The sequence below is a fragment of the Natator depressus genome, chromosome 1 (assembly GCF_965152275.1).
Source record: "Natator depressus isolate rNatDep1 chromosome 1, rNatDep2.hap1, whole genome shotgun sequence".
Taxonomy (NCBI): domain Eukaryota; kingdom Metazoa; phylum Chordata; order Testudines; family Cheloniidae; genus Natator; species Natator depressus.
The window spans coordinates 11,727,525-11,849,420 of NC_134234.1; the positions used below are offsets into that span (position 1 = coordinate 11,727,525).

Here is a 121,896-nt window from a genome sequence, read left to right on the forward strand (position 1 = left end):
TAGACAGGCAGGCAACCGGCTAGCCAGAACTTTCGAAAGTCACCCTTTGCCACAGATTTGGAGCAACTCCCATAGAGTAAATAACTAGAGTCCCCCCAGCTTAGTGCTTTGTCTTCTCCCTACTTCACTCAAAGCAGTGGGTATTCTTTCCCTCCAATATATTTCCTTGTTCTCCCTCTCCTACATGCCTTCTCCTCGGTGTCTCTTCTTTCTTGCCTTCGCTTCTTGTCCACCTCTCCTCTGCTCGCCTGCGTTTTAGTTGCATCTCTGGGAAAGCCAAGCTGAAGCAGTGAGTTCTGGGAGCTGCCAGGTGGGGCAGCCGTTCCGATCTCCCCCTTCCCCCGCCCCATGCTTTCCCCATGTTGCACTGAGAACCTGGTCCTTGCTTTCATGAGCATGCCCTCGGGAGGTTGACAGCTTCGTAGTTCCTGAAGAAGGTAGCTGCCAAGGGAGATGGCAGCGAGAAATAGACTCTCTTAGATACCTCGGGCCCATTCCCTGTGGTCAGGGTTGAGCAACAAATGCAGTTAGGTAGCCCAGGCCCTCAGTCAGGGTGGGGCAATGAGTCTATAGCTCGGGCCTGGGGTCAGGGCCAAGCAACAAAGGCAGTTAAGGACCCCAGGCCCTTAGTCAGGGCGGGGTAACAAAGGTCTATGGCTCGGCCCTGTGTCCAGGGTTGAGCCCCAAGGGATTCGGACATCCTGGGTCTGGCGGATGGCCGACAAGCACTTAGTCTAGAGAGGGGGAGACTGCCACCCAAAGGTTGGGGTGGCAGGGTGGGTGCAGGCCCACTCACTCCACCATGCCCCGGCCCAGGGCCCTAACCGTGGCAGTGGGATTTGCCACTGGATCAGCGGGGATCCCGACCGCAACACGCTGACCTCAGCTCAGGTGGTGCTGTAGCCACACTACGGTCTGCTGCCCCTGGGCCACTTCCAAACTCCCCTTTGGGTTGTAACCTGGGTCTGGAGAGTGTTGTCCAGATCGTCAGGGTAGAAGGCCAGTGGTAGTCCTGGCCACTCCTCCACAGTCCGCGTACGGCTCCGGCAGCTCTGGCCAGTCCTCAGCTCCGCAGGGGCCTGCAGCGGTCTCCCAGCTTGGGAGCAAGCAGGAGGTATCTGGCTTTTCCGGTGGCTGCAGCCCAACTGAGAGCTCCCAGACCCGCCTTTTATACTTCCTGTCCCGCCCACTGATTCCGGCAGGAGGGGTGGGCCCGGCCTGGCTCCACCCACCAGGGCTCAGTGAGGGGTTCCTCCCCGTCCAGGTCTGTTGGAGGCCACTCCACCTCCCCGTAAGCTCAAAGCACTTTACAGAGAAGGGAAGTATCATTGTTCCCATTTTACAGAGAGACGAAATGATTGAGTGGATTCAATGAAGGATTAGAAGTATGGGGTCAAATTCATCTCTGGTGTCACTCTGTAGGGCAGTGTGTCTGTAACCAATGCTAACAGTGGGGGTCTCTGTCCCCCCTCTAGTGGCTAAGCCATGTGTTGACGTTTGTGAGCCTGCTACTGTGCCTAGGCCAGCGGTTTTCAACCTCTTTTCATTTGTGGACCCTTAAAAATTTTTGAAAGGCAGTGCGGACCCCTTTGGAAATCTTAGACATAGTCTGTGGACCCCCAGGGGTCTGTGGACCACAGATGGAAAACCACTGGCTTAGGCTGATGGAGCTGCTCCCTTTGCTGAAGCAGTAGAAGTTCCTACGTGCAGTGATCCTGAGTTCAGGTTCTACAGGTGACATCATTACACAAAGGCCTTGGCCTGGCTTATTGGACAGGGTTGAATCTCACCCTGTGTAATTTTGGCACAGCCCACTGCATCAGCCCACAGTGCCATTGTTTATTTGGAAGGCGGTGGACTTGGAAGTGACAGCTTCATCAGCTGGCAAGGATGCAGGCATGTTGCCTCTCAAGAGTGCCTTAAAATAACGTGTCGCACAGCACACAAGGACTTCTCCAGGGGATTCCGTGTGCCAAGATCCAGAATCCCAAGAATTCCGTTTAAATGATGTTGTCAAGCAATAAAACAATTTCACAAGATTCACGGCATCTCCTTTCCGTGGAACGCATCCATGCTCATGCTAAAAATTCCTCCATTCGATGCTAGTTCCATCACGGGCCTTGGGTTTTAGCTTAAACCTATTCTCAGCTCTGAGGCAACTCACTGGGGAAGCTGTCGCTGTTGATTGACCAATTTCAAACTGGGTTCAAAACCCAGTGTATTTATTTGAATACTCAAATGCAAATGGGAGAGCCCACTGCAAAATGCCTTGTTCCATCAGCAATACCTCACTCTAATTCATTGTTAGAGGCAGTGGCTGGGTAACTCTATGTCCAATACCAGCAACTGTCATTATGCAAGATCCCATCAAATAATCAGGGCCGGATTAAGGCAGGGGCTTTAGGGACTGCAGCCCAGGGCCCTGGCTCAAGGGGGGCCCTACAGAAATAAATCACAAGCAGCGATCTCCAGGCTTCTAAAAGGGGCGCTCAGGCAGGCTGCCTGCATGCCGTGGCCCCAGGCCGCTCCCAGAAGCGGCTGGCTGCTGGCAGGTCACTATGGCCCCTGACGGGAGGAAGGGGGGTGACTCCGTGCGCTGTCCCCACCTCCAGCACCGTCCCTGCAGCTCCCATTGGCTGGGAACCGGCCAATGGGAGCTACAGGGCGGTGCTTGCGGGCGTGGGCGGTGCACGGAGGCCCGCTGCTTTCCTCCCGCCAGGGGCCACAGAGATGTGCTAGGAGCCAGCTGCTTCCGGGAGCAGCGTGGGGCTGTGGCAGGCAGGCAGGCAGCCTGAGCCCTGCTGCACTGCCAGCCAGGAGCCACCAGTGGTAAGCGCTTCCCAGCCAGAGCCTGCATCTTGCACCCCCTCCCACACCCCAACACCCTGCCCCAGCCCAGAGTCCCCTCCTGCACACAAGCTTCCTCCCAGACCCCACACCCCCTCCTGTACCCCAATCCCCTGCCCCAGATCCCTCCTGCACCAATCTCCCTCCCAGGAAAAAGACTTGTATACATGGGCCCCACAACATCTAATAGCCCTGGGCTCATAGGAGAGTTAATCTGGCCCTGCAGGTAATGAAAGTCCCTGTGGCTTGAACCCCTACGGAGTAGGGAGCTCGCTATTGACCCTTTTGGCGAACAGGGAGAAGAGCAGCCCAGAGCTGCCTGAGAGCTCTAGATGGACTGAAGTGCCATATCACTAGACCATCTAGTCTGATCTCCTGTGTATCCCAGGCCACCAGCACCCGCACACTAAACCCAGCAACCAGAATGAGACCAAAGTATTCCAGCCCACAGGAGACCAGACTGTTCTGGGCCACAGGCCGAGAATAGGAGGCACCAGGGTGCACCAGTTCCCGAGGCTCCTGCAGTGGCAGGGAACTGATTAAGTGAGATAATTCCCAGCAAGTGACCCTCATTCCACACTGCAGAGGAAGGCAAAAAAACCTCCAACGACCCTGCCAATCTGACCTGGGGGGAAATTCCTTCCTGCCCTCACATATTGTAAGCAGTGAGACCCTGAGCATGTGAGCAAGAACCAGCCAGCCAAGCCCCTGAAAGAGAGAGAATGGTCAGTGCCGCCTCAGGGCCCTGGCCCATCCTGCCCAGTGTCCCATCTCCAGCCGGGGCCATCTCTGATGCCTTAGAAGGAGGTTGGTTTTTTTACAGAATACATTGGCGGGGCGGGGGCAGGGGAGAATCCCTTCCTGACCCCTGTAGGTGACCGGCTGAAAACTTGAAGCATGATATTTAGGACCATAAGACAAAAACCGGAAGGATCCCAAAGATTGCCAGGACCTGCCCCCCACCATCATAAGCAACCCTGTTGTCCCTCTCAAACTTGTCCAGCTCTCTCATGACACTAATTAAGTTGTTTGCCCCTATTGGGAGGCTGTTCTAGAAGAACCTCACTCCTCGGATGGTTAGCCACCTTCTTCTAATTTCCAACCTGAACATATTGGCGACCACGTTATCCCGATTTGTTCTTGTGCCAATGTTGTCCTTTGGCTCTTCCCGCTCTCAGGTGTCTCCCCCCTTCCTCCCCCAGCAATCAGATCCCCTCTCAGCTTCTTTCGGTCAGGCGGAACAAACCCAGCGCTTCTAGTCTCCTCTCACAAGCTAGGCCCTCCGTTCCCCCGATCATCCCAGTAGCTCTTCTCTGCATCTGCTCCAGCTTGAAGTCACCCACTTATGTGACAGCTTCAGACATGGTGGTCAAAATGCAGTGAAGTGTTGAGTCTGGGGGAGGGGCAATAAAACGCTATTATCCCTGTCTGGAAACAAAAAAGGGAAGAGAACTGGGCCAACTGCGGCTGGGGCAAGGGGTTACCCTGAGTGAATCCTCTGGGCCACATGCCAGAAAGAAAGGGGGCAAAGGGCTCTTCCTTTGCAGGGAAAGTGTATCCCCGGTGACCGGGACTCTGCTTAGGGTCTTACATGGCACTGACTTTTCTTTGCAGCCTTTGCGAGGGGCAGCTTTAAGGAGGGAGACAGTTCACAGGTGGCTTTTGCTGATGACTCAAAGGCCAGCAGCCCAGCTGAGGCACCTCCGTGAGGGCCTCTCACCCAGCAATCAATGAAGCTGCAATCCCTTGGCACAGTGAGGCGGGGGACAGTGGGGGAAGAACTTGGCTTACCTGGACACTTGCACTGCGAGCCCAGGACTGAGTCTAGGACTACTGACAAGAGACCCTGGGTGGTGGGAGTCTTGCCCAATGTACATATACAGAGACTGGACTATCATTGTTGGTTTTCCCAGGTGTATTCTGTGTCTCCTTCTTCCCCGTCCTCCCCACTCCCCAGCTGTCCTTGCTTTGTACATGGTCTCAGTGCTGGGAGTGGGGAAGTGCAGCCTATTAAGCGCACCCAGGGGATGTATTTAGTTTTCCCAGGTTTCAGGACGGGGGACGCTTGAGCTGGCGTTGTTCATGTTTTCAGAAAGAATCACTAGAGAACTGAACCCGGCCTTTTTGCTCCAGACAACGTGAGGGTACAAAGGGAAGCAAAGCTCCTGCTTCAGGGCATCTGCTGATGGCCTGCTGGAGTCAGGAAGAAACTACATTTCTCTCCCGGCTACGTCAGGAGGGCATCGCCTTTCTCAGAAGCATTAGGATCAGGGGGGTTTGTGGTATTTGTATCAGAGGAACACCAACCGGGCCCAGCTGAGACTGGGGTCTCACCGCAGTAGGTGCTGTGCAGACCGATAGTCAAACCGGGCTTGCTCCAAGAGTTTATAATCTAAAGAGAGAGGACAAAGGAGAAGTTGCTGTCTGCTGTTGATTTAAGTGTGTGCCTCATAGCTGGCCTGGGAGCCGTGTTGTCTCAGAGACCAAGAGCGCTGAAGGACTTCGCGCGCCAGGCTCCTAGGCACAGAACGGACTCTCGGAGAGAATGCGATGACACGTTTGATAAATGGAACGTCGACCAAATAACAAGTCATCGCTCAAACAGACAGGCTGGGCCTTGGCAGGGGGAGTGCTTCTATTTTTAATCAAGTAATCCCTTAGGAGGCCTTATTTTGTAAATAATGACTCGAAAGGATAGTTCCCCCCCTCCACCCCTGGCACTGACCTCAGTGAAGAATAAACCCAGTTTAAAGCTAACGGGGACAGAGGCGTGTGCATAGATGAGTGTCCCAAAGCCCTTGAGGGGCAACGGAAAGACCCGCATTGACTTTAGCAGGTGCTGGGTTGGGGGAGAGAAGCTGCAGACTCTCTCAGTCAGATAAAGACAGCTTGGATCCTGCGCCAAGCTTGCCCAAAGTTGGCTGGGGGTTGGGCTCTTATGTTCTGCTCAATCCTGTGGCAGACTTTGGATCACACCTGAACTTCCCCAAAGGGTGAGCCTGGTCAGACCTGGGGAATAGCCTCTTTGGGGGGGCTCTGTCTTCTCTCTTTTCCTGCGCGAGGGGAAGAGGGAGCATGGCAGGGAATCTGAGGGACACACTCCTCAACTCTCCCTAGCCAGCCAAGCATCGTAATGTTTGGCTTGAGCGGTGAGAGAGGGGCAGGTCCCTGGAAGTAGGGAAAAGGGGCTAAAAGCCAGGAGGAAAGAGCATTGGTGAGGAATCTCACACCACGTGACCCATCCAGTCGGGGAGGTGCCATGCAGCCAGCCAGCTGGGTGTTTGTTAGTTTAACTACTTCCTGCCATATGATTTGAGTCTGTGAATATATAAGAAATTGTACAGGAGCAGTCATAACTACACATCACATCAGAACAGACCTTACACAGGACACACAGACAGTAATAGAGTTTACACATCAATCTCTTTAACACTTTCTGTAAATTATTCACATCTACAGTATTAAACTACATTTTTTCAAAAGACAACGCCTCTGGTCTCATGGATAAGGCAACAGACCTTGGTTCTATTCCCAGTCTACCACTGGCCTGCTGTGTGACCTCAGACAAGTGTCTGTCCTGTGTACTTAGAGTGTAAGCTCTTTGGGGCAGAGAGTCTCGCTTACTGTGTGTCTGCACATCACCTACCACAATGGGGCCCTGATTCTCCTTGAGGCCTCCAGTTGTTTCTGTCACATACATCGTTAATAATAACCATCTCTTTTAACTTGTGAATCACTTGAACTGGGGTTCTCAACCCTGGGGGTACACACAGGTCTTCCAGGGGGTACGTCAACTCATCTAGATATTTACCTAGTTTTACAACCAGCAAAGTCAGTACAAACTAAAATTTCGTACAGACAATGACTTGTTTATACTGCTGTATCTGCTATAATCAGCGGTTTTCAAACTGTGGGTTGCGACCCCGAAGTGGGTCATGAGTTCCTTTTAATGGGGGCGCCAGGGCTGGCATTAGACTTGCTGGGGTCCGGGGCAGAAAGCTGAAGCACAAGCCCCGCCATGAGGGACTGAAGCTAAAGCCTGAGCAACTTACCTTTGCAGGGTCCCTCGTGGTGTGGGGCCCCGGGCAATTGCCCTGCTTGCAACCCCCTACTGCTGGCCCTGAGAACAGAGAGAGTACACTGACTTCGGGAACCATGCTTGGACATTCTATTACCTTTTGGTTCAACATATCTTTGTGAAGTCCCATTTTCTGCTGTGGCTGCCATCAAGACAAAGAGTAGGAATAGCCTCAATGTGGAGAAAACCTTAGTAGTTGCGGTTGCTCCCAGAATGACCAGGCTTAAGTATCACCCTGAAATGTAGGTACACTATTTATATTCCAGTCCATTTAGTTTATCATGGTAAAAATGAGAAAGTTAGCAATTTTTCGGCAATAGCAAACTGTGAGACATCTGTATTTTCTATTGTACTTTCTATTGTTTGGTTACAGTAGGTTTTGCCATCTTTGACGCACCAAATGTACTCATGACTGAATACATAAGTCTTGAGACTTATTCCAGTTTAACTGAGAGCAGAAGTTGGCTTGTAATTGGCAAAAGAAGAGTTGGTCTCTCCTGGGCCTGAATGGAAACAGGCCATTTAGAAAATAAATTGATTTCAAAAGACCTAACTGTTTCTGTGCCGGTTTCTAGTGAGCCAGGTTTCTGAAGAAGCCAGACCTCTAAGCAATTTCATAAGAGCTACTCTGGATTTCAACTGGTGCGGCAGAGCAGAATTTGTGTGTAATCTTCTCGTGGTGTTTTGCAATGAATCACATTACGTCAGCACATAAGGAGCAATGAATTGTCTTGCTTTCAACAAGCCAATGTCAGCAGCCAATGGGGTCAACACATCCAGAATTTCTGTAAACTATGGCATATTTCATTCACATAAATGCAAAGGGTCAATTTCTGTCCTGAATTCCACACCATGCAACCCCATTGAGGACAACAGCAGCTAATATAGTTACCAAGCTATTGGCTTTTAGAAAGCCTACTAATCTACGAGCCCTCCACGACCTTTCTCAGGAAGACTTGAAAAGATTTAAAGATAAACTATCACACTCTGACTTTGAGGGGAAACGTACTATCCCCCGCGGTTTGCTGGAGAATGCCGACAGGATAGATACTAATCTGTGTCTATACCAGACGTAGCACAAGGGGTGCTACCATCATAAACATAATACATAATATTAGTCGATTGCATATAGAAATAGTACGCTAGAAGAACATTGTTTAGGTTGCAAAGCCAAGCAGTCAAAAGTGAGGAAATGCCAGAATTAAAATTGCCTGAGCCATACTGATCCCCCTGCTAAATTTAAAAATCCTGCTTCAAACCAGCTCTTCAAAGAAATGGTCTGAATCATTTTTAGAATGGGAATTGTTAGGGAACCTACATAGAGGGGTTGGGCCTGTTCCCCAAAACATTGTGCCGGAGCCCACACCGATTTCAATGCAATGGTTTGTCGAGTAAGACCCTTGAGCAGTATGACAGAATTAGGCCCATAGCACGTACTTGATTCATGAACCTCAAGATTAGATATATGAAACATCACACATAATGGGTGAAATCCGGCCCTACTGAAGTCAGTGGGAGTTTTTCCATCGTCTGCAATGTGTATTTAGTGGATCACAGCTGCAGTAATTTGGATACTAAATATGAGCCAGCTTTAGTTATTGAAAACAGCTTGCAGGTGCCTGGATATTTGCTTCCACTACGACTAGAAACCTGCCACGAGGGACAGAGAAGATGACACTTTGAGCTCAACATTTGCTTCTATTCAGGATAAAGGTTGGCAAACATGCAAACCGTGGTCCATCCAGGAGAATGAGTTGGATCTTTACAGGATCCCAGCCAGGCTCTGCCTCATAGACATCGCACATGGATTTGGAATGAGAACGTCAGAGGTTATTTCCCCCATCACTAAACTCCATGCGCTGACATCAGGAATTGCATTCATAGACTTAGATGGGGCTCCGTGTTCTTACGGGGACTTGGTTCAAATGTGTTTGTTGAGGGTGTTTGAATTTGAACATTTCCAAGTTGATACATGGCTGCTTTTCCTCGTTACTCTCTCCCCTGACCCCCGTGTTCCCAATCCTAGCATTATCAGAGTAACTGTACTTGTAGAAATGTGTCACCTCGGAGTTAGCTGTATGGCTCACAGCACAGAGTAGTAATGGCAGGTTTATAAAAGGGACCGCTCAGTGCAACAAAAATAAATCTATTCCCAGGACTGCAGGCTGGGGACTTGCTGCTTTATTTAACAGCACTACAGCAGAGTAGGGACGGGGGAAATCCCGCTGACGAAACAGGAAGAAAGGGTGGGATGGAGCATGGTTCCATCCCATAATACCGGGCTAACCCAATTGACCCTATCATGACTGTTTTACTACGAACAGTTTTCCTGTCTTTGTGTAATCCATTCTTTTTCATTGTAGATCTGTAATTATTAGGGATGGCTCACCCAAATCGCCATCTTGTTGGTCTGAGATGAAGATTTCATAGGCCTCGTGTCTACATTTTATTTTGTGGTCATAATTTTGTGGACTTTAAAAAAAAATTGCCCTTTTTTGTACTGGCTACTTTGCTTATAATTCCATTTTACCTATATAATAATCTTAATCACTTATCCGTTATTCTTAATCACTTAATCACTTATCCGTTATTAGTTTTTAAATGATAATTAAACAGTTCTATTATAGCAGTGCTCAGAGGCCTCCAACAGGTGAGGTCCCCATTGTGCTAGGCATTATGGCCCAGATCCTCAAAGTCAATGGAAGTTAGGCACCTGAATACCTTTGAGGACTTGGGCCTATATTATTAGCCTCCATTTATAAAATAATCAAATGTGCCTTGGGCTTCATCGGACAAATTAAAAAGACAAGAACTCTGCCCAGAAATGCCACAGTCTCATTTAGAGGTGGCCCAGTGGTTAAGCGTAGCAATGATGGTGAATGAGGAGAAGAACACAGGTTAGTGTGAAAGAATCATGTGGTTCCACTGATTTAGAACTGCCTTCCCGGGTTCACCCCTGCCAGCTTAACATACAACTTGCCTTGTCTCCATTAGGGTTAGTTACCCTGTTTTAAGGTTTATGTTGCAAGACAAAGCCACGGTGAGTCAGTGGGAGAGCTGAGACTGGAAATCAAAGCACTGGAATGTGAGGCCTGTGTGGTAGCTACCAGTCTAGCCACTTTCTGTGACTTTCTTTAACTCTGACAACTACGTGATTCTTCACTTGGTGGTGGTAGCATGCCGCTTGGCTCCCGAATGCCCAGTCACCAGGGTTACTGGGCCTCTGCCTGCATTTATGGAGGCTAACCAAGGTTCGAAAGCTCCAGTTCTTGCACAGCACTGTTCTGCTTTCCAAAGAATCTGCTCCCAGCAGGCCAGAGAGCTTGCAGTTAAACAGTACGAGTTTATTTAAACACATTGTTCAACCCACAAGGTGCCAAGCTGGAGAACTGGTGTCCGTGGGCAGTTATTACAATATGTTCCTTGGCTGGGGGTCGGCGTTACCTTGAGTGCTGAGTGACAAAAGACAGAACAAAACGGGTGAGCCAAAACCTCTTGGCTTTCTGCAAGTTCACACTCTTACCAGCAGAAGGTTCCGCAGCAGCCATCCAGAGACACTCATCAATCAGGCTGGGAATTTGGGTAATGACTTGGCTTGGCTGGTTTTGTTTCCTTGTACCTGTGCAGACACCTTCAGGCATTAGGAGCTTGAGCAGGTTAAAGCCCACAAATTGCTAATTAACTAAAGAAAATATCTTTGCACAGAGAAGGCAGCACAATATGCAACAGCAAAGTCAATGCTTACATTACTGCAGTGATGAGCAATTTGTAAATCCCTGTTGATAGGCTAGTAGTAGCAGGAGCTCTGGTAGGACTGTGGGTTAGGGACAGAGTTTGTAACTCAGGACACCTGGCTTTATTCCTAGCTCTATTCCTGACCTGTTGTGTGGTTTGGGCGAGTCTGTGCATCTCTTTCCTTTCCCACCTTTGGAATTCTCTATTTAGATTGTAAGCTCTTTGGGGTAGGAACTGTCTCTTGCTCTTTAGAGACTATCAAATTTATTTTAGCACAAGCTTTCGTGAGCTACAGCTCACTTCAGCTCACAAAAGCTTATGCTCAAATAAATTTGTTAGTCTCTAAGGTGCCACAAGTCCTCCTTTTCTTTTTGCGAATACAGACTAACACGGCTGCTACTCTGAAACCTCTCTTGCTCTGTGTCTGTACTGTGCCTAGCACAATGGGTCCCTGATCTTGATTGGTGCAGCTGTAATATAAATCACATGCAAAAAATACATGAAAAGAACATTAAAGTAACAAAACTCAAGCACTCAGAAGTTAGGAAATGCTAGACTGAAGGTTGCTGTGTGTTATGCCAGTCTTTCATTAACATGATCACTTCCTGTTTTTCTCCACAAGACCCCATTCAGGAAATTCCACCCCGTTGAATGCCACCCCACAGAACTGGATTCTATGCCTGCCTCTGCTACAGAATTCCTGTGTGATGCTGAGAAAGTCACTTAAATGAACTCTCTCTCTCACAGATGGCCACTAGTACGTGTTTCTTCTTTCCTGGGCTTCTGACCTGAGACACGGGGGGGCCAGATTTACAAAAACGCTGCGCACTCACAGTGGCAACGGAAGTAAGTAGGAGCAGTGCTTGGAACAAAAGAAGTGCTACAAATTCCAGACCCTGGGCACCTCAAGTTGGGATGTAAATTAACAACTTTGGCTTTAATTTTTCCACAGCTCTCTTCCCCATTTTGGAAATGGGGAGAATAATACCTCCCTCCTTCGGAGGCTCATTAAGGTTTGTGAAACTCTCGTTTACTACAACCAGAGCTTGGGTTCCCAACCTTCTATTCTGAACACGCCCCAGATATCCCCACGCCACAGGTGGGCAGCTGGGCCAAATTCGAGCATCACTGTGACCCCCTGCAACAGGACGCAACCCCATTCAAAGTTAGCCCTGGGCACCCCTCTGTCAACAGATTGGGTAAGCCTATCGAGCGATGCTTATTTACACCAGCTGAGGATCCAGCCCTGGGATTTTTGTCCCAACAAGGCCACAGATCTACAGGGCCTAATTCTGATCTTATGTGTAAATGAGGAATAACTCCACTGAAGCCAAAGGAGTTACTCATGGTTTACACCACTGTAACAGATCAGAATCCTGCCTGGTGCCTTAATTAGCTAGTGTTTAAAAAGCACTTCGAGCTGCTCAGATGAAACGTCCCTGAGACATACGCCTGTTTCCTTCCGTGGGAGTTCTGACTGAGTAAGGATGTCAGGATTTGGCCCCTTTTTATTCCACTGGATAATTAGGCTCAGTCCCAGGAGTAAGCGCTCTGCACAGTCGCGTAGGAGACCGGGTTTTCTCTCTGGCCTGATCTCTGGCTTCCTCTGGCCGAGCCCGTGAGGCACGCTTGGCTTTGGCAGAGATGCTGCAGACCTTTCGACAGAGACCCCTCTGGCAGATTGAGTGACTCTCACACATGGGTGGAGTGCAATGGAGGCTGGGGGAGGCTAAGCCTCCCCAAACCTCACGCTGCCATTGGGGGGTGGGAAAGGCGAATTTCGGCACGGGCACATGGGGCCCATGCCCAGGGGCTCTGGCCAGTTTGGGACCCCCAGAAAAATCTCCCCCCACTACAGCCTTGAGAGGGTTTCTCTCAGAGGGAAGAGGCAGAGTGGGGGTGGAATGGGGGTGGGGCCATGGGGGAAGGGAGAGAATGGGGTGGTGGCCATGGGGTGGCGCCACCGTGCTGGCCAGGACTGAGAGCTAGACCCCAGCCAGGGCCCCAATTGAGCTCTCAGCCCCCGCACTCCACCCCAGCCAGGGCCAGGGGGGTGAGATTAAGAGCAGCGAGCGGGGCATGGCCTCAGCCGGAAGAGGCAGGGCAGGGGGCGAGCCTCCCCAAGGGGAAGCTTCACCCACTGCCCGTGTCTCATGCAGTACTCCCCAGCCAGAGAGAAGGTGGCTGGCTCAAATGACCTCGGGGAGGGGCAGGCTGGTGGGTGTAACTGACCTGGGCTGTGGCAGGAGACGTGACGGGGCCATCTGCCCACACAGAAAATTATAACCCCGGGGGGAGAACCAGTGTTGATTTTTTTTATTCAATATTTACATTCCAGAAATGCCTGCAAGTGCGGGGAAGTTACACCTGGGGAAGCACCTGGGTGTCTAAGTCAGGGGGTCTGCCTGGTGACACGTTGGGAAGTGGGTGTGCGTCTCAGTGAGGAGGGCTCCGGGGTTAGAGAAACAGTCTCAGTGGGTGGAACGAACACACTGCCGGGAAGGCGCAGAAGAATGTGCAAGGTATAGACAAGACTGATTTAGGTTACTGAGCCTCCCTTCTGAATTTGCCCGTTTGAGTACGACGTGCACCTCGTCAAACCAAATTCTGCTCCAGTGTATGGAATAGCAGTTAACTAGCCAGTCTCCTCCCCACCCGTGGCCTGGAATGGCCTCAGCCATTTGAAACTCAGCTAAACATCTGAACGATGTTTATGTCTTTTTAAAATTCCTATTTGTTTCTTTTTCTTTCATGGAAAAAAATCGACGGGGGTTTGGTTACAATGGGGGCTGTCTCACTGCTTAATATTATATAAACTAAATAAAACTCTGGATTCTGTGTGTATAAAATGGGATGAGAATCCACAAAGGGCCACTCCAAGCTGAGAGACTTGGGTTCTGGCCCACAGAGTAACTTTTTGTTCTCTGACTTGTTCCTTTCCCTTTCCCATAGCTGCTTTTCTGCAGAGACGTCAAGCAAGGGTCCAGTCAGCTTATACGACTGATGGCAAGTTTAATGCGTGTCAGAAGAGATGAAGATTGGGCTTGGATTGTGCAGACTCACCAGGATGTAGCAGGCCACCACAAGCCTGGGGGTGAACTATGAACTCCGGTGATGAGAGTTGGGGAGACAAAGATTGCTCAACCTATATATCTTTTGTCATTAAAAAAGACCCTAGGGAGGTTTCTTCAGCCCGTAGGGGTTCCCAAGGCCAGAGAAAGGCGAGACACATGCCTCATTTGAAGTCACGCTTCTGCCGTTTGTAAGTGAGGTCATCATGCAAGGGTTCATTTGAGAGCCATGTTTAGTCATGTAATCATGCACCTCTTGTTTAGTGGGCCCCGTGGCAGCTCTGGAAACCAGTCTGGCAGGCAACTAACCTGATACTTTTCTATTGATTCAGTAGGAATTGCGCCCCCGTCATTTCTTGGTGTGTCTTGTAGGTCTGCCATCCAACTACTACCAGACCCAGTGCTGCCTAGCTTGTGAAAGCTGGTAAAACTCCAGCTCAGGATGATCTGGCTATGACCCCACAACATGCTCTTGGGGAATCCTTGTCATAATAATGCAATAACCTAAGAAAAGAATAGATATTTGTGAAAAGACAAAGCCTATCTAAGTAATCCTTTTATACACTAAGGGTGAAATCCTGGGCCCATTAAGGTCAATGGCAAAATTCCCATTGACCTCAGTGGGGCAAGGATTTCACCCTTAGCTTGTGTATTCAACCCTTCAGTACAGTACAATGATGTACAATGTAAAAGGTTGTCAAAGGTTATTGTAGAGAGGAAGGTTATTGCTTGTTCTCCATGTCCACTGAGGGTAAGACAAAAAGTAATTGATCTAATTTTCAGCAAGGGAGATTTAGGTTAGATATTAGGAAAAGGTTTCTAAGTATAAAGATGGTTAGGCACTGGAACAGGTTACCTACAGAGGCTGATGAATCCCCATCCTTGGTAGTTTTTAAGAGCAGGTTAGACAAACACCTGTGAGGGCTGGTCTAGGTATACTTGGTCCTGCCTTAGCACAAGGGGATGGACTAGATGGTGTGCTGCCTTCCTGGACCCAAGACATGAGATATCACTCTAAGACTGGATAGACTTTAGAAGTTGATGGGAAAGGATCCATTGGTGATGGTTCAGATAAGCACTAATGACACTGTGGTCATGGGATAGCTCACTAATTGTAGATGACTTCAGGGAACTCGGAAGCACACTGAAGAAGAAGAATGTTCAAGTGATCCTCTCTGAGAGCCTTCCTGTTCCACAAGCAAAGGGAGACAAAAGGCAGAAGATTCTTGAAGTGAACTGCTATGGGTACCCGCATGGCCCCACAGTATGCTAACATTTTTATGGCTGACTTAGAACAACACTTCCTTAGCTCTCGTCCCCTAACACCCCTACTCTACTTGCGCTACATTGATGATATCATCATCATGTGGACCCATGGCAAAGAAGCCCTTGAGGAATTCCACCATGATTTCAACAATTTCCATCCCACCATCAACCTCAGCCTGGACCAGTCCACACAAGCAGTCCATTTCCTGGACACTACTGTGCTAATAAGTGATGGTCACAAAAACACCACCCGTTACCGGAAACCTACTGACTGCTATACTTACCTACATGCCTCCAGCTTCCACCCAGCCCACACCACACGATCCATTGTCTACGGCCAAGCTCTAAGATACAACCGCATTTGCTCCAACCCCTCAGACAGAGACAAACACCTACAAGATCTCTATCAAGCACTCTTAAAACTACAATACCCACCTGCTGAAGTGACAAAACAGATTGACAGAGCCTAAAGAGTACCCAGAAGTCACCTACTACAGGACAGGCCCAACAAAGAAAATAACAGAACGCCACTAGCTGTCACCTTCAGCCCCCAACTAAAACCTCTCCAGCGCATCATCAAAGATTTACAACCTATCCTGAAAAATGATCCCTCACTCTCACAGATCTTGGGAGACAGACCAGTTCTCGCTTACAGACAGCCCCCCAACCTGAAGCAAATACTCACCAGCAACCACACACCACACAACAAAAACACTAAGCCAGGAACCTATCCTTGCAACAAAGCCAATGCCAACTCTGTCCACATATTTATTCAAGTGACACCATCATAGGACCTAATCACATTAGCCACGCCATCAGGGGCTCTTCACCTGCACATCTACCAATGTGATATATGCCATCATGTGCCAGCAATGTCCCTGTGCCATGCACATTGGCCAAACCGGACAGTCTCTACGTGACTTATGAGGAGAGGCTGAGGGAACTGGGATTGTTTAGTCTGCAGAAGAGAAGAATGAGGGGGGATTTGATAGCTGCGTTCAACTACCTGAGAGGTGGTTCCAGAGAGGATGGTTCTAGACTATTCTCAGTGGTAGAAGAGGACAGGACAAGGAGTAATGGTCTCAAGTTGCAGTGGGGGAGGTTTAGGTTGGATATTAGGAAAAACTTTTTCACTAGGAGGGTGGTGAAACACTGGAATGCGTTGCCTAGGGAGGTGGTAGAATCTCCTTCCTTGGAAGTTTTTAAGGTCAGGCTTGACAAAGCCTTGGCTGGGATGATTTGATTGGGGATTGGCCCTGCTTTGAGCAGGGGGTTGGACTAGATGACCTCCTGAGGTCCCTTCCAACCCTGATATTCTATGATTCTATGACTCTATGATTAAAAGAATAAATGGACACAAATCTGACATCAGGAATCATAACATTCAAAAACCGGCAGGAGAACGCTTCAACCTCTCTGGCCACTCAGTAAAAGATTTACGGGTGGCAATTTTGCAACAGAAAAGCTTCAGAAACAGACTCCAACAAGAAACTGCTGAGCTTGAATTAATATGCAAACTAGATACCATTAACTTGGGTTTGAATAGAGACTGGGAGTGTCTGGGTCATTACACATATTGAATCTATTTCCCTAAGTTAAGTGTCCTCACACCTTCTTGTAAATTGTCTAAATGAGCCATCTTGATTATCACTACGAAAGTTTTTTTTCTCCTGCTGATAATAGCTCATCTTAACTAATTAGCCTCTCACAGTTTGTATGGCAACTTCCAACTTCTCTGTATGTATATATATATATATATATATATCTTACTATATGTTCCATTCTATGCATCCGATGAAGTGGGCTCTAGCCCACGAAAGCTTATGCTCTAATAAATTTGTTAGTCTCTAAGGTGCCACAAGTACTCCTGTTCTTTTTGCTGGCTAGATGATTGGTGGAGGGTTTGGGATCATTGGTTTACCTTCGGTGGGGGGAGGGGGCTGTACAGGTTGGATAGCCTCCACCTCGGCAGAAAGAGGATCAGTATTTTCAGGGACCAGAGTAGTCAGGAGGGCGTTAAAGTAATAACAAAAAGGGAGATTAATAAAAGGGAAGATATGAGCACTCCACTGTTGAAATGTTGAGAACAAAATGAATCAAGGCACCAAAGGACATGAAGAGAAGAAATTATTTAATTGCCTATACACCAATGCGAGGAGCCTGGGTAACAAACAAGAGGAATTGGAATTGCTCATTGATGAGCATACATTTGTTCTAGTTGGTATTACTGAAACCTGGTGGGTTGATTTCCATTATGAGAATGTTAAAAAGCAACCTATTTAGGAAGGATCATGTGGGCAAAAGGGGAGAAGAAAGTGCTCCGGACTGCTTATGGATCAATGTCCTCACAGATAAAGCACAAGGTGGGGATATTAGTTGGCGTCTGCTACAGGCCATCAGATCACACTAGGGATCAGGGTGACTGCCTCCTTATGCACCTATCTATAATTCACAGGAAAAAAAGCTGTGTGATCATTGGATACTTCAATTTGAGTGACATATGCTGGAGGTCTCATGCTGCCAGGACTGAAACATCCTTGGAATTTCTAAATATTATAGATGACAATTTCCTAACTCAAAAAGTGTTGAAATTCTATAGTTGACCTCATCTTGACAGATAAAGAGGAACTGATCACAGAACTAAAAATTAATGATAACTTAGGCACAAGGGCTCATGACTTGTTCACATTTAGAATGTGAAAACAGAATAAAGTCCATACCCATGATATATATGATACTTTAAAAGAGTCAGATTCACAAAGCTGAAAACAATTATGATCCACATCATCTGGGAGGAAGACTTTAATTGGAAAAATGTGAACGTTAATTGGGAATTGTTTAAGAACACTTTACTAGAGGCCCACAATCAAGGTAGAAGGCTGTATTGGTTAAAAAACACCATCCGGTTTAGAGGGAAGTGAAAACAAAATAATATGTAATTAATGGAAGAAAGGGGCCATTGATAGTAATGAATGTAAATCAGAAGCTAGGAATTGTTAAGAATTGATAAGGGAAGCAAAGGGAAACAAGGAGAAATCTATGGCCAACAGAGTTAAGGACAATAAGAAAACGGTTTTTAAGTATATGAGGAACAAAAACAATAGTAACAATAGTCCATTACTTGATGGAAATGTTAGAATGTTAGAATTATCAATAATAACTCAGGCAAGGCAGAAGTATTCAATAAATATTTCTGTTCTGTTTGTGAAAAAAAAACAGAAGATGTAGTCATATCATATGATAACATTCTTTCCATTTCACTAGTATCTCAGGAGGATGTTAAACAGCAGCTACTAAAGTTAGACATTTTTAAATTAGGAGATCCAGAAAACATGCATCCAAGAGTTTTAAAACAGCTGGCTGGGGAGCTTGCTGGAGTATTAATGTTGATTTTCAATAAGTCTTGAAAACCAGGGAAATTCTAGAAGATTGGAAGAAAGCTAATGTTATACCAATATTTTAAAAGGAGGAGTAGAATGGTTATTTTACCTCTACATTTGGCACTGGTGTGACCACTGCTGGAATACTGTGTCCATTTCTGGTATCTCCCATTCAAGAAGGATGTTGATAAATTGGAGAGGGTTCGGACAAGAGCCACGAGAATGATTCAGGGATTAGAAAACATGCCATATAATGACAGAATCAAGGAGCTGAATCTGTTTAGTTTAACAAAGAGAAAGTTAACAGGTGACTTGCTTACAGGTTATAGGTATCCACATGGGGAACAAATATTTAATAAAGGGCTCTTCCATCTACCGATCCAATGGCTGGAAGTTGAAGCTAGACAAATTCAGACTGGGAATCAGACATAATTTTTTAACAGTGAGAGTAATTAATCATTGGAACAACTTACCAAGGGTCATGGTGGATTCTCCATCACTGGCAATTTCTAAACCAGAATTGGATATTTTTCTAAAAGATCTGCTCTAGGAATTATTTTGGAGACATTCTATGGCCCATGTTATACAGGAGGTCAAACTAGATGATCAAATGGTCCCTTCTGACCTGGGAATCCATAAACCTCTCAAGTTCTCTTCCAGCCTTACATTTCTATGACTCTATGATTTTGGGTGGTGTGTTGAATGGAATATATACCAGATTTACCTTTATCTGACGGTAGTACCAACTGACATCCAACTCCATGGTCTTTTGTTAGTTGGGTTTGATGGTCTGGGCTCAGTTTCAGGGTACAAAGAAGTCCACACTAAGCTAAGTAAATAGTTTATTATGGTTTTCCCCCAAAACAACAGCCTTTGCTCAGGCCATGACCACAGATAAGTGCCAGCCAATTGTATAGTTTGGGATCTTTTGCTGAAAGCGTTTATCCATTGTGTAACTTCACATTGCCCTGACAGGTCCGTCTGAGTTATGGTGAAGATCACCTGGAAGAATAAAGTGCAATTTTGGCTTGTGCCACATCTGGGCTATTGATTCATAAATTCCAGTTTCCTGACCTGACAGAACTATTTTCAGCTGCAGAAAACGAGAAAAGTCAATGCAGACCCTGTGTTTAACTTAGAATTTGTTAAAATCATCTGGAGCCAGATGAACAACTCTTTCCGTGATTTACAGTTCTACTGCCATGGAACAGGAGCCAGGTGCCTGACCAGATCCATGGGAACCTCTGTGAGCTCCTCCGTAATCCTAAATTGAAATGCTACTTGGTAGATTTTTAAAGCATGCTAAGCAAAGCTCTGCCTGATACTGTGGCCTGGTGAGCATGGGATTATTTTACCACTTTCTCCAGCAGCGGAAGCAGATCTCTGTCACTAAGGGCTGTGCCATGAGACTGATCCAATGCCTGCTGAAGTCAATGGAAAGGCTCCCATCGATGGAGACTGGATCAGGTCCTGTGGCTGCAATCCTGCAAAGCGCTGAGTTCCATCCACTCCTACCCAAGTGACTGGAATTGAGAGTGCACAGCCCCTCACAAAAGCTGGTCCTGTGTGAGGAAAATACTAAGATCCTGACCCAGCAAAGTGCATGAGTGCCTGCATAATTTTAAGCAAGTGAGTTGTCCCATTGCACAGGGTGGGTATTTCGCTAGATCAGGGCCCAAGCCAGTCTCTGTTAATACTGTGAGGTCCTAGTCTTTGTTACCAGGGAGTTTCACCCTCCTCTAAACCAGGCAATCAGACTTATTCAGGAGGACAGGGCCGAATTCCACTTGCACAGCCAGGTTATACATTCAGGGCTATATATTCCCCACAATGCACAGTATACGGTTACTGATTTTTAAGGACACAAATATCAGAAGAGGGTCAGGGCTACTAATAATGGTAGGCCCCAGATATTCCTGGATGTGGTAGCTGAAAGATTTCTAATAGTCACCGAACTAACAAGAGGTGATGTCATTTTTAGATTTAGTATTGGTAAGTAGTGAGGACTTTACAGAAGAACCGATTGTAGAGGACAACCTTGGTTCAAGTGATCATGAGCTAGTTAAGTTTAAATTAAATGGAAGGATAAACAAAAATAGGTCTGCAACTAGGGGCCTTGATTTCAAAAGGGCACACTTTAAAAAATTAAGGGAACTAGTAAGGGAAGTGGACAAGACTGAAGAACTCACAAATCTGAATGTGGAGGAGGCTTGGAATTACTTTAAATCAAAGTTGCAGAAGCTATCTGAAGCCAGCATCCCAAACAAGGGGGAAAAAACATAGGGAAGTGTTGCAGACCAAACTGGATGAACAAGCATCTCAATCATGTTATTTAGAGAAAGCAGAAAGCCTACAAGGAATGAAAGGAGGGATGGATCAGCAAGGAGAGCTACCTCCTGGAGGCCAGAAAGTGCCGGGAAAAAGTGAGAACTGCCAAAAGCCAAGTGCAGTTGGACCTTGCAAAGGAAATTAAAACCAACAGTAAAAGGTTCTTTAGCCATATTAAAAAAACACACAAAGAAAGAAGAAGTGGGAGCACTAAGCACTGAGGATGGGGTGGAGATTAAAGACAATCTAGGCTTGGCCAAACACCAAAACGAATACTTTGCCTCAGTTTTTAATATGGGTAATGAGGAGCTTAGGGGTAGTGGTGGGGTAGCTAATGGAATGAAGACATGGAAGCAGAAATGACCACATCTGAGGTGAAAGTCAAACTCAAACAGCTTAATGGAACCAAATCGGGGGTCCAGATAATCTCCATCCAAGAATATTAAAGGAACTGGCACATGAAATTACAAGACCAATAGCAAGGATTTTTAATAAATCCATAAACTTGCGGGTCATACGTTATGACTGGAGAATTGCTAATCTAATACCTATTTTTAAGAAAAGAAAAAAAACATGATCCAGGCCCATTAATTTGACCTCAGTTGTATGCAAGGTCTTGGAACAAATTTTGAAAAGAAAGTAGTTAAGGACATAGAGGTAAATGGTAATTGTGATGAAATAAAACATGGCTTTACAAAAGGTAGATCATGCCAGATCAACCTGATCTCCTTCTTTGAGAAGAATACCAATTTTCTAGACAAAGGAAATGCAGTAGATTGAGTCTACCTGGATTTCAGTAAGGCATTTGATACAGTTCCACATGGGAAATTATTAGTTAAATTTGAGAAGATGGGGATTAATATAAGATCTGAAAGGTGGATGAGAAACAGGTTAAACGGGAGATTACGACAGGTCACGCTGGAGTAATAGAAATGGAATGAAATTTAGTAGTGCAAAGTGCAAAGTGACTCACTTAGGACTAACAACAAGAATTTGTGCCATAAACTGGGGACATATCAGTTGGAAGTGACAGAGGAGGAGAAAGTCTTGGGTGTATTGGTCGATCACAGGATGACTATGAGCCACCAATGTGATGCAGCCATGAAAAAGGCTAAAGTAGTTCTAGAATGCCTCAGGCAAGGTATATCCAGTAGAGACAGGGAAGTGTTAGCACCATTATACAATGCACTGGTGAGATCTCATCTGGAACACTGTGTGCAATTCTGGTTTCCACTGTTTAAAAAAGATTAATTCGTATTGGAACAGGTGCAGAGAAGGGCTACTAGGACAATCAGAGGAATGAGACCCTTATGAGAGGAGACTTAAGGAACTTGGATTGTTTAACATGACCAAACAAAGGTGGAGGGGAGATATAATCCCTCTCTATAAATACATCAGAGGGATAAACACGGAGGAGAGAGAAGTTATTTAGGTTAAGGGCCAACGTTGGCACAAGAACAAATGGATATAACTGGCCATCAATAAATGTAGGCTTGAAATTAGATGGTGGCTTCTAAACATCAGAGGAGGTGAAGTTATGGAACAGCCTTCTAAGGGGAGCAGTGCGGGCAAAAAACCTAACTTGGTTTAAGGCTGAGGGCTGGTCTTCACTACCAGGAGATCAATGCAGCAGGGATCGATTTAGCGGATCTAGCGAAGACCTGCTAAATCGATGGCAGAGCGCTCTCCGGTCGACCCCGGTAGTCCAGTTCTCCGAGAGGAGTAAGGGAAGTCGACCAGAGAGCGTCTCCCACCAATAGAGCACAGTGAAGACACCGGGGTAAGTCGACCTAAGCTATATCGACTCCAGCTACGTTATTCATGTAGCTGGAGTAGCGTAACTTAGGTCAACTTACCCCATAGTGAAGACAAGCCCTGAGCTTGGTAAATGTATGGAGGGAATGGTATGATGAGATTACTTTTAACAGCAAGTAGCCCATCTGTGACCCCTAGTACCAGATATCTCCAATGGCCTGAGATGAGATACAAGAGGAGGAGGGCTCTGAGTTGCTACAGAGAATTCTTTCCCATGTGTCTGGCTGGTGGGTCTCTCTGACCTGCTCACGCTTTAACTGATCACCATATTTGGGGACAGGAAGGAATTTCCCCCCAAGGTCAGATTGGTAGAGACTTAGAGCGTTTTTCGCAGCATGGGGCCAGGGTCACTTCCATGTTTGAACGAGAGTAAATGGCGGATTCTCTGTAACTTGAAGCCTTTAAATCATGATTTGAAGATTTCAGTAACTCAGCCAGAGATTATGGATCTATTACAGGGGTGGGTGGGTGAAGTTCTGTGGCCTGCGATGTGCAGGAGGTCAGACTAGATGATCACGATGGGCCCTTCTGGTCTTAAAGTCTACGAGTCTATGAGAAGAAGTCTAAATACCTCCAGTGCAAAGAGATATTTAACTACTACTATTTGCATTAAGAATTCATTGTGGGCACAAGGTACAGGTGAAACTATTTGTGCCTATAAAAATGGAGGCCACATCTGGAGAAAAAAAATCTGGCATATGAAAAAGCACTTCCCATAAGCCCCTTCCAGCATCAAAACCCATTGGCCCCTTGGCATGGCTGGCAGGGTGTGGTGAGTTCCACACCCATAGCTGCAAAGTGGAAGCATTTGGAACACTTGCTATCATGGGTGTTGACTTCACCAAACCTGGCCTCCCCAGTGGCACAAGCATTCTTGACAGTGTTTTAGTGCAGGAATCAGGGGTAGCCATTCCTAACAGCAGGTGTCAAGAGCATGTCTACCTAATGCAGAGATGGCCACAGTGACTGTTTCGAAACAGATCCACCCACATCATGAACCATGCAAACCACACCTGCAGAAACTGATCATACACATATTTTCCTAGCACGGGCTATTTTTTGTAGTGTAGGCTTTTTAAATCTTCCCCTTCTCCTCGATGAACACAAAACATGCAGCCTCCATGCTGTGCAGGCCCCAATCTCTGCTCCAGCTGGCAGAATGAGAGCTAAAGCAATGGAGTTGGTGCAAAGAAACTTTGCTGAACTCTGTCCTCCCTGGCAAATCTCTAGGAGAGCCAGTAAGGTGTGAAGCACAAGATGTTTTTGCCAGTTCTCCCATTGTTGCCAGACAAAATACTTCAGCTTATAAAAGGAATAATAGATTTCAAACACCTGATGTTTCATCCAGGACTTTTTTTTCCCTAGGGCTGGAGAATAATTGTTTTCTTTCCCACATTTTCTCAGTGGCAAAAGAAAAGTCCATTTCAATGTGCTTCATCTCTGTTCTGCAGGGACCAGCTCTGGAAGATGAGGTGAGGTCAGTTTCCATGTTCTTTCAGGGACTGATCCAAACACCACTGAAATCAATGCTTTGGAGCAGGCTGTTAATTGTTGGCCTCTCTGCTGGAACTGTAATTAATGCCAATGACCATAGAGGTGAGTATTTTTTTTATGTTGCCACTTAGCCATTAAGAAATGGCCATCAGAGTCACTCCACTTCAGCCATTGGATAACAGCTGGGGTAGTTGGCTATGGCTTTGTTTTGTTGTTGAGTAGCTTTGTTTTCCCACCAATTTCTGTGCCCCATTGCAAGTTACATTATTACTATTTCAGAGTAGCAGCCGTGTTAGTCTGTATTCGCAAAAAGAAAAGGAGGACTTGTGGCACCTGAGAGACTAACCAATTTATTTGAGCATAAGCTTTCATGAACTACAGCTCACTTCATCAGATGCATTCAGTGGAAAATACAGTGGGGAGATTTATATACACAGAGAACATGAAACAGTGGGTGTTACCATACACACTGTAAGGAGAGTGATCACTTAAGGTGAGCTATTACCAGCAGGAGAGCGGGGGGGGGGGGGAGGAACCTTTTGTAGTGATAATCAAGGTGGGCCATTTCCAGCAGTTGACAAGAACGTCTGAGGAACGGGGGGGGGGGGGGGAAATAAACATGGGGAAATACTTTTACTTTGTGTAATGACCCATCCACTCCCAGTCTTTATTCAAGCCTTGCAACAAAGCCCGTTGCCAACTGTGTCCACATATCTATTCAGGGGACACCATCATAGGGCCTAATCACATCAGCCACACTATCAGAGGCTCGTTCACCTGCACATCTACCAATGTGATATATGCCATCATGTGCCAGCAATGCCCCTCTGCCATGTACATTGGTCAAACTGGACAGTCTCTACGTAAAAGAATAAATGGACACAAATCAGACGTCAAGAATTATAACATTCAAAAACCAGTCAGAGAACACTTCAATCTCTTTGGTCACTCGATTACAGACCTAAAAGTGGCCATTCTCCAACAAAAAAACTTCAAAAACAGACTCCAACGAGAGGCTGCTGAATTGGAATTAATTTGCAAAGTGGATACAATTAACTTAGGCTTGAATAAAGACTGGGAGTGGATGGGTCATTACACAAAGTAAAACTATTTCCCCATGTTTATTCCCCCCTGCACCCCCCACTGTTCCTCAGACGTTCTTGTCAACTGTGTGTATGGTAACACCCATTGTTTCATGTTCTGTATGTATATAAATCTCCCCACTGTATTTTCCACTGAATGCATCCGATGAAGTGAGCTGTAGCTCACGAAAGCTCATGCTCATATAAATTGGTTAGTCTCTAAGGTGCCACAAGTCCTCCTTTTCTTTTTGCGATTATTACTATTATTATCTTACAAGTCCTGTACATTTCTGCTAAAAGAAAAGGAGGACTTGTGGCACCTTAGAGACTAACCAATTTATTTGAGCATGAGCTTTCGTGAGCTACAGCTCACTTCATCGGATGCATACTGTGGAAATTGCAGAAGACATTATATACACAGACACCATGAAACAATACCGCCTCCCACCCAACTCTCCTGCTGGTAATAGCTTATCTAAAGTGATCATCAAGTTGGGCCATTTCCAGCACAAATCCAGGTGTTCTCACCCTCCGCCCCCCCACAGACAAACTCACTCTCTTGCTGGTAATAGCCCATCCAAAGTGACCACTCTCTTCACAATGAGTATGATAATCAACAGACTAACACGGCTGTTACTCTGAAACCTACATTTCTGCTGTTTCCCTTCTGGTTAGAAAACAAGACAGTACCCTCCTTTTTCAGAGTAGCAGCCGTGTTAGTCTGTATTCGCCAAAAGAAAAGGTTAATGCTTTAACCTTTTAAGGAAGCAAATTGCTTCAACGTTGTCAATGGGAAGGATTTAGCAGGAAATGATCACAAGACAATGACATTTTCTTGCATATTACATGGTTATCATACGTACATTACAAGCTTCATTTCCAAGGTAATAATTGTACTAAATGGATTATCAAAACGGCAGCTGGTCACTAGACATTAAATGAAACTCCTCTGGAGCATCTAATTTTGGCCTTGGGGTTTGATGACATGTTTCATAGATTTAGTCCAGATGGGAGCATCTAATCTGACCTTCTGCATAACCCAGAACAAAGGATTCCACCCAGTAATTCCTGCATCAAGACCCTTAACTTCTAATCGAGCTGCAGGGCATATTTTTAGCAAGATGTCCAACCGTGAAGGATGAAGAATCCACCACAGCCCTTGAGTGTTTGTCCCAATGGTTAGTTATCCTCACTGTTTTTTTAAAAAAGCATGCCTGTTTCTAGTCTCAGTGTATCTAGTTTCAACTTCCAGCCATTGGATCTCATTGTACCTTTGTCTGCTAGACTAAAGAGAATCTACTATAAAAAAAAATCTCCCCCTGGAGATACCCCATGCTGGATTCTTTAGTCTATGAACAATCTATCTATACACTCAGGAAAACCGGCTTCCAATGGAAAGTGTCAGGAAGCCTTCCCCATAGGCATCACTGCCACCTGTACCTTGGAAGCAGTAGGATTTGGGGTATGTCTACACTGCATTGTAAACCTGGATCTGTGGGATCTGAGCTTGTGGACTCTGGCTATGCTGCACTAAATACCCCACAGCACTCAGTCTCAGAGCCCGGGTCAGCTGACTTGGGCTCACGGGGCTATACAATTGCAGTGTAGATGTTTGGGCTGGAGCTGGAGTCTGGGCTCTGAGACCCTCCCCCTCATGTCGACACTGCAATTTTATAGTCCCACAGCTCCAGCCCCATCACCCCAAACCAGCTGACCCGGGTCAGCTGTGGATGCGCCACGGGTCTTTCATTGCAATGTAGACATGCCCTGGGTTTCCAAGCCTGCATTTGAGCGTCCACACTGCATTGTAAATCTGGGCTTACAATGGGTGGACCCAAGTCTCACAGCCATGCTAGCATGTCCATATTGCCCTGCCCAGATCTTCTTACTCGGGTCTGCAGCTTGAGCTGCCCCCCTACTGCAAAATGACAGGGCTTGGAGTGAAGTCACAGTGGGACTTGACCCCCATAGCAGGGTCCTAGGACTTGTGTCCCAAGTGCTTGCTGACCCAAGTCCGACTGATTTGTGTGTGGATGGAAGTGGGGCTTGGGCTCAAACCTCAGTCAGAGCCCAGGCTTAATGTAAGGTCTAGACATACCCCTTGTGGTCAAGGTGCTAAACTAGGACTCAAGAGATTTGAGGTTAAATTTCCAGCACTGATAGCCAGACAGAGTGGTCTCTTTCCCAACTGGGTAGCGAAAGACCACTCCCCTTCCCCTGGTGGCTGGAGCCAAACCCACCCCACCCCTCTAGCTGGAAGTACTGGGGCGGGACAGAAGGGTTAAGAGGAGAGCCCTGGAGCTCAGTTGGTGCTGGACCACCAGAGGGAGCAGACATGTCTTCCCAGGAACTGCAACCCCGGCGGGATCCCATACCAACACTTGAGCCAACTGAACAAAGAGACAGAGGACGCCAAGGAGCGGCTGACGTGGCTACCACCTGACTGTGAGGGAGCAAGACAGAACCCCGGCTCAATGGAGCAACACGAACTAATTAAGGTAGGAAGTAGCCCAGGGGAACCAGACTTTGGTCTGATTGTGCTCCTGGGAAGCAAGGCAGCGTGTTTTGGTGATTTCCCTGCTGATCCCGTGGCAGGACCACCTGGAGGAGAAGGATGGGTGGAGTAGGATGGGTGCGGGTCTCCCTATCCCTTGCTGCCAACCCCACCCGTAAGGTGGTGGCCTACTCACCTGAGGCCAGAAGCCCTTGCTATACTGTTATACTGCTACCTGGCCTCGCCAAGAGACGTGGGCTAAAGACTGCCCATTGCTCTGTGCAGCCCAGCCCATCGACCTCCGTGACGTCAGCCTGCGGTAGCTGGGAGCTGCAGGGTCCCCCGCCGCCCACGGGGGCAGGGAGCTCCGGGGTACCCCCGCTGCCTCCGGTGGCCCCCGGAGCTCCAAGCTTCCATGGGCAGTGGGGGGACGCCTGAGCTCCCAGCTGCCGCTGGGGAACCCCTGAGCTCCCGGCCGCTGCAGGCCCCCAGAGCTGCGGGCAGCAGGGGGACCCCGCAGTTCCCAGCTGACACGGGCAGCCAGGGGACCCCCGGAGCTGCAGGTAGCAGGGGGACCCCGCAGTTCCCAGCTGACACGGGCAGCCAGGGGACCCCCGGAGCTGCAGGTAGCAGGGGGACCCCGCAGCCCCCAGCTGCTGCAGGCAGCTCCCAGCCCCTGTGCAGCTGCCCTGCTTCAGGCGGTGTGGGGACCTGCAGCTCCCCACTTTGTCCTGGATATTTTTAGTAAAAGTCACGGACAGGTCATGGCTTCCGTGAATTTTGGGTCTTTGCCCGTGATCTGTCCGTGACTTTTACTGAAAACATCCAAGACAAAATCTGAGCCTTAACAATTACTTATTGCTCTGCCCCGCCCCGGGGTTGGAGCCCCAGACTATTGACTTATGTTTGCCCTGCGAGGAGGCTGCGAGCCATAGATTGCTGATTTCTCAGCCCCGACCAGCAGGGCACGAGTCCCACTACCATTGCTGACGCAGTGGCCTCCCGCCCCACTGGATAGTGAGCGACCACTACAATGACCTGGGGCAAGTCACTTAACCTCCAAGTTTCATTTCCCTGTATGCAGATCAGGGACAATAATGTTCCTTTCCTCTCACCCTTTGTTTGTCTTGTCTATTTATCTGGGATCAGGGCCTGTCTCTTGCTATGTGAGTATTCAGTGCCTGACACAACGGGGCCTGTGGATGGGGCCTCAAGGAGCCATCCTCGTATAGGCACACACTGCCAGTCCATTCACAAAGCTCATGTACTGGGCCCCCAATGAGCTCCTATCCTGACTCCATTCCCCTGGGTAACCTCAACTTCCATTACGCGGGCAGCTTTGTTTTAAAATGTCCTTCTGACGACACTGACCAGTTGTGCTTTTGAGGCTGTACACATGTGGCAGCCACCGCTTGTTATGGGGCAGCTCTGGGGTGGTTGTCGTGGTCTGACTCGTCTTGGCGTGACAAAGAATTATTTTGACTTTTATAACAACAGCATCCAAAGCGCTCAAAGCTCTTTAAAAACAGAGTTATACCAGGGTAACCCCCTGCGGGCTGGGCGTGGCACTCTGTCTCCCTCTAGTGGTGGCTTGGCCCCCTACAGGGCCATGAGCCTGCTGCAGTTTTGGTGAAGCGAGAGGTGTCTCTTTGCTCATTCACCAGCGGCTCATACATTTAGCTCCAGAGGTCCCAGGTTTGATCCCTGCTGCCAACACCCCTGCGTGGGCTGGCGTTACACCAGGGCGGAATTTGGGCCGGCACTTTCAAGCTTGGATGTCTCAGCTTAGGGCCTGATGACAGGTTATTCTGCAGTACCAGGGCTAAATGTAGCAGTACTGCTTCCAGGTTCCCCAGTTATAACTACTAGTGGAAATTCCCCTTCTTCACCACCTCCAGCCCAGTCCTCAAAGAGCTGAGAATAAGACGTGCCTGAGTTTGGGAACTTAGCAGGAAGAGGCCTTTGCTGCTTCTCTGCCTCCCTCTTCATTCCCAGACCATCCCATTGCCCTCCTGACACTGCTCCTCAGGGGTATGTCTACACCGCAGTGACATGGTGTGACTACCGCTTCGGCCGATACACTCCAGCGAGCTTTAATCTAGCTAGCTCACATCCCAGAACAGTGCGGCCATGGCCGCAGGTGCGTCAGCTCCATTTGCCTGGCACCCTGGGTAATTACTTGCAGGGCTAGCCCCGGCTGACACTTGACTGCTACGGCGCGCTCCAGAACCCCAGGTAGCTAGATTAAAGCAATCACACCCTCGCTTGCCATTCCCTCAGAGGCACAAGTTTATCCCTTCCTGCTCTGCCTTGCCTGGGCTTGGCATTAGGATTCTGAAGATTTTCCCAACCTAAAGCTCTGGGGCGGGGTGGGGCGGGGCGGGGTGGGGGGTGGTGTAGAAGACGCCCTGAAATTTTGCACAAACAAATAATTCTCAGGGTTCTTTTTGGTTCCTTTGTTTTGTTGTTTTGTTTGGGGGAGGGGGAAACTATTGTCTCAGGTTTATGAAATTTTCATGTAAAGCTGACCAAGATCTTTTCATCTAAACATTGTGACTGAAATGAAACTTTGTTTGGCTGAAAGCTCTCCAGGGTTTGATGAGTTGAAATTTGGTGGTTTAATGCTTGCGACCTGAAATCAGGGGACACTCTGTGGTTTTGGCTGAATAGCGCTTTGGGGGTTCACTGGCAGAGCTCAGGGAGGTGGCTGATGTGAAGCCAAAGCTAAAAAAAAAAAAAAAAAGAAATTTGCACATGCTCCTGCAAACTGAAATGGATGGGTCGCGTCCCGTCATCCCCACTCCTAAAGGCTTGCAAGGCGCAGAGCCCTCTCAGCAAATCCCACGAAAAGCTTAAGCACATGCTGCCGTTTAAGCCTGTGAGTCATGCCATTGACTTCAGGACTGCACACAGCTCCGCCAAAGCAGTCCTGACCCCCTCAAGGGAAAGACGAGAAGAAGAACGAAGACATTTCTGTTGCAGTTGTTTGGCGAGTTGGGCCCGAGGGGATCACTGGCCTGAGCTGTATTACCTTAGGAAAACATCAGAAGGTTTAAGGCTGATAAAATCCTCAGGAAGTAGAGAGATTGACATCAGTTGCTGATTTAATGGAAGCAAGGTCCAGTGGTTAAAGCACAAGCATAAACGCCCAGATTATCTTTCCTACCAAAAAAAAATCTTCCTTAGTAATGCAGAGGCTAGGGTACATGTTCAGCACCTGCCTTTCACTGGAGGAATATGTCCGACCAACTCACGGGACATAGTTGTCCTCTACTGGGTGAAGCTGGAAGAGACCTACTAAGATCTGCCCCTCTCAAGGCAGGATTGTTTCCACTTCATTGCCAAGTTAACTCGAATTATAACTTGCGATTTGCTGTTAACTTGAGTCCCATCCACACACAGACCCGTAACTCAAGTGCAGAGGTGCTTTGAACTCAAGCTGGCTGGCCCAAGAGGGGGATATAGGCTACAGTTCAAATGAGCCTAACTCACCTAACACAACCACTCTGTAGCGTGGACACTGGCTAGTGCCACTCGAGTTCTGCTAATCCACCAATTCCTTCCCACAGACAGACAAGGTCTCCCGCAGTGCACACAAAGTGTCTCAGCTAAGAACCGTGGGATGGGCCCCCAGAATTCTTAGCGTAACAGACGAGTGAGTGAAGTGCCAGCATGGACATCACACCTGCAGTGCTATTTTGCAGTGTCTGCTCTCATTTGAGAGGAGTAACTCAAGCATCGATAACGCGAGTGAACTCTGCAGGGCAGGCTGACCCTGAGTCCCAAATGCTTTGTCCACGTTAAGTTTAAGTGACTCAAGCAACTGCTTCTCTGGGGAAACTACTCCGCCTCTCAGCACGGTAGCTCTCACTGTCTGGAAATCACTTCCGAGATCCAGGGCTTGTCTACATGGCACCTCACTGCGGACTACAAGAGTATGATCTGCAGCGCACACCAGAGTGTGGCACTGTACTATGTGGACCCTGCTGGCAAGGAACGAAGAGGTACCTAGTTCACATGAATGTCGTCCTATTTCAAACAGGATGACGTTCACATGAATTAAGTGCCTCGTAGCTCCCGCCAGCAGTGTCCACACGGGGCAGTTACAGTGCACCACTGGGGTGCGCTCTGTAATTCACATCCTCACAGTCACAGTGCAGAGCAGTGTAGACATTGCCCCAGGCCTAAAACTTTCCTTTGCCTGATTCACAGACCGTTGTTCAGTGCTTTGGATCAAAGCTGCTATTCAGAGAAATACAAGGCCAATATGAAAGCAGCTTTATCCCCTGAGCTCCCTTCTAACGTACGCCCTTTGGATGTGTGCAGAGAGGCTTAGCACTCTGAGGCATTGTCTAGCCAGGCTTACTGGGCTGGATCCTTAAATCCAAATGAGTTACACTGGTTTACACTAGCTGAGGATCTAGTGCATTTAAGTATTAAATGTTTCCACATCCAGTCAGTCCCTCTGACCCCCTTCAGTACTGCTCTGTCCTGAAGCTCCTGCAGGCTGTCAACTCCTCTCTGGCTATTGTGGTGTCTAGAGCTGACTACAATAATCACTCACCAAATCACTCTTTTTAAAAAACGTTGTTCTCTCCTCCCTCGTTTTCCTAGTCATTCCATTACCCTCACGTTCCAGGTTAGGCTATTTTAATTGGGAAGCTTTTCAGGGCAACACTTTCAAACCCAGGTGCCAGAAGTTAGACTCTACGATCTACATTTAGGCACGTAAATAGAAAGGGCCGGTTTCCAAAGGAGCTGAGGCCCAGATCCACAAAGATATTTAGGCACCTAACTTCCACTGTAATAAAAGGTAGTTAGGAGACTAAATACCTTTGTGGATCTGGACCTAAGCATCTCCAGGTCATGTAACTTCAATGGAAGCATGCACGCTGCTCAGTGCCTCTGAGATAACAGGCCACTTTTACCAAGAGCCTAACTTTAGGCATCCAAGTTATGTTGACCTAAGTCATTTTTTTCATCTCTATAAAGCACGAGGCCAAGTGATGGGACTAGAAAAAAATGTTTAATACAAACAATAAGAATGTTAGGTTTTGCTGATACCACACAATGGTCTGCCTCATGTGTCTGCAGCTCTTTCCGCGGCCATGACTGCACTTCAGTGTGTCCCTTAAAAAGCAGCAACACTGAGAAACCCCTCAGTATCATTCTCCTGTTGAACATCGGTTTGGGTTCACACCAGGCTATGATTAGTGCGATGGTGTTTGCATTTGGGGTCAGAACACTGGGCTGTCTGCAATCTGGACCTGAAGTTTTCTGCTTGAGCCCACCTCTAGTTCTGATTATTTTTTCTATCATTCAGCCAAAGCTGTTCCCTACCCCTGTGAGGTTTGCTTTGAAAGGTGTGCTTGCTCCGAGGCAGTGTGAGCCCAACAACTTTTCATTGCAACTCGACGCATTGCCTATGGAGTCGTGAGCTCTTCCAAGCATTTCAATCCATTTTCACAAGGGGTCACTTGTCATCTTTGATCAGCCCCCGGCTCCAGATTTAGTGTGACCACAGGGAAGAGGGGAAAGCAACTGGGAAAATTTACTCAACTGGTTTCCTAATTAAAGCAAAATGCTTTGTAATAAAAAAATAAGCACGGAGGGAGGTAGCTTCAGCTACCAAACAGACCATTCCCTGGAAAGGGTTATACCTTGTTCTGGAAAAAATGTAGCATATACTGATGGTTATTTATTGGTCGTATTGTACTTAACTGTCCCGATCAAGGATCAGAGCCCCTTTATACTAGGTGCTGTAACAAAAAGAGAGTCCATGTCCCAATGAGCTTACAATCTAAGTGTAACCCACACACCACCTGGGTGTGGTGTTCTGTCCCATGTAGTGGCCCCGAGACCCCTTAGAGAGAGAGATTAATGAGTCTGCTCTCCAGCCTTAGCTCACAGCCCGTTGGCTTTTAGCTCATTCAATAGAGGCTCATGCACTTAGCTCCAGAGGTCCCCGGTTTGAGCCTGCCTGCCAGTGACTGGGCTCTGTCGGCGTTACAAATGAGGGCTCATCCAGGATTTCAAGTGGGAAGTCTCTGAAGCTCAGGATGCACTTCCTCAGCTTGGGGAAGCATGTAACTCACGCACCTCCTGGGTGTGGGGTTCTGTCCCATCTAGTGGCCCCGAGACCCCTTAGAGAGTGAGAGAAAATGAGTCTGCTCTACAGCCTTAGCTAAGAGGGAGTTGGCTTTTAGCTCATGCGGTAGAGGCTCATGCACTAAGCTCCAGAGATCCAAAGTTCGATGCTGCCCGCCGACGAGCATTACATAAGTATAAGGTGGGGCAACAGATGGGTACAACTGACAGATGGTGCACAAGGAAAGAGTAAGAGCGTTATGATGCGTATGCTAAGAAATGGTCACAGCCCATCAACTGCCTGATCAGTGTCAAGTGGTAATCTAAACACAACCATCAGCATACACAGAGTGCCTAGCACAAAGGGACCCTGAGCTTGATGGAGCCCCCTAGGCACTATTCTAAATGAAAAGAAATCGCTTTCTCTCTGGCTGGCCTATTTCATCTTCAGAGGACGTGAGCTACACTTTTAGCCTGCACAGCACTCATCTAGAATCATAAAATCAGAGGGCTAGAAGGGATTGCAAGGGTCAGCTAGTCTAACCCCCTGTCCAGATGCAGGATTTGTTGTGTCTAAACCCTACAAGACAGGTGGCTCCAGCCTCCTTTTGAAACCTCCAGTGAAGAAGCTTTCACAACCTCCCAGGGCGTCTGTTCCATTGTCCTGCTGTTCTTACAGCTAGGAAGTTTTCCCTGAAATTTAATCTAAAACTGCTCTGCTGTAGTTGGACCCTATGGCCTCTTGTCCTGCCCTCTGTGGCAAAAGAGAACAACTTTTCTCCATCTTTTTTGTAGCAGCCTCTCAAGTATTTGAAGACCACTATCATGTCCCCCCTTAATCTCCTCTTTTCCAAACTAAACATACCCAGTTCCTTCCGCCTTTGCTCCTATGGGCTTGCATTCCATCCCTTTGATCATCTTTGTCGCTCACCTCTGGATCCGTTCCAGTTTCTCTACATCCTTGGTGACCAAAACTGGACATGGAACTCCAGCTGAGGCCTAACCAGTGCCAAGTAGAGCAGTAACTGTGCCTCTGTTCATGCAACCTAAAATTGCATTTGCTTCTTTTGCAACAGCATTGCGTTGCTGACTCATGTTGAGAGTGTGATCCACGACAACTCTTAGACCCTTCTCAGCAGTGCTGCTGCCAAGCCAGTTCTCCCCCGTTCTGTATTTGTGCATTTGGTTTTTCTTTCCTAAATGCAGCACGTCACATTTGTCTTTGTTGAATTTCATTTTGGTGTCTACAGCCCAGTTCCCCATTTTATCAAGATCCCTCTGAATTTTAGCTCTATCCTCCAAAGTGTGGGCAATGGCCTCTAGCTTTGTGTCACCTGCAGGCTGGATCAGTGTGCGCTCTATGCCTACATCCCGGTCGTAAATAAAGATGTTAAACAACACTGGATCCAGAACAGATTCCCTGTGGAACCTCACTTGAGACCCCCCTCCAAGCTGACATGACATCATTCCATTAATAGGTACTCTTCGCTGGCGGTTGTTTAACCAATTATGTGTCCACTTAATCGTAGTTCTGTTCAGTCCACATTTCTCCAGCTGACTTATCAGAACGTCATGGGGGACAGGTATATTATATCCACCACATTCCCTCTAGCCACCAAACCAGTTACCTTGTCAGGCTGGCTAGGCAGGATTTGTTCTTGGTAAATCCATGCTGGCTGCTAGTGATCACCCCGTCGTCCTCCAGGTATTCACACATGGAATGTTTTATACTTTGCTCTAGTAGCTTCCCAGGTATTGAAGTCAGGCTGACAGGTCTACAATTTCCTGGCTCCTCCTTTCCCCCCTTTTTAAAGATGGGCCCCATGTTAGCCCTTCCCCAGTTTTCCAGAACCTCTCTTTTCATCCATTAATTTGCAAATATTATTGCCCGTGGCGCCGAAATTTCGTCAACTAATTCCTTCAGTACCCTCAGCTGAATAGCATCCAGCCCCAGTGATTGAATTCATTCAAATTGGTCAGAAGATCTCCGCCGTGATCTTTACTTATCCCAATCTGCATCCCTTCCCCTTTATTGTCTATGGTAACTGCGCTCGTCATCCAGTCACATGTTATTTTTTGTGAGAAGACTGAAGCAAAGTAGGCATTGAGCATCTCTGCCTCCCCACCATCTTCTGTTACCAGCTCATGTCATCAAGAAGTGATCACAAAAGGTTCCCCAAGATTGGGGTGTCACTGCAGAAAAATTTGGGGGGGAGGGGCAAAGTTGTGTCAACATACTGCTTCCACCTCTCTGCTACTTGTGAGGGGTTAGCAGGCTGGTCCCATCCTAGAGGGGGCAGGGAGGTGGCAGGATAGTCTTATCCCAGGGAGTGGTGGGGGGAGCGCGGGGGCAGTGAAGAGGGCGTATGTGTCACCGATGGCCACCCTGGGGCAGGGACTGGAGCCCAGCTGATTCCATGCTCAGTTTCAACCCCTGCCACCTCTACTGCTTCCCGTCCAGACGGCGGAGAAGGGGACAGTGCTGACAACATAGTAATTACAAGCTCCGGCCTGGCACACCTCACAGCAGTGCCAGCGGACAAGGAGCTTTGAAAAGCCTGGGGCTGGGGACGAGGGGGAACTGTCCGCACCCCATGCCGAGCACTTTGATTTTGGGACTGTTCTTAGTGCCAACATTCTGCCCAGAGTCCAGCTTGGGTAACATACAACTTGTCACATGGAACAGGATGATGGTCCATCTAGTTTGGTGTCTGACAGTACCTGGTGACGGATGCTCTAGAGGAAGAGCTCCTCAAAATATTCAGTGCTAGTTCCTTGGGAGAAATTCCTCAGGACCTCACTTTAGGCCCCCGATAGCCTTTGTCGGAGTAGCTGAACCTGTCCTCCTGCATGTAAGTGTCACTCACACAGCTAGGATTTAGTTGCAAGTCAGATTGGATGGGCCCAGTCCTGCAACGTGTCTCTCATTTTCAGCTTCCAGTGGGAGCTGGGCATATTCAGCAGCGTAGGCCTCTTTGCCTCCTGCAGAACATATTCCTCCTCTCTGTGTCTAATGTGCCTATTCGAATGACTTCTGGTATCTGTGCAGCTGGGAGGTAGGAAGGGGAGTACAGGCCAAACAATCTCTATTGCTTCATTTTCAAATGTTTCAAAGCCACTGATCAGATGACCCAGATGGCGCTAAATGACCATGAACGACTATTAAACAGTGGGCTATTGTTGTGCTCATTGAGTTAGATAATTGTGATGACCCTGAACTAATTCATTTCTGCAAAAACCACTGAATCGTGTTCTTTTGGCAAGGCCGGTGAGAAGGACTTGCATACAGACTCTTTTGGATTTATCCAGGGCGCGCACACAGCGTTCTCGTCGCTGGGGCAGTCTTATTTTGTACCAGCTCCAGGCCTGCAAGGTGACCGACCCAAAAGCACAAGAACAAGAGGGAAACCTGTTGTGTGCCACTCTTAACAATTCCGCAGCGTTTCATCCTCTGAGGCCGCCTCATCCAGAAAATATCCCAAGCTTGTTCTAAAACCCTTCACTTGTATAGAATACACACGTGGGTTGGGTCACATCCTCAGCTGGTGCAAATCACTATGCTGGAAACAGAGGGGCGGGACAGAAACATTCCATCAATGTAAAGCCACGGAGGAGCTGACCTCACATGTATAATACCATCCTGTATGTATAAAAATATACAGAGCAAATTCAAAGGAAGAGGCATCCATATGGGTACTATCCAAGCTACAGTGCCACGTGATGCTTTTCTAATTATTTTTGATTATAATCTATTTATGGTATATACAGGGCACCAGTCTCCATTCTGTCATGAAACAGACCCGCATCGAATCTCAGCTGGCCCATGATTCACCCCACAGAAACAATAACCCAGTTTCAAGCCCGCTCAGACTAGCAGATGTGCAGTGGCAGTAGGTCAAGAGTAGCATATCCAGGGCTTTTAAAGAGTTTTTTGGGGTTAGATATGATCACACAGTGCAGCAGAACCACCCCCTACCCTCTGCAACTCCCTTTTAACAACGGGAGACGCCATTAGCTGACATGGTGCAGCCCGTATTATGTTTTGATATTAGGGCTGGTGAGAAGTTTTCCATCAAACCTTTTTTCAAATAGAAAATCAGGTTTTCAAATAAAAGAATTTTGTTCCTGGAAAGTATCTGCTATCTTTCAATTAATTTTTTTTAAAGCTGAAAACCAAAATTATTTTGTTTTTTTGACAGTTTTTCAGCTGAAACGATTTGGGGTTTTCAGGGTTTTTGTGGGGTGAGGGTGGGGGAAGGTTTGGCAAAAAGTTGAAATTTTCACCAGGAAAAAATAAAATCAAAAATTCCAAACAGATCTACTAGATAATATGGTGATGAGCACACTAGATTAGATACAATTTTCAACTCATCTAAAGATATGGCAGAAACAGAAAAGGTCCAGCAACTGGTAACAGAGATGATTAAAGATATAGAAAGTTTTCCATATGAGGAGAAGCTGAAAAAGATTAGAACTGTTTCGTTTAGAGAGGAGGCAAATAACAGGAGACATAGGCAAAGACTCCCCGGGATACACTGCGAGTGGCAATCCCAGCAGCTCCTCAGCGTCGGCCAGGTCTGGCAACTCTGGTAGCTCAGGAGAGTCCTCAGGGCAGCAGAAGTCTTCTGCAGGCTCCTGTGTCAGCAGTGGGGAGAACACATCCATCTACCTTGACAGCTCCAGCCCAACTGAGCTACAGGGTCTGCCTTTTATACTCCCTGTTCCTGTCCCGCCCCTCTGTTTCCAGCATAGTGAGCGTGGTCTTCCCGGTTCCACCCACCAGGGGGTGTCTAGCCATCCCTCACTGTCAATCTCCAAGGGCGGCCACGCCTCTCTGCTACAGGAGTCCAGAGCTCAGGGGAGAGTGGCTTTTTCTTTGTCTCTTTCTCTCCTTTTCACTTGACCCTTGATTAGTGGGGGGAAGGCAGGGAGCGGACTACGCCCTGCCCCGTTGAGTACGGCCAGTGCATCCACCTGCTTGGGAGGTGGGTCTTCTTCATTCACTAAAGTTCACTGGGGAACAACATCTAGTGACTTTTCGAACAAGGGTCTCTGCTGTAGGTGGAGATTTGGGGCTTGCACAAAAAAAGAAAAAGGGGTGATCTGGACACTACTGTGATAATTTGTGTGGAACTGAAAGTGAAGCCGTCACCTGCTGGGTGGGTCATTACCCTCATCACACACCCCTTCCAGAACTATCAAACCAACGTGCCAAGTTCATGATCCCACTGTGATGCTCTGTACCTCGGGGGAACACCCAGCACCCCCATGTTCATCCTTGTAAAATGATTATGTGGTATCCAATGCAAAGTTTGTCATGTCAGGTATCTTTGGAAGGTTCATGATGCACTGAGCATTGTTGTCATAGTGATATTATAGTAATGTTATAGGTTATAATTTCATGTATGTAGTTATGAGGATGAAAAGGTATCCTCATGGCTTAAAATAAGCCCAGGCAAAAGCTCTCCAAAAGCAGAGAGGCAGTTCACACCTCATCAGGGCAGGCATGCGATAAACCCAGCCCAGTCTCATAGGAACAAAAGATACTGGCCTAGGCAGCAACAAAAGGATCTGTTGGACTCTTGAGTGAGTCACCCCCCTTCCTTTGGCCAGTTTGGGACTGCAATGAGGTAATGCTCACCTGACTCTGAAGGGTGGGGGAGAAAGCCAAGAGGGAAGAAAGAACATGATAAAAGGGAGAGATATTTGCCATGTTCTCCCTCTCTCTTCCACCTACATCTACAGACACCACACCAAGTGACTGAAGCACTGATCAAAGGGGAAAGCCTGGCTGAAGGGCAACCAGCCAGCCTGTGGTGAGAAGCATCTAAGTTTGTAAGGCCAAGTTTGTAAGTGTTAAGCTCAGCTTAGAATGCATTTTGCTTTTATTTCATTTGACCAAATCCGACTTGTTATGCTTTGACTTAAAATCACTTAAAATTTATCTTTGTAGTTAATAAGTCTGTTTGTTTATTCTACCTAAAGCAGTCTGAAGTGTGTCAGAGGCTCCCCTTGGGATAATAAGCCTGGTGCCTATCTATTTCTTTGTTAAATTGATGAACTCATATAAGCTTGTAGTGTCCAGTGGGCATAACTGGACACTGCAAGATGGAGGTTCCTAGGGTTGTGTCTGGGACCGGAGATATTGGCTAGTGTCATTCGGTTGCACAATCCAAGGAGCAGCTTACATGCCAGAGGCTGTGCGTGACCAGCCCAGGAGTGGGGGGTTCTCACAGCAGAGCAGGGTAAGGCTGGCTCCCAGAATCAAGGATTGGAGTGACCTAGCAGATCACCGGTCCAGATAACACCAGAGGGGAACATCACACCCACAAAAGAGACTGTTGCTGTTTCAAGTGGTTTTTATATGTACACATATCGAGTAAATAGTCTAGCATGTCTTTGCATTTGGGCGTAGGAAGTAGTGCTGCTATAGTATATTTTAAAACTTTTCAACTGCTTAGAGTATTTTGAAACTTGCTTAAAAGCTTTTTCCTATTTTTAGGCTGTTCCTGAGACAGAGAAATCAGTTTTATTGGATTTGGAGGTTTGTGTGTGTGTGCCCTTTTTAACAGTTTAGTTCCAACTCAAGCTACTACCCTGTTTGCGGTATGTTACTTATTGGGAATCTACCTAGTAGCCAGGTGGGAGCACTTCACCTCCCAGACAGAACTGATGCAGGTAAGAGGAGCAACTGGGCAGGAGGTACCGTGGTGAGAGGGCAAGATGATTTGGAAGCTCCCTTGCCATAGTCTCCAGTGTTCAGGCTCAGTCCTGGCCGCTCACCAGCAATTGTGATGTCCCTCGAGAGGGAGGGTAATTGGGTTGCAGCCTTAAACCCAATCGCAAGGTGTTCTGGGGAGCCAGTAGACAAGGCCCTGCTGGTGAAATCTCATTAGGTAGACGGGGTGAAAGGAAGTGCCCTGGAGTTACTGATGTCCCAACCCTTCTCACAGGTGGGGAACCAGGCCCAGCCTGTTCCTCTGGTAACACTGGGGGCGGTGAGAGACAGGTTGCTTCTCCTCCCACCAAGATAATTTAGGGTGACATAAGATCCCATTTTCCCAAACCCTGCCCCATAATCCTGTTATACTTGCTTCTTTAGTTTGCAAAATGCTTTGGGACCTTTGGGAATGAAAGGTGCGAGAATAAGGCACTAATAGAATCACTGTTGCAGAACCACTGGACAGGCAGGGCTGATTTTTCAGGAGCAAGAACTAGCCCTGACAGACAGAAAACACCAACTTGTACAAGTTACACAGATATGTTTCACTTTGCTGCAAATTTCAAATAAATATTCTAATTAGCTGGCTAGTGTGTACCCTCTGCTGGATGGAATTAGAATTGTACAAATGCACATGCTAGGCCCCACACTACTGACAGAGAGATTTCCCCTTCAGCTAAAGCAGTAGGGTGACATGCCCATAAATGGGATGAGCCAGGTAATTATAGGCCTTTCAGTCTGACATTGATCCCAGGCAAGATAATAGAGAGGCTAATGTGTGACTTGATTAATAAAAAAATTAAAGGTGGGTAATATAATTAATGCCAATCAACATGGGTTTGTGGAAAATATAGGCAACCATGGATCTACTGGATCATGGTGTACACATGAAAGGTCTACTCAGGTGCCTGATGAGTCCACTTATGGCTGACAAGCCCAATTTGGGAGCGACACAGCTTGTAACAAATTTCACAGATCCATGTGTTGTCTGAGTTGGAGTCCAAGATTACAGCATGCTGCTTTCTTCTTTATCGCTTTGCTTCCATCCTCTGGATCAAAGCCTTCATGCTGAGCTGCACCCTGTGCCAGATATTCCCTCCAGATTGGACGGGATACTGCACACTCCTCCCAGCTTTCTACATTGATGCTGAACGAGTTCATATCATTTTTGCACACATCTTGGTACCGCCATGAAGGCCAACCCTGCTTTCTAGAGCCAGGTCTAATCTCTCTGTTCAAAATATTCTTGGGGATATGGTCTCCACCCATTCTCCTGACATGACCGAGTCATCGCAACCTCCTCTTCTTGATATTAGTTTCTAAGTGTGTCAGTCCTGCATGCTCCAGCACCTCTGTGTTTAGTATTTTGTCTTCCTACTTTATTTGCAGGATCTTGGGCAGGCATCTCGTGTGGAAGCTGTTCAGTCTCCTGATGTACCTAGCATATGTAGTCCACATTTCTGAACCATAAAGCAGGGCTGACAGCACACAAGTCACGTAGATTCGCATATTCAGCTTAGTCAATCATTTGCTGTTATTCCATATTAGTTTTTGTAATAGCTCAGAATTCTTAGCTGCTTTTCCGATTCTGTTCGTCAGTTCAGTCTGAAGGGTCAAGACTCCTGCTGATCGTAGAACCCAAGTAACAAAAGCTGTCGACAATGCCAAGAGATTTACCCTCCAGAGTGACATCAAGCATTGGTTCTTCCACCCTTTGGTACATGATCACAGTCTTCTTGAAACTAATTGTCAACCTGAAGCACTTGCATGACACAGAAAATCTACCCAAGAGATCTTGCAGGCAAGTTTCACTGTGGGCAACCAAGGCTGCCTCATCTACAAACAGGGAATCTCTCAGAACCAATCAATCTAAGAACTCTTTCCCCTTGGTTTTCACTCTAAACCTTGAGATGTTGAACAAACTTCCATTTCATCTGGTTTGAAGATAAACACCATCACTGCTGTCCTTAAATGCATGAAAAAGCAGGAATTAAATGTAGATATTAAAGAGCACTGGGGCTAAGACACCCCCCGGGCCCTGTTTCACCCTGTTGTTGATGTCAAAGGCATTTGATTCCATGTTTTCATAGGCTACAGTTGCCCTCATACCTTCATATAATGAACAAATGATTTTCAACAATTTGTGGGGACACCCCAGTTTCTTCAGAACAATGAAAAGGCCCAATCTGTGGACTGTATCAAACGCCTTCATCAGATCAATGAAAGCTATGTATAGGTATTTGTTTTTCTCTATGGAAAATAGAACCTATCAAACTAACTTGATATCTTTTTTTGATGAGATTACAAATTTCATTAATCATAGAATCATAGAACTGGAAGGGACCTAGAGAGGTCATCTAGTCCAGTCTTCTGCACTCAAGGCAGGACTAAGTATTATCTAGACCATCCCTGACAGGTGTTTGTCCAACCTGCTCTTAAAAATCCCCAATGATGGAGATTCCACAACCTCCCTAGGCAATTTATTCCAGTGCTTAACCACTCTGACAGTTAGGAAGTTTTTCCTAATAGGTTCCTCATAGATCATGTTTTCTAGACCTTTAATCATTTCTGACAGGTTTCAGAGTAGCAGCCGTGTTAGTCTGTATCCGAAAAAGAACAGGAGTACTTGTGGCACCTTAGAGACTAACAAATTTATTAGAGCATAAGCTTTCGTGAGCTACAGCTCACTTCATCGGATGCATAGAATGGAACGTATAGTAAGATATATATATATATATACACACACATACAGATAAGTTGGAAGTTACCATACAAACTGTGAGAGGCTAATTAGTTAAGATGAGCTATTATCAGCAGGAGAAAAAAAAGTTTTGTAGTGATGATCAAGATGGCCCATTTAGACAGTTGACAAGAAGGTGGAGGACACTTAGCTTAAGGAAATAGATTCAATATGTGTAATGACCCAGACACTTCCAGTCTCTATTCAAACCCAAGTTAATGGTATCTCGTTTGCATATTAATTCAAGCTCAGCAGTTTCTCATTGGAGTCTGTTTTTGACGCTTTTCTGTTGCAAAATTGCCACCCATAAATCTTTTACTGAGTGGCCAGAGAGGTTGAAGTGTTCTCCCACCGGTTTTTGAATGTTATGATTCCTGATGTCAGATTTGTGTCCATTTATTCTTTGGCATAGAGACTGTCCGGTTTGGCCAATGTACATGGCAGAGGGGCATTGCTGGCACATATCACATTGGTAGATGTGCAGGTGAACGAGCCTGTCAAGGTTCCTCCCCCACTCTGAACTCTAGGGTACAGATGTGGAGACCTGCATGAAAACCTCCTAAGCTTACTTTCACCAGCTTAGGTTAAAACTTCCCCAAGGTACAAATTAATTTTATCCTTTGTCCCTGGATCTCCACTGCCACCACCAAACTCTAACTGGGTTTACTGGGAAACGTAGTTTGGACACGTCTTTCCCCCCAAAATCCTCCCAACCCTTGCACCCCACTTCCTGGGAAAGGTTTGGTAAAAATCCTCACCAATTTGCATAGTTGACCACAGACCCAAACCCTTGGATCTGAGAACAATGAAAAAGCATTCAGTTTTCTTACAAGAAGACTTTCAATAGAAGTAAAGAAATCCCCTCTGTAAAATCAGGATGGTAGATACTTTACAGGGTAATTAGATTCAAAACATAGAGAATCCCTCTAGGCTAAACCTTAAGTTACAAAAAAGACACACAGACAGGAATAGTCATTCTATTCAGCACAGTTCCTTTCTCAGCCATTTAAAGAAATCATAATCTAACACATACCTAGCTAGATTGCTTACTAAAAGTTCTAAGACTCCATTCCTGTTCTATCCCCGGCAAAAGCAGCATACAGACAGACACAGACCCTTTGTTTCTCTCCCTCCTCCCAGCTTTTGAAAGTATCTTGTCTCCTCATTGGTCATTTTGGTCAGGTGCCAGTGAGGTTACCTTTAGCTTCTTAACCCTTTACAGGTGAGAGGATTTTTCCTCTGGCCAGGAGGGATTTTAAAGGGATTTACCCTTCCCTTTATATTTATGACAGAGCCCCTGATGGCATGGCTAATGTAATTAGGTCCCATGATGGTGTCACTTGAATAAATATGTGGACAGAGTTGGCATTGGGCTTTGTTGCAAGGACAGGTTCCTGGGTTAGTGTTTTTGTTGTGTGGTGTGTGGTTGCTGGGAGTATTTGCTTCAGGTTGGAGGGCTGTCTGTAAGCAAGGACTGGTCTGTCTCCCAAGATCTGTGAGAGTGAGGGATCATTTTTCAGGATAGATTGTAAATCTTTGATGATGCGCTGGAGAGGTTTTAGTTGGGGGCTGAAGGTGACGCCTAGTGGCGTTCTGTTATTTTCTTTGTTGGGCCTGTCCTGTAGTAGGTGACTTCTGGGTACTCTTTAGGCTCTGTCAATCTGTTTTGTCACTTCAGCAGGTGGGTATTGTAGTTTTAAGAGTGCTTGATAGGTGACGGCTAGTGACGTTCTGTTATTTTCTTTGTTGGGCCTGTCCTGTAGTAGGTAACTTCTTGGTTCTCTTCTGGCTCTGTCAATCTGTTTGTTCACTTCAGCAGATGAGTATGGTAGTTGGAACCTGAGGTTGTTAAAGTCTGCCTTCTTGAAATCCATTGTCTTTATTGTGCTGTTCTCCCTCTTACCATTCCTTAGAATCATGAACTCTATCATTTCATGATCACTTTCACCCAAGCTGCCTTCCACTTCAAATTCTCAGCCAGTTCCTCCCTATTTGTCAAAATCAAATCTGAACAAAGAATGTAGGTAATCCTTACAGGTTGGGGGACTCTATCCTCAGAAGCAGTGACTCTGAAATGATTTGGCAGTCACAGTGGATTATCAGCTGAACGTGGTTTTTGGTCCCAAAGGGCTAATGTGATCCTTGGCTTCATAAGTAGAGAGGTTATTTTAACTCTGTATTTGGTGCTGGTGCAACTGCTGCTGGCACAATTCAAAAAGGATGCTGATGAATTGGAGAGGGTTCAGAGAAGAGCCACGAGAATGATTAAAAGATTGAAGTCAATAGGAGCAGCAGGTGCTCCGCAGTGCTGAAGATCGGACCCCAGGTGTCTTAAGTTGGGCACCCAAAAATGGAGACAGTCAGTGGCCATTTAAGGAAAAAACTGGTCTTACACTCTGTGTGCTACAGTTAACCCATCGGTGTAAGAAAGAAAAGGGAGTTGATCATGATGCTTACTCACATCTGGAACATGGTTTGGGATCTAGAAGTGCTATCAAAGTGTAACTGTTTATTACTCAAGATGCACACACCTACCCTGTATTCTCACTGTGCCCCCCCCCCCATAGTAACAAGAGCTGGCTGAAACAGAGCCACAAAAAGGTTTTTAAAGACGAAATTTGCTTCAAAATTTGTACGCAAGACACACAGCGGCCAAGACCTGAATGAGATGGGATGGTAGGGTGGGCAGAGCAAGATTTTTCCTTCCATTTTTCTCTACTCTAAATAAAACAATAGTCAATACATGAGGAATGTAGGATGGCTTTGTGGGAGGTGGGGGGCAGGTTCAGAGGACAGGTTGCTCATTTTGAAAATGCTGCTTTAGGTTCTTTTTGATAAGGTGATCATTATTAATAATCACTTGCACTGCAGTAACAAGCTCCACTCTCGGATTAGCCCCCCATTGTGTCAGGTGCTGTACAAACACAGAACAAAGAGACAATACCTGCCTTAGAGAATTTATAATCTCAGTTGACCAAAGGCCTGTTAATATTGAGTGTTAACTGTATTTAACGATAAATGAATTAATTGCTAAGCATTGTGAGTATGTGCCAGTTCTTGTTGGAACAAGAAATGGAAAATGTAACGAGGACATAACAAAAGTACTCACCAGCTAGAAGGGAGGGATATGCAGCAGGCTGCAAAATGGCTACTTTAAAACTACAGATGCTGATATGTGCCAGATTTAAAGGGCTAGTCCCTAGAAAAGCATGCTGGGAAAAAAATCCTATAAGACAGCAACCCTACCCATGGGGAGGGAGAGCTATGGGGGAAACTTGCTGTTCTATTGATCTTGTGTACGTGCTAAGTAGCACTGAATTCACTTTTGTAGTCAAGAAAGAAATGGAGGGTCTCCAGTAACAGTCAGTGTCCAAGGTGACATAGCATGTTAGCTTCAAGATAGTATCAAACCTGTGACCCCTTTGCGACGTGGAGCATCATGGTGGCACTGGAGATAAAACCCACATCCTCTGGCTGTAAAAGCATTGACTCCCTAACACTTGAGCTCCTGTAGAATTGTCATTAACTGCTAGCACTGTGTGGTCTACAACTGGGATTCTTCCCCGGGGGATCATGAAAAGGTGTCAGAGGATCACAACCAGCATGCCCACCCCATATTGCTACAAGACTGTGGGGTCCCAGTACGGAAGAGGGGTTGCACATGGAGAAGATTGAGAACCCGCTAGCCTATGACATACACATACAGTTGTACAGTTCTGACTCCATCCACTAGAGGGCAGAGCTATGCATATTCTCCAGCCCGTTCCTGAGACTATTTATTTACTAAGATACTATCAATGAGCTAGTGAAACACCTAGTTGTTAAGGAACCTAAAGGCCTTTACCGGCCTGTGCTAGTCTGTACGTGGTGATCGTCTTCAGTTTAATTTAGTACATTCCCTGTTTAAGAAGAGAAGGTTACTCACTTTGTGCAGGAACTGAGGTCCTTCGAGATGTGTGTCCCTGGGGGTGCCCCACTTCAGGAATTTTTCATCCAAATAACTCTAGCCCGTTAACGGTGCTCTGGTGACAAATGAACACCAGTCATAGAATCATAGAATATCAGGGTTGGAAGGGACCTCAGGAGGTCATCTAGTCCAACCCCCTGCTCGAAGCAGGACCAATCCCCAATTAAATCATCCCAGCCAAGGCTTTGTCAAGCCTGACCTTAAAAACTTCCAAGGAAGGAGATTCTACCACCTCCCTAGGCAACGCATTCCAGTGTTTCACCACCCTCCTAGTGAAAAAGTTTTTCCTAATATCCAACCTAAACCTCCCCCACTGCAACTTGAGACCATTACTCCTTGTCCTGTCATCTTCTACCACTGAGAACAGTCTAGAACCATCCTCTCTGGAACCCCCTTTCAGGTAGTTGAAAGCAGCTATCAAATCCCCCCTCATTCTCCTCTTCTTCAGACTAAACAATCCCAGTTCCCTCAGCCTCTCCTCATAAGTCATGTGTTCCAGACCCCTAATAATTTTTGTTGCCCTTCGCTGGACTCTCTCCAATTTATCCACATCCTTCTTGTAGTGTGGGGCCCCAAACTGGACACAGTACTCCAGATGAGGCCTCACCAATGTCGAATAGAGGGGAACGATCACGTCCCTCGATCTGCTCGCTATGCCCCTACTTATACATCCCAAAATGCCATTGGCCTTCTTGGCAACAAGGGCACACTGCTGACTCATATCCAGCTTCTCGTCCACTGTAACCCCTAGGTCCTTTTCCGCAGAACTGCTGCCTAGCCATTCGGTCCCTAGTCTGTAGCTGTGCATTGGGTTCTTCCGTCCTAAGTGCAGGACCCTGCACTTATCCTTATTGAACCTCATCAGGTTTCTTTTGGCCCAATCCTCCAATTTGTCTAGGTCCCTCTGTATCCTATCTCTGCCCTCCAACGTATCTACCACTCCTCCCAGTTTAGTATCATCCGCAAATTTGCTAAGAGTGCAATCCACACCATCCTCCAGATCATTTATGAAGATATTGAACAAAACCGGCCCCAGGACCGACCCCTGGGGCACTCCACTTGACACCGGCTGCCAACTAGACATGGAGCCATTGATCACTACCCGTTGAGCCCGACAATCTAGCCAACTTTCTACCCACCTTATAGTACATTCATCCAGCCCATACTTCTTTAACTTGCTGACAAGAATACTGTGGGAGACAGTGTCAAAAGCTTTGCTAAAGTCAAGAAACAATACATCCACTGCTTTCCCTTCATCCACAGAATCAGTAATCTCATCATAGAAGGCGATTAGATTAGTCAGGCATGACCTTCCCTTGGTGAATCCATGCTGACTGTTCCTGATCACTTTCCTCTCGTGTAAGTGCTTCAGGATTGATTCCTTGAGGACCTGCTCCATGATTTTTCCGGGGACTGAGGTGAGGCTGACCGGCCTGTAGTTCCCAGGATCCTCCTTCTTCCCTTTTTTAAAGATTGGCACTACATTAGCTACAGTCTGCTGTCTCTGTATGTCTGCGTGGCCTGATCATTATTATAACAGGGACAGCCCCAGCTCCAATGAAGTAGGGCAGTGCAAAGGGGCCAAGTGGGGAGAAACAGAGCTCATCTGTGTACTCTTCCAGGGGCAGTCCGTAACCCTACTGGTGCAGCAAGATGATTCCCTGCATTGAATTTCCATTTTATAGCTGCCTGGTGCCAAGTGATTAGCTGTCAGGATTGCTCCTAAAAAAACCCCAGAGATGTCTTGGGTTTTTTTCCATTGTGCAAGTGCAGCGTGAGTCGAGGCACAAGATAACCTGCCAGCTGTTAAGTAGCAAAACTATAGCACTTTATGAGGGCGAGCACAGGTCCATGATTAATGTGTGCACCACAGCGCAAGCTCATTGGCCTGCCTTACCATGTCAGAACGGTGGGAACGGCAGCCAAAAGGAAAGTGTTTTACTGTTCAATATAAAATTTATGGGGTGGCTTTTATGACAGCATCCCAAGGTATGGCTGCAATAAAAGGATAAATAAAACACATCACAGCAGCTGAGGTCAAGGCAACAGAGATCTGGCGGCAGCATTGCAAGGGTCCCAAGGCAGGTTTCTGTTAGCAGGGGACACAGAAAGCACTATGCAATTTTGGGGTAGTCAGCAAATGGCCGTGCAATGAAGCTAGAAAATAAAGAAAGCTCCACCCGTGAGGGAATATGGGCTAGTTACAGCATCAGTTACATAGTGCAAAAGTCATGATTAGAGTCTTCACAGACCAACTTTTTGTTCTGCATTTGTGCAATGCCTTGCACAATGGGGTCCTGGTCCAGGGCTGGGGCTGCAATAATAATAATTAATAATAATAACTAATAATTAATAATAGATAAATCTATTTCTATAGCATATACCATGCAGGGGCATTGTATTTCCATGGAATGTACCATAGAGTGACACTGAATTTCTGTGCAATGTTCTATGCAGGGTGTATGGTACATGAAGAGAGACTGAAAAGACTGGGACTTGTGACAGGGGGCTTGGAGGGCCGGGCAGCCTAGTGGTTAGAGTGCTTGGCTTTCAGCTCCCTGGTTGGTCAAGGAGCTCAGTCTTTAAGGCCGGGGAGGATAGGTGGACTCGGGCCCCCCTTTCCACCGGGTCTCAGCTCAGGGCTCTGTGTGCATCAACCTCTGACCAGGGGGTGGCAGGGAGTCTAAATCCACAGTCTTGGGCTACTTCCTACCAATGTCTGTTCAGTTTGGGGCATGGCCCCTCTAGTCCCGTTCTCTGAGTGGCTTGCCTCCCACAGCGCCCTCTCGTGGATCTTGGGCAGCGCCCTGCCACGGACCCGGACTCCTTTGAGTGGGGCAGCCGCAAGCTGGTGAGGCCAAGCCCCCCAGTGTCTCTGTCTTCACTGTCAGAGGCTGCTCCGTCTCCTCCATAGTCTCCTTCGGTTGGGGAGACAGGGCTTACGCCCAGGGACTGCCTTGGCCGGCAGGCTAGTGATCCTTCCCCTCAGGCAGGGAGGCAGCTAGCTCCTGCCTCTTTGCCAGTCAGCCCCGAACTGAGCCTGGCTCTTTCCTTTTCTCCCCCTCCAGACTTGGCATTGGTTCCAGTTAGAACTGGGATGGGGCTAGCTGGGGCCAAAGGCTCTCTTTAACCCCTGCTGTGCTGGCAAGCAGTTTCTCTGCTTCATCACAGGACTGTTTAGTTAAGAGAGGAGCTAAATAAGAAGAGAAAATAATGAATGGGACAGAGAAGGTAAATCATGCTCTCCTATTTATCCTAGAATAAGGGGGCGCCAAACAAAATTGAAAGGCAGGACATTTAAAATGGAGAGCAGGCAATATTTTGCTGCACAATTCATAATTAACCTAGGGAACTCACTGCCACATGCTAATGAAGACAAAAGCTTAGAAAGTTTTTGAGAAGGATTTGTCATTTATACAGATAATGAGACTCCACAGGTATACCAGACAGGATACAATATTTTTGTTTAGAAGGGATATAAAGCCACATGCTTGGTGGAATAAACTAGCCACTAAATGATGGAGGTTATGAAGAAATTTCCTCTATGGATGTGTTATTTTATAATTTTTCACTGCAGGGTTTCTTACAAACTTCCTGTGGATTACCAGTCACTGTCAGAGATACAAGCCCCGACAGACAACCCGTTTGGTCTGGTCTGGCCATTCCTACGCTCCTATTGTATCTCCAATTGAATACATCAGACGGTGGCATTGTAGTTCCATGGAATGGAGCATGTGTTTAGACATTAAATAGCATTATCTGAAACTACTGGCTTCTGGAGCAAAGGGCAGTTAGTTTTGGATCTGCTGAGTGGGTTAGAATACATGATGACCTGGAGTTTGCAAGGCCCGTACAGCGTGTTTTGCTCTGTACCCTGCAAGGCTACCTCAGAAGCCATGAGTAAAATGTCACACTGTACTGAGCGAATGAAGGCTACCCCAGTAAAGAAGAAAGAGCACCCTGCTTCTCAGGTACAGGATGCCGTTAGGTGCTGTGTGGCCGCCCTAGGCATCTCATTTAGATCAAACAGCTAAATGTTTGTGCTGACTCTCCACTGGCAACAAGACTACACCTGGGAGTCAAACGGGAAACCCAGTTTTCAAATGTCAGCTACTACGGTAACTAATCTAAACTGGCATTTACTTCGGTGTCAATCACTGAAGTGTCCAATCTGAGAGTTAGACTAGATTTACTGGCGAGGAGCTGTCTTCGCACAGAGAGCTGGCGGGGCCCCTGTCCCGGGGCCTCAGCCTCACACGCGGCTCCCAGCAAACTAGATCTTGACTTTGCCCTGGTCTACACTACAGACTTATTTTGGTACAACTCCGTTGCTCAGGTGTGTGGAGAAACCCCGAGAGACACTTATACCGACCAAACTCTCGGTGTAGACAGTGCTGTGTCTACTGCAGGGCTTCTCCCGTCGACACAGCTCCCACCTCGCAGGGAGGTGAGCGCCTACACCAATGGGGGAAGCTCTCCCGTCAGCACAGGTTGCATTTTACCCAGCGACACGGCTGCACTGGTGCAGCGCTTTAAGTGTAGACGAGCCCTCAGCCTGCTTGGTGCAGCCCCAAAGCTCACAGGTTTAGCACCAAGGGTAATGAAGCACTGGGACAGGTTTCCTAGGAATGGGGGTGGCTTCTCTGCCACTTGGAATCCTTTACATCAAGCTTGGGTGACTCTAGTTTAACACACGTTAATGAGCTGGAGGCAGAATCACTGGGTGAAATGGCCTGGGTTATGCGGGAGGTTAGTCTAGATCATCACCATGCTCCCTTCTGGCCTTGGAATCTGTGGGTCTCAGCTGTTCTCCCTGAGGGTCTGTCTTCACTGCGGAGTTAGCCTGGGCTCTGATTCGGGGGTTGCCCGCAATCCCCCTCTTGTCCCCACACAAAACCTTCTCACCCGAGTTTGGGGCTTTCAACCCAGACTAGCTGCCCTGACTGGGGGGATGGGTTACAGCTGGGGTGCTGCTTTCACTCAGACTGGTAACCCACCCACGTTGGAGTGAGGACACAGCTAAGCCACTCAAGGGCTGATAGTCCTCCTATTCCTTCCCACAATTCCCCCCAGGTGCCCCAAAAGACACGTACATTCTCCTGCCATTCACTGAGAGAGAATCATAGAGTGGCTCAGCGGACTGGGGCGCGAGGACCAATGGCACATGCCCCCAGAAGGCCTACGTACACTCATGGATGAGTGCAGCAACGGTGACGTCCACTGTCACAGCTCACTAGGAGCAGGCTGGGTCATGGGGTTGAGCCCTGGGCTGGTGGGCATGCTCAATGCATGTGGGCGGGGAGCAGCTGGGGCTCATCAAGAGATCGGTGAGATCTTGCTGTTTGAAGGGAGAATGGGGTTGCACAGTCCGGGGTGCAGACAGGTTCAGTCGCCGGGTGTCAGTCCAGGAGCGAAAGGCAGTGGGTGAGCAGGCAAGGCGCAGGGACAGGCTGGCCAACATGGGGAACGGGCAGACCCCAGGACAGGCTTGGCAGGCTGGGCTTCTGGCAGGTCAGAAGACTGGCTTGGATGAGCAGGAGTTTGGTCTCGGGAGATGAGGGATGTGTGGGCAGCAACAGGCCTACGAGACAAGTTGTTCAGACAAGGGGTGTGGCAAGTACAGGAAGCTTTATACTAAGAGGTGTCCAATCAGCAGTCTGCTGCTAGTCAGCTGATCCCACTGAGTCAAGGGCTGTAGCCCCTGGGTGTGGGGTACCTGCTGCAGTTTCCTCATCTGAGCGTATAAGGCGGCGATGCAGACGGTAAGGCTCTGACTTGACAACTCCCACAGGCCTGAGTTTGAGATCCGTGGCCAAGGCAATGGCTAATGCAGCAGACCCTGGAGCAATTTTCTCTTCAAAGCATATGCTGTCTTTTCTTTGTTATTATTACTAGTTCATTTCCATTATTATCCATTAGTATCTCAACAAACTAGATACTCAGGTGATGGGCACTGTAGAAGCCCCTCATACGGATGGTCACAGTGAGAGCCCCGAGGGGGAGGAGTTCTGGCTGGCCCTGGAGTGAAGAGGACCTCCTTGGTGCATAGAACTGACAGGGGACACACGTCACTCTTGATGCTGCTGGGAGGTTAAGAAGTGGTGGAAGGTTCAGACCGTGAGTCTGGCTATGCCCCACTTCTTTCATCTGTAGAATGGGCTAAGCAAATCTTCCTCCCCTTGCCAGCGTGCTGGGAGGCGTCACTGAGGAATCAATCATGTGTCCTTTGCACTGCAGCTTGCTCCCGCCATTCCTCACGTCAGACTGTATGCCCAGTACTGCATCCTCCTAGCCTAGTGCGCAGAAGACTGGGGTCCTAGTCTTGGCTTGACCAATAACGTCCTGTGTAATCTTGGCCAAGCCACTTCCTCTCTGAGACTCTTTTCCCCTTCCCAGCCTTTGTCTGTCATGGCTTTGTAGAGTGTAAGCTTTTGGGGGCGTGGCCTGTCTCCTGCGTATGTACAGTGCCTAGCACAATGAGGTCCTGAATCTGGGGTGGGGCCGCTTGCAGCACCTCTAATACTAATTATAATTACTTGTAATCCTGAGCCAGATTTCCCTTGCTAGCAATGGACGTGCCATGCACCGTGCTCGTTTTCCGCACACTTTATAAAGTTCTCCTGTTCTTTATTCAAAATACTGCAGCAAAGCCCTGCGGCCCTTAGAGCTTCACTGATCTTGCTGTGTTACGTGTAGGCCACTCTGAACTCCAGAGCAGAGGCAGGGAAAGAATTTAACCACCCACCCCGCCCAGGACCAAGCTCCCACCACGTGCAGCAAAGGAGAGTCTCTGTTATCTATATTTTATAAAGAGGAAGGATGGTTCAGTGAGCAGGGCACTAGCTTGGAATGCAGATGACCTGGGTTCAGTTGTCGACTCTGCCATAGACATCCTGTGTGACCTTGGGCAAGTCATTTAGGCTCTGAACTGCCACTGATTTCAATGATAGCTAGGCACCTAAATATCTTTGAGGATCTGGGCCTTAGACTCTGTCTGCCTCAGTTCCCCATCTGTACAATGGGGATACTACAGCAATGGTGTCATATAGGTGCTCAGGTACCATGGCAACGGGAGCCTTAGCTAAATAGAGGCAGTGTGGGGTCTATGATGCATACGTATGAAAAATACCATAGCAACCCTAGAAAAGAAAAGAAGGTGCCAGGAATGTGGATTCAGAAACACTTTAATCAGATTCATCAGACAGATATGGATCTCCAAATAAATAGATTTAACAAAATCAAACCCAGGGATAAATACCTATACCAAACCATCTGACAATCCCCCAAAGCTATTGCCGGTCAGTGTACACGTCAGTGCTACCGCGCACCATCCTTGTATGGACAGAGAAGAAATGGCTCCGCTTTCCCTTTGGGAGATGCTCCCTCCTGTGAATATAGTCAGTAGATATTATGTAAGATATATAGAGAGAGATAGATTATATATATATGCCGGCATAATAATGTGCTTAAGAGCTACCTTAGTGCATTGTTTAGATCTCAGCCCCAGAGCTCTGAGAACTCCAGAGGTTACATCTTTGCAGGCTATGTTAGCAAGGAAATGTTTTTCATTGACGTGTAAGTATAAGCCAAGAGAGGATGTCCAATCTGTGTGGCATCAAGGGCTGTGGCATTTTACCAGGCTCCCTGGGGCCACGCCTAGGGCTCAGTGCCTCTGCCACTGGGAGCTTTGCCATTGATTTTGGTGGGAGCAGGATCAGCCCCCTAATTTGCTATAAATTAACATAAAGTTTCAATAGAAAATAAGTACAACCATAGCGTTTGCCCCGATCAGCCTGGATCAAGGACCAGCAATCGCTTGTTGCTTGGAGTCGTCAGCAGTGCAAACCTGCTTGCTGATCGGCTTAGTCCTCACCCAGCCGCCACAGGGAGAGCACGGCTGGGTGCCACTTTATATGACACCATGGGCTGCATCAGCCCCCTGCACATACTGTGGGTACCCCTGCCAGGAAGGATTTCCCTGGCCCCACCCTTAACGTTTCCTGGCAGTTCCTAAGCAACAAGATAGAGCAGCAGGGACCTCCAGGCCATTTTGACTGGGATGGGCGATGGGGGTGGGAAGCAGCATTTTCTTCCACGGGGCCCGATCCCGTGAAGCGCTGAGGACCCTCAGCTCCGACTGACTCTGAGCACCTGGGATGGCTACGCTCCTTGTGTGCGAGGTCGTCGGTATGGGGCTGCGGTTACCGTCAGAGGCAGCTCCTGAGGCTGGGGACGAGGGGAAAGCACTTCACGCTCAGCTACTGTGTGTCAGGCAAAGCGCCATCTCCTTCCACCTGCAAGCTGACAGGGCTCAGGTGTGAGCCTGGCTGCGAGCCCACGCAGGGGAGGAAAGGGATGTAAGGCTCCCCCCTCACACCCCTGTGCAGGGGCTAGCTCCGTCTCCTGACCCTGCAAGAGGGGAGGGCAGCTATTGATGGTCCTCAGTTCCCCATCTCGCACGAGTAGGCAGAGCCTTAGCTCCCCCTGCCCAGGGCAATGGCCAGCACTGCCCAGAGTGGGGAGTAACCTGCACTAGGAGAAAGGCTGGTCGAGTTTACTGCTCCCCTGGAGCCAGGGGAAAGCAGGGACTGGAACTCCCAGAGACCCTTACTATGAGGGGGTGAAATATGGGGCTGGTTCAGGGTGGTGCTGTTCGTCTCATTTGCAAACATGTGCCAGCAAGAACCTGCGAAGGTGTCTAAATTGCTGTCATGCATTCAGGTGGGTATTGTGGTTCCCACTAAGAAGCCACCAGTGACTACCCAGCGGTATCAGACATGCCTCAGGATTTAGCATAATGCGGTAGATAGTAGCAGGAAGCACTATCGTTGGCAAACACTGAATTTTTCAGGGATTCGCTGGCAGGTGCTGAGGCATTTATTGCTCATTTTGGTGCCTTTAACTGCCTTTGAATTTCCCCAGAATTTGAAGTCGGGATTAGAACTGCAGTGAGATGGATCTGGTGATTTAAGACAACCCCAGTAACCTAGGAGCCTGCCTGATACGACTAATGCAGTGCTAATTCCTCTGGCCCTCACATGGATGCAATAGCAAGCAGAGGTGCTGTGCACTCCTGAACACCCGGAGTCGGGTGCTTGGCTTTAGGCACTCAAGTTTGAACATTTTTGGCTGACACCGCATCCGTGCAAGAGGCTTTGGTAATGTACACGGTACAGTCAATAGGCCAGACTCAGATCTCTGTTACACTGCCAATGTCATTGCCCTGGCTTTATACTGGCATTATTAATATCAAAGTCTGGCTACCACGTGGAAGGCTGTGCTAATTGATTAAGTCCCATTCCACCACGTGTAACTCCCAGCTGATGGACACAAGGAACTGTTTCTGCTGCCCTCTCACGGTCTGGACTTAACAACCGCAGAGGAATTTCAGCGACATTCATTTTGTTAAGTGCCTTCACCTACTACACTAGGAGCCATCTAGGCACTGCACAGGTGATGGCCCTGCTTCTCCTCCAAGCCACGCCAGTGTAAATCTGCAGTGGCTCCATTGATTTCAGTAGGTTTGTTCTGGATTTACACAAGTGTCATTGACAGCAGAGTATGGTTTGCACTGTATCACCCGTGTGCTCGGAGGGGAGTAGGGGGGTGAGAAAGGTGCATAAAGGAACCTACTGACAATAAAGGAGTGACAATGGTGTCTGGTTGCCTGGCCACACCCCAGCGGTGGGGGAACATTCTTGTCGGATTACCGGAGCAAAAGCTGTGTGAAGGATCAGGTGCCCATCCTTGCGTTAGCCGGTGCTTTGCCTAGATAATGTCTATCTGGGAGGGCAGCTATGCAGGGAACTCCCTACAGTTTATAAAACCAAACGAAAGCGCTAGGCCAGTGGCAACTCTCAATGGGGAGAGTAAAAAAATGAGCACAGGGAAACCATAGGGGGTTGGAAATTCACACCTTGGCCCATATTCAACCCTGGGGTAACCCTGTTGAAGGTTTCAGAGTAGCAGCCGCGTTAGTCTGTATTCGCAAAAAGAAAAGGAGTACTTGTGGCACCTTAGAGACTAATCAATTTATCTGTTGAAGGTGGTGCAGTTACACTAGGGATGAATTGGGCCCTTGGATATCATGGGGCTTTCTAAGCACAGTAATGAATGGGTTTTAATTTTTAGAGCCTGGAGCTGCCCATCACCATATGGCCTTGAAAAGTAAATGTACGTGGCCTGCAAAGAGAAAAAATAATCTGTTGGGGGTTCTGCATTTTTTTCTATGTGGTGCAGAAAGGAGGCCTAGCCACTTCCACCCGTAGTGTTTTCCAGAAAAATAAGCCCCTTTCCCACCTTAGAAACATCAGGACTGTCAACTCTTGTCGTCTCTATTTTGTCGCTGGAGGTCTCCTTCGAGGACGAGAGAACTGGAGCGGGAGCTTCTTTGTCTCTCAGTTGAAGACAGAGGGTGAAGGATGTTTGAATCCTTCACAAGGAGGGTTTTCCCTCCTTCCTCTTTGTCAGGAGTTTGAGTGAAATAGGTGGTAAGTAAATCAAAGGAAATATAAAGCTCTGTAAACAATTGAACTAAAAATCCTCTTCCCTCTCTGTTGTCCCTGTTTAGGACCCTGATTCAGCCAGGACCCTAAGCATGTCACCTAACTTTAAGAACATGAATAGTTCCACTGAAGGAAGTGGGACTACTCACGGGATTAACGTTTTGTACTTGAACTCCTGGCTGAATTAGGGCCTAGGCCAGTCTGCAAAGAGGCTACATCCCTGGGAAATTTGCCATGATGGGTTTATAACATCACTAGTTCTCCAGTCCTCCAAGGAGTCTTCCAGCTAAAACAGATTCAAGAGCTGATATTTCTAAAGTAATATAGCTGGTTTGTATTTTAAACAAAACAAATGCTTTGTACATCACAACGGTGCTTAAAAAGGAAACAAAGGCGATTTTGTCTCTTTGCAGGTCTCCTTTAAGATGATAACGGTAGAAGGAATAAGACTCCTGTACTTTTTCACTGGTAGCCCATGATACTGGCTAGAGATACAAAACAGGTGGGAACCAGAGCCCGTATTTTCTCTCTTCACAGCGCACCACTCCTGTCTTCTCCTCCTTTTTTGGCACACCTGAAATCGTTGACGAGCAGGAGACAAGGGGTTGAGTCCCCCAACCCATCTCTGGGAACATTCCAAAGGGTGTCACATCCATGGTTGTAGCCGTGTTTCAGACTCAGATCTGTTGTCGTCGTTGGTTTGATTGCTTGAGTTTTTAGTTTACATCCATCTTTTTTTCCTTTTATTGCTGTGCGAGTTTATTTAATAATGCAACTTTTTCATATATATATATTTGTTTGTGTTTTTTTTTACAAGTTCTTTGTTTCTTTCTCTGGACTCTCTGTCATCTTAAGCCCTGATGTTTGGGCTCTGAAGTTGTTCCAGTGACCTATATGAGAAGAGAAGACAGATGGATATTCACTACAGATGACTCTCTGAAACTTGCCCTATTGGGAATGTAATACTAATAAATAATTATTATTTGTATTATCATGGCACCAGGATCCCTAGATATGGACCAGGACCCCATGTGCTAGGTGCTGTACAAACCCAGAACAAAAAGAGAGTATTATCTTATACTTACAATCTAAGTATAAGACAAGAGACAGATGGGGGAGTACAATGAATAGGGCCCTACCAAATTCACAGCCATGAAAAACGCATCACAGACTGTGAAGTCTCATGTCCTCCCCATGAAATCTAGTCTTTTACCCTATACTATACAGATTTCATGGGGGAGGCCAGAGTTTCTCAAATTGGGGGTCCTGACCCAAAAGGGAGTTGCAGGGGGGTCACAAGGTTTATTTTGGGGGGATTGTGGTATTGCCACCCTTACTTCTGCTCTGCCTTCAGAGCGGGGTGGCTGGAGAGCAGCAGCTGTTGGGCGGGAGTCCAGCTCTGACAGCAGCGATCCGCCAACAGCAGCGCAGAAGTAAGGGTAGCAGTGCCGCAACCCCCCTACAATAATCTTTTGACCCCCCCCCCCCCAACTCCTTTTTGGGTCAGGACCCCTACAATTACAACACCATGAAATTTCAGATTTAAATAGCTGAAATCATGAAATTTATTATTTTTTAAATCCTATGATCGTGAAATTGACCAAAATGGACTGTGAATTTGGTAGGGCCCTAGCAACGAAACAATGAGATCATTAATGTCGCACCTTCCATCCTGAAAGGTCCTAAAGGAGAGGACTTTGCAAAGGATTCGGTTATAGAAGAATAGTTCCTTCCGCTTCAGAGTGAAATTCTGTTGCCTGTTTTGAGCAGGAGGTCAGACTAGGGTGATCAGAGTGATCCCTGCTGGCCTTAAAATCAATGAAGTTATGGACTTGATCCTGCAGTTTGTGCTCAGGCACAATGGGAGTGGTGTCTGAGTAAAGACAAATATCTCCATGGATCACATCACCTCTGAAACTCAGCCGTCCACAGGGCAGAGGGTAGCATTCAGAAAACTATGTTGGGAGAAAGGTGGCTAAGGAAGATGAGAGCTAAACTCCTAATCTGTGCTCTGGGGTCTTTACAATCCATGCTACACTGAGGATGTTTACGTCTGTAAGATCTCACCAGAGAGACCTGCCAATAGTGAACTTACATTATCATTAGTTTTTATTTATTCGCATTAGCGTAGTGCCCCATCAACCCTGACTCCATCTTGGGATTCCACAGAGCATGGGGATTTCAAACGCAGGGGGGAGATGCTGAAACCATCCCTGCTGGGGTGATTTTGGGGCTTTCCACATCAGTTTTCCATTATGATTTTCAGTTGGAACCGCAAACCCAAAATAGAAAAAGACCTTAGCCCCCCTGCCCAAAAGCTACAGTGAAAGGTTTAGGATTAGGGTTAGTGTTGGGGTTAGATAAGGAAGGAGATCGAGAGAAAACCAGCACCCCAGGGGTCCTTATGTCGTTACCGTTTTCTTCCTGTTTTCAACCTGAATAGCGATGGAGGCGATGCATGATTGTCATGGAAATAAACTGCTATGCACAGATTCCTCCCACTCTGGGCCCCCTAGATCCCCACTCTCTAGAATCAAGCATATATAGCAAGCTGCTGCCCAGAAATACACCCACAATATGAAACAATCACATCCCCCCCATACCCATACCCATACTCCAGCGGCTCCCGGTCATTCCAATTTAAAACCTTCCACCTTCCTCCAACCTATTCCATGATCCTTGGGAGGAAGGGCAGATTTGAGGCAGTGTGGCGCTAGGGCACTGTTTTGGAACTCAGAAGACTTGAATGCTATTCTTGGCTCTGCCACTGATTTGCTGTGTGACCTTGGTCAAGTCAGTTCACATGTCAGTGCCTCTTTCTCCTCTCCCTCTTAGTTCTGGTTTGACTATCTAGACTATAAACTCTTAGGGGCAGGGACTGTCTCTTACTATGCATGTATAATGGAGCCATGATGTCAGTGGGGGCCTCTATGCACTACTATAATACAACTACTCAAAATAGCGTGTGGGTGTCAGGAGATGTGGTTTCAATCTGCCCAAGATTTCTGGTGTAATCTCTGGCAAATCGCCCAATTTACAAGGTTTCTCAATCTGTGAAACGGGGATTAAATAATCCTCATCTACCTCCAAAAAGTACTGGGCAGTTTAATTAGTTAGGGCCAGATCCTCAGCTGGTGAAGGCAGTTTACACCAGCTCAAGATCTGGCCCTTTACCTTCGTACAGCACTTTCAATATGGTAAGTGATAGAAGTGTTAAGTATTAATCGTATTAGTTAAGTACTAATCGTTCGTATTGTGTGGGTTTTGGAAGAATTGCACTTCTTTTTGTGTTCATGGAGCATCCAAGAAAGTATCACAGTTTTCTCAGATGTATTCATTATTAAAACCGATTCAACACATTTTGGGGGTGAAATTTGTTAATTCTCCAGCTCATCATTGGAAATCTGAAATTCACATTCTGTTACCTCGTTGTGATTGGTCACAAACCACAACCTTGTTGTGATTGGTCATAACCCCCCTGTGATGGGTTTTTTCCCTGGCCTCTTATTGGCTAAGTGTAATTCCTTTTCTTCTAGATTTCTGGATTACAAATTTAAAATTCCTTTTCTGCAAACACTCTTGCTAGTAAAACCTTGGCATGCGGCTGTACAAAGGGCTGGGAAGGACCTTAGATTAAATATTCAAGTGGAAAATATTTTTAAGTATTTGCCCAGCTCTTGTTGTCATTAAACTCATACAGAGTGTCAGCTGAGTCAGAGAGTAAGGATGGTCCAGTGGGTAGGACAGTAGCCCAGCATCCGAAATCGCTGGGTTCAACTTCCAGTACTGCCATAGACTTTCGGTATAATCTAGGGTGAGTCATTTAGTCTCTGTGTGCCTTACTTCTTCATCTGTAAAATGGGGATAATAAAACATCCGTACCTCACAAGTGTGCTAAGGGAATAAATACATTACAAATTGTGAGGTGCTCGGAGGCTATGGTAAAGGGGCCTTATATATATTTCAGATGGCTAGGGGACACACTATAACAAATAAGTGCTGTTGTATATTGGTTCAGATTTATTTTACTGTTAAATATCACAATAATTGTTGTACACCCAACTGAAAATCAGCCACGGAAGATGCTGGGGAAGCTGTCTTTTGTATTGCTAGTAAGTTTCTGATTCCAATATTCTATACAGTACTTTGAACCCTTCCTTATTCTCCCAGTAGCTGATCTCAGCACCTTTAATCCCAGGAAGGATTGTGTATCCCTAATGCTGTCATCTCCGGGAGGAATATTTTCTAGCTGAATTAGTCTCCTGTCACTGGACAATTGCTGGCCAAGGCTTTCCTAGAAACCTCGGTAACTGTAATTGGTTATTTCACAACATTGCTATTTTTTCACACCACAGTCCCTTTCGAAGCAGTGCACTTGTGAAATTGCAGAGAGCAGGGTGTTTAGGTCATCGGAAGCTTCATCGGGAAAAACAGGATTACAATGACATGGTGTTAATCCTTGTGTGGGCGAAATAAGGATGAACAAAAGGAATTTTAAACAGTTATTTTAGGCATGTCTGCCTTGGACATTTTGCAGCCCAATTAATTTTTGTTCTTGAAATCTCCACTGTGCATGACTTTAAACAATGGTGCATTATGCATGACTCAAGAATGTGAGTGCTCACAAAAGGTGCCAGTCTATTTAAATCCAGAGACTGTGAGCAGAGCTCACCAGAGCAACAAAAGACCCTGTCTCCTCAGGTGAGGGACGGGCCAGATAACCCAGGATTTAAGCGCGCACAGCAGACAAAGAATAAAAATCAGGGACAGGAGCAAGGGTCAAAGGTTTAAAACGAGCTCTCCCGACAGCACCACTGCTCTGCAATGGAGTTCATGGAGTCGGTCAACGCTGCCTAGGGGAACTCTACCTGGATACATGAAATGACCAGGAGGGAAACATGGACTGATGGCCTCAGAGACTAAAGTCCTCTAGTTATCCACCAAACACATGGCAAGTAATCCCACACAACCCTGCTTCAAAACCCTCTGAAGTCTGGAGGTTTTTAAGAACAGGTTGGTGTGACAGGGTGCTGGGCACAAAGTGCTTAATCAGCCCCCTGCCACACCAGCCCCAATCAAGGGGAATGGATCGGGACTGGCTGAATAGCCCTGCCTGCTTGGCAACTAGAAACGCCTGCCAGCCTAAGTAGCTGGGGTTATAAAGGCTGGGAGGGAGGGAGGCAGAGGCTGAGAGGGACTGGTGGCTCTGGTCTGCTGCTTGTGAACCCTGGCTGTAAAATCCTGTATAAGGTGGTGGTGGGAAATAGATATAAATAAAATACACTGGCGATTGCATCAACCCGAGGCGTCCCTGACTGGTTTGTGAGGGCAGCGGGGCAGAAGCTAGAGGGGCCCAGCTGCGCCTCGCTACAGTTGGACAAACAGCTGTCAGGGACTGTCTAGGTTTACTAGGTCCTGCCACAAAGCAAGGTGCTGGAACAGGGGGGACCAGGGGGCCACGGCCCCACCACTTTTCACTGGCCGTAAGGGCGAGCGACAGGGGGCCAGAGAGGAGAAAGCAGGGGGTGGGGTCTTGGGGGGAAGGGGTGGTGTGAGGGCAGAGCCTTAGGGGGCAGGGCCATGGTTCGGGCGCCAGTGGCCACTTTTAGGAAGCTCCCTCCACTCCTGGCTGGACTCACGTCCCTTCCAGCCCTATGTTTCTATGATTCTCTGCCATGGCTCCACTGAGCTGAGACCCTCACTTTCATGTTACACAGGCTGCTGAGCAGCTATCAGACGATCAGTCTTGGCATGGGCCAAGCGGTGAATGACTATGCAGCTCAAGCCTGCCACAACCACTCTCTGTCAGTATGTGGCCTGGTGATGCCAGGTTATTACAACATTTACACACTTCCAGGAACACGAAGGAGGGTTTCAATATTTTGGGGAGATTTTTTTCAAAGCCATTGCATCACTTTTTCCGGTAATGCCAGATGGATTAGATATAAAAATCAAACAGTTTTACGGACTTTGGAGAGATGTGACCTTTGGGTTGCGTAATCGCGTGTCCACTTTAAGGAATTTGGCTGGTCTTTCCAAACGTCATAAAGTGAAAGTGTGACTGGTAACAGAGCAGACTGGGCACGTTTAAAGACACTTAGTCTGTGCCCCTTGTTAAGTGTAGACAAGTCAGGTTGCTTGCACCACATTTCATTCCCCCTCTTTGCTCAGGGGGGTACAAAAGGTCTTTATGGGATGGCTAATGAACCCAGTCTGCTCTTGCCAGGAGGTTACAGAAGTAAAGATTTGCCCTTTATTTGTACCTTCATTTGTTCTGGTGACCAGCCTAAAGTTCTGCGCTTCTAGGTTGAACTCCTCTTTCCTGATCTTCTTGACCTGTATCAGATGAAATATTCCTGGGGACAGAGATGATCGGCATGAACATTTTACAGCTAGTTCGATCTTAGCTCCATTTTAAAACAGAACAACCCCACCACCACCAAGGAAAAAAAACTTCTCTTTCGTTAGCTAATTAGAAAGGTAAAAGCATAGGAACAGTGGAAGCACCAGACTGGATCAGACCTGTGGTCCATCTAATAAAAAGCCAAGAGTTGCCATACGGGGTCAGACCATGGTCCATCTCGCCCAGTATTCTGTCTCCAACAGTGGCCTTTACCAGAGCTTCAAGGGGAATGTACAGAACAGAGCAGTTATGGAAAGATCTACTGCTGTCTTCTACCCCTGACTTCTGGTAGTCAGAGATTTAGGGTTACCGCAACCATGGGGTTGCACATCTGACCATCTTGGCTAGCAGCCATTGTCCCCATGAACTTATCCAGTTCTTTTTTGAACCCAGGTATACGTTTGGCCTTCACAACATCCCATGGCAATGAGTTCCACAGGTTAGTTGTGCATTGTATGAAAAAGTACTTCCTCTTGTTTGTATTAAACCTGCAGCCTATTAATTTCATCAAGTGGTCCCTGGTTTTTGTATTGTGGGAAAAAGTAAATAAACCTTTCCTATTGACTTTTTCCACACCAGTCTTGATTTTATCGACCTCTATCAGATCCCCCCCTTAGTCCTCTCTTGTCTAAGCCGAACACCCCTAATCTTTTTAGTCTCTCCTCATATGGAAGCCGTTCCATACTCCTGATCATCTCTCTTGCCCTTCTCTGAACCTTTTCCAGTTCCACTATCTCCTTTTTGAGATGGGGCGACCAGAACTGCAGCAGTATTCAAGATGTGGGCGCACCATGGATTTATATCGCGGCATTACAGTATTTACTGGTTCATTATCTATCCCTTTTCCAGTAGTCCCTAACAGTCTGTTCGCCTTTTCGACTGCTGCTGCGCACTGAGCAGAAGTTTTTAGAGAACTATCTACAGTGACTCCAAGATCTCTTTCTGGGATGGTAACAGCTGGTTTAGAACCCATCGTTGTGTACGTAGAGTTGGCATTACTTGTTCCAATGTGCCTAACTTTGCACGTATCAACATTGCCTTTCATCTGCCACTTTGTTGCCCAGTCACCCGGTTTGGAGAGATCCTTCTGTAACGCCTCGCACCCCATTATCTAGTCCTGTCTCCGAGAATCGCAACACCAGATACTTCAGAGGAAGGTACAAAAACCCTTGCATTGAGTTATCATGATTTCAAAATATCTCTGTAATAATAGGAATAACTAATAACAGTAGCACTTGGAGACCCCAGCCAAGGCCAAGGCCCAGGCCCCATTGTGCTGTACAGCACCTAGCGCCTGATCTCAGCTGGGGCCTCTAGCTACTACCATAACACAGACAATAACAATATGACAACAGGACCCTCTCTCTCATGGCCCTCCTGACAAACACCTCCAGCCTCATCTCCGCACCCCTCTTTTCAGAGCCCCTCGTTCCCGTGTCCATGGCATTGGCTGGTGCTGATCCATATTTCATTTTTCTAGGCATTCAGCAGCCAACACTTCTTTTAATCCCCCAGTTTAGCAATGTAGCTTGACTAGGAAATATAAAAATATTTCTACATAGAGTTATGCTTCTTTTGTGCCAGAGTCAGACTGCGAGCGGGGGCGTTTGAGTCAATTGTTTAATTCAAGAAAACCAGAACATGTATTTAGCAATGGAAATGACCTTTAAGATGGATTAGGTATTATAACGTTCATCTTAAGTAGTGAAGTACTGACAAACGTGCCAGGTATGCCTGGAACATCCTTCTTCACCCTCTCACTTAGCCTCTCTTCGGCCAAGGGCAACCTCTGTGTCCACTGGTCTGGATGTGAGAGGAAGTGTCAGCTAGTGGTTGAAACAGAAGACTCAAAGGCATGACTAGAACTGAGGGAATCATGTTTGATTTTTCGATTTAGTGGCCAAATTGAAAAATCGAAGAAAAAACCGGTTAATTTCAAATCCAAATTGAGGTCTTGGGGTTTTTTTTCAATTCTTCTCAATGAAATAAAAAACCTGAAAACATTTCCTTCTGGTCGAATGAAACATTTTAAAAATGTCATTTCAGATCACCGTTTTGGACAGTTCCAAAATTCTTGTTTTCAGTTTTTTTCAGTCGAAGCGACTTGCCGAATTTGACCTAAATTCACAAATAGTTTCAGCGCCCAGAGAAATGCATTTTCTGGTGAGTTTACTATTAGCCAAAATAAAAAGTCACCCGGCCTTAGCCCTGACTCTTGGGCTCCATTTCTGGCTCTGGCTCTGCCTCTGAGCTGATCTGTGGCTTCGGGCAGCCTCAGTGTGTTCTCTGTAAAATGGATATACTTCCCTCACCGGAGTGCTTAGAGGCTTAATTAGTGACTTGATGAAGTATTGTCCAGTGAATAGGGTGCTCGCCTGGGCTGTGGGACACCTGTGTTTGATTCCTCTTCTGACACAAACATCCCATATGACCCTGGGCAAGTCACCTAGCCACTCTGGGCCTCAGGTCCCCATCTGGAGAATGGGGATAACAGCCCTGCCCTACCTCACAGTTGGGAGTTTGAAGATGCTCGGATACTCTGGTGATGGGGGCCATGTAAGTACCTTAGTTAGATGACTAGAAAACATTGAACTTCCTCAGCTATAAAAGATCAGAGTAGATTATGGATCACACTGGAGCATCCATTTCAGTAGGACCCAGAGGGGCTTCACAGAGAAGAAGTCTTCTGTCTGAGGGGCTAAGAGGATCCAGCGGGGTTAGCAGATAGGTGGAGAGAGACAGATGTCCTGTCCTCTTAAGGAGCTCAGCTTCCTGAGGGGATCCTTGCTGCTGCTGCTTTTCTCCTTCATTCACCTTTCCTAATGGGCAAAGGCAACAGTCCTAGCCATGTGAGAAAACCATGTGCGTGTCTGTGTGTGAACTGACACAGCCCCAAGCGTGTGTCTATAGAGAGTGCCACACAGTCCTGACAGCAGCATACATGCGTGAGAGACAGAGAGAGAGAGCGAGCGAATGGCAGCTGACACCGGCCTGGCCAACAAGCTACATGTGTCTTTTTCTCTGAGACAGTGAGAATTGCTACTTTTCACAGAATCATAGATTTTTAAAGCCAAAATGTACCATTTTGATCATCTAATCTGGCCTGCATAAAGGCCAGAGAACCTCACCCAGTAATTCCGGGGAGGGGGGGGAAAGAGAGAGAGAGAGAGAGAGAGAGAGAGAAATCTGCTAAAATGCTCCATAAAACTGTCTTATCAACAGCCTGAATAAAAAGAGACAGGGACAGAAAAAGTCAGTATGTGCGTGCCACCCTGTGACGTGACTACGGGGCTCAGCTCATCTATCTGCTCCCCAGGAGTCCGGCTACAGAGTGACAGCAATGGCGGCAGGGGGCTAAGAGAAGGTCTCCTCAAAGCCCACTTCTTCCTGCTCTCTGCCCCCAGCTCTAAGCCCCACCCCAGTGCATAGAAACAGATTTAAAAAGCAACGCCAGTGCTTTATAATGCCTTAGGAAATAACAGCACTTGCCTGCTTCACAAGGGTGTTGCCACGCTTACTAAATTAAGATGATGTTAGGTCTAGGTGTACTTAATCCTCAGCACCGGGGGCTGGACTAGATGACCTCTGGAGTTCCCTTCCAGCCCCACAGTTCTATGATTCTATATTTACAGAGTGCTTTGAGATCCTCAAATGAAACACATGAAGAGTGTCCTCTTGCGCCCTCTGAAATCAATGGCAAAGTTTGCACTGATTTCCACAGGCCCAGAATCAGGCCCTGTACTATTATCATTGAAGTGATGTGTAGACACAGCCTGTACCAAAGCAGGAACAGATAATGCCGCTTAGGGGTGAGAAATACTATAGGTCACACACAATAGCGAGGTGGATGAACTCCAATGGTCTGCTCCCAGCCTCCCTCCACCCACAAGTCTTCTTCTGTTACTCGAGTGAAATACAGTGCCGTGGTGGAATCCATACGTGACTGTGCTCACACAGTCTCCCAGCAGCAACACTCTGTGCTGCCAAGCAAAAGAGCAGAGCTGGGCTCTTGGATGAGGGCTTTCCCTGTCTTGGCTGGCAGGGCTGGAAGCTCCCTGGAGGCATTAAGCATTTGGCCTTGGTAGGTGGGAAGACCACACCATGCACTGTTTTGGTAATGACCCCTGCCAACCAATGATGAGCAGCCAGTGTCTGCTAATGAACTTGGCCCGATATCCTGAGTCAATGTCTCAGACTGTGACAGTCCTTCAGTGCCTGTGAATCTCAGCAGCCCTGGCTGGAGACAGAGCCAGGCCTAGGAAGGATGGATACTCCAGTGAAGGAGCTCAGATACCATGGCAATGGGTGTCCTTATTAAAATCTAGATAGGTACAGCCTTCATATTATATTATATATTATAGAGGTCACCTGAGGAAGAAGAACCTGGCCAGTGAAAGAAAGAAGGCGTTTATGGGTATGGATAGAATATGGGCTTAGTGAACCATAAGGAACAACTGAAATGGAGATCTTCTGATATAATAATACCCTCTATTTTCAAGCACCCAGAGCCTTCTAGCCCGCTCCAGTTTATTATGGGTGACCCACAGAGCAATCATCTATTAAATCAAGAATCTGAATTACAATGGGCAGTGGATAGTGGCTAACAGATCCAGTGTCAATAGGAACATAGGATGTAGGACTGAAAAGGGGACTTTGAGTCCCCTTCTATTGTAAATTGGTGTAGATCATTTGAAGTCAGTGGAGTGACACTGACTTACACCAGCTGAGGAAACTGCATGGTACCATACTATATGTATAGTGTTTAATCTGAGGTCTCCTCTCATTTTACTGCTTATTAGCTATACTTCAACCTCAAAAATTGAGAGTTTTGGGTCAGATCAGTATTCAAAAGTTTGGATCCAAATCCATCAAGCCTGGAGAACTGGACATGTTGTGTGATGTTGATTTCCAGTGTTTGCTGTTTCCTGTTGAGTCAGTATGCCATGAGAAGAGTTTTATTGCAGTATTGCAATCTTTGCTCTTTCAGTTTGGGGTGGAAGATGGAGAGGACACAGATCAGGCAAAAATGAAAAGGAATGAATGGAACTCTTCTGAATGTCAGAAAGAGTTCACCTTGGGTTTGGTGTGAATTCAAGGGCAGTGGTTGAAGGAGGGTCAGATTTTATCCAGACTGGTTTACTCAACTACTGTGCATCAGGTCTGTCTTACAATGGGGTTACTAGACACATCTACCTACAATCAATGTTAACCATGGAGATGTCTCCAAATCAGCAGACTGAGATTACCTAGGTAGGAGCATTGCTGAAAGAAGCCAAAAACATGATTCTCCTGCCAAAGCTAGAGAGGAGACTAAACAGGTATAGCCAATGACCCTTCAAATAACCCTTAAAAATTCTTTGCTGGTTTCATTCACCAGATTCACCTTTTACCAGTTTCCAGCTGTAAATTTCCACCTCTTCAGAAGAGTCTTTCTCGACTGCAATTTTTCTCAGGTTTTCCTGTGGGCTCTCGGAACCGGGTGGCACAAACATGTAGACTGATACCCTGTTCAGATTCTGGGCACATCTGGGGGTATTTATTTCATCAGTCGGCTTGACTTTGGCATCTAGGCACAAACAAAGTCAGCATTAGTTGTTTCGCAGCTCTGTAGCCAATAAGAGTGGCGCAAAGAAGGTAGACCAGGACTCAGAGCAAGTCCACACTGCAATCAGAGGTGTGATTACAGCTCAGGTAGACATATCTGAGCTAGCTTTGATCTAGTTAGCATGTGTACCGATTGCCGTGAAGACGCAACACCACAGGCTTCAGTGTGGGCTGTCCGAGCCCACCCAGAACCCTGAGCATGTCCTCGCATGCCTAGTCCATGCCAGGATCCATGCCTGTGTCTTCACTGCTAATTTTAGCCACGCTAGCTAGAGCAAAACTAGCATGGGTATGCCTACCCAAGCTCCAATCACACCTTTGACTGTAGTATAATTGAGTCTTAAGGCACTTATCTGAAAATAAGGAGCACCGAATATTATAATGAGTTTTAAAAGGAGACCATTGAGTTTTCTGTAAGTGGACGGAGACCATGACCGTATTGCTATTGAATGCTGAGATAGTGACGTACCCTAGCGTTAGCAATGGTGAAGGTAGATTTTTTTTAAGTTCTCTGTTATTTGCCATGTGGATTGTTAAAAACCATTATTTTTCCAATTCACAGCCTCTGTGTTATACACAGAAAGTGGTAGGGGTCAAATAGCAGCAAACTGAAAACTTGCCCAAAACAAAAAGGAGCAAAATTCTTATCTCAGATCCTGTCGGTGGAGCTCAACTTGATTTGCTCTCCCTACCCATGAGGGTCTCTTAGGGTATATCCGGGGGTGGGGGGGTGGGGGGTGCTTCAGAGCCTGAGCTGCAACTTCCAAGTGCTGTCTACACAGTTTGTCTACACCGCTGTTTTTAGCGCATGAGCCCAAGCCCCACTCGCCCAAGTCTGTCAACCCAAGCTGGGAGGCTTGCTCTAAAATGCTGCATCGACCTACCCTCATTGACTTCAGCGGGGATAAAGTAGGGCTCAAACCCAATCCCTGGATCTGAACACTCTTGAATTTGGGGGATGATTTACCAATCTTTGGGTCAGATCCTCAGCTGCTGTAGATCTGCACAGCTCCGTTGAAGCCAGCAAAGCTATGTTGGTCTACACTAGTTGGGGCTCTGGCCCTTTCATTTGGCGGTGTATGTAACACATTGGCCTACCACGTGGGATTGATCAGTCCCCATCTGCAGATCATCTGCTGGCCCTCCCTGCCAGGGAAGGGAGACGGGCATTGAGACTCTAGAAGACAAGTGCTCTGTACAGTGTTGTTATTGGGGCAACTCATGCTTTTTGGGCATGGGCTCCAGAAAAACAAAGCAAATCTTCCTGTCCTGAGCAGTGAATGAGAGGAAGGTGTCAGAAGATGTATATTAACGTAGATCCTCCCCTGGGCTTCTTACACTGGCTTTACATGGGTAACTCCATTGACTTTAGTGGGGTGACTCCTGATTTAAATAGTTGTATCTGAGAGGGGAATCTAGCCTGGGCATAGCTACTCTGAATTGGCACCTCCCGACACCTGCCTGGTAGGGACTTTTCCAGCTGCACCCCTCTCTTCTGGCCCACTGGCAGGTCATTTACACTAGTTCAGACTCATTGGACCGGTTTGTGAGCTCACTTTCCCCAGCCAATCAGGAATAATTTCAATTAAACCAATGGGATGGCCCCAAAGTAAAGCAGGGGCTAGACCTTTGGCTGGTGCGTATCAGTGTAGCTCCAAGATCAGGCCCCAGGTATAAGTGAGATCAGAATCAGCCCCCTTTATATTCACTCACACCCACCTACTGAGGTGTCACCCACTCTCCCTTACACGTCACCTCTGAATTTGGTCTGCCTTGTCAGTTGGGAGGGTGGTGGCTGGAGGGATATTTACAACCTTGGGCAATTTTTAACACTCCCAAGCGAACGTGCATCGTCAATTTTTGGCTTCTGCAGTAATTAATAATTTGCTTTCATATTTGGAAGCCAGTTTGTTGCATTTGGTTGAGGTTCCTGGAACTCAGAGGAGCTCCCTCCCACCGCTGAATTTAGCCTTGTTCTCTCGCCCTTTTGGCTGGTAAGCTTTTCACACTACTCCAGAGAAAGTCTGGTTATAAATAAACACAGGGAGTTTATTTTAGGAGTGAGACTATGGGGTCTGATTCTGCTCTCACACCAGTCCTACACTGGTGTATCTCCCTCCATGGCAGTGGAGTTCCTCCTGATTTACACTGATGTAAATGACATCGGCATCCTGAGAGAGAGGGAAAAGCAGAGGGGTGTTTTGCAATGACCATACCATAAGCATTCAGCTAGCTGTCTGGATTTAGCATGATGCTAACAGGGGTGTACCCAGCCTGCCCTCCTCCACCACCATTGCCAACACTGGCCTCCATAGTCCTAAAGCAGGCAAAACCCCCATTAAAGTCAGTGCATGTCTCACCAAGATGGCCCAATAGAGGAGGCATAGCATCACCATCTGTACTGCACTGATTCCAGTGATAGCAAATTGCACCCCTGTTGAGCCGTTCAGAGCTTTTGCCCAACAAATAAGCAAGCCTCCCAACCAGTCCTTTGAGGCACAGCGAGGTTTTACAAATGGGAGCGCCTAGGGCACAGAATAATTATGTGACTTGCCCCCAGACAACACAATGAATCAGTGGCGGAGCTGGGACTAGAACCCAGGAACCCTAGCTCCCAACCTCTCCTCACCGAAGTCAATGCCAAAATCATGTGACATGGCTAACCAGTGATAAAGTGGGAGGGATGTGATAACAGCCTACGAGTAAAGGAAGGGCCTCGGAGGAATCACTTAGGCTGCGGCAAAGTATTTAAGTTGCGGTAAACATACACTGGGGAAAAGCTCCTAGCGGTGAGATTCATAGATTTCAAGGTCCGAAGGGACCACTGTGATCATCCAATCTGACTTCCTGTAGAACACAGTGCATACAACTTCACTCAGCGACTCCTGCTCCTTGGTTCCAAGTAGACTCCTACAGAAGTGGGAGAAGTTCCCTTGCTTAAACTTCTAAAGCTAAATGAAGTACAGAGGGACATAACTTAGGAAACTCTCCTTCATTCGAAGGGGGGGGGCGGATCAGGTGGCCTCAGTTCTTTTTCATCTCTAATCCCTATGATTCAAGCCAGAAAGCTTTCACAAAAAGACCAGAAGCCAATTAGGAGACACAAAAGTCCATGTGTTCATGTACGTAGTAAGGCCCTAATTTTGTTAACACATACGTGTGCTTATTCCACTGAAGTCACATGATTACTCTTGTTTAAAGTTCGGCGAGTGCATAGGTAGGATCGGGGCATTAAAACTAGCCAAAGGAAAGAGAAGCCAGTAATAAATGAAGTCAAAACACCAGGAGAGAGCAGCAAATGCTGGGGAGGGTAGTCTATCTGTTCTCCCACATACCTGGACATACTTTACAACATTTCCCTTCTACTTTCTCAGGATATTCACAAGGATATTCCTTGGGACATGTAACCTTCTGGCAGTCCTGGATCCCATCCGTGCAGGTACAGAGGATGCATGGTAGGACTCCATACAGTCGGAAGACAGGATGCCACACTTCTCCATGGGAGTAGGTCTTCCCATTGTAAACGCAAGCTGAAGAGAAAGAGAGAAGGGTAACAATAAATAATAATAATCATATTGTACCTCTGTACGGTGCCTTTCGTCCTAATGGATCTCAAAGCACTTTGCAAAACTACCAAACTAACAGGCAAACTATGTCAAAGGGATTGCAACACCCACCACTGCAATGCATCCCCCTCTGGGGCACAACACGGCAGCAGCAATACCACAGAATACTTCAGGACAGAAGGTGAGTATGAAAATGAGAGCCCATTGAAACTGCAAGGGGGATTTAAGCAGCAGAATGTAGCTACAAGAGCTGGAATTTGGCCAGGACAGTAGGGCTAATAGCCTTACTCCTCCCAAAAGTGCATTGAGATCTTTAATGAGCATGAGTTGTCAGGATTGTATCTGAAAGAAGAATGCTGGGCTCCTTAATAACATGCATCTGTTCAGCACTACTCCGAGGGAAGAGCGCCACCTACTGAATTGCCACACAAGTTGCTGTGGACTCTGACTCTTCCTTGGCGGTCTCCCATCCAAGGGCCAGAATGTCCCCTCCTAGAGACAAATACCCAGGAGGGAGCTGGAGAAGGAAAACACCACCAAGTTACCCGTGTTTTCCCACACAGTTCCAGGAGGCCACAAGGGTTGTCTCACTCCCTCACCCCACTTTCTAGTATCCCCAGAGATTCCCCTGGAGAAGGATGCCCAAGCAGGGCTGTGCTGACAGGAACTAGCCCACTTCTGCCACTAATGCGAGGGGCAGTTCCACAGAAAAGTTACTACAGTCCCAGCCCAGGCTGTGTAAATGTTTCTGCAGGTTTTCCAGGGAGACTGTGGAGGGACCTTGTGCCCCATACCGGTTCCTCCCCACTGAAAGGATCCCTGTCCCAGGAGGCCACAGAAGCTAACCCTCCCCCGAAACTCTCCTTTTGCCTGGAAAGAGGTAGTTCCCTGAATGGAAGATGCATCTGGGAGGCACAAGCTGGCCACCAGTAATGAGCTGACCCCTTAAGAGAGATGTGATGGGCTCACCACCCCAGGCATGGCATTTAATCTGACTTGTCCTGGGCAGACGTGACACCCCCACCCCACACCACCCAGTCTGCCATTTATGTGGCTGCCAATTAACTGGATTCTGCTGCGCTCCGGAAACCAGCTGAGGTCACATGCCCTCTTCCCAGGGAACACACAGAAACCTCGCCCCCAGGAACGAACAGCCCGTCACCTTTCTTGTGCTTTTCTTTCAAGATGAATTTGACGGTGGTGCCACCTCCGCCTCCTTTTGGCTTGAAGCCCCTGGGAATGAACTCCAGCGAGGAACTGATCACAGTGGAAGCAGTCTCGCCAAGCAATCTCTTGCTCACCAGATCCCCCAAGCACTGGTCTTGAGAATGTCTCTGTGAAAGGCCAGAAACAAGGATACTATTGAGTACCAGGCAGTTCGGCTGCTCTGTCTGCGGCGCTTTATGGGAAACGTTAGCTCCAAGTCACGCGCACATTGGCTGTGAAGGGGAAATGCTTAGCCTCTAAAGAGTCTAGTGGAAAGTGCATTGAGATGGATAGAAATCAGGGGACCTGGGTGCTATTCCTGGCTCTGCCACTGGGTGGCCATGGGCAAATCATTTCACTTCTCTGTGCCTCTGTTTCCCCTTCTGTCTTATCTGTTTTGATTGCAGGCTTTCTGGCACAGGGACTCTCTCTTACTATGTGTGTGCAGCGCCCAGGACAATAAGGCCCTGATCTTCGGTGGGGCCTCTAAGTGCGACCGTAACACTCTCAATAATGGTAGAGTTGAAATTTGCTACCCTTCCTCGATTCCTGCCACTCAGTCCCACTCCCACAGGACGTGTCAAGTCAAATACCATGTCTGACATTAGCAAAGCTACTCTTGGCTTCTAAACCTAGACAATGGGTCATATTCCATGTTTATCCCAGAACACACACACACACACCCAGCCCCGAGGTCAATATAGGCCGTAGGCCAGCAGAAAAGTCAATGTTCTCTCAAGACTGGTAATCCTGCACTGCCTGGGAATACCTTGCTCCTGGCTTTGGAATTCCAGAGAAAAATGGGACAAGACACATAGCACAAAGGATTTCCTTGTGGCTATTTCTGGAGTTTTATAGATTGGAGAGGTGTGGTCCTGGCATTTCATCCACAGGGCTTTGGAAAGAGTAAGGACAAGAAGCTATAAGTGACCGAATGCCGCAAACCTGGCATTGGTCATCCAACTCGAAACGTAGTCATGAATCAACCTAAAGGAGCCAGGAGCTCACTTTTTCCTCCCTAGTAGTGTGGCTACAAAGACTAGCCAGCGAGGCAGCAGGAAAACATGCTCCCATCCTGCTCAGGCTCTGGCTGCCATGCTGCTGAGGAATGGGCTACGTGTGTACGAGGGAAAGGGGAGACACCAGTATTCTGAGCAAAAGCAATTGCTGCCACTGCCCGGGAACTAGATTGTGTTTGCCCCTGGCTGTTTTCTGCAGCTAACCCTGGTGCCACTCAAAACAGGGGCAGCACCAAGGTAGACAAGGCTCCGACTGCCTCTGGCATTTAAACCACCATATCGTTTAAACCTGCTCAAAGCTACGGTGACTATGCCAGTGGCCAGCAGCGCTTTAAAGTGAGTAAGGCACTGAACTGGGAGTCAGGAGACCTGGCTTCTATTCCCAGCCCAACCAGTAACCAAGTGTGCAACTACTGACACCTCTCCGCTCCCACGTTACATTGAAAGTATAACTGGGTTAAAAAAAGAATTCGATAAGTTACTGGAGGATAGGTCCATTGATAGCCAAGATGGGCAGGGACACAACCCCATGCTCTGGGTGTCCCTAAACCTTTGACAGCCTAAACCTTTGACAGCCAACAGTTGGGAGTGGACGATAAGAGGATGGATCACTTGATAATTGCCCTGTTCTGTTCATTCCCTCTAAAGCATCTGGCACTGGCCACGGTCAGAAGACAGGATACAGAGCTAGATGGACCATTGGTCTGGAGTGGTGAGCAGAGCTAAAGCTGGGCCATCATCTCTATGCTCCTTTGCATTCAGAAAGGGCTTCCAGACATTTCTGATGAGTGAAGGTCACTGTTGGTTCCAGGATTGTATCCTGCCACCCATCTCCACAGTATCCGAGCAACTTCCATGTAAAATAAATAGCATCATGGAGTCTCTAGTGGATTTCATGGAGTCTCTGACACGTCTCCCTTTTTGGGATAAAGTCTCTGCCTGGGGTGAATGTTGTTGTTACTGTTGGGGGTTTGGTTTGGGTTTTGGTAGAAGAACAGCTTAAAGGGCAAGTGTTGCAGAAACATGGATTTCCATGAATTGGCGATGTGGTTTATTTTAGAAGGGACACTTGGATTCTTAAAATGTAAACATCACGTACAACACCTCTGTTTAACTGCAGGGGCTCCTCTTCCATTGACTTCTCATAGGAACCGTCTGTAAAACACAAAGTTACAACAGGAAACGCAGAAGATTAAGATGGGAATTACTCTCAGCAAGTACCTGGCTTCTGGTGTAGGAGACTCCCAAAAAGAGAACCACACTCTAGTCACTAAAGGAGGCCGCAGGGCACAGATACAATGTGAGCATCAATGGGATGGCATATTAGTGTCCACTAAAGTCTCCATATATCCTGGTTTTGGGGACAGTCCTTGTGTCACCACATCCCAGGAACTCCTGAAATGTCCTGGTTTTTTCATTTCATCAGTCCAAACTTTTGTAGGTTTTTTTCTTTCTAGCTATGAAAGTCGGTTCCAAACGTATTGCTATAGCGAGCATTCCACCACCTTAGAAAATATTGCCCCTAAAGTGTCCCAGAGGTTTTTGATTCTGTAAATACAGTCACCTTAGTCAAAACCTCACTGGAGTGCAGTAAAGCACTTGTGACGGATCTGCAAAGCAGGGGACTGCAGCTCCCTCCCCACTGTACATCCCCTTCCTCCTGGCTAAGAAGGGACTATGTTCCCATTAGCCCCATCCCCATAGCACTTGCCTACCCTTGGCCAGGGACGGGAAAGGTCCTGAAGCAGGAAGTGGCCTGGCTGTCTGGGGGTGGGAGCTGCATGGCAGCAGGGAGCTGGAGAGAGTCCACAGTTCACATATGGAACAGGCTGTGACTGCTAGACATCACAGCTGGGTACAGGTCTGGGTGAGACTTATGGGGGAGCAGCCGCAGATGGGCATGGAGCCAGTGCAAAGGGGCCCCAGTGAGAGACTAACAGAGCCTGGCTTGGAAACCCACAATGCTTATTGGCTTGAATAGAGACTGGATGGGAGAGGGCTCCCCGAGCACTAGGCCTGAAAAGCCCTGACCCTCACTCAATTGGACTGCCCCAGGGACGCAAACAGGAGCCATTATTGCTCACTTTGAACAGTACCTTTAAACCTCTGCACCTAGGGTATTTACAGCCTTCTCCCTGCCAGCCCCATCTATCAGAAACCTTTCCCTGAGCCGTGTGGCTGAGTGGTTATGGAGACCCCCAGGGCTAATGCCTACACAGACTAGCTGAAGCAGCTACAGTGCTTGCCGCCAGGACGTGGTACACTGGGCACGCTACTGGCACCTTAAGAGTTTGGGGTACAGAGTAACCCCAATAATTACACATGAAAAGGGGACGGTGGCACTCTGTCTAAAACCCTGTTTGTCTCACACCATTTCCGGTGGCTGCTGGCAACACGTCTGCCAATTTCAGCTCTCAGTTAGACTGCTCTAAATATGGAGGAGCTCCACGGACTTCTGTGGAGTTACTCCAGATTTACCCTGGTGTAACAGAGCAAAATTTGGGCCTCTAACTGTTTATCATTTTAGTAGACAGCAACAGTGTGATGTGAAACTGCTGGTCTGACTCCCTGCTCTGAATTTTACATATAAACAGGGGGCTTGATTGTCTTCCCACTCACCCTGGTGTAAATCTAGATGAATGACAGTAAAGTCACTAGAGCTAGAGAATCAAGCATAAAATGCCATTGAGGTTCTTAATAACCCCGGGATGCCTTTATCCCCTGAGAATGACTATGCCACTGTGGCATTTTCACCAGTTTATCCGAGCGATGACAATAATAGTGATACCCAGTCTGATTTCCACCAGCAAAGCAGCCTCTCCCGAGCCTGACAAATGAACTTCCGTGAGGGTTTCATGTCACTAACATAATATAGCAGTGCCAGTTGAACAAGGAGTACGATTCAGGCCATGACACTGATCCTACTTACACTCCACACAAAGATACAGCGGAGGGGCACTGCTGGAACAGAGAAGAATTTGGCCCAAGAGGCTTTGCATGCGTCAGACTCTCTTACCATTGCTGGTGACCCAGAGGCAGAGATTTGTGCAATTTACAGCATGGATCTTCAAAGTCATATTTAATAAGTGCAACATTCCCCCTCCTGGCTAACGGCCAGGGCTGTGATTCCCATCCACTGACCTGACAGCAGACCTCACTTAGAAGCAGGGACTGGTTCCCATGTTACCTTGGCAGACTTGGCAGCAGGAGTCTGGCACAGTTAGAGGAGAGGCGCACAACAGATCAGGGCAGGTCACCAAGCCGCAGTAAATCTGGCCTTCCTAGGAAGCACAAAAAACAACCTGATGCATCATCTGCATTAACAATGTCTGGACAAGTACAGTGACCCTTAGTGTTTAGTAGCCAGGGACCAAATTGTGCCATTGATTTTTAAGCAGATTTCACGATTTGATTTCAGTGGGAAGTTCTTAAAAATGGTTGGATTGATAGGGCCCTCAATTTGCTATAGCAATAAGGGCAGCTGTTGTATAATTTGCAATTACTCCATTCCAGCTTCAATCTACATAGCCTAGTAGACCAGCATTCTATTCCCAGCTCTGCCACTGGCCTGCTGGATGACCTTGGGCAAGTTGCTTGCCACTCTGTGCCTCAGTTCCCCCATCTGTAAAATGGGGCTAATGATACTGACCTCCTTTGTGAAGCATTTTGAGAGCTAGTGGTTAAAAGTGCTATAGAAGAGCTAAGTATCTGAAACTGTCATACTGGAGCACCCTTCCCCAGCTTTGTCTCTAAGTGTACAGTCCTTGGGCCAGATCAGGCCCAGTGTAACCACTAGGCGAACTAGGCGGCCGCCTAGGGCGCCAAGATTTGGGGGTGCCAAAAAGCGGTGCCCCCCAATGTTTTTTTACACTCTTGCTGGAAAACGAATGAATGAAGAAAAGAGAAACGTCGCTGAACTTGCATTTTAACCTGTCGTTCTCTCGTACATTACAGCTATAGCCTACGCCAACGCTGCGTCGCGGGCACAAGCGTACTGCTTCACTAGGGTACAAAGTGGCAAGGACGTCCCCCGTTCTGACAGGCTGTTTATAGTGCTAAGCTGACTCGTTTTCGGAGGTTGTTGACTGAGGTTAACTAGTTTTGTTGAGTTGTTTCAGATCTAAGACTCTGGCAAGTGCTGCTGCGTCATTTCGCTGATACTGTGTGTCCGTTGTGTGGGTATGTTCAGTACTTGAGTGTACATGTTTATCGCGTGCCAATACGCGTGTGCAGCTATGTTGTGCAAAGCGAAAACGACAACAATGTCAACACTGTCCGATTATTCATTTATTTTCATTAAATATGAAGACTAAATAATGAAATGAATAACTTTTCAAGCCGAACGTGTATTAATTCTAATGAACAATGCCCCATTATGCAGTATTCATTTTTGAAAGTTTATAATAAGCGATGCTCCAGGGGGAGGAGAAAGGGAGGGGGGGCGCAAGGTGGAAGTTTCGCCTAGGGCGCAAAATATCCTTGCACCGGCCCTGGGCCAGATCCTCAGCTGGTGTAAACTGATAGCACACTATTGACTTCAATGGAGCTTCACTGATTGACCCCACCTAAGGATCAGGCTCTGCAGTCTTTGTCCACTAGGGAAAGAAATCATGACCAGTCCCCAGCCACCGGACAGGACCAGAATCAAGCAGTGTTGCACTGTATTATATAGCACATGCTCAAATGAGTGTGCGTGGTAGGGCCCTGCCCACACTGAGATGGTAAACTCTTTGGGGCAGGGACAGTGTTGATCTTCTACAGTGTGTGAACAGTGCCAAACAACAGTTGCCACCGTGCGACTGTATAAACAGATTTCACTAGCAGGGTCCTAGCATATTTCTGATGAGCGTGGTCAGATCTTGGGCTTGAGCACTATGCTATGAAAACTGCATTATGGATTAAGAAGGGAATTGATTATAGCCTGGTTTGATTAGCATGATTCTCAGGGGAAAACATCTCTGCCCAGTTGACTAGGGAAACCAGGCTAGACTCCTGCTCGTGACAGCCATGTTTAACCAGCATCATAGCAGGCCAAGTTCTCATTCCATATCCATTCACCCCCAGATTTGTGGGGAAGCCAGATTGGAAATGGAGTTTGGAATCTGAGCCCAGATCCGGATCCAAATTTTACAGCTCTGCTCTATCTCTATATTGGGTCAATCCAAACCCCCAGAACCAAGCGTTCCCAACAATCTGTAATCTGGATCCAGAGATGGATTTTGTGGTTTAGACTCACTAATATTTATTATTGGTAGGGAGGTGCCTGGAAAAGATCAGCGCTCTATGGATAAGTCTGAATAACGGGCTAACTTCAGCCTTGGTGTAAGCAAGCACAATTCCACTGCAGACAATGGAGTTTCATTCATTTGCCCCATGGCTGAATTTGGCCCATTATGCAAGTTAGAAATCAGAGAGAGCTGGTATGAGGCTTTTACACCATCCTGACCCCATAGATATCAGGGACCTCTCCCCCTTGCACTGGGTCAGGGATAATTTTCATTGTACCTATAGCATCCCAACTGAGGATAGTTAAACTAACTGTGAACATCTCTAGATCCTTTGACAGCTTCTTCCACTGCCAGGTGAGAAAAGACAAGGGTGTTGTGTGTAGGTGAATGGAGATAAGAAGGAAGCAAGTCTTGTGAATCAATGGATCCGAACTGAACCACTCGGCACGTCTACACTACAAAACTAAGTTGACTTTGTTAGGTCGATATACGGCCCCAGCAGTAATTAAATTGGTTTTGCATGTCCACACTAGCTCCTTCTGTCGGCGGTGCGCGACCCACATGCCCCGGATGTCAGTGTGGAGCATGGCGGGGCACTGACAGCCAGAGCCCCACCGCCCAGGGCTGACAGCTGGAGCCCCGCCGGGCTGATACTCTGGAGCTGGAGCCCCACTGCCCAGCTCTGACTGTCAGCCCCAGATGGCGGGGCTCTGGCTGTCAAGTGCCAGGGACTGACAGCCAGAACAGTCAACACAGCATCTACACTGACACTGCATCGACCTAACTACACCAACCTAAAACAGAAGTTGGCCCAATAAAAGATATTACCTTATCTCTCTAATATCCTGGGACTCCACTCAGCAAAGACAGGCTTGAGCCAAATGCTGCTCTTGGGTCAGGGGTGTAAATCCAGACTATCTCCACTGACTTCAGTGCTGCTGGAATTTGGCCCTTGCTTGTTTTTAGGTCACGGATGACTGTTTCCTTATTTACCCTTGAGAATGTCAGGTCGCTGCTTAGAGCTGCGTATGAATGGGCCAAGTGGAAGAGAGGCAAATGCCATAAATAAAAGAATTTATGCCAAAGGCCATGCACTTGGTGCAGTTTTCAAAGAGGTTAGTTAGACCAGCTGTTCGTGCAGCTGTTTCAGCAACTGGCAAAATTAGACACGACCAATCACAATCCTACTGGTGGCTGGCTTCATAGTGATCATTTTATTTTCCCCTTAGTGTCCAAGACATTATCCCACTGAATAAACAGAGAACCAGAGCAAAGCAATCCAACGCATCCAGCAAGTACATACAAACCTGGGAGTTCTTGATCAGCGGTGTCACATAAAGCAGATGAGACAGTAAAACCAAACGCTGCAGTGATATATAATTGTTGACGGAAGCATCCCTCTCCATCTGTTTATATTTCACACATACAAATATTTACAAAACTTTTGGGTCTGGTTCTCCTCTCTTCAGCAAGGGCATCAAACAGGAGTTATGTTGGTATACAATTGGTGTAAATATGAGAAGAACCAGCCCCATCAATTATATAATTTGTATGTCTCGTGTCTATCTGTCTATCTCTATGTGCCAGATTTGGCCATCCTTATTCATGTTGAGTATGTCAGTTGAAGTGTAAGGCACCTTAGTGAGGACCGAGGACTTGGCCCTGTTGGTGCAGGGGTAAATGACTACACATGGTGCAAGACGACAACAAATCAAGCCCTCATATTTTTTCAAATGAATTTTTGCGTGACTTCACTGCAGTTGATCGATGTGAAATTGTCAGTCCTGAAGACTAAGCCCCAGGCAGTACTAGCACTAGTTTACCATCCCCACTGTCCATGGCTCATTCAATCCTTGGCTTCTCCACAGAATACTTCCAACAAGGGAGCCAGTGTCCATTGTGATGAGGAGACCCATCCATTAGGAATTGGTCTGAGACCAATAACTCATTCCACGTAGTCTTCCCAAGAACCTTCAGGTAGTAACGACTTCTGGACGCTCTCATGCTGAACTTGATCTGGAGTTGAAAGGCTCCACACCCAATTACAACCCCATAAGCCATCTGGCCCCCTTTAATATCTTTATATAATAAATGGAATGAAAGCAATCTCTGTACAGAACTCTCCTTTTTATGGCTTTGGGACATGCAGAGAGAGGTTATTGATGCTTGGAATGTTACGCCTTCCAAGTTTAGAGTGGTCGTTGCTCGGCAGTTTTATGTTCTACTCCTGGAGAAACGGGAAAGATGAGAAGAAGCCACTCAATCTATCCTCAGACACTCAGCTTACTGGCATCTTGAGCCCTGGAATCATCACACATTAGACATCCATCTTTGGACCTTACAATGGACAAACTGTGCGCTCGCCAGTCTAGTAGAGTTCAAAAAGCAAACAGGAGTTGGGACACGGTTTTCAACAGGCCATTAACACTATCTGTTGCAAAGACAGGGTAAGACACTGTGGCAGAAGGCTACCAGAGTCGAGCCAAGTCCGTGTCTGAGTCTGCTCCCAGGCTTTCAGGCTTTCTGGGAAGAAAAATATTCATCAAATGCCCATTGGCAATGTTTGCAAACTGAAAAACAAGATGATCCACTACCAATGATTTGCTCTTCAGCAGCTAAACAGAGATTACACAAAGTAGCTAAGACTATCTCTGATGACAGGAGTCTGCTCACAGCCAATGCCTCATAATGACAGTGGGTCATAACACCCACAGCACTGGGGTCACCAGTTGAGAAGAATCACAGTAGTTCACTACAGAATCTGCCTTGGAAGCACAAGATACAGCCTCTTGCAGGGTTTTCTGCCACAAATGGTCCCAACCTCACGGCTGTAAGGCAAACCCTGGGTAGCCATGTAACTTACTAAGGCATGCAGTGCTGCTCTGGGCTTCAGTAACTTGCTCCTGGATGAAATCTGCTCTTTAGCTTGGTAATGTAATGGCTTCAGTGGATTTCTAAGCACACAGGAGCCATGCTGCAAAGGTGTTGGTGTACGGCCAAGCCTCCTCTTCCAAGTGCTTCCATCTCCACAGTAATGCTTCTAACCCAGCAAGGTCTCTGTGGTGAACTCCAATGGATGATTCCAAGCCATCCCCTCTGCTGGTCTTAACTTTGGATGTTTACAATTAGATGGACGAGGCACTAGAAAACGGACAGTAGGGAGCAATCTTGCACTGGTAGCAGGGTGGATCTTTTGTATCTTTTAGGAAGGTATTATTTAGTCAGGGTGTGGTCAGAAGTTTTTGGAGGGCCCTTCATTTTCCCAGGTGAAAAGTCCTGCCATCCAAGACCTGCCATCCTTACTCACGCTGAGTGGCACCTTACTTCACAAGTAGTCCCATAGAAATCAATGGTGACTGCTTGTGGAAGGAAAATACTAAGCATAAGCAGGATAGCTAAAATCTGGTCCTAATACAGTCTTCATATCTTCACACTCAGTGGGCAGATTCTGATCTTGGTTAATATTCGATTTCTATTCTGTTCTATCTAGATGCATATCCCTCCCTGATCTCTGTAGTGTCTGAGCGCCTTCCAGTCGTGCATTAAGTGATGTGACCGACATGTGTCACGTGTGACTCGTTCTCTCTCTCTCTCTCAACCTCTCCCCATTGGGAGAATTGTGTGTGCAGTGCAGTGTTTTGTTTGGGGGTGTTATGGGGGCATTTTTTGCAATGTCCATGCTGCTCTGTGTTCATGTCAGAGAAGGCAAGTGGAAGAAGTGCATCTTGCACTGGGAGCAGGTGATGGTGAGGTTTGCGATCACTCTTAGATCCTGGGGGAGTTCATCTCACAGTCCCGGACCAACGCCTAAGAAAGTTCTGTCTCCTGAATAGATGAGCTTTAAATTCTATCGAGCCAGAGTGAAGTTTTCAACCATGGTCTTCATCCTGGAGCTTTAGGCTCTTTTAGGTATCCTGGGTTGTGACGGGGTGTACCAGACCCACACTGGTTCAGCAGGGGTTCACCACACTCTGTGTGCCATGGAGGCCATGCCCCCTCATGTCTGCTGGGCATGCTCCAGCTGGAATCTAGGTATTAAAGGGAGCAACTCAGCTCAGTCAGGGCTCACTAGCTAAGAGAACGGAGGTGCGCTGCATGCTCCTGCAGAGGGACCGCCAACACTCCAGTTCGCGGTGGCCAGCCAGCCAGCGATGACCAGTGACGCTTAGGCATCCAACGCTGCAGAGGGAGGAGAGGCCGTGGGACTCCCAAGACAACTAGCTGTGGAGGGACGGGTAGGAAATAGCCCGGGGGAACTTAACAGGGAAACAGTCAAAGAACCAGGGCTTGGCTCAGCATGTTTCAGGAGGATCCCCGCTGAGCAGGTGGCGGGCAACCCTGCCACCACTGGGGCCCTGAGTTGGGACCCAGTGGAGTAGGGAGGGCCCGGATCCCCCTACCCTTACTGCCACCCACCCCAAGGCAACAGCCCACCTCTCCAACCACTCCTGCCACCAGGCCACGCTGCCCTGCTGGTCCAGGGTAGCCCTATTGACTCTGACCACTAGGCCACGTAGCCCTGATGAAGAGGGCAGCCATATTGACTCTGGCCATTAGGCCACACACCTCTGTGAGAAGGTGCAGCCTTATGGACTCTGACCATTGGGCCACACAGCCCTGATGAGGAGGGCTGCCATATTCACCCTGGCCACTAGGCCATGCAGCCCTGCAAGGGAGGGCACCCTATTGACCCCAACCATTAGACTGTACGGCTCAGAAGCCAAGGGCGGACATCCAGACTCAACTGCAGGGTTGTAATAGCCCCGCCACTCTCCCCAAAGGGTGGCAGGCTGTACCAGCCCCGTAACATGGGCCCAGGCCATTGAGCGAGCACCTTGAAGACAAGGACTAAGACCTTGAACTTGATTCAACACAGTATTCTAAACCCAGAGAGACTCAACTGCAGTCAATGGGATTACTCTGTACTGACACCAGTGTAAGAGATCAGAATCCAGCCCTAGGTGTCGGTCGGCCAGAGAACTCCTGTCTCTCATCAAGTCTGATCATTCTCATGTAATGGGGAAGGATCCAAATCTCCTCTCACTTATGCAGGTTTTACTCCATTGTGACTCCATTGACGACAATGGAAGATCTTTCAGATTACACCAGCGTAAGAGCAGAATCCTATCCAAAGGGACAGGCTCTGATACACTACCTGACGCCACTGAATAGTCCTACGGAAGCCAGTGGGATTCCTCATGGAGCGAGGTACTATTCAACATGAGGATGGCTACCAGAATCAGCTCATGGGGAATAACATTGCCATGCCAGCCGTGCCCAGTGGGAGCACCCCTTACGGAGCTGAGCTGGAATAGCTGGTCAGATTATTGTGATGCTGTTGTAGCGACATAAAGATTAAAACACAAAGATTTGGCACTCCCTGACCACGTCCTCCCCCTTCAAGCCCATGCCCACCTGACAGATAAAGCATTGTGACTCCCTTTGATTCAAAAATAGCTTACGGAGCAGCTGCACTGTACACACTGATTTGGCTGCCGAGAAGGGAAGAGTTCGCTCGTGGTAAACATCTCCCCTGGTTGGTAGGTTGTCCCGTTGTACTGGCAAGACTTCACAGGCGCCCGGAGACCAGACGGCGTGTGCGGCTCTACAGGGAGAGAGGAGGAACAGCAACAGCTCTGCTGAGTCTCGTCGCTTCTCAGGCCCGGCATGCAGGACCTGAAACCCTGACACTAAACAGATCCTCTCCGCTGACGCTGCTCTGAATAATGGGAAGCTGGGACCATCTTCCAGGGGAGATGTAAACACGGAACACTTTTATCAGCCCCCCGCCCAGCCCCGGATCCAGCCTGGCCTGGGCCATCTCTGGCTGGAAGGGAGCCCATAAAGACAGTTTGCTCTGGCTCTCTGTCAGATTATTGCTAATCTTAAAATTAGAGTTAGATTGCCAAAGACGCCATAGTAAAAGGGAAGGACTTGTGGATAAGGAAGCCACATTTCTTCCCTTTCTCCCCTTGGCTTCAGAGGGTGGTGAGAGGCTACTTCCTTGCCCCAGCAGCACGTTCTTCCCCACAATGCAGGGAAGGGGGCAGGGAATGAGGAGAGCCTGGATTCTGCTCCCTACCCCCACCAATGCACCAGATGTGGCCCACCTGCCCCAGGTAGCCTGCACAAGCGTGTAAGGGAGGATTCTGAACACCCCATATCCATCCCTATGTGAGCACGTTGTCTAAGCCACAATGCAGTGCTATATGTTTGGAGCGGGGGGGAGGGGTGACAAAAACCAACAGGGTTTGACGGATTTTTCTCAGATTTCCATGTTTTCCTGTCCTGTCATGCAGCGGCCCGGACGGCGCGTCTGTTTCCAATAGTGAGGTGGAATAATAATAGTTTGTACATCTACAGCAACGTTCCTCTGAGGCCATGAAAGCTCGTTACACACAGTAATCCTAGCGTCCCCGTGAGATGGTCTCCACTTTGCAGAGGGATACACTGGAACAGAGAGACTAAGGGTGTGTCTTCATCGCAGAGTTAATGCGGGAGACCGGCACCTGGGTCTGCGCACCCAGTTCAGCCTCGCCTGGGTGGGTGTGTCCCCACGGCCTCCCCGCAAAATATCATGTGATCCAGGAGCTATTTCCAGCCCTGCCACGCTGTGAGGCACTGAGCCGGTCTCAGGGCCACCCTGTGCTGCTGTGAAATGGGGACAACCATTTTTGCCCTCTTTCACCAAGTGTTTTGACATTGCTGGGGGCAAAGGGGGTTCTGTGGGCCAGCTCCTCAGCTGGTGAAATTGGCACAGCTCCCTTAATGTCCTGTGCTGACACCAGTCGGTGATCTGGCTCTATTGGGCATTGTCTCCTCTGGGTTTGTACAGATCCCGGCACACGGGCGCCCCGTTCCCGATTGGGCTTTTGGACCCTCTCCTAATATAAATATTTAGAGCTAAGAACAATGTTATAAGTGCAGAGCGTTGTTATGATTACTGTTTCCCTCACGCCCTGACTGTCCAGAAGCAGAAGCCTCTAGAGAAACTGAGCTCCCAGAGAAACAGAAATGTGGAACAAAGAAATCTGCTCCAGAAATCCACTTACCTGCACAGCGAGGGCAGCACTGCTGCGGGTCAGTGACAGGCTTTACACAATGCAGGGCTGGGCACTGGATTTGGTAACAGCTCACATTCACATTCTGTTTGCAGGGAGAGAGAACAGGGCTGCTCAGGGACAAAAATCCTTCCCCTGCAGGCCTTTATGAAGATGCTGCCTTATTTGGCCTTTTGGACTGAGCCAGAAGTGGAAGGCACTAGGCTGAGTTACCCCAGCTTAGGGTCTGGGCAGTTGTATTTAAATTGTTGGATACCACCGCGAGCTGCTAACCAGCGTATGATCCTTGACAAGTACAATGATTATGAGGCTGTCTGACCGGTTACTAGAGGGGCCAGCTGGCCTGTAAACATTCTGCCCCGTGCCCTGATCTTGTCAGATCTCCCTGTTCATCCAAACAGTGCAAAGCCTCAGCATTGCTTGACTCTTCACTAAGTTGATCTGATCCAATAGGCTCCACAGAGTCTTGTACCTGGGGCACTGCTGTGGGACTCAGGAGACCTGAGATCTACTCCTCGCTCTCCCTGTGACCTGAGGCAAGGCACTTCCCATCTCTGTGCCACTGCTTCCCCTCCCACCCTGTGCCAGAAGCTGGGAATGGGCAACAGGGGATAGATAACTTGATGATTTTTTGTTCATTCCCTCTGAAGCACCTGGCATTGGCCACTGTCGGAAGACAGGACACTGGGCTAGATGGACCTTTGGTCTGACCCATCATGGCTGTTCTTATGCCTATTTGGACTGTCAGGTTTATGGGAGTATCTCTTATTATGTGTTTGTGCAGGGCCTAGCACAATGGAGCCTCAGTCTTCTTTGGGGAATGTCATCCTTTGCTCCTGGCCCTGGCCCCAGGGACCCATGTGTTTGTCACTCCGGACAGGCTCTCCCTGTGTCTAGGAGGACTGAACATAGCAGAAGATGCAGAAGCTCCAGCTAGTACACAGCTAGTCTCCTCAGCAGGATGGGCTACTGCAAGGCCATCACCCCCTGTTCTCCAGTCCCTCCATTAGCTCCCAGTCCACTTCCATTGCTAGTCCAGGGCCCTGTCCCTGAACATCAAAGCCCTCAATGGGTCAGGACCCCACCACAGCTCCACCCATAATCCACCAGCATGGCTTCCCGCGTCTGGGAGAATGCAGTTTACGAAGCTGTGAGAGCCAGTGATAAAGCTTCGCCATCCGGGGGATTCAGTTGTGGAATGAGTTTCCAAAAAGGATGAGGCTAATCCAGCAGCTGGTTACCCTTAAGCCAACTGCAGTTTGCCATCATAACTGGGCTGATTAAAGGCCGCCAAAGCAAGGTTAATGCCCAGCAGCCCACTATAAACAAGTCTGGTAACCAGTGACACCTGTTCTCATATTGTAGATCAGCACGACAGATTAGACTGTGACGATATACCTCCAAACACGTGCATCGGATGCAGTACGTCAGCCCCTGGGGTTCCAAGTAGGGATGCCAGCTCTCTCCTGGACCGTACTTCTTGCCATTAAAATCACAGAACATATCCGGACCTGAAAATCAAACAGGCAGACGTTATGCATGAGAAGGGAGCGCTCTTGGAAATGCATTATCCTTCCCCAGTCGATCAGCAAGGTTGAGCCAATACTTCCTAGTGTCCGTGTTAAGATGCAAACCCAAGCTTTTCGATTCAGAGTGTGTAACCTGGCGGTCCGGGCACTGACCCATGGGACACCCACATTCAAGTCCCTGCTCTGCCTGCTTCAGAACAGAGTTTTCCATCCCAAATTGCTCTAAATCAGGCACAGCAGGGACTTAGGTCTCCCACATCCCAGGTCAGGGCCTTAACCCCTCAGCCATGCGACATCAGTCTTTTTTACCAGAAACTGTTGAAACCGATATATCTCTGGACATATTCCGTGATGTAGCCATGTCGGTCCCAGGATATTAGCGAGACAAGGTGGGGGAGGTCATATCTTTTACCTCACCAACAGAAGTTGGTCCAATAGAAGATATTATCTCACCCACCTTGTCACTCTAACATCTCTGGACGTTTAGGCTTCAATGAAACAAGATCTTGTGGTGAAATTCCATTTCATTGGCAATGTTCCGACCAGCTCTGTTTGTCACGCTCTCTCATCCTGGATACCCCATGCTGTGTTGCCAGCAGCACTGCCAGGATAAGGTGTCAGGCAGAGAGATCTGAGACGGCTTTAGTGTTACAGTCTGGGAAACACGTGGCCAGAACAGAGTCAACTTCAGAGCGTCACAGCTTGCAGGACATGCAAGGGTTAATCCAGACAGTGAGTGAGACGCAGTGTTGCCAACTCTCATGATTTTGTCATGAGACTCAGGATAATTATTGTTTTCCTTAAAGCCCCAGCTCCTGGAGTCAAGTGATAAGTGATGATTTCAGCCTTCATTCTTAAAAAAAAAGTAAGTTTCTAGCCCTCACAGCTGTGGAGAAAGCTTCAAAATGTGACCCCAGTGCACCCTGAAGTGTCAAAAAGCAGAAAGCAAATAAAAAGAACCCCAAATCAATTATTTTCACATAATCTCATGATTTCAAAGCCAATGTCATGATATTTGGTGAGCCTGACTCATGATTTTTGAACATTTGGGGTTGGCAATCCTGTGAGAGAAAGAAAGGGACGGAGGGCAGATGAAGAAGCAAGACAGGAACGGACGAGCCAGCTGAAAAAAAAATTGAGGGTTTTTTCTGCAAAAAATGTAGACAAAAATGAAAATGGTTTTGTTTTCATTGAAATTTTTCCTCCAAAAAATTCAGGTTTTCCTTGAAGGAAAAAAAAATCAAAAACTGAACATTTTTCAGGTTTTTTTGGTTCTGAACATTTTGGGGGTTGGGGGTTTTTTTTTTATTCTTTATTTTTGTGGTTTCCTTTTTAGGGTTTTTTGGTCAAAAATCGGAAAATGTCGAGGACACAATGTTTTTCAGTACGTTTTTCACTTTTTAAAAAAAGCCACTTTTTGAAAGAAAAACTTCAGCTGCCCCAGCCTCCACTAAGAACGGGTGCTGTGCAGCTACGAAGCGCTGGACAAGCAGTTAAGGTCTCCAAACACCCCCTCTGAAGTAGGTGGATATAATCGCTGACACACTGGGAACAAAAGAGTCCTGACTTGTAGCCCCCTGCTCTAAACTCAAGAGAATTCTCCCAGTCCCTTTTCAGTAGCAGTCGCAAACCACTGGGACCGTCTCAGTGCGGTGTACAGTGCAGACCTTTGTCTGATCCTTTCCACCATACGCGCCCCCAGCAGAGACAGGCCTTACCAGGGATCAGACTGGCTCTTCAGTCAGGAGAGATTTGTTCCATCCCCCCAAGCATTCCTAAACAGAGCCAGCCAGTCTCTGCCACTGTGGACGTCTGTGGGAGCGTGAGCTGCTGAGATTGGGAAACTGCTCTCTCGCTCCATCCCATAACACGCTGTGAAGTCGCTGTAGATTTAAATGTAGTGAGCCAGACCCATCCCTGGCATCACTCTAATGACTTCACTGGAGTTGGACCAAATTCATCCCTGACGTCTCTGAGTGCAGGTGAATCTGGCCCAGCACTTGTCTCCGTGTAAAGAGAATTCCGTGTTGTGGGATGGTAAAAGGAGCCTTGCAGCTCGTGGGACCGTTAGTCAGCATAGCCTTCTAGCTCGTGACTGTTTCACATCAGTAGGGCTATCTGAAACCATTTTTAGCTGAAGGTTGTTATGTTTCAGCTGTGTCTTGTCTCTTTCGATGGGCTCTGACTGGGAGGTCATACACTAGCGAGCACAATGGGGCCCTGATCTTAGCGAGGGCATCTAGCCGCTGCTGTGACACAAATAATCATCATCGTAGTAATGCACAAGGCTAAATGGTGTTAGCGCTCCAGGATACCACAAGCGGCGATGGTTCATTTACTGTCCCCTGACATTTTCAGGGAAGCATTTTCCCTCATCACTGTCTTTTTAGAAAGGGGCTATATTCCGACCCCCTTGCGCGTGCGGATTTCCTTGGGACTAGTAAGGTTTAATGTCAGCAACAAACGGGCGTCACTTTTGAGTAGCTGCAGTGACTCAAACTGGGCCCCTGCAAATTGAGACACTCACAAGTAAAGGCCCCTTTTGAACAAGTGGGCCTGAGTCTCTGTGTTCCTCGGTTTCCATGGGCCTGGTTTTCAGAGGCGCGGAGCCCACACCGCTGCCACAGACCTCAAGCAAAGACACGAGTCCCTCAGTACAAGGGGAAATCAGGGAAAGCTGGCCTAAGAGATAGTGAGTCAGTGGCAGAGTTGGGACCCCAGGACAGGCTGCCCAAGGGCCACGCTGTCATTGCCTTTTTCACATGCTAAGGACTCTACTGAGGCTTTTCCTGCTAGCCATGCTGCAAGGGGCTCCGGGGAGAGGGGGGACCACAGCAGCAGCTGCTCCCAGAGTCCCGGTGCGCTTTGGAGGGCAAGCAAGCGTTTCCTCCTTCCCAGCCCTGACCCCCCGAGCCTGGGTGGAAGGGGCATAGCCATGGCCCGACATCCCCCATGTCCGTTGGCTGCGCAGCCCCACTCGCAGTGCTGATCCCTGCTGCTTGGGCGCAGGGCGCTGGGCCTCTTCCCTGCAGGCGCACAGGAAGGGGGAGGTGGCGTCCTTTCTGCTCAGGAGCATCCCGAATCTGGGTTTAACCCCTTAACAGCTGCCATAGGGAACCGGCCAATAGATAAGGGAAAAGAGCTGCACTCACCACCTGGCACAGTCAGACCTTGGACGGAGGCGCCCTCTGGGTTCACTCCAGACTTCTAGGCCCAGCACTGCAGCCTCCCTCGTGCAGGGGGAGCACACTGGAGGGGGCTCCCCACATTGCACCTCAGCCTCGCTCCAGCGTTGGCTAGCGGGATGACCACTGAACAGCGCAGCACACTGAGACCCACTCCCACAACGCTCCTGAGCTCTGCCAGCTTGGGAAGGGAGGAGGCCAAGGCCAAGGGATCAGACACTCGACTGAGCTCAGCGCTGCCACTAAGCCACAGGCCGGGAGCCTCGTCCCCTCATCTTTACGGTGCCACCAAGGACGCTTTGTCAGCAGTTACAGCAGCTATGTTTGGGACAGGATAACCTGAAGGATACGTGCAATGGGCCCGATTCACTGACATGTGATGGCACCTCCTTGCACCACATGGCTCCCTGCACCCTTTCCACTATTACCCTCGGTTCCCACTGCGGAGGGGCCTTTCTAACTCCATAGGACTTCTTCAGCGGGAAGCCGAGCCCTGAATAAGCACATCCACAGACTTCTTTTCCTGTTTGATGTTCTGCCACCAGGGCCCTCTGCCACGACCGAGGCTGATGGAAGCTGGTGTTTTCCTGGGTGGATCCACCCAGCCCGGAACTGTCTGGCCTCTAGGAAAGCAGCACTGAAGATTCCATTTTGATAGATCCCAGCGACTTGAATGGGATTCTCTTTCTTCTACCCTGAGCCGCTGCCCTGTTTGAGCCCAGCTGACAACAGACATGAACAGTTGCTTGCAGAAGAATTCAGCAGGGCTGATAAGACTGTGCGGGCCAATTGCAAGCAAGGCTCGCCATGATCCTGGAGAAGAACTTGGCTACAGAACAAGCTGAGTTCGGACACACATGTAAGATGGAGACTGACCTCGGGAGGAGAAGACAGCTAAACAGGCTAGGAGACAGTGCCAGCAAAGAGTGACCTTTGGTCCATCTTGGCCCGATCCTGCAAGGTGCTTAGCTGACTTCAACTGAGGCTGAGGAGGCTCGGCCCTTTACAGGAATCACTCTGCATCAAGCCCTATGGGACGAAGCTGGATTATAAAAGACGTATGTGGAAGTGATGAGTGAAACTGAACGGGATAAAGCAAAGGATGGAAAGGACATGGAAGGGAAAACAGAAAGGACCTAAACTAGGAGTAACTCCACTGAAGTCAAGGGAGCTAGATTGACATAAATGGGATCAGAATCAGGCCCAAAACATACACAGGTAAAATTACTGTATTCCAAAAGAGTTGTGTATGCTACAGTCATAGAACCATAGACATGTAGGGCTGCAAGGGACCTCAAGAGGTCATCTAATCCATCCCTCCACAGTGAGTCAGGACCCAGTATACCCAGACCATCCCTGGCAGCTGTTTGTCCAACCTGTTCTTAAAAACCTCCAGTGAAGGGGATTCCACAACCTTCCGGGGAAGCCTGGTCCAGAACTTAATTATCCTCATAGTTAGAAAGTTTTTCCTAATATCTAACCTAAATCTCCCTGGCTGCAGATTAAGCCCATTACGTCTTGTCCTCCCTTCCGTGCACATGAACAATCCATCACCATCCTTTTTAGAACAGCCCTTAACAGATTTGAAGACTGTTATGAAGTCCCCCTCTCAGTCTTCTTTTCTCAAGACTAAATATGCCCAGTTTTTTCAACCTTTCTTCATAGATCAGGTTTTCTAAACCTTTTATTATTTGTGTTGTTCTCCTCTGGACTCTCTCCAGTTTATCCACGTCTTTCCTAAAGCCTGGCACCTAAAACGGGACACAATATTCCAGCTGAGGCCTCAACAGTGCCAAGTAGAGTGGGACAATTACTTCCTGTGTCTTATATATGTAACCCTTCTGCCAGGTGGAGCCGGCAGCAATCAGGGTCGGGTTCAATACCTAGGGGTTCCTTTTCAACATTACAACACAGAACCGGCTCGAGCCCCACGCCGTAACCTGGGAAAATTACACACCATTCCAGGGCGCCTCTGAGAGGCAATGCTTCCCCACTCGCAAGCACAGAGTCTGAGTGTAGAAAAGAAACTTTTAATGAAAGGAGGGAAGTCACCAGACATTAATTAGGGGAAATGCCACAAGCAGGATTCATAAACATAAAACTGTGAGCAGGACACCCACCTCAGAGTGCGTGGGGCAGAGCCTTACACCTCATGTTCTTGAGTTCTACAACCAAAAGTTCCTTTTTGGTGCCCCTCTCTGCTCCATCACCATACCCCACTCACAGTGGTTGTCCGTGGTCAATGAGGATTCAGAGGTGCATTTGTGTGAGTTCACCTCCCGCCCGGGAAGAAGGCACCTTGCTCACTCCACTATCTTAGCACTTGCTCTGGCTGGCCGCCCCGTCAGCTGAAGTTCCTCTCCACTAGCTGCCCCGCCAGCCACTTGTTCCACTCCCACCAGCCGCTTGTTAACCACTACGGTCAGCTGCTCCTGCCTGCTGCTCATGCCGGCTGATTGTCAGTTACCTTCTGCTGCTACCTGCCTCTCTGCTGCGACCTCTGCAGGTCAGTCTCTTAGTGGTTGTCAGCTCCTAGTAATTTTCAGCTTTTAGCCAGCTGGGCAAAAATGCTGTCCCACCGCAAGTGATTTCAGCTCTCATTTGAGCACTTAAAATAACAAAGGCTCCTAATGGAGCCTATTTAGCTCTATCTTTGAACAGTGGAGGAATAAGAAACTGGTTAAACCAGACTTGCGGAGATTCCACACCTCCTGGCTGGGACACCTATCCCCACCCCTCTTACTTTCACAGGGCTCTGGCATTTGAGCCCCTGGCTTAACAAGGTCCTTTCAGCTGGGGGTGACCCCCTCATTTGGGACAGGTTAAGCACAGTTCTGCTCCCGTTTATTCATACAATAAAGATAACAACATTGATAACAGCATTTCACTACCCCTGCATTCAGTACTAAAGTGATTTGTAATCCAACACCAGCCAAAGTCGATCACTTTGAGCAACACCACTCTATCTGCTGGATATCTTGGCACAGTAGGTGTGTTCATGTAAATACAGTTTACTCCTGAAGTCTCTCCCCACTCCCAGCTAGCTGGCAGGGGAGAACTCATTCAGACCCTGCTTACAGATACAACACTAATGTCTTACAATAAACCAAAGTTAAGGGTGTTCTTGGGGTTAGGCATTGGAGTAGGACATAGGTGGGCCCACATGCAATTCCCAGCTCTGCCAAAGAGTTCCTGAGTGACCTTGGCTGAGTCACAAATAAGCATCTGCGCTTCAGTTCCCTGTCTGTAGGGCCAGCAATTCTGTCTTGTGTACTTAGATTGTAAAATGATTCTCAAGTACAGGGGGGAATCATCAGCAGTTCTCTCATACCAGGTTTGCAGCCTGTCTGCACTGCTAGAGCATGGCTTAGAATCTCATCTACTTTTTTCCACCCAGTGTTTCTTCTTAGATTTCAATACAGGAAACAGAGCACAGGAACATCACACTTTTGTGCCAGTGTCTGAAATGCCCACTTTCATACACCCTGAAATAATAATATTCACAGCAGGGCTGGCCAAAAATGTGCTGACAGAAAATTGGGTTTTTGACAAAAAAAAATTGGGTGGAAAGTGTCTGTTTTCCTGGAAACTTTTCCTTTTTTTAAAAAAAAACTGAAAATCAAAAATGTTCCAGTTTTGGGCCAAACATTTTTCTGTTTTGGGCAACTTCTGGCTGTAAAATGTAAGCCAAAACCCCCTGAAAAATCAAACATTTTTTGACGGAGAATTGCTGAAAACCAAAAACATTTTCAGGTTTTTGACCGAAAGTTGAAATTGTCCTCAGGAAAAAAGCCATTGTCCAACCAGCATTAAAATCACAGGTCTATATATTGCAGAAACCTAAAAGCTAGGGCCCAGATCCTGCTTCCGTTGAAGTCTATGGCAAAACTCTTATTGACTTGAATGGGAATTTTCCCCAAAGACAGACATATTGGTTGGATAATAGTATGTATGAATGACTGAAAACTGACTGTTGCATATAGTATAGTAAAAGATACTACATATGTGTGTGTGTATGTGTTGTTTGATATGGTCACTGAACCCGAGCCAGACTGATCTCAGTTACACCTGTGTAAATCTGGAGTTTCTCCACCAGAACCAGTGCAGGTGCTCCGGATTCACATTGGCGTAACTGAGATCAGAATCTGGCTGGAAGCATGTCCACTTCAATGCATGCCAACAGGCAGCTAGCAGTCCTAGAGACTGAGTGGCTTATGCTCTGTCATCAATAAGTACACACTTGTCACTGTACGTTATTAGCTGTTTAAAAGTGCTTAAGCTCTGGGAAGAAGGATAAAGGAGTTGGAGGCGCAAGTGGTGTTCTCGTCCATCCTCCCCGTGGAAGGAAAAGGCCTGGGTAGGGACCGTCGAATCGTGGAAGTCAACGAATGGCTACGCAGGTGGTGTCGGAGAGAAGGCTTTGGATTCTTTGACCATGGGATGGTGTTCCATGAAGGAGGAGTGCTGGGCAGAGACGGGCTCCATCTTACGAAGAGAGGGAAGAGCATCTTTGCCAGCAGGCTGGCTAACCTAGTGAGGAGGGCTTTAAACTAGGTTCACCGGGGGAAGGAGACCAAAGCCCTGAGGTAAGTGGGAAAGCGGGATACCGGGAGGAAGCACAGGCAGGAATGTCTGTGAGGGGAGGGCTCCTGCCTCATACTGGGAATGAGGGGCGATCAACAGGTTATCTCAAGTGCTTATATACAAATGCACAAAGCCTTGGAAACAAGCAGGGAGAACTGGAGGTCCTGGTGATGTCAAGGAACTATGACGTGATTGGAATAACAGAGACTTGGTGGGATAACTCACATGACTGGAGTACAGTCATGGATGGTTATAAACTGTTCAGGAAGGACAGGCAGGGCAGAAAAGGTGGGGGAGTAGCACTGTATGTAAGGGAGCAGTATGACTGCTCAGAGCTCCGGTACGAAACTGTGGAAAAACCTGAGTGTCTCTGGATTAAGTTTAGAAGTGTGTGCAACAAGAGTGATGTAGTGGTGGGAGTCTGCTATAGACCACCGGACCAGGGGGATGAGGTGGATGAGGCTTTCTTCCGGCAACTCGCAGAAGCTACTAGATCGCATGCCCTGATTCTCATGGGTGACTTTAATTTTCCTGATATCTGCTGGGAGAGCAATACAGCGGTGCATAGACAATCCAGGAAGTTTTTGGAAAGCGTAGGGGACAATTTCCTGGCGCAAGTGCTAGGGGAGCCAACTAGGGGGGGCGCTTTTCTTGACCTGCTGCTCACAAACCGGGTAGAATTAGTGGGGGAAGCAAAAGTGGATGGGAATCTGGGAGGCAGTGACCATGAGTTGGTTGAGTTCAGGATCCTGACGCAGGGAAGAAAGGTAAGCAGCAGGATACGGACCCTGGACTTCAGGAAAGCAGACTTCGACTCCCTCAGGGAACGGATGGGTAGGATCCCCTGGGGGACTGTCATGAAGGGGAAGGGAGTCCAGGAGAGCTGGCTGTATTTCAAGGAATCCCTGTTGAGGTTACAGGGACAAACCATCCCGATGAGTCGAAAGAATAGTAAACATGGCAAGCGACCAGCTTGGCTTAATGGTGAAATCCTAGCGGATCTTAAACATAAAAAAGAAGCTTACAAGAAGTGGAAGGTTGGACATATGACCAGGGAAGAGTATAAAAATATTGCTCGGGCATGTAGGAAAGATATAAGGAGGGCCAAATCGCACCTGGAGCTGCAGCTAGCAAGAGATGTCAAGAGTAAAAAGAAGGGTTTCTTCAGGTATGTTGGCAACAAGAAGAAAGCCAAGGAAAGTGTGGGCCCCTTACTGAATGAGGGAGGCAACCTAGTGACAGAGGATGTGGAAAAAGCTAATGTACTCAATGCTTTTTTTGCCTCTGTTTTCACTAACAAGGTCAGCTCCCAGACTGCTGCGCTGGGCATCACAGAATGGGGAAGAGATGGCCAGCCCTCTGTGGAGATAGAGGTGGTTAGGGACTATTTAGAAAAGCTGGACGTGCACAAGTCCATGGGGCCGGACGAGTTACATCCGAGAGTGCTGAAGGAATTGGCGGCTGTGATTGCAGAGCCCTTGGCCATTATCTTTGAAAACTCGTGGCGAACGGGGGAAGTCCCGGATGACTGGAAAAAGGCTAATGTAGTGCCAATCTTTAAAAAAGGGAAGAAGGAGGATCCTGGGAACTACAGGCCAGTCAGCCTCACCTCAGTCCCTGGAAAAATCATGGAGCAGGTCCTCAAAGAATCAATCCTGAAGCACTTACATGAGAGGAAAGTGATCAGGAACAGTCAGCATGGATTCACCAAGGGAAGGTCATGCCTGACTAATCTAATCGCCTTTTATGATGAGATTACTGGTTCTGTGGATGAAGGGAAAGCAGTGGATGTATTGTTTCTTGACTTTAGCAAAGCTTTTGACACGGTCTCCCACAGTATTCTTGTCAGCAAGTTAAGGAAGTATGGGCTAGATGAATGCACTATAAGGTGGGTAGAAAGCTGGCTAGATTGTCGGGCTCAACGGGTAGTGATAAATGGCTCCATGTCTAGTTGGCAGCCGGTGTCAAGTGGAGTGCCCCAGGGGTCGGTCCTGGGGCCGGTTTTGTTCAATATCTTCATAAATGATCTGGAGGATGGTGTGGATTGCACTCTCAGCAAATTTGCAGATGATACTAAACTGGGAGGAGTGGTAGATACGCTGGAGGGGAGGGATAGGATACAGAAGGACCTAGACAAATTGGAGGATTGGGCCAAAAGAAATCTGATGAGGTTCAATAAGGATAAGTGCAGGGTCCTGCACTTAGGATGGAAGAATCCAATGCACCGCTACAGACTAGGGACCGAATGGCTAGGCAGCAGTTCTGCGGAAAAGGACCTAGGGGTGACAGTGGACGAGAAGCTGGATATGAGTCAACAGTGTGCCCTTGTTGCCAAGAAGGCCAATGGCATTTTGGGATGTATAAGTAGGGGCATAGCGAGCAGATCGAGGGATGTGATCGTTCCCCTCTATTCGACACTGGTGAGGCCTCATCTGGAGTACTGTGTCCAGTTTTGGGCCCCACACTACAAGAAGGATGTGGATAAATTGGAGAGAGTCCAGCGAAGGGCAACAAAAATGATTAGGGGTCTAGAGCACATGACTTATGAAGAGAGGCTGAGGGAGCTGGGATTGTTTAGTCTGCAGAAGAGAAGAATGAGGGGGGATTTGATAGCTGCTTTCAACTACCTGAAAGGGGGTTCCAAAGAGGATGGCTCTAGACTGTTCTCAATGGTAGCAGATGACAGAACGAGGAGTAATGGTCTCAAGTTGCAATGGGGGAGGTTTAGATTGGATATTAGGAAAAACTTTTTCACTAAGAGGGTGGTGAAACACTGGAATGCGTTACCTAGGGAGGTGGTAGAATCTCCTTCCTTAGAGGTTTTTGAGGTGAGGCTTGACAAAGCCCTGGCTGGGATGATTTAACTGGGAATTGGTCCTGCTTCGAGCAGGGGGTTGGACTAGATGACCTTCTGGGGTCCCTTCCAACCCTGATATTCTATGATTCTATGATTCTATGAAGCCACCCTAAATATTTCAGGTGATTAAACAGGTTATGTCATCAGGAGGATTTAAGGTGGCTCAGGTGATGATGTTGCCATAAGGCAGCTGAAATTCTTATGCCACCTTAAGGATTTACAGTGCTTTAAAATCTTACCCCAGTCTGGGGCTGTCCCGTGGTTCCAGGCGGTACTGACTGGTGTCTTCACTTTCAAAGCCACAGTACCCAACCCTCATTGACTGTCAGTGGGAGCCCGGTGCCTTTGAGCACTTGGGGTGAAATCCTAGCCCACTGAAGTCAATGGCATTGACTTTGCCAGGATCTCACCCTTATGCTGTGGCAGGGACCTTTGGAGGATAGAAATGGCTCAGCTCTGGTCCCAAAGCCCAGCTGCTCAGAAGCCAGCCTCCCTTTTTGCGAACAGAGGTGAGCTGCCTGGCTGCTTCTTCTTCTAAAACATCCTAGCGGCTGTTCCGCTACAAGGTGCCCTATCGTCTGCTGGAAGCTCCTCTGCTCCACAGCGCACGACACACATGCTGATGTAACACCCCACCCGCTCCTCTAACCTCCCTGTGGAACAAACATCCGTGCAGTCCGGGGAGCTGAGCCAGGGTAGCTGCCTTGTACATGGAGGGATGTGTCACATCTTGTAGGCACATTCCCCTACCAGCTGAAAGCAAGATGAGCTCAAATCTTGCCACTTTCAGCATAAAGTGTATAATCATTTCCCTGCTTGGGCATCCCCCTCAAGACCAGTATCTAGAGAAAGGTACCTGCCCGGAAGCTGCTGCCATAGGCGCCGACTCAGTGGGTGCTCCGGGGCTGGAGCACTCATGGGGAAAAATTGGTAGGTGCTTTGTACCCACCAGCAGCTCCCTGCCCCACCCCACCCTAGCTCACCTCCACCTCCTCCCCTGAGCGCACTGCGTCCCTGCTTCTCCTCCCAGGGCTTGCTGCCACGAAACAGCTGTTTCGCGGGGTAACAAGCTGTGGGAGGGATGGGGAGGAGCAGGAATGCGGTGCGCTCAGGGGAGGAGGCGGGGAAGAGGCGGGGCTGTGGCAGGGATTTGGAGAAGGAGTCCAATAGGGGCAGGGAGGGGGCAGAGTTGGGGTGGGGACTTTGGGGAAGGGGTTGGGATGGGGGCGGGGCAGGGGTGGAGTCGGGGCAGGGCCGGGAGGGCATGAGCACCCACCGGTGCCAGGAGAAGTTGGCGCCTATGGCTGCTGCAGTAACAGATGAGCAGGAAGATTGAAAATAACAGGTTTGTTTAGTCTGGAGAAGAGAAGACTGAGAGGGGACATGATAACAGTTTTCAAGTACATAAAAGGTTGTTACAAGGAGGAGGGAGAAAGATTGTTCTCAACCTCTGAGGATAGGACAAGAAGCAGGCTTAAATTGCAGGAAGGGAGGTTTAGGTTGGACATTAGGAAAAACTTCCTATCTGTCAGGGTGTTTAAGCACTGGAATAAATTGCCCAGGGAGGTTGTGGAATCTCCATCATTGGAGATTTTTAAGAACAGGTGAGACAAACACCTGTCAGGGATGGTGTAGATCTGGTTCTCAACCAGGGGTATGCAGACCTCTGGGGATATGGAGAGATCTTCCAGGAGATACATCAGCTCATCTAGATATTTGCCTAGTTTTACAACAGGCTACATAAAAAGCACTAGCAAAGTCAGTACAAACTAAAATTTCATACGACTTGTTTATGCTGCTGTATATACTGTACACTGAAATGTATGTACAATATTTATACTCCAATTGATTTATTTTATAATTATATGGTAAAAATGAGAAAATAAGCAATTTTTCAGTAATACTGTGCTGTAACACTTTTGTATTTTTATGTCTGATTTTGTAGGTTTTAAGTGAGGTGAGACTTGGGGGTATGCACAACAAATCAGAATCCTGAAAGTGGTACAGTAGTCTGGAAAGGTTGAGGGCCACTGGTGTAGATCAGTGGTGCCCAAACTTTTCCTGTTGACCCCTCCACACCAGTAATGGAATCTGTTTGGGCCCCCCCTCGCCCCATTACTGCACAGTTGGCTCAGCATGGGAGCATGAGCTGAAGGCGGAGCTTGGGGCAGCACTGGGGAGGGGGAGGGAGCTGGACCAAGAGGCAGAGCTGACCTGGGGGTGGAGAGGGAATGAGGGCAGAGCTGGGCTGTGAGCGGAGTAGAGGACAGAGTGGGACTGGGTAGTGCTCCTACCCTGCCCCCTGTGGGGCTGGCTCAGGCCCCACTACACGCCCTCCCCCCCCGAAACGTTCCTCCATGCCCCCCTGGGGGGCATGCCCCACGGTTTGAAGACCACTGGTCTAGATGATACTTAGTCCTGCCATGAGTGCAGGGCGCTGGATTAGATGACCTCTCAAGGTCCCTTCCAGTCCTATGATTCTGTAAGTCTATGAATTTCACTTTGGCAGTGGAAGGCCAGGTAATGTGGTGGAGAGGCTGCTGGTCTGGTACTTGGAAGGCCTTGGTTCTAGTGCCAGCTCTGCCCATGACCTTGGCCAACTCACTTTACCTCTGCTTCTCTTCTAACCCTTTGTCTGGTGGTCTATTTGGAGCGTAAGCTCTTCAGGCCAGGACAGTCTCTCATCATATGTTTGGCAACTGCATCATAATGGGGGCTCCAGACGCTTCTGTGACACGTAATAACAACCAGTTAGTAAAGCAGTCAAAGTCCATTCTGACTGAATCCTGCTGTTCTAGATATAGCATTTGGCATCTTGGTACCGATGGGTAAAAGTGTAGCGATGGGTAAAAGTGGATGACATCTATCCGTTGCACTGAACCTTAAAAATAGAGGCAGATATTGAGCCACAGTTGCCCTTAATTCCTTGAACTGAACAGGGCCATGGAGATACCTGGTCTATACAGCACTGTAATTACACAGGCAGGAGTAGAACCAAACAGAGTTGCAATTCAGTGTGGGAAAGAGGGTTACACTGTGCTTGTAGCTCCATTTTAAAACCCCACTTCTGTCTCTATTTCCATCTGAATGCGTCTCCGCAGGAGCCATAGTGGATTTTAGAGCTTCCTGAGGATTAAACCCACCTCTGTGTTAAGACCACCTTTTGTTAGTCCCTTAAGTGACTGCACAAAAAACAGGCTTTACGTTCCATGTTTAATGTGATACAATGGCTGCATTGTCAATTACAGCAGAAAATTCCATTACAAACAGAATGGCATTCAGTGTTGATGTAGACGTTTGCATTGCATTCTGGGTGGATCCATGGGGGTCTCCATTCTCTCCAAGTCTGTGGTCATTCAGTTCCCAAAACCACTCACGTAACTCATGCCAAACCAGATAAATCAACAAACTCATCTTTCCCACCCCGATGGTTCGGAGCGACGAGGTCTTAGAGCAAATGACCAACGGCACAAGGACTGTGTTTATCTACGCAACTGCAGGAAACTAGTAAAAAAATAATAATTTTCAAAAGGGTGAATAATGACTTCATTTTTCCCTGCTTGCAGCATCTTAATGAATTATGCCGAAGATGAAGAAATATAGTTACCTTAATATGACATAGCTTTGCTAAGCTAGCAGACTCCCCATGCCAGTTGGCTGGATGGTTTAAATGTTTAATCACTCGTCTTTCACAAGTGGAACTCTGGTTTGAATCCAGCCCTAGAAAGCAAGCCTGATTAATGTCTGCAAAGGTCCTGCCATTAAAATTACAAAGAACTGGTAGTTTCAGGCACCCGTAGACACTTGTCCGCATCTCAGCAGCACTCCAGTGCATAGTTGGCACCAAGCGCATGGTTGTTTGGTTAAAGGTGATCCAGAGATGTAATGAAGGAGGAGGCTTAGAAGCTTCAGGGTTCAGATCATTTTTTCCCATGCCAGTATAATAATTTCATTTTCATAGGTCAAATGTTGGACATCTTCCCAATTTGCTCTGAGCGAAAAGCCATTTGGGGCTGTAAATTGCCACTTGGGCTCCAGTCTCCTTATTTATTGCCGTCTTCAGCAATAACACGCTCACAAACGTCATGTTGTTTTATAAAAAGAGGATTTTCACGGTGAAGACTTTCAAATATTAAGTACCAAATGAAAAACCATACCCTGGCTTCCCATTCCAATGGCTTTCACTGGTTTTCCTTACGGCGGCCCACATGTCCCCCTCTGAAGGAGGAGAAAACAGGACAGCCTTCACCCCTTAAATCTGCACAAGTGGGAACGCACTATGGGCCTCCCTCTGATGATCTGTGGAGCTGCAGAGGTTTGGAGGTGGCACTTCAGGGTCTGGAGCTGGAGAGCAATGGTTGGACGGGCAAGCTCCCTTTTGCAGATGAGCTCTATGCTCACAGCCCAGCTGGGAGAGAGGGTAGAACGATAAGGTCCTGGCAGCTAAAGCCAATAGGACTGTGCAGCAAGGGGAACAAGAATAATACTTAGCAGTTATCCTCCACAGATCTCAAAGCACTTTGCAAAGGAACGTCATTAGTCCCATTTTACAGATGAGGAAACTGAGACTCAGAAGAGTTAAATGGCTTGCCCAAGCTCACACACTGAGCTCTCACGATTCCCAGTCTCCCTAATCCCAAGACCTCACAGTGCAGTGAGGGTCAGAGACCCATCAGTGGTACGCCAGGGTCCACATTGTTCTGTGTGGATTTCTCAGCAGATTCACTGGTGTAGCTGGCACAAAATCCTCCCTCCTCACAAGCAAGGAGAACCTGTGTCTTTATGTGAAACCTGCTACCTTACTGCATTTGGGGTGCTTGTTTTATGCTTCCGCGGGAGGGTAGCATGTGGCCCAAGGGATGCTAATTCCCAGTGTGGCTAATGTTTAAACAAGGTCTTACTCCAGCATCCTCCTGCAAGGAAGTCCCAATGCCAAATCTGCAATGTGCCCAGATCAGTGTCCATTTGCTGACACTAGAAGGCAGGATTATGATAGCAGGGCAGGATCCAGCAGAAAGAGAGCTTGAGTTGGGAGGATGACAACTCTTCATGAAAAACAAATAGTTTGGGCCAGATTCTCATCCCCGTGCTCATGTCAAGTAGCACCAGGGATAGCCACAGAGTAGCCACATTATGTGAGGGAGCATTTTACTCCTACTTTGTGCCAGTGTAAACAACTCCACAAGATTTAAAGCAATGGCCGTTCAAGCCCCTTCGTCTTTGCAGGCAGTGATAACAGCAACGGTGACTCTCCTCCTTCCATTTTCATCAGCTTTACTGGGTGTTGTTCAGTGGAGTTACTCCGGATTTACACCAGTGTAAGAGACAGCAGAATCAGGCCTTTAGCATTTACAGATCACCTTATGAGCAACAGGTCCCTTCCCTACCGCTGCTCCCATTGGCTCCAATGGACATGCCTTGCATAGACTAGCAAGACTCAGCCAGTGATTCCCCACCAAGCCCCATCGGAGATGAGATTTGTTAATCTTACAAAATCATAGAATTGCAAGCCTAGAAGGGACCTCAAGAGGTCATCGAGTCCAGTCCCCTGCACTCATGGCAGGACTAAGTATTATCTAGTCCAGTGGTTCTCAAACTGTGGGTTGGGACCCCAAAGTGGGTCGTCACCCCATTTTAATGGGGTCGCCAGGGCTGACTTGGACTTGCTGGGGCCCAGGGCCAAAGCCCAAGCCCAAGCCCCATCACCTGAGGCTGAAGCCTGAGGGTTTCAGCCCTGCCTGTTGGGACTCAAGTTACAGGCCCCTCTGCCCGGAGCTGAAGCCCTTGGGCTTCAGCTTTGTTCCCCACCCCGCATCAGATCAATAAAGCTCAGGCTTCGGTCCCCGCTCCTGGGATCATGTAGTAATATTTATTGTCAGAAGGGGGTTGCAGTGCAATGAAGTTTGAGAACCCCTGATCTAGACCATCCCTGACAGGTGTTTGTCTAAACTGTTCTTAAAAATCCCCAAGAATCTCCAATCTTCCACTCATCTTACAAGCCCTGGGCATTTTGGGCATGGAGGGGGGTTTGTTCACTGTTGGATCCTGAGGGGAGGTGGTGGTAGCTATTTATTTACTATGGGTGGAGCGGCCTGCTATTCGTGCCATGGGACAATGATTCCAGGTGGTTCGCTTTACCTATTGTCCGGATGCCCAGTAGAGGGTGTGCCCCTGCTAGCTAGAATACATTCTTCAGTCCATGTTGAAAGGATAATGTAATAAATAAGCAATATCACAGCCCTGCAAGGCAGATAAGTACTGGCAGCCCCACCTTACTGCTGGGGAGACCAGAGGCAGGAGGAAGCCAAGGCAACTGTGGAAGCCAATACTGAAAGGGGCTATGTCTGCTCCAGGTAACACGCTCAAGGAGCTGAGAAGCTTCAAGAAGAGCTGTAGTGGTCAGGTTACCTCCCAGAGCCTCACACGAGGCTTCCTTGTTGCAGACGATAGAAATGAAACAAAAGAATTAAAGTGGCACTCGCACCTGTTCCCCATCATAGAGGCCTGGACTCGATGACCCAGGAGGCCACTTTCTGTCCTATGTCCTTCAACCATCTTCTTAATCAGATCATGTGGTTTTTTGAGAATGATCCTTTGGGGCCGTGTAAAGGCCTGTACCATCCCTGCATGCCCCTGCATGCCACCTTGATTTACCCAGATTGGGCAGCAGTGGGTTCACTTTAACAGCCTGTGGGAAGGAGAAGCCACCACACACTAACAAAACGGCATGGCCCCTTTTAATGGAGGTTCAGGACAGGAGCAATCACAATACACAGTTCATGAGGGCTTCACCTCAGGGCCCTGGTTCAGAGCTCCCACACTAAACGTCCACCAAACAAAGTCTCTGAGTTGGATCAGGCTGGTCTCCGGGAGCCTGAGAGAGAACCCACCACCCACTTCTACTGCCCTCTCTCTCTCGCTCAGCTGCCTCTTGAAATAGCCCAGCCCTAGGGCAGGGTGGGGCCTCCTTCGTTCCACACCAGGCTGTCGTGGTGGTAAGCTCCAGCCTGTCCCTAAAGGGGCAGTGCGCTCCTTCACCAGCCCATTGATGATCCCAGTGAAGTCAATGGCAGTTTTGTTACTGATTTCTCTGGGAGCAGGTTAGAGCTCCTTGTGCTGGGAACAGCACACAGAAGTTGGCCCTTTTTAGTCATCCTGTGGTAGCTTGTGAGATGAGTGTCGGACTCCATCAAAGGCCTTTGCCGCTCTCTCAAGATGAAAGTCCATCTGCTACAAGACGGAAAAAGTTCTTCATCAAAACACAGTGGTCACTGACTGCATCCTGAATGGCAAGCCTGGGGAGAGCATTGCTTTCTGATTCTGACCAATGCACTGTGCTGGATGGAAACCTCTTTCAGACCTTGAGAACTGCCACCAATGTGATCCCATGTATCCCCATGTTTTAGACATCCTACGTACACACAGGCCATCCCAGATCTCAGTCATGCCCATGCTTGTCCCTGTGCCCTTCAATGAATAATAATTAACCGTAGGGGAAAAACAAAGACAGCATAACCACTGTCTATTTCAGACCCTGGCTTCCTGGATAGATCTCTGATTAGAAACCAATTCTGGAGTTAGACTGTAGGCAATGGCTAACCAAAGTCATTTAGACATTGTTCCTGCTTTCTAGGGGAGGAAGGCTGATCTTGTGGTTCAAGCCCAGCCCTACAAGTTAAGAGCCCTGGGTTCTAATCCCAGTTCTACCAGAGGCTTTCTGCGTGACCTCGCACAAATAACAGCCTTGGTCCCCCATCTCTAAATTAGGGGAGTTACAAATCCTAATTCCTTAGCGTTGGTAAAGTGGTTTTGATCTTCAAATAGAAGGCACTAGAGAACTGCAGAGTAAACAATGGCCTCCCTAGACCCAGATAAAGCTGCCAGGAAAATACCTCTACATATTCAGTGCTGACTAGCTCCTGCAAGGTACATAACAATAGCCTATGAGGTCTGAAATGGAAATATCAAAAGAGGGGAAGCTCTCCCTGCTGTTTCCCATGTCCATGACGGACAATACAGCAAGCAGAAATCAGCACTGACACTGAAGATGATCCGGTACTATGTGAATGTTCAGATCAACGTGTCTGGTCAATACTTGCTATTCTAGCCATTCAGGGTGCGTCTACACAGCAAGCGGCTGCGAGTCTCAGAGCTTGGGTCAACAGACTTAGGATACAGTGTTAAAAATAGCTGTGTGGACATTTGGGCTGGGGCTGGAGATCAGACTCTAAAGCCCACGCCTCTCCCTAGGCTTCCGAGCCAAAACATCTACAGCTGGTTTTAGCACCATAGAGCAAATCTATCCACCCAGGCTCTGAGACTCACTCGCTGAGTGGGTGCTTCTGTCGGCATAGCTAACGTCATTCAGGGAGATGGTGTTATGACACCGGTTGAGCTGTTGCTGTTGGCATATATTGTATCTACCCCCGGCGGATCTGTCTCTAGAGCTATACCCATAAAGCTGGATCCGCAGAGCCCATGTAGCGTAATCACGGCCTGTGTTGGGAAAGACTGCCTAATTCAGTAAGGGATGTTCTCAGTGACAAACCATTCAAATATGGGGGTGGAAAAGAGCCTTCCCTAAGCTTAACCTGTTCGTCAGTCACAGATATGATGCTCATATTTCTAATAAGGAAAGAATCTGATTTGCTTTTTTCCTCTCTGTCTAGTGCAGACCTGGGTTCTACATGCTGCTTTCTTAGGTTGCTGGAGGTCATATGTTCATCAGGTCTACAGCTGATGCAATTTGGCATGATTCATTGACTTCACCAGAGCTGAAGATCTGGCCCTCAGTATTGCCTCTCTTTCAGGGGCAACAATCTCTTGATCTAAGCTGAACCTACAAAGCAAATAATCCTCTTCATTTCATCCCCTAAATCATCATCTGCAGTTGAATGTGAACCTAGCTTTCGCCTGTGAAATATGAGCAGATCCCAAAAAGCTCAGTGTTGCTGACCGAGCTGTGGTGGGCAGGCCTAGTGGTTGAAGTGAGAGTTCGGCCTCCCAGTTAGCATTCAGGAAACAAGCCTAGGGTCAGTACCAGAGCAACAGGAGCCAAATGCCAGAGCTGGGGGTTAAACCAGTCATAAGGCAGAGGTGGAGCCAGGGATCACTACTGGCGTGACAGAAGCCAAATGCCAGAAGCAGAGGGTCAAGTAGAGTCATAAGCCAGAGGCAGAGACAGGGATCAAAGCTAGCAGTCTGAGGCTGGAGGGGAGCAGGGGCTGGAGGGACTGGAACAAGGGCAATCACAGGTAAAGGCATGGTACGCATCAAGCAGCCACTGATCTGGTGTGGACGCCTGGCTTATAAGCAGGGCTGCTAAACAGCAGCCAGTCAGGGGCTGGGCCGTTCTGTCAATTCCAAGGCAGTGCAGCTAGCAGGGGAAATTTAGTGGGAGCAGGCCAGCAGCTGGTCCTGGCTAGTCTGGTCCCTGACACTTGGTAAATCTGCAGTAAAGCTTTAGTAAAGCTTTTGATACTATCTCACATGACCGTCTCATAAACAAACTAGGGAAATATAACCTAGATAAACCTACTATAAGATGAGTGCTTAACTGGTTGAAAAAGCATTCCCACAGAGTAGTTATCAACGGTTCACAGTCAAGCTGGAAAGGCATATTGAGTGGGGTTCTGCAGGTATTGCTCCTGGGCCCTGTTCTATTCAGTATCTTCATAAATGATTTGGATAATGGCACAGGGAATACACTTATAAAATTTGCGGATGATACCAAGATAGGCGGGGTTGCAAGCATTTTAAAGGATAGGATTATAATTCAAAATGAACTGGACAAACTGGACAAACGGTCTGAAATAAACAGGATGAAATTCAGGAAGGACAAATGCAAAGTACTCCACTTAGGAAGGACCAATCAATTGCGCAAATACAAAATGGGAAACAACTGCCTAGGAAGGAGCACTGCAGAGAAGGATCTGGGGATGATAGTGGATCACAAACTAAATATGAGTCAACAATATAACACTGTTGCAAAAAAAAAGTGAACAACGTTCTGGGATGTATTAGCCGGAGTGCTGTAAGCAAGGCACAAGAAGCAATTCTTTAATTCTACTCAGCACTGATAAGGCCTCAACTGGAGTATTGTGCTCAGTTCTGGGCACCACATTTCAGGAAAGATGTGGACAAATCGGAGAAAGTCCAGAGAAGAACAGCAAAAATGATTAAAGGTCTAGAAAACATGACCTACAAGGAAAGACTGAATAATTGGGTTTGTTTAGGCTGGAGAAGAGAAGACTGAGGTGGCACATGATAACAGTCTTCAAGTAGGTAAAAGATTGTTATGAAGAGGAGGGAGATAAATTGTTCTCCTTAACCACTGAGGACAGGATAAGAAGCAATGGGCTTAAATTGCAGCAAGGGAGACTTAGGTTAGGCAATAGAAAAATCTTCCTAACTGGCAGGGTGGTTAAGCACCGGGACAAATTGCCTAGGGAGGTTGTGGAATCTCCATCACTGGATGTTTTTAAGAACAGGTTGGACAAATGCCTGTCAGGGAGGGTCTAGATAATACTTAGTTTTGCCTCAGTACAGGGGACTGAATTTATGACCTATCGAGGTCCCTTCCAGTCCTACATTTCTGCGAGTCAGACCCTAAACATTTTGTAGTGTCAGGATCCAGCTAATGCTGGGGCAGCAATCCAACAATCCTACATAATGGACCAGATCTTCAGCTAGTGTAAATGGCATAGCTCCATTGATTTCAACGGATCTTCATCAGTTTACATCAGCTCAGGCTATGACGCAAAGCATGTACAATGCAGTGCATCCATTTCCAATGCTGCTTCTGTATCCAGCGAGTTCTGGACTGGGCCAGCCAAATGAAAGAGACTGTCTAAGAATGTGCATTTATTGGTAAGCTTGTCTGTCACTGTAGCAAGTGCTGAGTTGACAGTGGCATGGTTGGACTGAAAGTCCTTAGACACGGCCAGGCGGTTAGGGGAGAGGCCTGTTGGGCAGGTTCCCAAGCCCACATGTGTGCGTAGCTGTTATTGAAACATAATGTTATGGCTATAAAAAGAGTCAACCTACTCAGGGTGAGCTATGTTTTCATTTTACTTCTGTCGGGGCATATTAAATGATCAAGGATAAAATTTACTGAAGGTCCACGTCACCCACACATACACGCACAACCCCTTGATTCTGGTTCCTCCAAACACGAGCAAGGGGATTGGCTGGGACACATGAAATTCTATATTACACTCCCAGCCCCTCCTGTATCAGATTGCGGAGAAGTCTCGTGCTCACTCGCAGGTAAGTGGGCCTGAGTCTCCTCTCACTCCAGGGTCACGTTGGTGTGACCCTGTGGGGTTACCCCAGGGTGAGGGAGAGGATAACTGGGCTCACTAAACCCATCATCTACACAAGGGGCACCAAAAGAACAGACTTTTTTCTTGCTCTTGCAAAGGGATTAGACCTATCAGAATACAAGGGAGCTCCTGACTTGGGAGGGGGAGCCCTTCTTAGCCAACAGACCCGTAAATTCTACATGGAGATCAGCTCTTCCCTCTTCCATTCATGTGGCTGAAAATGTTTCACTGGGCAGCTGTTCCCCCCATCACCCATGTCCAAAATATCCCACGGGATTACCCCACCTCCACCCCCAACTTCTGAAATAGAATGTAGTAATAATCTCTTACATTTTTCTTGTCCCTGTTCATCCTGAAGTGCTTTACAATCTATTGTAGCTACAAGGTTCATTTTCCCCACCACATGCAGCCACTTCTGGAGAGAATCACAGCAGCCTTTAAACAGTGGGCAGCTACCCCACACTAATGTGTAGCTGAGGGACTGAAGAAAAATACTGTATCCAATGGAAAAGAGATGGGGAATTTTAGGTAAGCAGGCTATTAGAATTTAGCTGGGGTTCATACTCTTGTGAAAAGTGCTATGGAATCTCTAAGGACCATAAAATTAATGTTTCATCTGAAATCAATGGAGTTCAGCGGCAATACGCTGGGGCAAACCCAGAGTAACTGTGAACCAGATCCTGCTCCCGTTAAAATCAATGGACGCATTTCAACTGACTGCACTGGATCGGGCCTTATATTCATGTATATTTCAATATTCACAAAGAATCCATCCTCCTCTGGGCCTTTTCAGGCTTTTGTGTCAATCCTTGTTATGCCCATAGATTGTAGATTCATGTAGATTTCAGATTAGGGTACAAATGAGCAGGGGTTTAGTTGCCATAGGCTTTGATCAGGGTCCTGCCCCTCACCAGCTAACCTTGTTCTGCATGTGTGTTAATCAGCATCAGTGTTTCAAGCACAGTTGTAAATAAAAAGTAAAAAATGACACCTGGTACAGAAAGTCCAGGAGCTGATCTGGCAGCCCTGTGTTTACGGAGGGCTTCGAAGGAAGAGTATAGAAAAAGCTGTGAAAGGGACTTGTTAAAATAGGAGGGGTTCTTGGCCTGTTGCATCTTAGCCACTCTTGTATCAGTGCTGACTTCTACACGTGCACCAAGTCCTGGTGCTAAACAGCACCATCGGGCTTCTAGGGGGTTGTAGCTACTGCACATACATGGAAATAATTTCCCTTTGCACTTGTACACAGCACATCTCATTTGAGGATCTCATAGCACGTTAATGAGTCCTCATGACCTGCTCCCCACCAGACGTGGAGGTGTTAGTGTAAAGTGAAATCTTCTTAACTGGAACACTCCTTGGACAGCCCCATTAAAGGGTCATTCCCAGCTGATGGCCTAACCTGGTATGCAAGGCAGTCATTGGGAGTTTTGTTGTTGACTTTAATGGAAGCTGGATCAGGTCTAATGGAAAGGGGTCTCTAAAAAAAACATGTCAAGATGACTTCAAGGCTCACTGGTCAAATAATTGTTTCTGGATTCTCCAGTTACACTGATGTTTCCCTCTACATTAGCAAAGTGCATGCGACCACAGTCACATTCTTGTTGAGTTCATGGCCTCAATGATATCCCAGGGCAGTGGGTTCCACAGGTTGATTGTGCATTGTGTCAAACAGTACATCCTTTTATCAGATTTCAGTGTGTTGACTTTTAATTTCACTGGGTGCCTCCTTGTTTTTGTGGATTGAGGAAGGATAAATCCGTGTTCCTCATTGACCTCCGCTAGACCAGACATCAGGAGCAGCGGAAGCACCCTAAAAGGGGGGAGGCACAGGCACCCGAACCATGGCCCCGCCCCCTGTGCCATGCCCCCAAGGCCCCGCCCCCACACCACCCGTTTCCCCCAAGCACCTGCCCTCCCGCTACCCATTCCCCCAAGACCCTGCCCTTGCACTGCCCATTTTCCCCAAGCCCCCGCCCTCACACCACCCCTTCATGCAAGACCCCACCCCCGCACTACCTCTCCCTCCCAAGACCCTGTCCCCCACTCACCACCCCCTCCCCGTGTCGCTCGCCCTTACGGCGGGTAAAAAGTGACGAAGCCATGGCCCTTGATGCCCCTGCCAGGATTACAGTAGCATTTAGAAGCCCCAGCAGAGTTCCAGGCCCTGCTGTGCTAAGCGCGCTGTACAAACACACCGTAACACACAGTCCCTGCCCGGCAGACCTTACAATGTAACTAGACAAGACAAAGGGAAACAGAGGGGAAGTAACTTACTCAGGGTCACCCTGCAGGTCTGGGACAGAGTCGACAGTACAACCTGCTAACTCCCAGCCTAGCACCTTGTCACTGGACCACTCTGCCTCTCTGATTTCATATACCTCTTTCACATCAGCTTTTATTTATCTCCTTGGTATTCTGAACTGCCCTAAACATTACTGCCTCTCCCCCGGGGGGACTCTTTCCATGTCTTTTATTGCTTTTCACTGGACCATATCTAGGTTTGCTACGTGTTCCATTAAAGACTTGTGCCAGCACAGATTAACATTCTTGCGCCAGGCCATAGTTAACCACAGTGGTGTGAGCAATACTTCGATGACAATGCGCGTGGACATGTGATCTTGTCAGTTCTGATAGTTTGGCCTGGATCTGTACCAACCGGAAGATGACTAAAGAAACCCAGAGCACTGCAGGAAGCAATGCTAGAGTTTGATTAGTTGGTCCGTTCCTCCTTGAGTCAACACTGAAGCAATAACCCGGCAGGGTGTTAGGGGGCACTGTGTTTCTGGGGAGGTGTCACCCTTCAAAGGAGGACTAAAACTGTGATCGTGACCACATGAGGCCATTATAAATCTCGTGGCACTTTCTGTAACAACACGGATACAAATCCTCGTGGCCTGCGCTAACTTCATAGAATCACAGAAGATCAGGGTTGGAAGGGACCTCAGGAGGTCATCTAGTCCAACCCCCTGCTCAAAGCAGGACCCAATCCCCAACTAAAACTTCTCTGCAGGTAACTGCATTCTGCTCAGATGCTGGTCCTCATTTCTAATGAATAAGTTACTCCGCACCTCTTGCCTTAAACAGCTGTGCACTGTTTGTGATGTATTGATAAATAATTACCATGCTTGAACCCCGTTTCAGTAATCTGAGCGCTCACCATCTGGAATGCCTTCCGTCAACCTGCAGTGTCTATCATGGGGCTTTGGTTGCCTTCATTAGTCTCTCGGGATTTTTCACACCCTGAGCCACATAGCTAGGTCAACCTACATTTGAGGTGTAGCCCAGGCTAAGGGCACGTCTACACTTAGAGCCAGAGGTGTAAATTCCAGCTGGAGAAGCTAGTTCTGACTGATTTATGACCTCAGAGGCAGGCTACCCCAACTAGGTACCCCTCTGAAATCCTAGCTACATCCGCAGGGCAGCCAGCCCCTCCCACCTCTGCAGTGACACTCTGTAGTGCAATAGGAAATTGCACCCACTTGGCCTGAGTCCCAGGCCAGCACCCTAACGCCTGGCCCATCCCTCCCGTTCTGTACACATCCCCAGGCTATTTGTGCAAACTCTGAGGGGTCTCATTTCCCACTACAAACCTCCATTCCAGTGATCTAATATTTCCCAGTTTGGAGAAATCTACAAATCCCAGCGCAAGGAGCCACAGACATGCTCCCTCTGATTGAGCACGCGCACTAAAAATGGGTCTCTGCAAGACCAGTTTCCACCAGGATCTTTGTAGAGTCGCTAACTAATAACCGTATGTATTTGACTGATTTTGTTATTATTGGGTTTGTGCTAGCGTGGAGTTTACATTATATAAGGGGGTGCAATGCTTTGGGCTGGGCTCTTAAATCATCACGCTAACAGCCTGACCCGCCACCCTTACACTGAGTAATACCTCACTTTTCATACCATCCCATTGTTCTAGATCATCCCAGCTAGATCCATGCACTGATCCTCCTTCCTTCATGGGGAATCGATCTAGCTAAGGTGCTTATATGGCCCCCAACACTGCAGTATCTGAGCCCGTCTCAATCTTCAGTGTATTTATCCTCCCACCAGCACCCCTGTGAGGCAGGGCAATGTTGTTCTCCACATTGTACAGATAAGGAACTGAGAGGCTAAGTGACACAATCTGTGGCAGGTCAGGGACTTGATGCCTGGTCACCTGGATCCCAGACTAGTGCCTTAACCACTGGACCATCCCTCCTCTCAGAAGAGGGGCTCAGGGACTCCAATGCACTGTACCCACACTCAGAGACCTCTCTGTGCTGTCTGAGATCCTTACTGGAGAGGAGATGGAGTCAGGGTGGGCCTGGAAGCAGGGGGTGGGCCAGGGACAGGATTCGCAGAGGATGTGCTCTGTCCACATTCCAACCCCACGGATCTACACTCTGAAGTTAATAAACTGCCAGGTTTGCTCTGGATCCCACTGCGGATCCTGGAGAGCTGCTGCAGCCAGAGGGATAATCACCAGTAGCAAAGCTCCAGTAGTGCCGAATTGGTGGGGTGGGGGCCAGGAGGGGACAAAGCTGCTGCAGAGGTACAAGGCTTCATGCAGATCCCAGGGGCAGCTTTTCCGCAGGGGAGCAAATCTCTACTACCCCATGAGAGGATGATTCAGGGAAATCTCAGCTAGGAAATTCCCATGTAGGCTTCCTCCTAATAATCCCCTCCGACCGCTTTTCCCCCGGGAGGGAACAATCTAAGCCACCGATTTAACTGGGATAAGGGTGGCAGAATCTGGACCTACACGAGTGAATCCACAGCACACATAGCCACAGTAAGGTCTGGCACACACAGGGTGTCTATATGCTCAGACTAAAATCTACCTGCCTCTGCTGCCACTGAATCACTTTTGAAGCCCTTGGCTAGAACAACATCTAACCCTTTGGAACTTGCTCGCTGCCCGACAGCTGAAAGCAGACAAGTTAACAGGTGCAGGAGCTGGAGTAGCCGCTGTCTAGCTGCGTATAAGAGAGACCTCTTCTGGTCGAAGAGGGGAGAGTTATGTCTACAGTCAGCCCTGCTTTCTTTTAGCTCACCAGCTAAAGGCTCCTACTTCTACCTTTTAAGATCCCCAGCTAGCATCGCCCCTCCATCTTCCCAGCCCTGTTAAATCATTGCTCCCTGGACAGCCCTCAGCTGAGTTAGCACTGATCTCAGAGATGTAGTTTTGAATTGCCATGTGCCTTGCAAAATCAGCTGTAAAGCATGTGTGAAGTGGCTCAGCTGATTTGAGCAACATCTATGCACACAACTCAGATCAGGATTAAGCCCTAACACTTTTATGTGCTGGGGAATAAGAAGACGAAGAAGCAGATGACGCCTTAAACTTTGGCCACAACACTCTATTGTTTCAATATGATAAACTGCATTACCCGTAGTTTACCAGTTTCCAAATCGCATGTTGGGATGTTATTGCATCCGGTGAATAAAAACCAGTGAATGAAATAATCTCCTGACTCCCTAGCCAGAAACATCCCCTACCAGCAATATAGCCTGTCTCACCGAAACTCAGAGGTAAAGCGAGGAGCTGCTGGGGTTGGAGGATAGGGCTTTCCCATGTCAGTGAACCAGATGCCAGAGAAGGAACTCCTGCATCATGGCCAGCAGAAAGATGTCCATGCTTATGTCCCACTGCAAAACAACCTCCCTGATGGGTTTATGAAGGCACAAAATAGGCTTGCTGTATAGCATGAGCAGAGAGGAAAGGTGAAGAGAGCAGACTAGAAAAAGAAGCCACCCATGCCCTTGTTCTTAAATCAGGTTGTTAATAGTGAAGGACAGCCAGGCAATTGACCAGGCTGAGATATATACTTCCAGTCGGAACTATTGCTCCGAAAAAATATCTTCCTTGGGGGAGTTGGTGGGAACAGGAAGTTCTGCAAGGTAAGTAACAGATCGTATATGTGCCTGGTACCATTGTTTCTAAAGGATATTCCCCAGTCAGTGGAAATCTGCAGCTCCTACCTGCCACTGAGAAGCAAGAACAAGGTAGGGATTGCCAGACTGGATCAGTTCCGAGCTCTAGCTAGACCAGATTCTGCCTCTGACAATGGCCAGCACCTGATGCGTCGGAGGAAGGTGCAAGAAACCCCACAGTGAGCAGATGGGGGAGAACCTGCCTCCCATGAAAATCTCATCCTAATCCCTAATAGGTAGGGAATGTCTTAAACCCTGAAGCATGGGGCTTCAAATCCCTTCCCAAGCCCTTTGGTTAGTATCAACTATCACAATACTAGGAATTGGTTCTGTTAGTGATACTTTTGCCTTCTGATTAGCTCTGTCAGAAAGCGGAACGATTCTCAGTTATCTGGGCTTGCCTTGGAAAACTTTTCTTACAGCCCTGTATCTGCCATGAGAGGAAGACCCAGGCATGGAGGATATTCAGCATAAACAGCGAGGGTGAGCATGAGGCTATTGCTAGGGGAGATATCGGAAACGCTTGCAGGTGGACAAGAAGCATGTGGGTTCTCAAAACAAGACCGTCTAGAAAAGGAGCATCCATAGCTCACTGCACTTAAAGAGAGCCTGCACTGTACTCACTTCGGACGGGAGGGAGAGAGAAGAAATTATAAACAAAAGCTTTACTGGTAACAACTCCCTTAGAAGCTAGGCAGAAGAGCATGCATCCACACTAGTTTTCAATGCAAATACTTCTATCTGTTTATTAACAAACCTTTCCACTTTGTTAGCACTTCTGTTATAATCACTGATGACTGCATGCAAGGCACTTTATGGACAAGTATGAAGCCAATACCCTAAAGACAGGATCTCTAGGCATTTTAGAGACTGTAATGACTTATACCTCAAACACTGAACACCACAGTGTTATTGGCCCCATTTTACATATGGGGAAACAGAGGGGTTAAGAGACTTGCCCAAGGCCACACACAGCAAGCCTGTGGCAGTGCTGGGAATAGAGGTCAGATCTCCTGCACTCTAGGAATGCAATCTAATCAGAAGAGCATCTTTTTTTCTCTGTACCTGCAAGGACAAGCCTCCCAGCGTCAATCCATTGAAACACCGGGCTCTGAGTTCCTTACTACAGACTTGCCACAAGCAGGGCTGCTGTGGCATTGCTCGTTTCTCTTTGGAACACCACCGGTGCAAAAAGCAGATTGCTCAAAAATCATAACTCCCCGCACCTGAGAGTCTCTTCTGGGGCAAGAAGTTCACTGACATGTTACTGACACTGCATTCTGTCACCTGAGTACGGATGTCTGGTTAGTATGATCCGGAGCATCAATCAGTAGCTTGTGCTCTTTAAGGCAAAGCTGACTCTAGCAACTGAGCTGTTCACAACCTCGTGACTCAGGTTCTGATCTCAGCTACACCAGTGGAAAGCAGCACTAGAGCCAGTGAAGAGAATTTACACAGGTGGGACCCAGGTTAGAATCTGACCCTATGTTTTCATACCTGGTACCCACTGCTGTCAGCATAAGGGAGACCACATGCTAGCAATACATGCATCTCTGCACTTATTCCTGCCAAATGCAGCCTTTCCTAATTATCATTAATTATCCATTATGATCATTCCTTCCAGACACAGAATCTCTTGAGGAAAAATTCCCCAGCAGACAACTGCACAGTCCTGGTCCCCATCATTCAATTCCTTCCCTCCCCTACTTCTCATCCTTAATCATTCCTTTATATCTTATTTTTTAATCGCTCTTTACTTACGAGCTCTGGCTTCAATCTCAGAGGCAATAAAAAGCAGCAAAAATCCCAGGAAAAAGGAAAGCTCTCTGATTTCAGGAATCATTCTTCCTTTCAAGGGGAGGAGGGGGGGGGAAACCAAAATCCCAAACACTTTCTTTGCAGAGCGCTTAAAAAGGACTCAATATCCAAAAAGCTACTTAAGAGCAGCAGCAAGCAGCCACAGAGTCAGCATATGAGACACACGCACGACACAGCTAATTCCTTCTTTACACAGAGCTCCCGCCAGCAGTTTGTTTTAGTCTCATCAAAGGCGCCTCCTTTGGGGGAAAGCGAGGAACTCTGTTAGTTGTTATTTAAAAAGAAAAAAAAACAGCACTTTTTATTTTTTTTATTCCCCCCCCCCTTTTTTTTAAGTTTTGTAAAATTCCTCTGCTTCTTGGCTGCACTAGGGGAGGGGCTTCAGTGAGGAGGATTTGGAAAGAGTGGAAACATATTAACCCCTCCCTGTCTGCAGCCTTCCCAGGAATATTCTCTCCCCCCGCCCCCCCAACCCCATCATGGTGAATAACATTCCTTGGATTTTTTCCCCCACCCTGCAGTTTTCTCCCTTCCCCCCAAATACCTTATCCCTTCTGTAGAAAAAAAAACATACTGAGGGATTCTTACAACACATCAAAGGCTGTATCGTCAGTTTCACATCTGATATGTCCCCAGTCGGGGAAACATATCCTGCTCCCAGGGTATGTCTTCACTGCACTTTACCCAAGTCCAGGCAGCCAGGTGAGCCAACCCTGGGTGTGAATGTCCACCCTGCTAAGTCAAGCTCAGGTCATAGCCATGTAGCTGCGTCCACGCTGGTGCTGCATTAACCTGGGTCAGGTACTAGGATTTCTGAGGCATAGCCCATGGTTCTTAGTGCTGCATAGAGCTGTCCCGTCTTTTGTGGGAGAACTTGTCTGTCTTTCCCAGGCCCTTGTGCGGAAGTGTTCTTAGCCTGCCAACACAGCAAACTAAAGTACTTGTGGCTCAAAGATTCAAAGCCAGAAGGGACCATTAACACTATCTAGTCTGATGTTCAAAGCCAGACAGGACCATTCTGGCTATCTAGTCTATCATAGGCCACAATTTTACCCACTAGCTCCTGTATCGAGCCCAAAGATTCTGGTTGAGCTAGAGCATATTGTTATGGTGGAGGTTGGGCAATCACAATAAGCGCCGACTTCCCCTCTGCCCGGTGGGTGCTCGACCCGCCCTGCCCCTGGCCCCGCCCCTGCACCGCCTCTTCTCCACCTCCTCCCCTGAGCATGTCGCATCCCTGCTCCTCCCCCTCCCTCCCGGAGAGTCCTAAGCACCGCCAAACAGCTGTTAGGCGGCGGGGGGCGGGAAGGGCTGGGAGGAGCAGGGATGCAGTGCGCTTGAGGGGGGGAGGAGGCAAGAAGAGGGGAGCTTGGCTGCTGGTGGGTGCGGAGCACCTGCTAATTTTTCCCAGTGGGTGCTCCAGCCCTGGAGCGCCCATGGTGTTGGCACCTATGGCAATCACACCACCACCTTGTTGGAACTGCTGAGCAGGATAGCTGCCTTCCATTCACGCTAAATGCGGGAGCAATTAAATGCCTGTTTGTTTAGTGATAGCTGAAACAATGCAAAACCACTGCCCACGGACTAGACCACATGTAAACCAGGGCAATGGCTGAGCCATGCTGTCCAAGTGTTTTCCTGGGGGTCTGTTAACAAATGATGGGATGGAGGATTGATTTAATTACAACTGTGTGATTGTGCATGTGAGAGAGAAGCAGCAGAAATCCAAGGGGACAGCCAGAACAAGCATAGGAAATGGAGTCTAAGAAAAAGCCTAGAGAGAAAGAGAACTTTTTGGGTGGAGTGCTGGCTGAAAGAGGCTTGGAACTGTGAGCAAAGAAACTGTCTCCTGCTGTTTGATTCCTATTGTGCTCAGGGAAACAAAACTTTGTACATTCTTTGTAAATATTCAGGATTTCATCAAAGAAATACCTGACTCCATCATCAGTTTCTCCACTTCACTGAAATAACCTGCAAGACTCCTAATATTGGCTAAACACTCAGGTCAAAAGAGGTAATATCTTTTAGAAAGACATCCAGTCATGCTTTAAACACTTCAGGTGATGGAAGTGATTGTATGAAAATACACCATATCTCTAGGTAAGTTGTTCCAATGGTTAATTACCTTTGCTTAAAATAATGCTCCTTATTTCTAGTCTGATTTTGTCTAGCTTCAGCTTATAGAATCATAGAATCATAGAATATCAGGGTTGGAAGGGACCTCAGGAGATCATCTAGTCCAGTGGTTCTCAAAGCCGGTCCGCTGCTTGTTCAGGGAAAGCCCCTGGCGCGCCAGACCGGTTTGTTTTTTTACCTGCCGCGTCCGCAGGTTCGCCCGATCGCGGCTCCCACTGGCCACGGTTTGCCGCTTCAGGCCAATGGGGGCTGTGGGAAGGGCGACCAGCATGTCCCTTGACCTGTGCCGCTTCCTGCAGCCCCCACTGGCCTGGAGCGGTGAACTGCGGCCAGTGGGAGCCGCGATCGGCAGAACCTGCGGACGCGGCAGGTAAACAAACTGGTCTGGCGCGCCAGGGGCTTTCCCTGAACAAGCGGCGGACCGGCTTTGAGAACCACTGATGTAGTCCAACCCCCTGCTCAAAGCAGGACCAATCCCCAACTAAATCACCCCTGCCAGGGCTTTGTCAAGCCTGATCTTAAAAACTTCAAAGGAAGAAGATTCCACCACCTCCCTAGGTAACGCACTGGATCTTCTTATGCATTTGTCTGCTAGATTAAGGAGCCCTTAAATCATTTTTGTAGGTCTTTTCTGAACCCTCTCCAACTTTTCAATAGCCTTTCTGAAGTACAGACACCAGAAATCCAGTATTACATTAATAGTCTTATTAATGCCATATACCAAGGTAATACCACCTCCTTAACCTTACTCGATATTCTCTTGCTTATATATCCAAAGATAGCAAGATAGCATTCGCCATCTTCAAAACACCATTGCACTGGGAGTTCATGTTCAGTTGGTTAT

General features: G+C 47.8%; 1 protein-coding gene across 1 annotated transcript; it reads right to left on the reverse strand.

Moving 5' to 3' along the window:
* Positions 1 to 58,173: 58,173 nt before the first annotated feature.
* On the reverse strand, positions 58,174 to 118,941 carry CHRDL2 (chordin like 2). Its single transcript, XM_074942889.1, has 11 exons — positions 118,860 to 118,941; positions 89,096 to 89,208; positions 87,689 to 87,782; positions 86,099 to 86,241; positions 78,596 to 78,689; positions 76,508 to 76,563; positions 74,346 to 74,517; positions 72,953 to 73,147; positions 69,397 to 69,579; positions 63,874 to 63,966; positions 58,174 to 58,500 (listed from the first exon to the last, which is right to left on the reverse strand). The coding sequence occupies exons 1-11, from the start codon at positions 118,939 to 118,941 to the stop codon at positions 58,421 to 58,423; spliced, it is 1,305 nt and encodes a 434-aa protein (XP_074798990.1). The 3' UTR covers positions 58,174 to 58,420.
* Positions 118,942 to 121,896: the final 2,955 nt, after the last annotated feature.

Bases quoted from the DNA above. Each gene is read 5' to 3' on its own strand.
- CHRDL2 (XM_074942889.1), bottom strand. From the start codon at position 118,941: ATGATTCCTGAAATCAGAGAGCTTTCCTTTTTCCTGGGATTTTTGCTG. The intron at 87,783-89,095 runs GTATATCGTCAC...CCCTGCAAACAG, and splicing joins TCCGATGCACGTGTTTGGAG to AATGTGAATGTGAGCTGTTA. The intron at 74,518-76,507 runs GTACGTGATGTT...GGCCTTTCACAG, and splicing joins TGCAGTTAAACAGAGGTGTT to AGACATTCTCAAGACCAGTG.